Source organism: Pelecanus crispus, chromosome 8 (genome assembly GCF_030463565.1).
Source record: "Pelecanus crispus isolate bPelCri1 chromosome 8, bPelCri1.pri, whole genome shotgun sequence".
In the NCBI taxonomy this organism is placed as follows: Eukaryota; Metazoa; Chordata; class Aves; order Pelecaniformes; family Pelecanidae; genus Pelecanus; species Pelecanus crispus.
In genome coordinates this window covers 36,337,238-36,465,514 of record NC_134650.1, presented here as the reverse complement: position 1 = coordinate 36,465,514, position 128,277 = coordinate 36,337,238, and the positions used below count along the sequence as shown (strand labels likewise).

At 38.4% G+C, this 128,277-nt stretch overlaps 2 protein-coding genes across 2 annotated transcripts; one reads left to right on the top strand and one right to left on the bottom strand.

Moving 5' to 3' along the window:
- Positions 1 to 11,903: 11,903 nt before the first annotated feature.
- LOC104035801 (neural-cadherin) lies at positions 11,904 to 80,387 on the top strand. The gene is made up of 33 exons (XM_075715422.1): positions 11,904 to 12,936; positions 31,740 to 31,937; positions 32,808 to 33,033; positions 35,475 to 35,679; positions 36,755 to 36,866; positions 38,190 to 38,439; positions 41,509 to 41,651; positions 45,384 to 45,556; positions 46,579 to 46,747; positions 47,907 to 48,077; positions 48,985 to 49,157; positions 50,001 to 50,168; positions 50,762 to 51,011; positions 51,119 to 51,246; positions 52,127 to 52,313; positions 53,063 to 53,206; positions 54,677 to 54,960; positions 55,478 to 57,092; positions 58,897 to 58,990; positions 60,754 to 60,938; positions 61,159 to 61,388; positions 64,576 to 64,853; positions 65,720 to 65,934; positions 66,938 to 67,065; positions 67,684 to 67,811; positions 70,080 to 70,203; positions 70,787 to 70,967; positions 71,846 to 72,012; positions 73,238 to 73,502; positions 75,276 to 75,456; positions 76,444 to 76,688; positions 79,401 to 79,555; positions 79,971 to 80,387. Exons 1-33 carry the CDS (start codon positions 11,904 to 11,906, stop codon positions 80,385 to 80,387), a joined length of 8,622 nt encoding a protein of 2,873 aa, XP_075571537.1.
- A 5,672-nt stretch (positions 80,388 to 86,059) lies between these two features.
- On the bottom strand, positions 86,060 to 122,945 carry DPY19L3 (dpy-19 like C-mannosyltransferase 3). Its single transcript, XM_009489217.2, has 18 exons — positions 122,828 to 122,945; positions 121,195 to 121,328; positions 114,123 to 114,213; positions 113,150 to 113,271; positions 112,803 to 112,948; positions 110,998 to 111,121; positions 110,091 to 110,225; positions 108,274 to 108,405; positions 107,054 to 107,155; positions 106,158 to 106,231; positions 105,754 to 105,912; positions 103,460 to 103,582; positions 102,991 to 103,102; positions 102,366 to 102,422; positions 96,514 to 96,596; positions 90,023 to 90,155; positions 89,105 to 89,263; positions 86,060 to 88,470 (listed from the first exon to the last, which is right to left on the bottom strand). Exons 1-18 carry the CDS (start codon positions 122,931 to 122,933, stop codon positions 88,309 to 88,311), a joined length of 2,154 nt encoding a protein of 717 aa, XP_009487492.1. The 5' UTR covers positions 122,934 to 122,945; the 3' UTR covers positions 86,060 to 88,308.
- Positions 122,946 to 128,277: the final 5,332 nt, after the last annotated feature.

The following is a 128,277-nucleotide window of genomic DNA, read 5'->3' as shown; positions in this document are numbered from 1 at the left end:
TTTCAAGGTTTTGGTTTTTGCTTCCATGTTAGCAGCAGAGGGAGCCCTAGTTCTACAAAAGAGTAGTTGTTGCTCATCATGCCATAAACCAGAAAATACAAAAATTGCTGGGTTTTTGCTGTGCAGTATGTTCTCACAGATGAAGCTTTAATCTATATCGTACATCTCTGTTGCTGTAAATTCATGCTCCATTATACCACCATATGCTTTGCTTCAGTCAGAGAAAGCTGCAGTAATCCTAATACTTCGTCTAGCTTTATAGATATTTGTGTTGCATGTTGTTTGCTCACACACTTAAAGGTTATGTCTTAATAAGTTGTTTTAAATGAGTTTGTTAGCAGTGAGCTGGCAGTTGATGAGTTTTCATGTTTTGGGAAGGTATCATTGCAGTTATTGTCAATTACAGTATGAGATTCAGGAAGCAAAAAAGGAGAGTTTGGTTCATTAAACAAAATCTGGAGGCATGTAGCACAGTGCTTTAGGTTGTATTTCATTTTTGGCTAGTCAGCTGCCTAGTTTCTTTTTCATCTGCTTAGAGGTATATATCATTACTTCTGCAAACTGGACAGCTCTTAATGTCACAACGTGAAAGAATAGATACAGGTTTTTCAATACTGATTGAGTTGCTTTATAGTGTTCAGGACTTGAATTGTGATGCAGAAGTAGTGGATTCCTTAAAGTTTTATACACATTTGCTATGTCCACGGAGTCCTGTGTGTCATTTATACTGATGAAGAATGGTAAACAGAAAATAAATGCTTTAAAAAGACTTTTTTCTACATTTTAATCTTCCTTTCTGATACCTGTGCATCCCTTAGAGTGCAATCTAGTACTTATTATATATCATATGTAATATAAGTACTATATAATTATGTTAACTACATTACATAACAAATATACTGTTTGTAGAATAGAAAATTTTATATATTGCTAACTAAAATCTCTATACAATATAAATAATTTTTAAATATAAATGTATACTGTATAATTAAAAAAAAAATATTTTAAGTACCTTATTTTGGTATATCCTGTTTTGAGGTACTTCAACAGACATAATTTTCCAGTGCAAACTGGGCTATTGAATGCCCCTAAGTTGAATGATATTTGAAAACTTAGGCTTTGGTGCTTGGCCAGTGGGGGCTCAAAAGGCAAAGAACAGGATTCTGTTGTGGTAGTTAAGTTTTCTGTAGCATTGTGTGGCTATGATTTTGTTCTACCCGAGGCATCAGGTCAAATTTCATGGATACAAACATCAGCAAATTAAATAGGAGTTAAAATTGATGTCACTGAAACACAAGTTTGATTTAAACACAACTGATGTGGTATCAATTCTAGTATTTTTATAGCATCTTTTAAGACACCCGACCATCTCAAGCTGTTTATTAACACTGTTCTAGAAATACTGTGTCTTACATATTCTAATATACTAATAGTATTAATTCTTTCCATTATCAGTGACATCAAACCTTGCTAAATGAGACTGGTTGTTATCTCATAAGCTTAGACTGGTATAGCTATACTGAGCTCACCTAAATAATACTCAGTGTTTGCTAGATTTTGTCTGTCTTGTTTTGTCATTAGCAGTCAAGTAATTTTTGCTGAATGCTCACAACATTTGGTACTAGCAGTTATATATATACCGTTGGTGTGAAGGCCTTTGGGGTGAATAAGCAGGTAAAGGTTACAGACAAGATACAGGGCAGAAAATGGAAAGACTGAACATGAGGAAGAGCACAGCTGATGTGTGAACTGAGACCCTTCACAAAAGTAGTAATGTGGGGATTTTTGAGACTGGGACACTGGAAATGTTCATACTTGAGAGTCTATGTCCATTTTTGTTACATGCCATTGGTTAAGGTTTTATGTTTATGAGATGCATGTGTGATCCACTCCATGATCTACTCCGTTTGAAAATTCAGGTTCTGATCATGCATGTCATATTCAGGCTAATGTTGTAGGAAAGAGGACAGTTCCCTAAAGGAAACATTTTGTTATTCTGTTTGTTAGTGTGATTAATTCTTTTTTTATTGTAACTATGTAATTTAGTGAAATTAATCTAAAAATTGATGCCTAAAGTTTTCTAGCAGAATTTATTTTTTTAAATGCATGAAAAATAGTTCACTCTGGGGCTAAAATAATAACATTTTTATAAAGACTGGAGAAAATATTTTGGAGGGGAATACTTTGTATTCTTTAAGAATGCATTTGTCAGCTGTGAAAGGTGCTCAGGATCAGTTGGGTCGCAAGTAATACTGCACTACACGTACATTAGTAATTCAGCAGTGACAGGAAGAGTCATCAGTACTATTTGAGATATGTAAAAATCTCAAGGACATTAATTTTGATAAGCAGGTTCCTTCCCAAGCCCTTTGAGACTTAATTTCAAACACCAGAGGGCTCAAGAAATGTTTCTGATTTTTTTTCCACAAGGTTTTAATCACTATAAATAGTGTGTCTCTTTCAGTAATGCTTACATTAACCTCATAATCCTCCTTAAAATTACACCAAATTATAGTCATAACAGAAGAATGGCAATGCATGAATAAGCTAATGAACAAAACGTCTCCTTCCTCAAGCAATTGTAAATAAAGTAAAATAAAATAAAATACCTACAGCTATGACAACACTCTGCAAACTCTACGTTTAGTACTTCTGATTGAAAGTACTGGAGTTCCTTGGTTGATGAAATCCTTGCTTAGTCATCTCTGGCCTAAATTAAAATTTTAGTAAAAACTAACCACATAAACGTTGGTGTGGTAACTTAAAAGAAAATTAGCAAACATTGCAGTGCCTTCAAAATAAGCATTGGAAGATTTTTCCACTTTAAAGAAACTGAAATAAGACACTTTTTTAAAAGCAATATTTAAAAAAAAAGAAAACTGAATTCAGTATTTGAGGTGAGAGGAATGAAGAAAAACTTACATTAACAGTGAAAACAAAATATATGATCTTAATTTATTAACAGTGAATTTTAACCATCTAATTAGTTATTATATTATCACATTATGCCTATTCCAAAGCTTACTGAAGCCATAGAAAATTTCCCCTTTAATTTCCATTATTCTATAAACACACACACTAAGGCTAATAAGGATTATTTGCAATGCACCAGTCTGAATGGGTGCCTCCATAGTGGGCTCTAAATAAATAAATACAGTCTTGACAAACATTGTGCCCAGTCTGGGTCATGGATTTACAAAGATTTGTGTTTAATAATATAAAAGTACAGTAGAATAGATCTGGAAATGGAATGACGTTGACATGTGAGTCAGGAGATCTCAGATTGTAAAACACAGGAGTACCAAAAGGAAAAATATTATTCATTACATTTTTGTAGATTGACTTTTTGTTACATTTCATTTCAAAGAATAAACAGCAAATGTTTTGCAGGAATGTAATCCATACAGTGCTCCTCAAATCTGAGGAGCACACTCAAATGTTTTCTTATGCTATATACGTTTAAAGTCTGATACTGAAGCTGCGAAGTCAATGATAGTATCTTACAGATTTCAACAGGAACTGAATCAGGACTTAAGTCCAACACCTGCAAAGTACTTGAGTTCATGTGTGACTTTCAGCCCATGGGAAAATCCAGTGAAATTAATATATGTATATATATTTCCTACTTCAGGATTGTCATCATTCATGGATTTGCTCTGCTACAGAAGTGCCAATAGTTACTTTAAACTGGCTGAAGCCATTAATAAGATTTTTATTGTTTTATATGCTTTGGTGCCTTCAATTTTTAAACATCTACAATAAATGTTTTTTCTTTTGCTTTATCAAGAATTAGAGCATGAACGCCTTTGGTTTGTTGGCTAAAATCTTGTACCTCGGATTGTTCATTCTCTTGCTGGGTAATGTATTTGTGCCCCTATGGAGCAGCTGTGTTTAATGAGCTGGAGCACAGCAAAGCCAATAAAACATGAACTCTGCATTATCAGCACATATATGAAGTGAGGGGTGGACTATGGATTAAAACAACTTCCTGTGTTTTCTTTTGGAACTGTAATATCATATTCTTCTATAATAGTATTTACTGTATTGTTAAATTTCTACAAGATGAAGCACTTTGTCACTTATTTGTTGCTTCGATTCATGACAAATATTGACTATATTGTCTTACTGTCCCTTCTTAAGGACTTTCTTACCATATTTCAGATTCAAACTAGGAATAAATTTGAATGGAATGACTGTATTAGCAGTCTAGAACCATTGTATTCAGCCTAGCTGAGCAGCTTAAGCACTTCTGGTAAAAAGGTGGTCAGCATTGTGCTGCTTCATTAGCTGAATTTGCAGCTGAACACTGCTTGTTCTGAAACATGTTCCACAGCTCCCAAGTAAATCACGGAATTATGACTAATAGGGAGTAGACAATTTAGAAATATCTCTTTAAGTTGAAGTGAAGCTATTGTAGTTGCCAGTAGTATTGTTTTCTGTAATAAAATTAGACAGTCTCACTTTTCTAAAAGTGTTAATTTAGGAGTTTAAAAAAAAACCTAAAAACATTTAGATATGGTAGTATACCCTTGCTGTCCACCAAAATTAATTTTTGCTCAAAAAAACCCCAAAACAACCCCAAACTCTTCCATATCCTTTGAATTTGGCAATTTTGAAGTGTGGCTCTGTTAAAAGATACTACTATGTAAAAATCAAATGCACTAACCTAGCAGTTCTCTCCTGTGTGTTGAGTATCTGCTTTCTTTAGTAACAAAGATAAACAACTGCTTTTTTTTTTTTACTTGTTTTTGGAAATGACACAGCCACAAGAAGTGCACTAGATTTGGGGTTTTTTTTCTTTTTTCATCATTAGGAGAAGTATTTATTGCATTTCAGCTATTAAATTTTGCTCTGGCTTATGGAAGAGAACCTACTTTAAATGGTATGGAATAATATTGGTTCTAATTATTTATTTAATTAAAGGCCGATGGAATAGGAGATGCACATTAAAAACGTTTAAGTTAACCCACTTTAACTCACTGCCCGTTACCCCTTTAGGCTGCTGTTTCATAAACAGAGATTAAAAGAGAGACAGAAGAGTAAATGGAGGCCAGACTGCACAGAATGCTACAAGGGGAAGGTGATCAAAAGACTAGAGCTGGGAAAGGAAAGGTGAGACTGGGATAAAAAGTAGTGCTTGCTCCTCTTTTACTTTTGTCATTTACTGTTACTTAGGTCAAGGTATGGTGAGAAAATCTGAGCTGACCCCTGCAGCATTTTAGATATTCCACACACATGTGAGTCAGCAGCTGTTCTAAGACAAAATTGAGTATTAAAACTGTTTCGTTTTAGCATTTGATTAAATGCAGGTGATCTGCTGCCTGAGCTTTTACCTAGAATTATTTACAATGTGATAGAATTAAATACGAGGTAGACTGACTGCCTCCAGCTTGTCTCACCACACCTTTGTATAACATGAAGGAAGATGATGAATCTTTCATGGAGGCATCATTCCTTACTGATTCTTTGGGCTGTAGAAGCAAGAAAATTTTCTCTGTATTCCCTTGTATAGGTTTTCCATATGCGCTGACTGCAGCCATAAGCTTTGGTTTCTAAATTGCCAGCGATAATACGCTTGAGTATTTTAACATGTAAGAGCTCGAAGTGGAAGTCAGCCAAATTAAAATACTAGTTTAGGTTTGAATCACTGAAGAGCTTCTTTACTTTCCAAAGGTGAAGATGAGCTAATTACTTTAAAACTTTAAAAGTAGTTTCTGCCTTTGTAGGTAGCATATTATTCTTTATTACTCACTAAACCCAAATATTTCTTACAATAATTATCGATCTGACTGACCACATGCTAATTCTGATGTACAGTATAAGACGCCTCAAATAAGCATAGACACCAGTGTTTGGTGCTGTCACACTGTTCATAGTTATTTAAACAAACATTATCTTCAAAGGATACTCTATATAAACCTGTTGTAAGTACTTTTTTGTTAAACATGCGGATGTGTGATATTTAAAAATTTGGTTTGTACCACTTAGGAGCAAACCCCTGTCAAATCTAGAAAATCTCTAGGAAAGATTACATCATTGGGTCTAGGTCAGTCCATCCGTGGCTTTCAGAGCTACTGACCTTGGCAGACGTGGGCTCCCTGATTTTGTAGCAGTTGTCTGCTCCAGACCCTGGAGGCCTTAACAGCCCATGCCACAGGGCTGCGCTCCATATGATGTGCTTCCCAGAACTGCAGAATCTGGAAGACCAGGATTTTCAACAGCCCTACAGGCAGGATGCTGAGAAGCTCGCCAGAAACCTGCCTGGCTTCTGCTGGAACCTGGGCAGAATTCAATCAGGCACGTTTTCTTTGCCAAATCTGCAAATTCTGGCAATGTAGATTGTGGTGTTCTGATTAGTTTTGCTGACATGACAAGAGTTTGGGTTTCTGAAATACAGAGAAATATGATGACCAAAACAAAAGATATTGAAGTTTTGGAGAATCATGCTTATAAACAGGAAATACAAGCCAGAATGAATTGATTCTTTCTGTTTACTGCATGTATACAAATAACTGAAAAATACTCTTAAGTGAGGTTTACTAATACTTAGTGTCAGACATATGCATTCATTGTGTTTTATGTATTGAATGCAAACCCAGCAATCTGCTTCTCACGTAGACATTTTATTGAGGCAGTTATAGGGGTGAAGCATAGTTTTGAGAAAAACGTATGTTTAGAAAGTAGTATGAAGTCATTTACAAAAATCATTCCTTTAAAAAAAGTGAAATGACTCTTTCTGTGTCAGTCACAAAAGTCAAAATTCTGATTAATAGAAAAGCTTTATCATGTGAAAATGTAGGATTTTTAGGAAAAGCTTTTCTGTAAAGATTTTCAAGCTGTTTACTGACAGTATTAATAATGTAATTAATTTGGTAAGTAGTAAGGCACCAGCAAGGGAAAACAGAACATACCGTTGGAGTGTTACTCAGTGAGAATTTATTGTCATTGTATTGTCTGATTTCAACACACCTCAGATTTCACTTTTTTATATGTATGTATAGCTCATTTAATTTGATTATAAGTTATGTAGGAGGTGTTTCTGACTGCATAAGAAGTATGTCCATTTACATAGATTATTGTAATTAAAAAATTTATTCTAACCATCTTGGACTTGTATATAGCACACTACGCTTAACAGCAGAAAGGGTCTTCCAGCTGGTTGAAATAAACTGGAAAGTAATTGTTGTAAAATACTGAAAGATAGTAAAAATGTAATCTGTTTCTCAGTTTTGGAGGAAGGATTCTGCTCTTAGCGTGACAGAAGGTGTTTCTTGCACTCATTCGACTGCTAGATTCCAAGAAAAAATTGTGAAGTGTAGTGAGAAAGCTGCATAAAGAGCTAGCAAGGATTAGACAACAGCAGCTGTACTTCTGAATAATTTAGGCTTCGTTTGCAAAATTATACGGGAAAGGATTATCACTTACACTTGCATTTGAGAAAATGGAGCTACAAATGTTGTTATAAAAAGTGACAACGTACAAACTGTCTAAACCAGCACAGGGACTATCTTGTCACTTTGGGCTAGATCCTGCAGAGCTGTGTGCCAAGACGCTTGCAGAATCATGACTGGGAAGTAAATAGTGTAGGAAGAACTTCCTTTGTCTAGATATGCAGCGGGGCAGAACCCTTCCTGAAAGTTTATACTAGTGCTCGAGAGTAACGTCTGTCAGGTGTACCAGATGATCACGTATATATATCAGCTTGCTCCAGAGGGGTGTATAGTAATTCTGTTATTGATATGTATCTATAGTTATTTATAGGAAAAGACCCTAGGGGACTTCTAGCCCCTTCCTCCCCTTTGAAAGCCAGCTATTGAGTATGCGGCAGTCAAGAGCACTCACTGCTTCAGGCATATTTGCCCTTTGATCAAAGGCAAAGTAAATTGTGCCACTTTTCCCTAAGCCATCCTGCCCTTCAGCTACAAGGTATATGTAAAACAGGAAGAATGATTAGCATCATTCTTCTTTCCTGCCTCAATATTTACAGTGCCATTCCACAAGGTTAAGGCAAGATTTTCCTCAGAATGTTTCCTGTTCATATTTTAAAGGAAATCTGATTTGTAAAATGCAAATTCTGCATCAAATACTTGGCATGATGTTTCTTTAAAAAGTTACGTTAATATTACTAATTGGTAAGTTACACAGACTATAATTCAGTCATTTTCAAACACGAATTAATCATTTTTGACAGAGATTATGATTTTGTCTTGGTCTTGTCATCACCTGATCACTGGGGAACCTCAGTAATGAGCAGCTCGGTTGTGCTTGGTGCTGTGTGGCCACTACCTGTCTTTGGTCATAGGCGATCTCTAGAAACCATGCTTACCTCGCACTCCAGGCTTGCAGGCTAGCATTCCGTACAGCCTGTGAGCCTGGTCAGGAGACTCGTTCTGAGGTACGTCGGTGTACCCTTACAGTTGTAAGCCCTTGGCTTTTACAGAGAAGAGAGAGGGAAACTTCTAATTACTGAACTAAAAGCATTGTTATATGCACACAGGTAATTCAAGGCAGGAGCAAGAAAAGAATTCTCATTCTACTGTGAGAACTGGTGCTTCTTAACTGCCAAATCTAAAATTAGAGCTAGTAGAAATAGAGGGGTTTGCTATAAATGGGATAATGGTCTGGAACACGCAGAGAATCCTGAGGTAACCCCAGAGAGCGCTGTTGAACAGTCAGGAAAAGGAAGCAAACGATGTGTAAAGTTCATTGTACCCTCTAGATCTGCTCTCTCAATAAACTTGTGAAGCAGAAGAGCTGAGGAGCTTGTACGATAAAGTCAGTGCCCGTATGGTCAGGACTTCTGGAGATGGGCTGAAGTCAGAATAGATTCTGACTGTACAAGTATCCAGGGCACCCATTTAGATTCCCACTAATTTGCAGAGTTAGTAATAGGATTACAGTCTCAAGTATTTGCCTACGATTACCACGGGGTGGTGAACTATAAAAATCAACTACCGTTTATTTTTTAATAAACAACAGTATAAAGTCTCTGTTTTCCTAAAAAACCCTTGTGCAATCTCTGAGTTTTCTGTCTACATGCTGATTAAAATAATGTAGGTTGAATTCTGCATTTGAAACCATGGATGAGTCTCCTCCTTGAAGTCAGTCAGAACCACATTTGTGTTAAATTAATTAAAATGTCTGTTGAATTTTTGATGCAGAAATGAAAGACCTTTCAAAATGTAGTTCTGTTCCTGGTATATTTTCAGAGGTTTTTTACAGAGAGAAATCCCAGTGGATGTAGAAAACAGAACTCACTAAAATGATCCCACAAAATGGTTTGATCAAGTTTTGATCAAATCCTAGTTGTGGATTCTTCGTAGTACCCTACTAGTCATAGAATCATAGAATCATAGAATCATCTAGGTTGGAAAAGACCTTTAAGATCATCCAGTCCAACCATTAACCTACACTACCAAGCCCACTCTAGACTAATCAAGGGTAGACCAGACTAAACCATATCCCAAAGTGCCACATCTACCCGTTTTTTAAACGCCTCCAGGGATGGTGACTCCACCACCTCTCTGGGCAGCCTGTTCCAATGCCTGACCACCCTTTCCGTAAAGAAATTTTTCCTAATTTCCAGTCTAAACCTCCCCTGGCGCAGCTTAAGCCCATTTCCTCTTGTCCTCTTGTCTAGTCAGAGAACTGTTGGAAAAGTTCCTTTTATTTTGGAGCCATATAAATCTTTGGGAACAAGTTATGGGTTCTCCCCATCCCAATCTATATTGCCTGACCTTTGCTCTGTACACAATCTATGGACCTCAAAAATTTTCTTTTTTTAAGACACACCCCACCACCACCAATACCACCACAAAAACACTGAAGGTAACATCCCATATTGGAGGGTGCTTTTATACAGAGATTTGAAGGCCGTTTTTACTCTGTGAGGAAAACTTGTCCTAAGAATTTGCATTATCTCAACTTTCTACATCAACACAAATTTAATATTTTCAAATTTTTTTAAAGAAGGTATATTCATTATTATCATTGCTAATTATAATGAAGATTTAATTCTGTTAGAGAAATGGATGAAAGATTGACCCATTTATTATTTCATCTGACCCATTTATTATTTCATCCTAATCAAGACATCCGTGCCTGCACTGGAATTAAGATATAGCAACTTCTTACACTACGGGTTTTATGCCAAAGTAGAATTGAAAATGCTTGAAATCTCAGGCACATCTGAGGCATGAGAGAAACAATTCCTATTTAGTACTCTAGATGAATTTCTTTTGTTTCGGGTAAATGGTTCCGCCTTTCTGTTGGCCACCAGAGCTTTGTCAGTAGCACTGTTCTACCTCAGATGGCATTTCCTCAGCCTTTTTTCCCCTCTTCTGTGCTTCAACGCGTGGTAGCAATAGATGGTTTATTTTTGGAAGTTCTTGTACTTATTCCATTCTGAGGGTGAATAGAAGAGTGACCCTGCCCTGGACCCCGAAGAAATTTGTCAGTCTGAAATTGCTACTGACTGTTGGTGTGAAAGGGGAGGAAGGGACGGTGAGTACAGCTACTCTACAGCTGACAATAGCGCGCTGATTGACTGGAAGAGGGCACAGTATGAGGCATAAATGGAGATAATACATTAATGTATGAAGCTGATGATTTGTATCTCCTTAATTACTTGCAGGATGAAATGGAGAAGGTCACTCTTGTGGAATAGTAGAACACTTGGATTTTTCATTCTGAGTGTCCTATAGTCTTCCTGCTTGATCCTGGACTCCCATTTCCCCATCAAGGCAACCAGTTTCTCTCAAATGATGTCAGGAAGGTACATTACTGTGTTTACACAGTTTTCCACAGTCTTGGGTAGGAAGTATAAGGAAAATGCACTGTCTGTTTTGTAAGAAAAGTAACCATTATTCAGTCTCATAAAATTTGAGTAATGTGACTACGAGAGAGTATCTTTTTTTTTTCCTTTCTTTAATCTCAGAATGATTCTTAAGATTAAATAAATTATTTATGTACTACATAAATATAGCTAACGCCTGTTTTATATTGTGATTGACTTTATTCTTGAAAGCACAATTCTGGTTTGAAGAGGAACTGCTTAATGTAGTTACTTTTTCTGCAACACACCTGATTTATGTAGTCAGTTAACTTTAATGGTGAAATTTAGTTTTATTGTTTTTTTTTAGTTTTACTCACTCATGCCAAAAATCCAACACGGTTAAATAGATGTTGGATTCTATTTCTTTCTGTTTATTATCAGAAACATCCTCTAGTTAGTCTGAAATTTCTTCGAAAAAATTGGTTTTACCTTTACAAATCCGGAGGTTATGAGGGAGCTGATTAACTGTGGCTAAGGATGTAACTTTAGGCCAGTGACACTGCTCAAGTACGAGCTGAGGGCAGAGCCGGGACTTTACGACAGGTAGCTATGTAGACACCAACAAGAAAATACCTTCAGCAGACAGCCGAGCGCTGGGCGAGCCCGCTGGACACCGGGGCGGACCGCAGGACAGGAGCCGCGCAGCGATGCCCGGGGGAAGCGGACGAGGCGCTGGGCTGCCGGCGCAGGCGCGGGGCGCGAGGCGGCGAAGCGAGCAGCGGTTACTGCGCGAGGATGACGGGCGGTAACGGCAGGTTAACCCACGGGGACGGTTCGTTCCGTTGAGCCCGGGGCCCGCGCAGCGCTGCCCGCAGACGGCCGGGCGGAGGCGGCAGCTGCCCTGGCCCCGGCCCCGGCCCCGGCCCCAGCCCCGGCCCAGCCCCGGCCCCGCGGTCGCGGGGGGGCGGCGCGGGCGGGCGCGGCCATTGGCCGGCGGAGCCCCGCGGGCGCGGGCGGCGGTCCCCGCGGCCCCGGCCCCTCCCCGCCCGCCCACCGGCCGCGCCGCTGCGGGGAGCGGCGGGCAGCGCCGGCGGAGCCCGCCCGGCAGCCGGCGCCGCTCGCGGCCGTCATGGCCCCCCGCGGAGCGCGGCGCGTCGCCGGCTGCCTGCTGCTCTGCTGGGCTCTGGCCGCCGCCCGCGGCGCCCCGCGGAGGAGACCCTCCTTCGGCGGCCACGTCGCGGAGAACCGGCCGGCGGGCACGCGCGTGCGCGGGCTGAGCATCCCCCTGACGCGGCTGGGGCCCGAGCCCTGGTGCGCCAAGGTGCGGGGGCGCCGCTGGCGCCTGCAGCTGCTGGGCGAGGGCCACGCGCACTTCGCGGCGTCGCTGCACGCCCGCAGCGCCCGCGTCTGGCTGCGCACCAGCCGCCCGCTGGACCGCGAGGCGCGGGCGCTCTACTCCCTCCGCCTGGCCCTGTGCTGCACGCGCTGCCCGCCCCGCGGCGCCGCGCCCGCCGAGCTAGCCGCCCTCAGCGTCCGCGTGCTGGACGACAACGACAACGCGCCGCGCTTCGTGGGGGGGCCGCGCCCCGGCGTCACGCGGCTCCGCGTGGAGGAGACGCTGGCCCTCAGGTCGCCGGTGTGGCAGGCGCGCGCCGAGGACGCGGACGCGGGCGCCAACGCGGAGCTGCGCTACTTCGCCCGCCCGCGCAGCGCCCACTTCTTCGTGGTGCCGCGCAGCGGGCGCGTGCTGCTGGTGCGCTCCCTGCTCCACCTGCGCGCGCCCCTGCCGCTGCGCCTCTACGCGCGCGACCGCGGGCGCCCGCCGCTGCTCAGCGACCCCCTGCAGCTGGAGGTGCTGCCGCAGGCCAGGCCGCTGCCGCCGCCCCGCGCCGCCCCCGCCGCCCGCCGCCGCCGGGCCGCGCCGCCGCCCGCCGCCGCGCCCCTGGCGCTCTCCCTGCCCGAGGACGCCCGCCCGGGCAGCCGCCTGGCGACGCTGGCCCCGGCGCGCTTCGCCTCCGCCTGCTTCGAGCTGGTGTCGCCGCCCGTCGAGGAGTCGCCGGCGCGCGTGGAGCGGGGCAGCGGCGAGGTGACGCTGGCCGCGGCCCTGGACAGGGAGGCGGCGGCCGCCTGGGAGCTCGTCGTCCGCGTCCGGCAGCGCCGAGGTGAGTGCGGGCGTGGGGCGCCGGCTGCCGCGCTCGCCCCGCGGCTGCGGCTGCGGCTGCGGGAGTCGCCTCTTGTGCGGAGCGGCGGGCTCGTCCCGCCGCTACGGTGCGGGGTGGCGCGAGAAGAAAGCAGAAAAAGGTCCCCGAGTGACGAGCAGCGCGCAAGGGTGGTTTAGCATCAGCTGGCGCATGCCCTTCTGGTGTGGAAGGTAGCTGTGATCCTTTAAACCTGTAAATTATTAATATTGAAACACTGGGGGGGACAAGAAGCGTTACTTAGTTTAGCGCATATGGACTGCACAGCTGTGTGAAAATGCGTGGAGCAGCAAGGCGGTTATCAGAATTGCACCATTTCACCTCCCTTAGCCATTAATGGGCAGCATGGAAAACGTCTAGGCTAACCAGACTGTTACTTGTTACATACCTGTTGAGGCAAAGCGTGTTAGGTGTACCGCGCTTCTTAACATACGAGCATTTTTTATTAAAATGCTTCGCGTAGCTCTGAGCCTCTAAGTGCTTAACTTGAAGCATGCAGCTGAAGTCCTTGTGTTTTGAGTCACTATTAAAGTTAAGCAAGTTTTACGCATAAGCACGATGTGAGTTGTTGCAACATCGGTGCTTTTGTGTTTATGTGGCTGCTCTTTTTTTAAAACTCCGAGGAGACCAATGTGCACCATTAAAACAGCATGTTGGTGCTTTGAATTGCCATCGGTATTCACAGGGTCTTACTCAAGTAGGATAGCTCATTTCATTTATCTCTGGCTGGTTACATCCATTACTTTTAAAAATTATTTTTTTGATTTTAAATCGTCATCTTGGTTAGTATTTTTCACCTATGAAAATGCAGCTTAGTTTAAGCGTATTTTTAATTCACTGGATGGTGGATCTCTGTGGACGTTCACCGCGTCTCTCATTATTTTCGTGTTACTTGTGATTGTAACAAAGTTCTGAAGATCGTCTGGAATGTGAGTATTCTGGAGAAAATTGTCTCAGCAGAAATGAGTTGGTCGGCTTGATTTCGTATTGGAAAGGTTTGGAAAGGTTTTTGTATTATATGTGATTTCTAGTGCTTGTGAAAACTGTTAACTTCTCAGCAGTGCAACTGCTCAGAGTAACTTCTGTTAGCCACAGAGCAGCGCAGGCGGGAGAGATGCAAAGCTTCCCATGCTATTCCTTTCCCTCATCTCTTCTCTTTTCTGACTGAGGGGCAGCCCAGAGGAGTGCGAGGCAGTTTATTCCTCCGTGTCTGTTAAATCCCTGAGGATGCCTGCAGGGATTCTAATTAGCGCTGACAGTTTCAGTGACATGGATGCTCCCCCTGTGAAGCAGGCTAGATCACCAACTCATTTCACTGGGGTCCTGAGGGACAACTCTCGGATCCTCCTCTCGTTCTCACTTGGTTTTTGTCGTGCCTATCGCTGCAGCATATTGATGTCAGTCACTCGTACTGGCTTTGCGCTGTGTTCCAGCTTGAGCTTTGGCTGCTAACCAAGAGGTTGATAGACCAATTTCCAAAACACAAATGCTTTCTGTGTCCTATCTTCGCTACTCAGTCTTGGCAGGGCTACATGCCAAAGGGGATGCCATTACTCAGAGGCAGTGACAAAATCTGTCGAGTTGATCTGAGTATGCTTCTGGGATGTTCACCCGCTCTGTCATGTAGCTCAAGTTTCAGCCCTTTGTTGGTGTCACAGCTCCCTCTGTCAGGATCAAGAAGATACTGTTAGAAAAGTGGTAGCTAACCTTGCCCCCGGTTACTGCTAGTCTCACCTTTGTGATTGTTTTTGCTCTTATCTACTCTCAATATAGAAGTCTGAGATTGCCTGGAACAAAGCTTGTCACTCTGTCATGCCAGAGATTTCATTTCCAAAGCAGTGCTTGCTAATGCAGTTAAAAAAACCCGAACCAACTTTAACTTTCTGGGATTTTTTTCACCATCTTGTAGTTTTACTGAACAGTTTGGAGTGTTTTCCACTAGCCTGATGTATTACTGCTGGTAGTATGAAGTAGTAAGATAATAATCTGCGAGAGACTAGGTAGATGGCAATTAATTGTGGACGGTACAAATGGCGTACTTTAGATGTTAGTGATTTTAAGTTTCTTTGTTTAAAGGAGCCTAAATTAAAAAACATACCTTTATCTAGTTTTTTCATCAGATAAAGGTTAATAATGACTTGACACCTTTAAAACTCTTTTAAGTTGCAAAATGCTTACATTCTCATTTTATAGGAGTTAAAATACACAGGTATTTGAAACAGATTTAGAGAGTTATGTCTCTTTCCTTACTCACAATTCAGACTTCATTAATGTGAGAAAAGATAACCAAGAGGATGGGATAGGACAGGGAGAAAGACGGCTAACAGAACTAGATGTTTTAATTAGTCTGAAATAAGGAAAATACAGAAGATTGCAAAAGCTCCAGGAAAAAAACCCAGTATTTACAGAAGTGAGCTCAGGATGAATTCAAGTGTGGAGATGCTTACACTGAATTTTGGTGTGAATAAAAGTGTAAGTTCAAGTTCTTTCTCCAGTTTGTTTGTTTTGCTTTTCACATTTGTGCTGGCTTATTTTACATTGTACGTAACCATAAATATTCCAGCAGCTATGGTTTTCTAGTATTAGAGCTTATGGTATCGGATGTTGATTTATGTTCAAGTGGTATAAAGTTGTATTAATGCCTTTTCATTTTCTACTCCCCTAATTCTTGCTGCCTGGTAGCTGAGAAAATTAACCAATAATTAATTCTGGCATTAGTCTCTTCTTCAACCCAGGCAATGATGTCAAGGATAAGACAAGATTTTTTAGATGCTTTAGTGTATAAAGTCCACCCTCTTTGTCCTGTGTCTTTTCAATGTAGTTTATTATGATTCCTTTGTAATATGCACTTCATTACCTAAAGTAAAGAATGCTTAAAAGCATTGTGACACAAGTGGTCCTAATACATGTCTAGGAAGAAAAAAAGAAAAACTGATTTTTTTTTTTGGGCTGCTGGAGCGTTCTCAAAATAGTTGCAAGACGACTGGTATATGGTAAGGCAACATTGCAGCAGCCTTTCTTCCTAGTTTACGTGACAGCCCTCACCTTTTAGTTTGTAAGTGGGACTGTGTAGGAGGCGTCCTGTTCCTGAATTAATTTTTATTCAGAGGAGCACAAAGGATATGTAACAGACTTCATGTTTGTTTATTTTTTCTCTTCAGCTAAAATAGAGTTTTAAATACTTTTCTGTTTGCTTCCTCTCAATTCTGTCCTGGATAATCAACACGGCAGTGTGTCCAGGGCCGGTGTTCCATTGAAGTAAATACTGTTGCAGATGCAACCAGACCTTTAGCATCTCAATATCCAGGTAATCTTCCACATGTTCATAGAAGAAGAAGGGTTTTCTCACTCTGAGTTGCGGCTTGTTGAAGGTATGAACTAACCTAGGTCACTGCATTTGGGATGGGAAGGAACTACCAATGTAACAGACTCACTCCTCACTATATGGAGTCTGTCTTAGTAGAACCGTATGGTGTGACCACAGGCTTGGTGCTGGTATACATTTTCCTGTGTCAGGGGTAGCTTTGAGGGGTATTTGCAGTATGAACGACTCTTTGGCACGCAGGGTTGGGTCTTCTGGCAAAGCTGCAGCTGAGCTCTAAGATTTATTGTAGTAATAATGGACAAATTACTATTATCGCTATTGTCAGTACCAGTGCAGCTACGTGGTGTAGTTACTTTTCGACTGGACATATTTTGGTTATAAATTTAATGATTCTTTTTTTTTAACATGTAGATGGCAAAAAAAATCCATAATTTGTTTGGTATTCTTTGAAATAACAAGTAATTATTTTGTGTATTTTAGTGCTACAGTAAAATTAACTGCAATCTGTAGAGCAAATAGTATGTTACTAGTTCTATTTATTCACTGTGTATCTTTTTGTGGCCATTTGATAATTTGTAGACTCAGTTTTAACATAGTTTATAAGTTTTCTGGAAGCAGTAATCACTGGAAGGCAGTAACAGGAAAATCTGGACCTATACTGCTAAGTGCCTTTTTTTATGGTGTGGGTTCTGCTGTACTTGTGGAAGAGTAGTAATTCCAGGCCCTGGACAGGAGAGGAGATACTGTCTTGTTTTCTAGTTCAAGTTCAGGTGAGTTCCTCACATGAATTCTTAGAAGAAACGTTAAAAACAGGCAGAAGTCAGTTTTAAGAAATAGAGATCACGGATCAATCAAGCCTGATAGTTTTCATAGATGGGTAGGACGTTACCTTTCAGATTAGGGCTGACCTGTCCAACATGATCGTCCAGTCTTGGAGTGCAGTAATGGGTCCTGCAGCTCCCTGGGTTTGGCTGGCCATGTTCAAGGCCAGCTCCGACACCACGCCGCCGGCTAACCTTGGATCAGACACTTAGCTGTTACAAGCCTTGGCTGTGGCCTCTGCCCCACGTCTTGGGAGCTGCGCTTAAGCCCAGGTCCTTCCCTGAGCTCCCCCGGGGCTGTGCTGTACCTGGCTGTGCACCTTGATGACCCTGACACTGCCTTCCTGACTTGGCTTCCCACTTGACCCGACACCTCACCTGCCTTGTCACTGCAAATCTGTCTGGTGACCACTGGGCTCTTGGGTGAACCAGGTTTGTATCACGGGACCTGCTCTGCTCTTCTTGCTCTGTGACAGTGAGGTCCCTGCCTGCCTTGCTGTCACCCTTGACTCCCATTTGACCTTACCCTGCAGGGCAGCCTGTCCTTGCTGCTCCTTGGCAGTTAAATTATGCAACTTCAGCAGCAGTGTCTGTGCATTTGTATAAAATATTCTCTTGTACCCTGACTACCTTGAGAGCTTAAATTGCTCTGCCTGGACACTGGACTGAAAATTTAATCTTAAGAGCTGAAGCCACTCATCTGCAATTGAAATATGGCCCAACAATATGTACATTTTTCGTAATTTTACACGTATGTTGGCCAAAAGAAAAACAAACAAACTCACTCCACAACTCCAAACCAAAGAGAAGCACCATGAAAAACTCGTACATTAGTTTGAGCACCAAGATGCTAAACAGAATTTCAAAATCTCAGACCTTAACTTCATGAGGATGTTTTTGGGCACATGGTCCTTGAGCAAATTCCTTTAGTCACCCCACTGATCACCCAGTCCTGAGCTATATTCTTCAGTTTACCTTGCCTGGAAGGAGTGATGGTTATGCTCAGGTTTTCTGTAGCAATTCAGATGTCATCTCATTTCATTTATTGGGACACAATTTATTTAGTCTTCACAAAAATATAATACTATTTTAAGTTTTTACCCAGTGAACAGAAGGTAAAATTTCTTAGGCTGTCATACACATTAATATTTTAACATAGAGCTAGCATTAATTTGAGAAGGAGCCATTATTAATCCATTAATGCTTGGGGGAAGTGCATGAAAGATCCCGTCTCTCTAATCCTCTGTCATCTTGAGCTCCTTTGACCTTACTTCATCCATGGGCATTAGCTTTGTAATCCCCTGTCATTCATTTTTTCTTATCAGAGGATTTATTAAGGGTGATGTTTGACATGCCTTCCAAATAGTTAACAGCAGTCACTTATATTTTAAGTATATTTGTCTTGTTTAAATTCGACATATAGAGTGGAGATACCGATTTTAGTGATATGTGTTTTTTAAACCTTGAAGGTTTTCATGCTTGGAAGCCAAGGATCATCCGTTTTAATTTTATCCGAGGCCTTAGTCCCTTACTAGCTGTATTGATTCTGTGTGGATCATCCCTAAGAATTAAGTAGCTTCTGGGTGATGTTTTGTTTTTACAGTTCTTACTATCTCTTTTATGAATTACATCCGTGTTAATGGTTACACGTCAAGCTGGCCTTAAGTTGAAATCGTCATCTGTTATCCAGCAGATGTGTTTCGTTAAACTGCAATGGGTTTCATGCTATTAAGTCAAAAGAAAATGTATGTTCCCTGTGTATATGGGACAACTATGGGTGTTTACAGGTTTGGAATGTTATTTGTTTGTGGTAGAAAGGAATGTCTGGGGAAGCTTTAAAGCACCACGTTGATGTTTATGCAGTCTGAATGTTTTGATACTATATGCTTTCTACTCCAAGCAGTCAGATTAAAAATATCTTTGTGAGACTAGTGGGACTTCATCACCAAAGCTGTTTAGATCTTCTGGCTGTTTATCATCTCAAACATTCAGTTTCTGCAAAATAAAAAGGTTTTGTTTTGTTTTTTTTTTTTAAGATCTAACTAAATTTCAGCACAAATCTGTTAATCTGATGGAAGTAAATTTAATGGAATTTAATGGAATGATGGAAGTAATAAGTAGTAAATTATAGAACATATGGATAGGATATTCCTCAAAGCTGGTTTATAACATCTCTGATTGGGCAGTGGTTCTCTGACTGACATGGCAATTATGTTACCCTTTATTTGATTATGAAATAGTTTTATTTCAGTTTTTCCTCACCTTTTTTTTCAGTTAGTCTCAGAAGTGTAGTGTCCAAATCTGTAGATAGAGTATCTTTAAACCTTCTTGGTATGTTTGAGTTAGTTTTTAGAATGAAAGAGAGACTGAGACTTAGCCCACAGTAAATTTTCCTTTGACTTCAAAGTGTTTTGGTGTAAATAGGGGACAAATTCAGTATTCTGAAGACAGTTTCCTTTTGATTTACTTAATAATACAAAGTATTTAATAACATACAGTGTTTCAGACATAAACTCCACTTTTGTTTTTCCTTTCTCTGATGAAAGAGGTCATAATTTCTTAAATAGGAAATTTGATTGCCTTAGATGATTAATCTTATGTGTATAAAAAAGTTTTACTTCTTTAAATGGGAATTGCATATAGAAGTCAGTGTTAAGGAAGTGTCAGCTTTGGGATGAGGACAGTTGGGGGCAGTAGAGCAGAAGAGGGCTGCATAGGTAAGGAAGGCTTTGTCTATATGACAGCTTACTCGTCAGCACAGTTTGAAATGGAAACTGAGATTCGTCAGTCTTTCTTCCCTGCTGCAAACAAATGTTTGCAAAGCCTCACAGCCTAGTGTCCTTTCTCTCTGTAACAACAGTGCACTCAGCAGATACCAGTTTATTGCTTTTTCCTAGCCCTAATGACGAGAGTTCTGTGTGGTACGAGTAGGCTTCAGTTTACTGGTGATGCATATAGAATCATGGAATCATAGAATGCTTTGGGTTGGAAGGGACCTTTAGAGGTCATCTAGCCCAACCCCCCCGCAGTGAGCAGGGACAGCTTTAACCAGATCAGGTTGCTCAGAGCCCCATCCAACCTGACCTTGAATGTTGCCAGGGATGGGGCCTCTACCACCTCTCTGGGCAACCTGTGCCAGTGCCTCACCACCGTCATTGTAAAAAATTTCTTCCTTATATCTAGTCTAAATCTATTCTTCTTTAGTTTAAATCCATTACTCCTTGTCCTGTCACAACAGGCCTTGCTAAAAAGATTGCCCCCATCTTTCCTATAGGCCCCCTTTAGGTATTGAAAGGCCGCAATAAGGTCTCCCCGCAGCCTTCTCTTCTCCAGGCTGAACAACCCCAACTCTCTCAGCCTGGCCTTGTAGGAGAGGTGCTCCAGCCCTCGGATCATTTTGGTGGCCCTCCTCTGGACCCACTCCAACAGTTCCACGTCCTTCTTGTGCTGAGGGCCCCAGAGCTGGACGCAGTGCTCCAGGTGAGGTCTCACCAGAGCAGAGTAGAGGGGCAGAATCACCTCCCTCGCCCTGCTGGCCATGCTGCTTTTGATGCGGCCCAGGATACGGCTGGCTTTCTGGGCTGCAGGCGCACATTGTTGGCTCATGTCCAGCTTTTCATCTACCAGTACCCCCAAGTCCTTCTCCGCAGGGCTGCTCTCAATCCCTTCATCCCCCAACCTGTACTGATACCTGGGGGTTGCCCCGTCCCAGGTGCAGGACCTTGCATTTGGCCTTGTTGAACCTCATGAGGTTCCCACAGGCCCACCTCTCCAGCTTGTCCAGGTCCCTCTGGATGACATCTTGTCCTCCTGGCGTGTCAACCGCACCACTCAGCTTGGTGTTGTCTGCAGACTTGCTGAGGGTGCACTCGATCCCACTGTCTGTGTCATTGATGAAGATGTTAAACAGCACCGGTCCCAGTACAGACCCCTGAGGGACTCCACTTGTCACCAGTCTCCATGTGGACATTGAGCCGTTGACCACTACCCTCTGGATGCAACCATCCAGCCAATTCCTTATCCATCAAACAGTCCACCCATCAAACCCCTATCTCCCCAATTTATAGAGAAGGATGTTGTGGGGGACTGTGTCGAAGGCTTTACACAAGTCCAAATGGATGACATCCATTGCTTTTCCCTTGTCCACTGATGCAGTCACTCCTTCATAGAAAGCCACTAGGTTGGTCAGGCAGGACTTGCCCTTGGTGAATCCATGCTGGCTGACTCGAATCACCTCCCTGTCTTCCATGTGCTTTAGCATAGCTTCTAGGAGGATCTGTTCCATGATCTTCCCAGGCACAGAGGTGAGGTCGGTAGTTCCCAGGGTCCTCCTTTCTTCCCTTTTTAAAAATGGGCACAACATTCCCCTTCTTCCAGTCAGCAGGGACTTCACCTGACTGCCATGACTTTTCAAATACCATGGAGAGTGGTTTGGCAACTACATCAGCCAATTCCCTCAGGACTCTGGGATGCATCTCATCAGGTCCCATAGACTTGTGTACATATAAATGTTGGTGCATGATGTGCCATGGTCAGGTTTCTCTTTTTCATTTTCTTTTTCTGGAAAATTAAAATTAATAATGATTTTCTGTCTTTCATGTGTTTAGGTTTGCAGTCCAGATAATGTTATTTCCAAAGACTTTCTGTGCATAATGATAAAAAGAAGTACAGCAGGCTGTGTTGGTGAGGCTACTGATTGTGGTGGCATTCTTTTTTTTTTTTCTTGCACATGGTGGGCTACAGAGAAACAAACCAGATTTTCCCCAAGAAATTCTAAGGAAAATTTCAAAAGAACTTCCCCTCTTACAGTAGTAGGGTAGCTGCTCCCTCTTTAACTAAGTTGTCTCCTTATTATAATACTTTTTGGCAATCAATAATTATTTAAGACACATGATTTGTTATTTAAGCATGTCTGTTGTGATTATTAATTTGTAGTAATTTATTTCACATCTGGGCATGCTTGGTTTTTCTGTCTGCCACTCTCAGCAGATGGATACCACACTGGGAAGTGCCTGATAACATGGTTATCACTTTACTCTCTGTTAACTGGTAATTTATATTAAGATCCACTCTGCCATGATCACTTAGCTCCTCTTTCTTTACTTTTGTACTTTCGTTTTCTGGTTTGTTTTAACTTCTATTTTAAAAGCCAGATGAGGGTAAGGAACGGAGACATGACAGAAGGTCATTATTTGATCTGCAAAAAAGATAAGGTGTGTTAGCAGGGAATGTGGGCTGTCCACAGCTTAAACCCATCAAAGTTATCTCCTTAGAAGGTTTATGTTTTATGAATGAGCAAAATACTGTACTTAAAAGTAGCCCATCATATACTTCATGAGTTTTCAGAAATGACAGTAGAGAAATGTTCATGCATAATTGTCATATTTTTTGAAGGGTATACAGTAGGACTGGGTACAATAACCGGTATCTTTTATCTCATGTTATGATACGAAAATGGGAACAGATATTTGTCCTGATTGCAGTTAGAGGCTTAGGACATTAAGATTTTTTTCTGGAAATGTATCTTCCCAAACTTGTAAGTCAGTAGATATTTTACGTGAAGACATAAGAGTGAGGTGTTTTTAAAAGAGTTCATTATGGTATTTGCAAAGCCTCTTCGAAATAACAATGTCCTCTCAACCAAACCCAAAATATTTAACTTGTGGTAACCCAAACAAATAACAAAACCCTGAGTTTTCAAAAAACATTTGTCTGTGTAAGGTAACAGTCTTAGAAGTTGGAGCAACTTAAAAAAACAAAAAGAAAAATACTAACTTGAATTCTTAATTTGCTGATAGATGTAGACCAGGATGTAATAGCGATATTGGCCTAAAGGCTTGCAAGACTTTTAACACTCTCATAATCTCCTTTTAAAAATAAATTGAAATGACCTAAAAATGCCAGGAGCAACCTAGCTTCTCACTCATTATTGTTTAATCATAGTAATATAATACCTCTTCCCCCAGTACATTCAAGGAATGTATAATATTTGTCCACAATTGTAGAGAGATGTTCAGTCAAGTACATATTCTATATTGTCAGATTTTTTAAAATCAGAATGTCTGGCATTATCAGTTTTATCAATTACACTGAAGCAGAGAAGCTTACATTTTTAACGAATACAAGGATTTTATTTTCGAGTCTCATAGAAGTATCCATTGGATTTTTGAGAGAAAAGACAGTCATATAGTTCTAATGAGATCAGAAGTCTGAGAATATGTTGGATTTCACAGATTGACAGCATCTTTTACAATTTGACGTGGTGAGAAGACATGGGTTTAGAGGTAGCTCCAACCTGCAGTGTTTGAAATTGCAATCAAACTATTTCAGCATGCATGATTTTCAAGGCTTGGTTTAACCAGTGTAACATTCAAAAGTTGTTGTTAACTGAGTGATTTAAGTATTAAAGGCCTCTCCTCCTTCCTGCCACCCTTGGTGTAACAATATAGGTAGGTGGGGGAATATTTTTTTTTAGTTGCTGTATGAAATGACAGGATTGATTAGTTTGCAGTATCTGTGCAATCCAATGAGTTTTTATAACCCGACTTCTATATGAGGTTGGAGGAGCTAGTTCATGTTACTTTATGTTGAAGCCCTTTCCTGGAAAATTAATGGTGAACACCACAAAAGAGCTTTTTCAGATAAACCTGTATTTGGTAGCGCCATAAAGAACTAGTGAAGAACCTAAAGAAGAAAGGAACCATCATCTGATCAAGATACTTGGTTGCTTCTTGTAGTTTTCAGTATGTTCTTCAATTTTGATAAGTCTTTAACTTGGACTCACCTAAGGGTTCGTAATTTGAGAGGGCTTTCTGTTCCTTCGAAGTAGTAAGTCCTTCTATATGTCTTAAATTTGACATGAAAAATTGCTAATTATTTTACAAGATTGTGACACTCTTTATTAGAAATTTTCCTAAGCTTTTTGGACAAAGTATGTAACGCAGTCTTCGCAGTATATGAGTATTAAGGTTTTTTCCTGTTGTGTTTGGGGTTTTTCTTTGTTTGTGTTTTTAATAAGAACAGTTTCCTTTATTATACAAATGTGGTTTGTATCTCACCAAAGGATCAAATTTCTAACTTTGAATAGTTAATTTAAAATGTTATGTTTTCTCCTACATATTTAACTCTGCCTTTATTAAAGCTTCTCAATCTTAACAACTGTGCTTAATGAGGCACTGTCTGCCTTTTGAGAGCAGAGATTGGGAAAAAGGAATCTAGCGAGGAGGCTGACAGCAGGCACTGACCTTGATCTGCACTGCTGTTTTCTGAAAAGCATTTGAATGAAAGATTTTCATGGTTTTTCTTGGAGAAGTGACTTCCTTTCAAAAAAGTGAATTTTGTCTTAAACTAGGAAGAATTTAGGTATTGCACAAATCCTATCTGTATTGTGGCTTGGACCTTGTGGACTTGAAGGAATTTTATTGGATGTACTGTAATTCTTATTTTACTAAATCAGTTTCCTCAGCTGAGGTGGCCTATGTTTTTTACATCTATTGAAAGTTTAAACAGGTGTAGTGCTAAAATTAGTCTAACATAAAACGATGAAAGTCTTAACACCTAGGGACATTATGTAGCTAAATTGTGACATTCTTTGAAATGCTTCTGCTATAGAAAGTAACAGTTGGATTACGTTTAAGTAATTTACTCAGAGTATGTTGGTAGAGAACTGATTTCATTAGCTGTATGGATCTAGAAATTTGCCTACAGGCAGACCTAAAGAAAGATATTTTAAAGACTTTCTAATTTTTTTGGTTTTTAGTTACTTATTGCTGCTTTTAAAGAGCATTTTTGCTATGGTTAAACTTCCCAGCAAGTCAGTTAATGTTTTGCTTATGTTTTTTTTTTTCAAAGGTTGAAAACTGTGAGTCATGGCATACCATATATTTCCTGTGAGCGGACACTTGGGCCAGCTAGTGTATTACGATACCTAATGTAGTTTGAATTCAGAGTAAGGCAGTATAATAAATCCTTCTGTTTATCAGTTTTCAACCACAGATAGACATGAAAAATAAGCAATTATATATAGATACCTGTGATGAGGTTTCAGCAGTGGATTATGAAGATTGATTTTGGTGATAGGGAATGAATTTCAGTGCTGCAGCTTTTGTCAGTAATATTAAGTTAAAAGGAAGTAATTCCAACTGGAGGGACTATCAGAGAAAAAGCAGACTTCAGGATGAGCTGCCCTGAGAAGGATTTTTGATGATACACGAATTGACTCTAATAGGGAATTAAGCAGCTAAAGTAGGAAAAACCTCCAGACTCGATTTTATAATCTTAGTTTTAATTTTTTATATAAATTGAAGAGAGCTGTAGAGAGGGCTTAGTTTTGATATTGCAAAGGGCAAGTAAGTGGTGTTTGCAGATATGTGGGAAAAGCAATCTGCTCACAGAATCTGTTTTCATTAAACAGATTTATTTGTTTCCGTAGTGAAGAAAAATAAGAAAAAATAGGAAAAAATACTTTCTGGTCTAATAAAAAGATGATTTTACCCTTTTGAATATGAGGTATTATTTTCTGTATGACTTTTAGAAATACTGATTTTTAATATAAGATGTTCCAGTGTTATGTTAGTGTCGTGTTTATGTGCAGCAAGAGCCATCTTGAGTTTTATCTCTTGTTGCTCAGTATCTGTGAGAAAGCAATTTAAATTTTTCTGTTGTCTGAAGCTAGGGAGGAAAATCTGTCAAATGCAAAATCTACGCGTGTGCCAACAAGGTAATTAGCAGAACTATAGTTTTAGGATTTTTTTTGAATGGATGACATTGCATAGGATATCTACGGTGTGCCTGGTTTGAAAGTCAAGTAGCTAGTGTTTAATATTGAGGAAATTCTTATTGGTAGTGTATTACAAAACAGTTTGAAAATTCTTTTAGGGCTAATTAAGCCTGTGTCAGATTCCTGGCTTAGGATCTCAGCGGTGGGTTGACTTACGCTGCTGAATACAGTTGCAGGTATGTCCATTTGTTGTCGGGGCCTGGTATTCGGAACAGATAATTTAAGTAGAACCTGTCTGTGTGTTTGTAGGACTTAACCCAAATCCACAGAGGATTACCAGTTTTAAGCTGTTTCTGCTAAGATTTTGAGTGGAATTGTAACATACTATTTCTCCCATAATGTAGCTGTATTACTGTACAGGTACTACTTATATAGTACTAATAAACTACTAGTAATCATAATATATGGATGCAGATACATAATCCTGTACTACTACTATTAATATACTGATGTACATGTATAATATATCTGCAAGATACGTATGTGAGGGTGTTTTGATGGAAGGAGGCATTGAGACACCTTAGCTATCAAGAGATGTATGTTTCTAAAATTTCCTTCCTTCCACTGTCTTGAAGCACAAATAATTTTCATAAATAGGGGAGAAAATGAATTTTATATACCTTATATATTAGTTAAAGGTCTGGTTTAAGCTCCATTCTGTAGGAAAACTACTATTCTGTAGGAAAGCACCTATGTCAGTTACAAAATACAAGAGACTGCATTTTGTAATGTATATGTAATGATAATTGCAACAAATGAAAAACTTTTAAATATTTGCTGTGCTCCTTAGAATGTGGAGTTATGCTTTAAAAAATCATGTTCATGAACATATACTTTGAAATTCTTAACGTGTTGTCCTGCTAGACATACATATATTGCACATTATTGTCCATGTCAGTCTCTTCATCACATTCGTCCTCTGGCAAGTCCTTGTCCAATCATGCTTCACTGGACACCCTGATGTTGTTTCTACAAGTTGTCAGGTCACATCTGTAGGTTTCTGTGCAGAGAAGTACGGTCCTGTTTGGTATTTCTGTTACAGTTTTTGCTTTGATATATGGTACACAGTCAAGGGAAAACTTACTTCCAGTCATTTTCCTCCAGACTGCCTTTATCTGAAAGCAAAATCATGATCACTTATTTAGTATTTTTGCTTGTAAATCAGATTGCCTATGGTTGATGGAGGAAGATAATATACCGGTAAGATCTGTAAGGTCATATGCAGTGGTTATGTATACTGGTCAAGGGAGACACTTATTCCTGTCTCTTCGATTCTGTGCATTGCAGTTCCTGCTGACTATCCTAACAAAATTCTTAAGAGTATTCAGAGGTAACCAACATACTGCTGAAAGCTCTGATCTTGCCAAGATGTCAAATGACATTAAGGTCTCTTTATTAAAATACAAGTAGCTAGAGGAACGTGTGCGAGTCCTTTTAGTTTTTGATTAATAAAGTTTGCTAGGGCGTGTGAGGATTAATCTCAGGCCTGATGCAGTTTTCCACAGTTTCCTTAGAGAGGTATTTCTCAGTTATAATTATGTACTAAGTACCAGCATATTAATGTTCAGTGAACTGACAACCAGTAGGTGGCAAAAGTGGAATTTGTACCCAGGTTTATTACTTCTTGTTCAATAAAAATCAGTTATTCTTCAATTATGACTTATTTTGGGGTAGAGGAATACATGCATGTTAAGAACTTCATCAGAACTTGAAACAGAATGAGTTCACGGGTTGATTAGGATACTGGTTTCCAGACTCCAGAGATACAAAAATCAGTAACCTTTCCACTCCTGGCAGGGTTACCAAAGTGGCACTCAAATCCTCAATAGATCTTGCTATTATAGAGGCAGATTTTCAAAGGGTCTTAACTCAGCTTCTAATTTAGTGCTTGCTATTTTAAGCCTGCAGTATGCCCAGGCGAACTAAGCTAATAGTAGGTATTTACAAACTTGTGACAGCTTCCACAAGATCTGTTCTTTTGAGAAGAGACAGGCAATTTTGACACTAACTTCTGCCTTTTGCGCTCACTCTTTTTGGACAACCTTTTAATGGAAACCTTTGGAGCGTTCAAGGAGACACTGATCTCATTTGGCACTTCTCATTTAGAACTCGCCCTGCTGTGGGTTGCTGTGGTGTATTTCAACCTCAGACTCAGATCAAAATCTAACAAGTTCCCTCCTCTGCAGTTTCTTCAGGTGTCTCGGACTGGGACTTTTGGAATGCATGTTCTGACAGGAAACTCATCTCTTTGAAACACATCTAGTTCTATTTAGTATGGTAGTAGGAAATAATATCCATGCTGCTACTTTTTACATCATGATTTTTGGATGTTTTTTTGATGCTCCTCTGGCTTCTTTTGTGCTGTGCAGTTTAACAGCATCCGCAAGCAGAGGAGAAAGCCTGCAGCTGCTTTCACAGAGTCTGTGCAAATGTTGAAGAGAATTACACCTGGGTGACTCCAGGGACAGTGCAACAGCGGTGTGGGCTACAGTAGTCTCACCTCAGTGTCAGTCTTTTCTTGTAATGAAGCAATTCGAGTTTATCTTGGAAACTTTGCTTCACCTGCAATGTTATAAAGAACATTTGGCTAGAGAAGCCAAATTGAGCATCCTTACACCAGGCCTCCCAACACTTCTGACTGCAGAAGTGCAATACGTAACACACACAGTTCATCTCAGAGTCGAGAAGACTTTGTAAGACTTGGATATACTGAGAGTTTTTCCATGAAAATATAAAAATGCATGTTGTATCTATCCATATTCTACAATGGTGCAAGGCATGTTTAAGGTTCTTTTTCAGGAAACTGATCGCTTCTGTGATTCACTGTTAGATAAATTAGAAGTTTGGTTTTGCTGTAGCCACCATTTTTTAATATGTGCTATCTTAAGCTAATATTATATTCCCTGGAACATTAGATTCTGAGTACATGATATGATTACAAATAAATTCATTTGGACTTAACAAGTTACTGTCAATACACTTTCTATTGCTCTTTAGAGAAAGAAAAAAGCGATGTATTTGCAATTACAGTTCTAAAATTCAGATTAATTAATACAGTTTTACAAGCTTAACTAAGAAGAACTTTTGTGATTATCTTGGGTGAATGCTGATTTTTCCATTAAGAGAATTTTCTGGATGAGAACAGAAAGTACTCAAAGGTCATGATGGATTAAGTCTCAGGAATCTAAACTAAGAAACTTACATTTGACTTTGTTAATCGCAGCACCAAGGAGTTTTCTTTATGACGATCCACTTACTGGTTGTTTATAGATTGCAGATTATGATACAGTGTACTAAATATGCCACTTGTCATCAGACAGGGGTTCCCAATTATGAAAAGCTGAAGCTTGCAAGAGAGTGATGTGAAAGATATATTAGTACTGCCGTGGGAGCGAAGGGATAACATCAGTGAATGCATACATCAGACAAAAGTAACTTATTTTAGTTGGAACATGGATGTTTTTTGGAGAGGGATGTAATGCTGCAATTAAGGAAGTGGAAAGGGAGAGAGTACAGCTGTTCGGCCTAAGCAGCGCACCTTCCTGGGAGAGTATTCCTCCTTAGCAAGATAACACTGTTTACAAGATTAGGTGTTTTGGCAACACTTTATATTTAAAGTCTTAAATATTAAGTTCTTTGTATTATTAATTAGATTTAAATTAAACCTGATAATTTTAGATGTTCCTCTTTGTATGTTGTTTCAGTTCCTGTAGAGCTATTTTGAAAATAAATGCCTGTGTGTGTGTATATATATATGTGTGGTGGGTTGACCTTGGCTGGACGCCAGGTGCCACCAAGCTGCTCTATTGCTCCCCTCCTCAGCAGGACAGGCAGGGAGAAAATGAGATGGAAACAAATTTGTGGGTCAAGATAAAGGCAGTTTAATAAAAAGCAAAGGCCATGTGTGGAAGCAAAAGGAAACCCAAGATTTTATTCTCTACTTCCCATCAGCAGGGGAAGTGTCCGGCCACTTCCTGGGAAGCGGGGCTCCGGTATGCGTAGCGGTTGCTCTGGAAGACAAATGTAAATAACGAATGCCCGCCTTCCTCCTCCTTTCTGTTAGCTTTTATTGCTGAGCCGATGTCATATGGTATGGAATATCCCTTTGGTCAGCGTGGGTCAGCTGTCCTGGCTGTGCCCCCTCCCAAGATCTTGCCCACCCCCAGCCTACTGGTGAGGGGAGGAGATGTTGGAGACAGGAGCACTGCTCAGCAGTAGCCAAAACACTGGGGTGTTATCAACACCTTTCTAGCTGCCAGTACAAAGCACAGCACTATGAGGGCTGCTGAGGGGAAGACTAACTCCATCTCAGCCAGACCCAATACAATATGTTTTCATGTGTGTATAAATAATAAATACACACTCAAATCAAGTATTAACACCATCAACTTTAACAATTCTGACTTTACATCCGTTATTAAACTTTTTTATATATATATATATATACACACAACACGATAAATCATGTTGTAAATGCAGACAGCTGTTTTTACCTGGGCCACGTTCCCTTTCACTTCCCCAGGCTCGTTAGCTGGGGCACAGTGCCATGTCAGTGCAGGTGTACTGCTTTCGGTGTACTGCTTTCGGGGTCAGGGTGTGCATACACCACTCTTCTGGAGCCAGAGGCATTAAATATGGACTGCAGGAACACTCAGGTTGGCTTCTGTAGCAAAACTTTTTACAAGTTCAGTGACAGTCCAACTGGAGCTAAGCTGGCCAAAAGGCCCAACTTATAGTTATACTGTGCTCCCCGATGTTACTGATAAATATTATCAGTTACGAAAAAAATACTTTGTCACAGTCTTGTGTTACCCCAGCTAAGCTGCTTCAAAATCTGAGCTAGCTGTGCGTGATTGGAGGAAGCATTTTCTTCGGTTGAAAGTATATGTAAATTTATTAAGGAGAAAATGGCTTTCTGTCTTCTCTATCACTTTGCTTTCTTTGGAATGTGAAAATTTTAATCCTATCCTTTGTTCTTGTGTTCAGAAACTTTCTTCAGCCAGGATATTTTGCCACTCTTTCCTCCTTTAACAGGAATGTTTAACTCCATTCCTGGAGATTTCAGAGCAGTTTCTTCAGTCTGACATTTTTCCTTTCTGCCACCTTTTCAGCAATACCTGCCTGATATTTATTACTTGTTTAGGAGCTCTGTTGTCTTCACTGGTTGATTTAATAATGGCAGAGGCATAACATATACTTTTTCCTCAATTTTTAAGGATCTTCTGTTGTCGATTTTTGGAGAATTGAATAGTTCCATTCTGTGGTGGTTTGTTTTGGGGATTTTGTTTGTTTGCCTGTTTTTTAACAGTATTAACATTTAACAGTATTTAACATTTAATCTTTAATAGAAGTGAAAACTGTATTGAGATTTCAGTGAACCAGGAAAATCACTAGTTGGGGTAGATGGGTGAGAGTTTTTTGGCAACAAATATTTAATTTTCAAAATTCAGAGTTGCTGTAATCATTGCATAAACAAAATATTTCTTGATACTTCTTTATTTTTTTCTCTTCAGCAAGAAAACTTTTCAGAAGACATGTATTTAAATTTTGAAAATTTAAGAATATGTGATCTTTCCTATAAGGAGATACTAGTAGAATGTTAAGACGGTGGCCCTAATCTTGCAGTTCAGCAGTACTTGTGCTGGTTATTTTTTCCCCCATTGTGTCTGGATGCTGTTGATTGCAGATGAGCCTTAAAAACCAGGTTTTCTGGGTTACATGCCAGCAATATTGCAGACAATACACACTCAGGACTTGTTTCTGTTTCTGTTTCATGTTTCTGTTACTCTGAGTGCCATCAAGTAGCTATCTAAGTATTTCTTCATTTTTCTGTGACCGTTAGGAAAGGATTGGTACTTGGTGCACTTGTCACTTACTGTGACAGACGTGAATGACAACGTACCTGAATGGGCCATGGAGCCTTTCCCGTTCTTGGCTGTGGTTTCCCCTGAAGCTGCGGGAGGTACTGAAGTATACAAGCTGCTTGCTGTGGATGCAGATGAAGGCATCCATGGAGCTGTAGAATATTTTCTCTTGGAAGGTAAATTTTAACCCTCTCGTTCCCTGTGTATTACGCTTCACTTGTGACTTTCTTGTCCTTTATCCTCAGTTTCATTAGTGAAAGATCTTGCCTTCCTCCTGCAAAAGGTTCATAAGCCTTCAGCTCTGTGTGTGAGAAGAATCAACTTTTATTGAGGGTACAGACAGATTTGCCAGATTTGAAGTGCGTTCTCCTTGCAAAGTTGGGTTCCTGCCCAGATTGTCCCCGGGGAATGATGGGGGCTGGAGTGGTTGGTACTCCTCAGGGCTTTGGCCAGGGGGTGGCAATGGCAGCAGTAGTCAGTATCTCTCTGCTGGGCTGCCTGTTTATGAGATAGGGCAGTATGTGGAGCACAGTTTATTGGGTGGAGAGCGTTAATGTTCCTTCTCCTTTGCAGGAGTTGTGCTTCTGCTTAATTTCTAATAAATTTTTAAGTGTCTGGGTTGTGCCTTAGCTTTGCAAAGCTAGTATAGACTCATTAATAATTTTCTTTGTGGGGCTCAAAAGAAACTTCAGTAATAGTTCAAAACTGTCTAAGCAGAAGGGGAGTAGCAATCCTGCTCCAAAGGTTAATTTATTCCTCTTGGCCAGGACTCTAGCAGGGTGTTTTCACTTACTTAGGGTCAAATAACAGCAAAATATTGGAGGCTAAAGAAGAGTGATAATTGTCCAGAGAAGTAAAATGCAACTTAGAAGTGTAATCATGAATATAATTACCGATTTCTAAGTTCTAAAGAAACTTCTGAATTTTAGTGTGCATGCTGATTCTAAGCCAAAACCAACTCAGGAATTGATACCGTGTTCTCCTCTTAATTTTAATCAAGTAAAAATGTTGTTGATGACAATAATTTGTGGATCTGTTCTTTTTAGGTGGTGAAGACAGATTTGAAGTTGAGAAGGACACTGGCTGGGTTAAAACGACAGGTTTGCCATTGGTGAGGGACAAGGAGTATTTACTGACTGTACTAGCAGCAGATAAACTTGGAAGCAGAGGGTCTCCAGCCACTGTTTCTGTAATTGCTGGATTTCGACCACCACAGTTCACCAACATATCATACTTTGTTTATGTTCCTGAAAGTATGCTGCAAGGAAAATCGTAAGTAACAGTTAAAAATAGTGCAGTGAGATTGTGTTCCTAGTTTAACTTCTGTTTGATCTCCCCAAAGCCTCAGTATTGTTTGTGAATCATAAATAGATACTGTGAGTAGCAATTCAGATATCTTAATACACATGATCAAGATACAGTTTGATTGATTTATTTTTTAGTCACCCTTTTATACAGAAAAGCGGTATTATATAATCATGGTTTCTTCCTTTTTAAATGATATGGAAAGTATTAGCAGATGTTGATTGTGTCTTAATTTTCAAACAAAATGCAGAACACAAATTAGAACTGTTACATCATGAAGAAAGATATCCTGGTGTGAAAGAATATATTAATTTTATGTGTCAAATTTGGAGAAGTGCCTTCTCCATCAAGTAAAAAACAGAAAAAACAAAAGACTGTCTTTGCTGTCTTCATCAGTCATGGTGACAAACTGAGTAAAAATAAAGATGCCATAAAACTTGTAATTTTATTTTTCCATCCTTTGTCTAACCATGTGGATCTAAATATCACAGAAAATGTTAGTAACATAGGTCCACCTGAATACTGAGTTCTGTCTGTCCCAGACTGGTTTGGTTTTAGGGCAAACACTTCCTCTTCCAGTTGAATTGAGAATACTTTCGTCCAGTAAACGTCTTCCTTGTGCGGCCATTCAACTGTTATCATATTATCTGTAGTGTTGTATTTTACTGTTCGGTCTACAACATTCAGTTTTACAGTGTTTAAATAACCAAGGTGTGTTAAGATAAAAAAAATTAGCAACTGTAAATAGTAGATAACAAGGTTTTTCTTTAAAGCTGCAATAGACTTAAATAGCACAGGAGTGAAAGAAATGCAAGAACTGTGAAATGCTACAATACCTAAAAGGTACTTGCCATCTTGGGTTCAATAATGTTTAGGATTAAAAATAATTAAATTCTTTATAACTATTTTTTATCACTATTTAAAAATAGGTTTTCACACTGAGATGATAGTAGATTAGTCAGTTTGTCAAATTACTTGGTAATATCCAAAAGGAATGAAGTATTTAATGCAGTTATGTCAAAGAGGTTTGAATATACATAATGTGCCCAGTGATCCTGTTGCATGTTGACCAGAAATAGTCATGAAAATCCATGTAGAATCCTAAAGTTCTGATATTTAAATTGGACCAATTACACAAGTATGCAGGAAAACAGAGTTGCTGTCATGCACTGGGTTTCTGGGTTTAGGATTTCACAATTGTAGGCTGATTTAAGACTGCTGCTGAGCAGAGGAGTGCTACCAAATCTTTCTCGTCCTTTGGTCTGCCACTAGTGCTAATATGCTAGCTGCATGGGCAGGCTGATCCGATGAAAGACAAAGCCAAAAAAAGAAAAAAAAGGTTTCAGTTGGGTTGCTAAACATGCTCGCAGCATGGGCTTGTGATTTTTAGTGCTGACAGGAGTGGAGAGGTGGCGTGAACTTGCAGCCAGGGTAGGGAGTTAGGAGGAGGGCAAAATAATTCCTGTTGGCAGGAACACGGTTGTGCGCTGGCTGAAACTGACTGTGAGACCACATCATAGGAAAATACAGAAAAAGGCTAAAGTGAGATAATGACCTACAGCAACCTTTTCCATTGTTTCAGTAGTGCACCTGAGAGAAGTGAGAAGATAGCAGCATGGAAATACAACAGGGAAAAAGGTGTTTGGACAAACTGAGTTTTGTCTTTTTGATTGTACTTGTCACTGGATCATACATGTTGGTAGGTTCTCCTGGAAGATGGAATTCTTTTTCCTAGGAAACCTGCATGATAAGGCAACAAACACTTGAGAAATTAGTATTCTGTTTTGAACCCTTTAATTATTTTTTAATTTCTTCTTTTACTTCATACTGCAAGTACTTTTTCCACTGGAAGACTTTAAACACATTGGACTTCAGTGGAAAAAAGATAGTGCCAAACAAGAGCTAAAAACATATATCCTGTATAACCTGTAACGAGCATGCCGTTAGTGACTGGTGTTTATCCTTTTGCAGTTATCTGTTGAACCTTTAGCATGGTATGACTGCAGCAGCAAACTTACCATGCTGTTATTAAAATTAATCTTTTGCATCTTGCTTTATCTTTCAGTTTCCTGCCTGAAAACCATCACTACCATAGAAGAAAGTTAGAATAGGCAAATTCAGTTGCAGCAAAAATTAAATCCTCTGTTCCTGCGTTTTTAATCCTTACTGTGTTCTGCTTCCAAGAATCCTATCTTTATCTGTTTAACCTCAAGATGATAAAACTACTGTATAACAAAACATGTGAATTTGGTGTTTAGGTACACCTATTACTGACTTCAGTGAGTATTGCTCTGATCAGACCTACAGGATTGCACCATCATTTCTGATATGTATAATTTTTGTCATATTTTTCAGTATGTTGTATTATGTGCTTAAGAGTCCTCTTTTTTATTTAATTTTAAATGCAGCTTTCTTACAGCCACTGCTGTATCATATCAAAAGAAATCCCTGAGCTACAGTTTACTAACTAATCCTAGTGGTCTATTCAGTATTGATCGGGCAACAGGAGATATCAGTTTAACTCGGAGTGTGGATTATGAGAGTGACCAACACCGGTATGTTCTTTTGGTCAGAGCAGAGGAAAATGAGGAGCAGTTCAGTACGGCAGCTGAGGTAGGTGTTCGCTTCTGGCAGTCTGTATGTCAGCCTTTCCAGATTTCTGTACAAATTCACTAGGGGCTTCCGTTTCCCCAGCTCATGCTGTCTATTCTACTATCCATTTTAAAAATCTTTCTGTCTATCAGTAGATGTTGAGGGCTGGTTTAGGTACTGTTAGAGTTCAGTCTTGCAGATGCTGAAAAGGCTATTTCTGAGGGATCAGTATGCCATCCCATCATAGGTCCTAGGCCTTATCTGGGAAGATATGGTGTCTTGGAGGATTATGAGATGATTTTACAAATACATTTAGCCTAAATATAGTTTAACTTGCACCTGCTTTACACTGGTACAACCTCAGTAGTTAAGAGAGAGCAACTCCCAGTTTATACCAACCTATGTAAGGGTAGATGGAGTACACGTCTACCTGTTGCGTTGTGATGCAGAATACCTCAGTACGTCTTCAGACAGCCTGAAGCGTAGCAGTCTGAGCTGCCATAAAGGCTAATTTAACACACTCCTTACTGTTTGAATTGTAAACAATGCAACTGTGGACTCATATTTGACATAGGAATATGAAAACATTTTTAAAGATGTTAGAAGCAGAATTGTATTTCTTACTTGTTTTACCATAATCGGTTCCATTTACGTCTGATTTATGGTCCTATAATTTAATTCAGAACTTGGTCTTGGAGATTAATCCTGCTAAAATGTAATATGCTTGGCAGTAGAATTTTTAGCGTTACAAATCACGGAAGTGTTGGAAGATAATGGAAAAAGGATGCTTGGAAACCAGATGGTCCCTTTTCCTTTAAATTAGTAATAGGGAGTAATCAATGGAGATGAAGGGCGAGTGGAAAATGTTGCTACAGGGGACTGGGACTTGGCAATTCCTAGTATTTTTGGAATCTGATATTTCAACGGTTCTCGGTAGGAAAAGAGCAATCTAAGAAAAATGGCTTATCCTATGTGCTATAGCTTCTGACCACCTCAAGGATGTTTTGGGGAAAATCTTCCATCCGATATTTCTAGAGCAATGAAGTTGTTGCCTTGATTCACTTTGCTGTTTAACATTACCCTCTTCTCCATTAAGGTTTTGGTTGTAATCACAGATGTGAATGATTGTGCCCCCGAATTTCATCAGTCAATTTACAGCAAAATTGGTGTTCCTGAAACAGTTACTATGACAACTGCGCTTCTACAAGGTTAGTACTTCTAAAACAATTTGTTACATTCAGTATGAGTATTTTTTTTTCCTCTGACTAATTAGAATTCAGTTCAGAAGGCAAAATTACCTACCCCAGCATGGGTAGTTGTAACGCTCTGAAGGCAAATGGCACCTTGTAGAATTGGGTCATAATTATTTACTACTGCCACAACCCGAACAATTTTGGGGGACGTGATACAAAGGAAACAGATCTTCTTTGTAGGATTTTGAAGTAACAGGACTTCAGTTGTGGTTGGTATTATAGCAGCAGGCTTATAGTAGCAGTCTTGCAACATTTTTTTTTTGAAGAAGGAGAGTGATGTTGGATCAGAAATTATGGACACATCAGCTCACCACCTCCGCCCGTCTTTAAGAGCCCTGTGTGGGCTTGCTGTAGAGAATACTGCTCTTCTGCGTTAAAAGCCTCTTGCATGGTTTAACTGTTTTATGTGAGGTTTTGTTTGGATGCTTGAGAAAAACTCTTTGCTTCTTCCCAATGTAACCAATAACTTAAGCTTTAAATGATGGTGCTCTGTAAATTATGTAGATTTTGATTTTGTAAACTGCAAAAATCTTATATTGAAAATGTTTGTAAAGAAATGAGAAGGTCCTGGCAATAAAACAAATTTATGTCAACTAAGCAGTTGTAGAAGGGCCTTATATTAGTCTTTAACCCTTACATAAATTTTTATAAATCTTGAGGAGAAAAAGGAAATTAAACTACAGGAAAATTGCTGTTCCCTAGTAAATAGGATTTTATAACCTCCTGCTGTTCTACTTAGTGATTTATCCTGTACTAATGGTAGTCTGTCAGTTACTATTCTGGTAACTGCTTTTAGCATAGGTTTTTATAGGTTATGGGTAGGATCTGACAAACACATAACTTGCATCGGTTGAATAATATATGTAAATATTTCACCTTCAATCACACAGGGTGTGGTCTGTCTGAGTGATCTTAAGTCAGCGGTATAGACCAGGTGGACATGAGAACAGACATCTCTGTGTGGGAATACGTTCTCAGTAGTACAGGGCTCTTCAAATCCAGCAGACAAAGGCAAGATGTAGTGGCTGAATTCAACCAGCGACTTTACTTTTTTTTTTTTTTTAAACAACTTATTTTCAAGTAAAGGTTACTTCAATAAAAAGCAGAGGGGATAGCACAGTTTTATAAATTATTTCAAGCGCCACATGCCAAGGCAAATGCTATTACAGTTTTATACTACGCACTAATTAATTCTCTTGTTAAGAAACTTAACATTCCAATTCTCAAACTTTGATCTACACAATGTCTTTCTCTTCTCTTTCTCTTCTCTTTTAACAGTGACAGCCACTGACTGCGATTCAAAAGAGAATGCCGAATTAGTATATTACACTTTGAGTCAAGACTTTAGTATTACTTCTCATGGTACTATTTTTCCAGCAACACAGCTGGACTATGAGCGACCTAACCATCTTTATGAGTTCATAATTATGGCTATAGATAAAGGGGAAGAGCCAAAGACGGGGACAGCAACTGTTAGGATCCATGTTTCAAATGTGAATGATGAAGCACCTGAGTTTTCCCAGACAACGTAAATACATACTCTTAAAACTCTGTTATCTTTGTCTTTTACTGTTGCTTTTTATATTTTGGTTGAAAGGCTGGTCATTACAGGATGGTAACTGGCTTTGGTTCAATCAAATCTGGGATCTGGACTGACAAATGTGGGATGATCTTTTGACTCTGAGACTCTCTTACTACCAGTAAAAGAAAAAAAAAAAAGGCAGCTTTAGGTTTGGTTCTTAATTTTAAGGTTTAGGCATACTTTCAGTGTATAGTAGGACTTGTGTATCTAGCTAGATTGAGGTAGTATATAGACAGTCTCTTCTGACAGATGTTGCACTTATGTTTTTTCCAGTATGTACTGAAAGAGGCTGCACAGTAATTTCGGATTATATGTTTCAAGAGGACTCCTCCCCCACCAAAGGAAATCAAGCAGAAAAAGCAGGCAACTCAGTGTTGTCCTCAGCCCTCATCCAGAGTACATGGAGAATTTTTGCCTTTTAAGTAGGCAGTTTAAGCTTAGACAGAGTCAACAGTCCGCATCCCCAGTTTATAATTGTTAAAGAAAAATGCTTAGATGACAGAATCCTAAATAACCACTGAATTATAAAAAACACAAGACAAATGTCAATAAGTAGAGTTCACTTAGTCCCATGCCCTACAAACCATACTTTTTTTTTTCTTCTAAAGCCTCAGTAAGCATTTTTCTTCCATAGCTGGGGCTCAGAAGCATCTGAAGCAATGTCAAAAGTACTATAAATTTGCATTCATGTTAGAGGCTTAGTAATGGAATTCCCAGTCAGCTTCTGCATCAACCTTCTACTCTTAAAAGTAGAAGCTGCTCAGAACAAAACCCAGGCAGAGATTTCAGTGATGCTAAGCTTGTGGTTTAGCTGAACGAAACATCAAAGCTTTCTGACGGTCCTTATTTTATGTAAAGGTAACCTCTGGCTTCAAAATCTTGTGCCTTCCTTTCTTTCCTGAACACTGCTTAGGAGATATGGCTTGGAAAAGTTGATCTTTTTTAAATTCTTACTAGATCTCTATGCATTTTCAAATACTAAACCATTAAGTTTCTCACTCTTCGGATGATGTCTATTTTTCATTTGTTTATTTGTTTTAATGTTCAGGGTCATTGAATATTTATCTGTATCTGTTAACCTTGTATCTGTTCCTAATTTTTTAATCAGAAATGAGTGCTAGTATTAAAGATGCTGTAAACATCTCTAACAAATTGGAAGCAGAAAACATAGTTTACAATAAACCCCACCTGCCAGCTCTTACATTTAAAGTTTACTGAAGAATACAACTAAAATAAACATTATTTTAAATTACCAAACATTCACAAGAAGCTTTTCTGTTCCCTATGCAATAGCAGGGAAGCTGCTATTGTATATATGTGTAGATTGGCATTGGAATTGAATTCAGCTCCTGGAATTCAAATTATCTCAAGTTTTTGTTTAACCAGGTTAACCAGGCTTTGATTTTGCTTCATCTTTCCAGTTATGAAGAAGATCTGGAACCCAGAGCTGAATTTCAGACAGAACTTAGTTGAAGTTTTCTGTGAAATAAATTCATCATGAACACCCATAAATTAGGTCCTGTTGAGAGACTAGTTTGCAATTAATGTTATGCTCTGTGGCAGGCTAATACAAATCAAGATAATGATGCTGTCCTTCTAGCCCTTTGTTTAAATAGATTTACAGTCCAGTATAAATTTATGATTCATTGCCACAAGCTTTCTTTGGTCATGCTTATGCTTTGTCTCAGTTATAAAATGCTTAAGGCTACCACTCTCTTTCACTTTGTCAGTTTTGACTTTCTCCTTTTTAAGAGACCTCTTCTGATGATTTGAACTCTTCTGTCCCTGTATTTCATGTTCAAAATTATCAGAATTACTGTTCATTTGCTTTCCAGATGCAGAGTTAAGACAGTGTCCTGAGGGTTGTGACTGGGCTAAACTAGAATAATTTACTTCTCTTACTTCATTGCATGTTAAATTGGGGGAAGAAAAGCTGTTTCTACAAAGGTTTTGATGAAAACACACATATCTAGACAACAAAAGCTAAAGGAGAAGTTTTCTGTGCATCCATTTTCTTTTTCTTTGAATTTTTTCCTATTCTCAGCATATGGAGAATGGGTTCATAAGCACTCTGAACCCAGTGTATGTATATGTATTTTATCTAGATTGTTGGATACAGCCAGCTGTAGTTCATTCTTATGGCTGAGCTTTGGGATATCTACTATGGACAGGTCTGGAGTATGCTTAGTCTGGCCTATGCTCAATCCAGTCATATAAAATAATAAATATTTGGGACTTTGCTACAGCAGGGGGCTTTTCTACTCCAGAGAGCGTTAAGCTTAGGCTGATAATGCCTCTTAAGAGCTTACAATGTCAGTGATGTGTCTTGAGAAGAGATTTTGTAAAACTGACATTTTGTAAAACTGACAGGTTGCCCGGAGAGGTGGTAGAGGCCCCATCCCTGGCAACATTCAAGGTCAGGTTGGATGGGGCTCTGAGCAACCTGATCTGGTTAAAGCTGTCCCTGCTCACTGCAGGGGTCTTGGGCTAGGTGACCTCTAAAGGTCCCTTCCAACCCAAAGCTTTCTGTGATTCTGTGATTATGCGCATATCCTCTAGATCTGATTCTCAGTCATGCTGGTGCAAAGACTACACTGAAAGCATTTTTAGAGCTTGTGTCAGAAAGTGTCCTATAACAAGCAGTGCTTTAACTTAGCAAATGTTTGCTTTGATTCTGTGAATGATGCAACTCATTTTTTTAAATAAAAAATTAATTCTGCATTTAGCCCAAGTCTTGTTGCGAAGCTAAGCTTCAAAGCTTCAATACTGCTGAAAGTTTGCAATGGAAATCTATAGGAGGTAACAACAGAAAGACCTGAATGGTTGGACAGATCATCAATACTATCATTTCACTGGTTAGGAAAGAAACATCTTATCAGTGTAATTGTATTAATAAATTACAAATTTCTGCAGTACCCTTTTTACAGGTAGTCAGTAGGCATTGGAAAACATAGTTCTGTATATATTATTTTCTGTCTAAATTCATAAATGTATTGTTATAATTTCTTTTAACAGCTACAGGAGTTTTGTTTCTGAAGATGCAGGTCCAAACACACTGATTGCTACAGTTAATGCTGTTGACCCTGATGGAGATGGTGTGACATATGATATTCTGTCTGGGAATCAAAGAGGAAACTTTGTTATTGACCCTAAGAAAGGTAATAATATATTAGCTCTTTGCTGCTGCAGTCAGGATGTTGATTCTGATGTGATGCAGCTTGAATTTGGTGTTCATTAGGTAACAATTACAAAAACTAAATAGCATATACTATTTTTGGAGTTAATACTAACCTAATTGAAAAAAGTGCAGGAAAAAGATGCAGTTGTTCCAGACTCTTATAATGTCCAAAAAATCGTATCATTTTCCTGAAAGCTTTGTATAATTGACCTATCTTGTTCATTGTTTTCTTTCAGTCAGTAACAATAGAGAGCATTATTATAGATAACAGGTAACTTAATAGACAGTAACTTAATAGAGGACGTTACTGTTGATAACAGTGACATTCCAAAATGTCAAACAAGGATTTGAATAACATTTAGTCTAGGAGACTAGTTTCAAAGTTGTAGCAAGAAAGGACTACTCTGTAGGATAAGGTGAAATGGGAGTCAAGGGTGACAGCAAGGCAGGCAGGGGCAGGGACCTCACAGCCACAGAGCATGACCCTGAACAAGAAGAGCAGAGCAGGTCCCGTGATACAAACCTGGTTCACCCAAGAGCCCAGTGGTCACCAGACAGATTTGCAGTGACAAGGCAGGTGAGGTGTCGGGTCAAGTGGGAAGCCAAGTCAGGAAGGCAGTGTCAGGGTCATCAAGGTGCACAGCCAGGTACAGCACAGCCCCGGGGGAGCTCAGGGAAGGACCTGGGCTTAAGCGCACCTCCCAAGACGTGGGGCAGAGGCCACAGCCAAGGCTTGTAACAGCTAAGTGTCTGATCCAAGGTTAGCCGGCGGCGTGGTGTCGGAGCTGGCCTTGAACATGGCCAGCCAAACCCAGGGAGCAGGAAGAAGAGTTTGCAAGGGCTGTTGGTGCACTCAAAGCTTGACATCTACCTGCTGCAATTAGCCCAAGATACTATTAGTAATCAAATAGCCATGTGAGGAGAAAAAACAGTAGGATGACAGTTCTGACTGGAGAAGTTTTCTTTGTGCAACTTTTTCAATAACTCCGTTTTAACTCGTTTGAAGTGGGCATTTGGGTTTTTAGATGAGGTTTTTTTTCCCTCGCGCTTATTTCTATGTCCTGATTATGCATGTGTGAGCAAACACTTCTTAACTGAGTTTACTTGTGTTGTACTGACACAAAATGATGCATTTGTAGGCAGAATGAGACTACCACTGTTTTATTTCAATGAAGGTAAAAGTATATAAAATATGAACTTAGTAAGTATATTTTTCATTTAAGGTCAAAATCATTCATATGAGCAGTGTTATTTAGCCAAGAAGACTACATGCATGAGGAAAAAAAACATGTGTGGAGAATATTTTGCAGTTTAAGTCATTTGTTCTGAAATACCAGTTTTTACATCTGTCGTGGTTCAGCCCCAGCCAGCAACTAAGCACCACGCAGCCACTTGCTCACTCCCCCTACCCCGATGGGATGGGGGAGAGAATCAGAGGAGTAAGAGTGAGAAACACTCCTGGGTTGAGATAAGAACAGTTTAATAATTGAAATAAAGTAAAATAGTAATGCTAATAGTAACAACAATACAATAATGATAATAATAATAACAATATACAAAGCAAGTGATGCACAATGCAATTGCTCACCACCTGCTGACCGATGCCCAGCCAGTTCCCGAGCAGTGATTGCTGCCCCCCAGTTTCTATACTGAGCATGACGTCATATGGTATGGAATAGCCCTTTGTTCAGTTTTGGATCAACTGTTCTGGCTGTGCCCCCTCCCAGTCCCTTGTGCACCTGGCAGAGCATGGGAAGCTGAAAAGTCCTTGACTAGCTTAAGCAGTACTTAGCAACAACTAAACCATCAGTGTGTTATCAACATTCTTCTCATACTAAATCCAAAACACAGCACTATGCCAGCTTCTAGGAAGAAAATTAACTCTATTCCAGCCGAAACCAGGACATCTTTTAAAATTCTTTTCAGCAGTTGCATATTTTTAAAATCACAAAAGAAAAAAAATCCCACAACATTGGTGTCCTCATTTAAAAAAAAAAGCAAAAAAAAAAAAGCACGAACACACATCATCTGAGTAGGCTGGCATATCCCTTTAAATTAATAGGATCTATTTGCTGTTCATTGCTTGAAAAAACAAAAGAGGATGTTTTGAGACAGCAACAGGCAACCAAATTGAACCAAATCCCTTTGACGGATTGAAGTAACTTAATTAACTTCAGTTAAAATACTTCATATTTAACCTGTTTTGAACTGCAGTCAAAATCTGAACTTATATTTTTCAAAGCACAAGCATTGAATATATAGGAAGGAGTAAGCCGCCCTGTGATATTCCTTCTCTTTATTTCACAGAGTTCACTTAGCATGAAATTTTAATTTCAATGCAAATCATGTTTTTGCAATACTAATGTTAAATTCTGAAATGTTACCCAAAATATGGTCTGCAGGTAACTTGCAAGTGTTGAAGCATGATGCTGAATTTATTGAGAGCTCCTTTTATCCTGCTGACTTAAAAATAGAGTTGTAGGCTCCAAGAGTTAAATTTCTAAAGATACTTTGGCACCTAAGAGGAACGATGGTTTTAAAAGCATCTACTTGCCACAGGGGTAGTATATCTGATGCTTCTGAAAATCCTTATTGTATGTGCTCAGAGAATCTTAACATTTGACTGATAGCATCTTTTAGGATTAGCTCCACAGTTTTAATATAGATAATCATGTATATGTACTTTTATACTTTTTTACCAATTAATTTTTGTAGTCTTTGAAACTTAATTTTAGAAACATTAGCATTTTTTTAAAACACTTTTGGGCTTTTGTTGCTTAATAAGCCAATAAAGGTTTACACAGTGGCTTGTGGCAGTTTCTTTTCAGAAATGATGTCAGGGGAATAGTCTGTACCCCCTTGTCACAGAAATGCCATGGTAAAATGGAAATGTGTCAAAAATAAGTGCTGCAGCTAAAGCAATATGTCTGCAAGCAAATTGAGTGACATTGATGCTGTGACAATACTCTGTTGTAATGACAATTGCTATTATGCCTCATGAATAATAGAGGTGATTTATGCATGATGGAGCAAAAGAATGACAGCGTCTTACTGCGTGGTCCCAGATAGCTCTAGTCTCTTTTGCTTTTGTAGCAAATCTTTCATATATCTTTCTCTGACAGTGCCTTTATGTCCCTTCCAGCAGGGTGTATCATTTGGGTGACTTGGGACAGTAGCAAAATACAGGTTTCTGAGGTTACGCCTATATAGCTAAATGCTATGATTGTGCTGCGGGAAGGTAAACATGTACTAGTTTCAGTTGAGCTAGCATGGGTAGCTACAGCTATAGAATTGGTGACACATGCTTCATTGCAATGATACAGGAACATAGCCAGGCTCGCTCGCGGGGCTGGTGCAGGTTAAACAGAAGTCTGCCACAATGTTTCTCTGGATTTTTCATTTTGTTTTGTTTTTTTCTGCAGCAGATAGACTAAAGCTAATATGTGCAGGTCAGCTAAGTTGTAGTTGTTGCCTCATTTAGCTCTGTAGACATACCTGCAGACAAACCAACCTGTTGTGCTGTCTTAATTTTGTTTTAATATCAGACTGCAGTAAAAATACCATAGTTAAATTAAACTCTATCAGCCTTGTGGCTTATTGCTGAATGGGTAAACTGGAATGGTTTGTTGTCGTGCTTACTAGTGAGAAGAATAACAGTAACTGGTTAATATAGTTAAAAAATAAAGCTCACAACCTATTGTTGTTTTTTCAGGGCTAGTTAGACTTCGTTCAAGTCCGTTTCCTAAGCTGCAGGGAACAGAATATGTACTTAATGTCACAGCTACTGATGATAACGCCTCTGGAGGGCCCCACTCTCTTACAAGTACTGCCCAGGTGGTTGTCAAAATTGATGATGTCAACAATAACAAGCCTATCTTTCAGAAGGTAAATATATGAGGCTCAGACATTTGTATTAGACTGTGTGGTAGATGTTTAAGGCTGTGTTGTCACTGCAAGTGATGCAGCAGATGAGCTATTCAAGAAGTAGTCCGCTTTTGTCTCTCTTTGAGTCCTGAGGCCACTGTCTTCTCCATCTTTTCCATCCCTTTCCTAAGACTTACAGGGTTTGTTCTCCTTTTGTGGCAGAACAGCTCCTGTGAGCACTGTCTCTTCCCCGAACCACATCTCATCTCTGGCACTTTAGAAGATAAGGTTGAGTGAATAACTTTTGGAGGTTCAGTGTGACATATGTGATGAGGGATCGATAGGTATAGCTATCTATGCATTCGACTTGTTCCAAAATATTCCAAAACACTCTCTAAATTGCATAGGCTTCTTTTGATGATTGTATGTCTGGAACTGATGAAAGAAAGAAGAATGAAAGTGGTTTGGCTTAATTTGTAAAGTACTGTAAAAATAAATGCTTGAATGTGTTTTCAGAATGTTAATTCATATTAAAAGATCTGTTGTCTAAAAATTTCAAATTTGATGCTGATGGCAAAAATGTTGATGAGCAATGTTACATATTTTGAAAAGTCAGTGACTATTAATGTCAGTCTTGGAAATTCTCAGTAATCTGTCCTTGACAAAATTACTTTGTGTAGAAATCCCTTTTTGACCAAAGCAATTCTGTGGTTTGGGCAAGTGTTTGCCCTCTTTTTTTATAAGACTTTTGCTAATATAGAAAAATATTTGTATTTGGAAGTATATGTAACTGTAACTTTTTCTCCAAATATTTTCACTAGTTGGAGATGCTTAGTGGCCTCATGTTGTGTGTTCTTCATATAACCACAAAATAGCAAGCAAAGTCTGTAAATTAATCACGGTACAGATAAAACATTAACATCAGTGCATGTGAATGGAAGTGTAGCTAAATCTTTTTTTATTTTGTTCCTCTCTAGTATATCTTTAAATCAAATGGCACGGTAAGTCCTTGATTTTCCTTTTTTTTCCCTCCCCTTTCTTAGTGTCAGTATTATCGGGAACATGCTTCTGTATTGGAAAACCAGCCTTCAGGGACAGTTGTACTGCAGGTTGAAGCCACTGACGCTGATGAAGGAGCCAATGGTATAGTGAAATATGGCCTGATGCACAGAGGTGGTGTCCTACCAGCATTTAGTATTCATCCTGACACAGGTAAAGCGAATATCAGAACTGATACTGGCATATAGAAACCACTTTGTTACACTGATGGAAAAAAAGCTTAAATAAAATCAGACTGCGCTTTTTCATTGATTTTTTTGATAGCAGACAAAATATAAACTGTATTAACTACATGAACAGATATTCTCTCTTTAGTTTTGTACTAAATATGTCCAATGTCCAATACTGAACTAGAACTGATGTTTTCCCTGAAATGTGGAAGTTCTGCTGTGTGAAATAACTTCTGTGTTTTTCTAACTAGATTTAAAAAAAAAAAACAAGTATTTTAAGTGCACGTTATAGAATCATGGAATCACAGAATGCTTTGGGTTGGAAGGGACCTTTAGAGGTCATCTAGCCCAAGACCCCTGCAGTGAGCAGGGACAGCTTTAACCAGATCAGGTTGCTCAGAGCCCCATCCAACCTGACCTGGAATGTTGCCAGGGATGGGGCCTCCACCACCTCTCTGGGCAACCTGTTCCAGTGCCTCACCACCCTCATTGTAAAAAATTTCTTCCTTATACCCAGTCTAAATCTATCCTCCTTTAGTTTAAATCCATTACTCCTTGTCCTGTCACAACAGGCCTTGCTAAAAAGATTCTCCCCATCCTTCCTATAGGCCCCCTTTAAGCACTGAAAGGCCGCAATAAGGTCTCCCCGCAGCCTTCTCTTCTCCAGGCTGAACAACCCCAACTCCCTCAGCCTGTCCAAATGACTTACCCAAATGACAGTAGTCTTACAAACAGCAAAGAGACTAAGTCTTGGAAGGCCAAAACTAAATTCAGGCTGAACTTCTGGAGGATAAAAGACACGAAATATGCCTTTACCCTGTACTTACTGCTCTTCAAAAGAAATATTTTTTTATAACCTCATTCTCTTAAAGTTAGTTTGGTACTTATCTCTCTTTTCTAAATTTAAGTCCAATTGTGTGTCGATGTAAGCATATATGAAGTTTGTATCTGCCTGAGCAGTACAATTTAAGCTTTTGAAATTTAAGTCTTGTGATTGGATCCTTGGACCTGAAGTTCACATTATAGGTGCATTTAACCTGTTGCATTGTATCTCAATGTATTGACAGACAAATAAACGTCTAAATGTAGAATATTGTCAAATGCATAGTATTTTAACTCTCTTGTATTTAATTTGTTTTCAGGAGTTCTGACAACTGTTCAGGTATTTGATCGAGAAAAACAGAGGGAATATCCTGTCACTGTGACAGCAACAGATCAGGCAGCGGAACCACTCATTGGAATATGTCAGATAAATATTATCATCCTGGACCAAAATGACAATGATCCCAGATTTGAAAACACCCACTATGAATGTAATTGAGAGTCATTGGATAGAGTTTTGGTGCTCTGAGTGTGAGCTTACCTGATGTCTAAGATTTTTGGGTTTTGTCTTTCCTGGCAGTAGATCTTGTGACCAACTAGGTGATTGCAGCCAGAGATGCACTTACCTTAATTAATTGCAGAATTGTTATTCTGTGTAATGTGCAATGTAACAAGTACAGTCTTGACTTGTAGGCATTCCTGCATGTCGTTATAGGAAAATTCCTTGAAACAATAGCCGTGTCAGTATCTTTACCTGAGTATACCAAGTGTCTGTGGTACTACACAGAGATGTGAAAGTTGTAATAAGCATGTGAGTGTGCAGTGCTGAGCACTAACTGTATCCTTTGTTTTCTGACTAATAGATTTTTGTCATAACTTTTGATTACATACTTTTTCCATTTGAATTTCTTCATTGTTTGTTGTTTTACCTTTCCTTGGTTCTTCCTTCCTGTTTATGGATAAATACCCAGAAGCATGTAATAAAAAAATGAAGACTGTTAATTCTCTGTTAGTTATACTATGCAAATCCTAGAAAGTAGTTTCTGACAACGTGGTCCTTTCCTTCTGGTTTTATTCAGTAAAATTCCACTTATGTATATTCCACACAGAGCAATTAGTCCCTTAGTAAAAATACAAGACAAAAATAAAAGGTAGTATCTTATGAGAAACAAGAATTCCAGGTTATGAATGTGATAATATGAAGTTCCAATGTGATCCATAGCTCTGGAGTGATAGCAGCTCTTTAAAATACTTCGATTTTTATGGCCGTTGTTCCAAGGAAGATAAAGTTATAGTTTCCATACATTATTACTTCAGTATTTCTTAATTTCTTAGTAAGATGTTCATAGTACTTCAGTGAATTAATGATCAGTTTGAAATATCCTTTCCTTACATTAGATTTCCTAAGAGAGGACACAAGAGTTGGGACCAGCTTGCTTCGTGTTGCAGCCTGTGATGATGACTACAGCTCAAATGCTGCTATTACATATTCGATAGCAAATGAAGAACCAAATTATTTACAGATTAATCCTACTACAGGCTGGGTGTTTGTGAACCAACCCATATCTCAGGTATGGTGCTTGCTTTCCTTTTTAAGCTGGCTGTCTCAATATATCATAGGAGGGACCGAGGTCATGAGTTTGTCCTTACCTCCATGTTGCCCCTTCACATTAAAGGATCAATATGTCATGTTTAAATTAAATATGAGTCTAAGACTTTTAGCTGGCGAATTCATTGACTGTGAATTGGATATAAGCAAGCCCTGCTTTCAGCTGGAAAGCTGACAGCACTGCCTCTGAGAACTTGTTCTTCCCATTTCATTAGCTTTAGCATGCTAATACCAAGGACTGGAGGGCTGAGACTGTAAGCAGGGGAGCAAGAAACCAGGTGTCAGACTTCACTATATTAACAGGCAATGAGTTAAGACACAAACCTGAATGTGAGAGAGTGTGAAATTTTGCTTCTAATACAGATTCCCAACTTGATACATGTTAGTTGTGGTGGACTAAGCATAGCTACCCCCTCAGGAAGGTGAAGGCATAATGAACAACATTGTTGCATGTAGTTATCTAAAATTTCGGTTTCAGCCAGTTCTAGATACCTACATAAGCAGTTTAATATTTTCAGAGTTGTAAAGTAATTTGTGTTGAAACAAAAATATTGTTGTAGATGTCAATTTTAAATACCTAGTAGATATTTTTAATATTGTGTCCTCGTTTCGGCTGGGATGGAGTTAATTTTCTTCCTAATAGGTGGTATAAAGCTGTGTTTTGGATTTAGGATGAGAATAATGTTGATAACACACTGATGTTTTAGTTGTTGCTAAGCAACATTTACGCTAAGTCAAGGACTTTTCAGCTTCTCGCACCCTGATCAAAACCCTTTGTAACAACCCCTTTTTTTTTACTGTTCAGAGGTCGTCTATAATTCGAGAGATTATTGCTACAGATGGAGGTAATAGGAGCAGCAAAGTTGAACTTGTGGTAACTATTACCAGTGCAAAAAACCAGCCACCACAGTGGGAAAGAGACAGCTATGAAGTTGTTATTCCAGAGAATACTACACGAGATGCATCGATTCTGGTAAGGCTGGGACAGACTTGTTTGTCTATAGCTCTAAGGCTATAGAGTAACTGAGCATTGCTTATTTGCTTAAATATAGTGAGCTTTTATAACCGTTTCGTGTATTGTAGGGACTAATGATCTGCTATCAGTTTTCTTTCAGTAATGCTAATGGTAACCAGCATTTTTGCTCTAATTTATATGTGTGCAACCATTATTTAATTTCCTTCCCATTTGGACAACACTGTTGGTGTTCTAATATTTTGAATGCTTCTGTGTTACCCGAGGTGATTATTTGGCTTAAAGTACTTAGAGTTGTTCAGTTTGGTTGTGCAGAATGAGTAATCAGAACAGCTTTATGAACTACCTCCAAAATACATATTTTTAGGATAAAAGCGTGAGTACCCAAACACATAATGACTGGTAATCTTTGGCTGCAGCTGTTTGCAGCATGGAGGTGTATCAGGCAGGGTTAAGTTTTGGTATCAGGAAATACTTGTCCTAGTGTTTTCAGTTGAGAGCTGAAGATCTGGGAGAGTCAATACACAAAAGCTTTTAGAAATGATGCTTTACTTACAAAAATGTTGATTATGTAAACTTTTTGAACTGTGCAGACAATCAAAGCAACTTCTCTCCTCGGTGATCCCCGTGTGACCTATAACCTAGAAGATGGACTTGTTCCGGAGACCAACATGCCAGTTCGTTTCTACCTGACTCCAAACAGACATGATGGTTCTGCTTCAATCCTGGTAGCTGAGCCACTAGATTATGAAACAACAAAGAGCTTTGTACTGAGGGTTCGAGCACAGAACGTTGCTGCAGTTCCTCTGGCAGCATTCACTATGATCTATATTAATCTAACGGGTGTGTAAGCTGTTCAGTGATGTTATAATAGAATCATAGTACCTTTTTTTTTCTTTTTCTTTCAATTTTTATAATTTTCTCTTTATTCACTCTTTTTGATGTTTTAGATGTCAATGACAATGTCCCCTTCTTCACTTCATCTATTTATGAAGCCTCGGTAACAGAGGGAGCTGGTGTTGGGACATTTGTCATACAAGTGTCTGCCACTGACCTTGACCTTGGTCAGAATGGTGAGGTAAGCAAGTGGGGACCTACATCTTCTGTGATGAAAGATACGGAGTAACTTCTGTATGAACAATGGCTAAATAGACTAGAAGTCTTCAACCTAGAAAAGGGATGGCTAATAGGGAAACATGAGATGAAATAAAGTACTTAATTACATGTTTCTCTCTTGCCATGTGAAGAATGCAACTAAAACTAGTAGGTGTGAGACAGAAAACAAAGACAAAATATTTCTACAACCTGTAGCTCAAGTGAAAAACTTGCTATAGAATGCTCTGGTTTGGAAAGGTCTACATAGACCTAAAATGTGATTGGAAAACTAATGGAAGAAAAAATGTGTTAAAAGCTTCTGTAAGTTGGAAATCATTGGGGGTACTGAAAACTGAATCAAGTTATCAAGTTATATCAAGTTAACACCAAAAGTGGATGTATTTGTTGCTGATTTTAAGAATCAAAAGTAGATATATCCTTACAACAAGAGTGCAAGCTGAAGTCAAGTGCACGAAAACATATGTGTAATAGAGACTGGAACATGGTCTGTTCTGAGCTGAGCAAGTTCAAATTCAGCTCACCTGTGGCTATTATATTAGTACCTGGGATCTTTAGGTGAGTTTGAGTACTGTTGCACAAGCACTGTGCAAACGTGCACTAGAGAACTTAGGAACTGATTAGACAAGACAAATTTATTTCCATTTACAGATCGGCAGTCAACATGCAAGGAAGTTAATTGACTTTAAACTAGATTGCTCAAGCTGGCAGTTTTGTTCAGCTTTTTTGGCCCTGATCAAGTTCTCAAACACAAGACTGTTCTTCCTTTCTTGAAGTACTTACTTAGTTGTGAACTATCCAACAAAAGGGAAGTATAGATTAACAACTTCTTTTTAATCCTTTAGATAACTTACTCGCTGTTACATGACAGTGGCAGAGACTATGCATATTTTGGCTTGGACTCACAGACAGGCTCAATATGCACTGCCTCGGTGTTTGACAGAGAGAAGAAGGGGTCTTATCTTCTAGAAGTCAAGTCAGTAGATGGCTCTGAATCAGCTCGACCTGGAAAATACGGGAAGCCAAACTCTGGTAAGACACAGATGTCTGTGACAAGCATGATTTTACCTGGATTGGTCTCTGAAAACAGCAGCTCTGAAATGCAAGATTAAATGTTAATTTCCTTTTTTTCAAGTGTACTTATGAAAGAGTGTCCGTTGTTTTGGTTTTGGGTTTTGGGTTTTTTTGTTTTTTACTGTCTGTCTGTGCAACAGTTCTGTCAGAGCTGGAAGAGATATTTTATATGATGATCAGGCAAGTTTTTTGTTCTGAAATTAAAAGGAAACTAGGGCTTCATACTTAGAGTTTAGAAAGTATTTCCTAGCTAGCAAAGATGCACCCATTATCCAGAGGATGCAGATCTTCGGAGAGTAGAGGTGTTTCTGAAAGCACTGCATATGGTACTGTATTCAGTCAAAAGTAATTACGAAGTATGAAGCTGGAAAGTTCAAGGAAGTTGATGGCTGTGCTTAAATAAAGACTTAAAATTTGGCTTTTGTGGCTTCAGGACAAAAAGTTATGACTAAAAACTGTACAGTTGCTGTATTAGGCATCAATTATTCACATATTATCTGTTTAAACAAATTGGATGTGATATTCATTTGATATCTAAGTACTTTTGAGTAATGTTGGTATATATATTGTCCACAACCCTAAGGGTTTGTTTCTGTATTGTCTGCATATTTGTCTTCATTTAATGTGCAGCTAGACAGTTTAAGGAATTGTAGCTGACAGAAGTGGCACAGCTGAGTATTTTAATCTCTTGTTTCTTGTCTCTCTAGACACGGCCTACGTGAGGGTTTTTATCAGCGATGTAAATGATAACAAGCCTGTCTTCATTCAAAGTATCTATGAAGTAAATGTGGATGAAGACCAGGATGTGGGCTCGACTATCATTACAGTCAGTGCTAATGATGAAGATGAAGGTAAAGTATTGGAATTCCCCATAGCTGTGTCTAAAATATTAATGAGTTAATTTCAGCACACCAAGACATATTTAGTGGTGTTAGAAAGGAAAATGTCTTTTTGTCTCTAGATTTTAAAACTTCTTTAAGTGTGAACTGATTGGGCATGAACATTAGTTCATAATGGAGCTGTGAGGCATAAGTCACATAACTCTTATTTCGGGAGGCAATGCATTAATATGGGATGATGGGGAATAATTTCTATGCCAGCAAATACAAATTTATTATAGATTATATAATTTTCTTACAAATGGGCGCCAATAAAAATGTCCTGGTTAACTAGAATGAATCAGACTTGATTTCAGTGAGATTCATTTGCTTTCTCTATGGACAGTATAGTTGTATTGTTCTTTACTTTTTTTTGGTACACATTCTCATATTTGAAACTAGACTTCCTAAATGCATATGATGAGTCTTAGCTATATTGCTTTATCTACAAATCAGTCAGGAATTCAGCCATAAGTCATGAAAAAATAAGCACATAACCAGTGCTCATATGAGAGAGGGAATGGTACAGACTTCAATCTTTTGGCCATGGTGCACTACTAATTTGACTTTGCTGTATGGTGAAACCATGCTTTTTTTGTTGCACAAGTTCCAAAGCACTTGTTCTGTCAGTATGTCTGTGAAGTGCAGGTACATCCTGGCTGTATTTGATTCCTCACCCACTCAAGCAGGTTGAGGGAAATGTGGCTAAGTTGTACTGAAGAAGGATTTACCTACTCAAGGAACTTTTAGTTTGTTACTTAGGCTGCCTGTAAATCTACTCTATAGTGTTGGACCAGGGGACCTGATGTGATGGATATATGGAACTTCATTTGTGTCCTCTTAATCAATAAGTATTAAAGATGTAGCTATGAAAGAAGGGAAGAAGAGAAGAATGGTAATGTGAAAGTAGAGCTTGCAGAAAGGCTAAAAGTCTTTACAGAAAAACATCGGCAAATTGGTATTGCATCTGAAATTTTGAGAAGTTCTGTTAGGACTGTCTCCTCTGGCTTGATACATAATTATCCTGTTTGTTGGTAAAGTCTCTGCATAAATGAATATGAGTGCAGAATGGTTCTACGGTATGAAGTACTTTATGATAACTTGTTCTTACATGCTGGGTGTTAGCAAATAAGAATTTGTCTTTTTGGTCCCATAGCCTTGGCCAGTCATATTGATCCTTCAGTGAATTCAAGAGATCATAAGTAAAAGCAGAATTAATACTTCATTGCAAAGACACATTTTATAATTAAACTCACATTAACAATTGGACATACCAGAATTGAAAATGCTGATAAGTAGTCTGACATAGCTGCATGTTTTAAAAGACCACAAAACTATAATACCAAAAATCAGTTAGCGTATGATTTGTACTTCATCTTAACATCCCATGTTTTAATCTACTTCAAGAAATGTGTGTTTTCTGACACTGTTGGTAATTGACAGGAATAAATGCTAAATTACGGTATCAGATCACAGCTGGAAACACAGGAGGAGTACTTGATGTAGAACAAGAAACAGGAGCCATTTTTATTGCCCAACCACTGGATTATGAAGCAACAAAAATGTATGAGATTCACTTGTTGGCCTCTGATGGGAAATGGGAAGATTATGCAGTTGTCATTGTCAATGTCATGAATAAAAATGATGAGACTCCAGTTTTCTCTATCAATGAATACTATGGAAGTATAATTGAGGAACTGGATGGGTTACCAGTCTTTGTACTTCAGGTAATGTATGCAGTTTCAGAGATTATGATATTTCAATGAAAGAGCACAGATTACTGTGGTACAATTATGTTAATAATAACCCAGCACAGATATATAAATGAAATTTAGTTTTACTGAGGCTTTTTGTCAGTGGAAGAAGAGAAGTGGACCTTTATGGAAAAATAATTACAAAGATAGTAAGTAGGATAAGCAGGATGGATCATTTGTGATCCTAAAAAGCAAATCATTAACATTTTAAAGTAGCTATCAGAATAGCATAGTTAAATTACCTTTACAAATATGAAAAAATAAAGTATTATTTTAGTATTAGAATATTTACATTGTTGTTGTAGTGCAAAGCATATTTACCTACTCTGAATTGTCCCTCAGTCACCTCTCATTTGCCATTCATCTGGCATGCACATAGCAAGTCATATACTTTTGCTTGGACTCCTTTAGACTATAGCAGCATATAGGATATAATGCAATCATTGCATATTTTATAATTTCTATGTCTTTGTTTTCAAAACTTTTGTAGGTTATGGCAGGTGATCCTGATAGCAATGTGGATGAAGGAGATTTGAGATACTCATTGCATGGGCATGGTGCAGCTGATATTTTCACAATAGATGAGAAAACAGGCAGCATTTACTCGCACAAGAAGCTGGATCGGGAGGAGAGAGCACTGTGGAGATTTGTTGTATTGGCTACTGATGAAGGTGGAGAAGGACTTACGGGATTTGCTGATGTAATTATTACTGTGTGGGATATAAATGACAATGCACCCATGTTCACATGCATGCCTGATGATTGCAATGGGAGTGTCTTTGAAAATTCTCCTGCAGACACGTTAGTCATGGAAATGGGTGCAGTTGATCGTGATGATCCAAATGTAGGTCTTAATGCTGTCCTGACTTACAGGATAACAGAGAATGTAAAAAATGAGTTTGGTACTGACATGTTTAATATCAATCCCAATACTGGTACAATCCATGTAGCAGGAGGAATGTTAGACAGAGAAAGGACTGAAAGTTATTTTCTTACTGTTGAAGCAAGAGATGGGGGAGGGCTAACAGGAACTGGCACTGCCACTATTTGGATTGCAGACGTCAATGATCATGTACCTAAATTCACAAAAAAGATGTGTCAGGCAACAATTCCTGAAGACAGTGCCATTGACTCAGAAGTTCTCCAAGTGTGTGCTACAGATGCAGATGTTGGGGAAAATGCTGACTTAATATTCAGTATCATCGGTGGAGACCCAGATCAGAAGTTTTATATTGAGAATGACAAAGAATGGCAATGTGCCACTATTCGACTGAAAAAAAAATTGGATTTTGAAAATGCACGTGAAAGGCAGTTTAATCTTACTATTACAGTGGAAGATCTTGATTTTTCTAGTATTGCAGTGTGCCTGATTGAAGTTGAAGACTCTAATGACCACAGCCCAGTTTTCCTTTCTCTGTTTGTTCAGACAGGCCCTTTTTTTGAAAACATGCCTGTAGGTACTACAGTAACCACAGTGAGAGCTACAGACAAGGATTCTGGTTTGAATGGGAACATTATATATTCTATAAAGTCAGATTCAGATCCTATGAGACAGTTTGCGGTTGACCAATATGGTCACGTGATTGTGGCAAATACACTAGATCGTGAAGTCATGCAAAAATACAGTTTAGTTGTACAAGCTTCAGATCAAGGGACACCTGCCCTCACTGGAAGCGTTACAGTTTTGATTAACTTGCTTGATGTTAATGACAATGGACCAAGGTTTGAGGCACCATACATGCCTGTAGTTTGGGAAAACATATTGAGGCCTGAAATAGTGTATATGAACCATACATCAAAACTGCTTCATGCGTTTGATCCAGACAGTGAAGAAAATGGGCCGCCCTTTACATTTTCATTGCCACCAGATTATCAGAATTCTTTGGATTTTTCCCTTACTGACAACAAAAATAACACAGCAACTGTAACTGCTTTGAGGTCCTTTGACAGAGAAAAGCAGAAGGTGTTTCGTCTGCCAGTAGTTATAACAGATAGTGGGATCCCAGCTATGAGCTCTACAAACACCCTAACTATAACAATCGGTGATGAAAATGACAACTGCCATGAATCTGGCCATAAGGAAGTCTATGTGTACAGTTACAAAGGTAAGTGCTATCTGAGTATTGTATCAGATTCGTGCACATAGCACAGTTTTACACATAGTTTCTGTCTTGCGGTTCTTAATTTTTTTTTTTTTAAATGGTTTACATGTTTTGAAACCGAAACTCCAATTTTGTAAACTACTGAAAAAAGCAGAACAAGTAAAGTAGATTTGCAAAGCTCAGACCCTAGTGATCTACCAAAAAACTGCTAGTTGCAAACAAGTTTATATTGCACTTGCAGAAAAAGCAGTATTTTTATAAACCAATAAAATCTATTTTCCATTGACTAGTTTTCACCTGCACAGAGGAAAAGTTTTTTTGTGTGTGCGCACATGATTTGGAAAGTATCTAACGCTGAGAGATCTGGAGATGAGAATGGCAGAACTGAGGCAACTTAGAAAAGCAGAGGTTCATAAATGAGCCCTACCCATAAATTGTAGACTAGTCCCACGTCCACTGTGACAGCCACTGTGTGGCTGAGCAGGATAGAAATCTTGAGGAGGGAGGTTTTCTGCTGGCAAGAAAGGATCTGAGAGAAAGCTGGGTCAGTGCTTTTTTTAGGAAAAGAATAATCTTTGGGGTGCAATAAGTGACTGCTTCCTAGAACACATAGTCTTTGAACTGAAGAAAAAAAAAAAAAAAAAGGATGCTGTTCTGGATGTGTTCTTGAGTGACACACAGTACCTATTTCAAGAAACACTAGCAGGAGAGCTGCTCTGTGAGAGTAGCCACAGTACTATGAGGTTTAACATTGTAGTGGGAGAGAGCAGGGCAAATGCCTGCATTAAGTGAATGCTTTACATTTTCTCATCAGAGTGGTGTAGCAGAGGATGAACAGTTTAATAATATTTTCTAAAATTTGTCTTGAATTTCTATTACTGTGTTTTTTTCCTGAAACTACCTGTAAAACTTGACCTTAAGCTAGTTCTGGTGGTCCTTATTAAGCATGGTTTATTATGCCTTTCCCCAAACACCTTTCCAGATAGACTTGGCTATATCTCAGTTATCATTGCAATGGTAGAATTTCTGATAAATATTAGAGAAGATTAAGCTACAGAAGATATTTTTGCAATGAGTTATTTTTGCTGAATTCAGTACACCTAAATCAGAAAAAAATGTGACCAGATCCTACCGTAGAAATGAGAGAATGAAGTTTCTACGGTGGATTGACTCCAGATTTGAACATTAAAAATTTCCTATGTTGCTGAATCTTGGCTGTGGAATTCACAGGTCTCCTTCCCTGGAGTTGCTCCTTTTGCTATTTTAGAACAGCTGGTTGGATGTTCCACTTCTGTGACAACCCACAGGGGCCTGAAAAAAGGGCCAAGAACTGGCACAGCTCGGTGGCTTCGTGCCCATTTCCTTTTCTCGGTCATGTCCTTCTCCCCCAGCTGCACCCCACAAAATGTTCTCCCTCTTTTGCTGGATTCCATTGGTGTGCCATTTGAAAGAGTAGAGTAGCAATGAAACATTTGGGGATTAACTCCTGATGTGGTGGTGTGGTTTGGTTTGGTTTTTTTTTTGGTCTGAAAATTTTATATAGAGTTGTATTTATGTATCATTCTGTTGTTATTTTGGTGGTTTTCAGCTTTTCTTCTGTCGTGTGACATCCATAGTGTACTCACCATTCCAGAACTGGCAGAAATCATATGACAGGCTATACATTATTTTAAGAATCTTGGGTCATAACCATCACCAAATTGAGCAGGAATCTGAAAACAATAAATGCAGTAATGAATGAGGCAGAATATAAAGTACACTGAAAAGCAAAAATTAAATGCAGGTTTATTATAATTTATCTCAACAGGAAAATGGTCAACAACAGTGCTTGGGGAAGTGTTTGCACCAGATCAAGATGACTGGGACAATAAAACATTTGTCTCTGAAGGAAAACTGCTCAAGTGAGAATTGTATTTGTGTCAAAATGAGTAATATTTATGCTTCTGTAATTATTTTACTCACCATGTATTTCTCTGTGTTCAAGACGTGCATAAAGCCAGGGTTACTGAGCGTATTAAGGAACTGTCGTGGTTTAGCCCCAGCCAGCAACTAAGCACCACGCAGCCGCTCGCTCACTCCCCCTACCCCGATGGGATGGGGGAGAGAATCGGAGGAGTAAGAGTGAGAAACACTCCTGGGTTGAGATAAGAACAGTTTAATAATTGAAATAAAGTAAAATAGTAATGCTAATAGTAACAGTATAATAATGATAATAATAATAATGATACACGAAGCAAGTGATGCACAATGCAATTGCTCACCACCCGCCGACTGATACCCAGACAGTTCCCGAGCAGCGATCGCTGCTCCCTGGCCACCCCCCCCCCCAGTTTCTATACTGAGCATGACGTCATATGGTATGGAATAGCCCTTTGGTCAGTTTGGATCAACTATTCTGGCTGTGCCCCCTCCCAGTTTCTTGTGCGCCTGGCAGAGCATGGGAAGCTGAAAAAGTCCTTGACTGGCATAAGCAGTACTCAGCAACAACTAAAAACATCAGCGTGTTATCAACATTCTTCTCCTACTAAATCCAAAACACAGCACTATGCCAGCTGCTAGGAAGAAAATTAACTCTATCCCAGCCGAAACCAGGACAGGAACATACCTTCTGAATGCTCTTTTTCTTTTTAACTTGGGTAACTATGTATTAAGAAATTAATGCATGAACTATTTTTTCCAAGAGAACAGGGTCACACCACGATCTTGATTTTTAGTCAGATGTCATCATTAATTTATTAAAAAAACATGCATTCTGTAAGAACTTATTTAAAAATAAGCAGAGCTTATAATATTTACCCTCAGATGTTAGAGTCGATGGAATACAAATCCCAAATTTAAAAGAGCAGAATGGAATAATTTCATGAAAAATGGAAGGGAATTTGGTGATCTCCATTGATGGCTAAATTTACAATTGTGTGCGAAAACCATGACTCTTAGATTAGTGGAGTTTTTTCTGTTAATTGAAATGTTGAATTGGATCCTTAATTCCTACTTATACATTATTTGTTCATATCATAAAGGGAGATGGCATATAGTGTAATTGTGTGCTGTTCAAAATACAGAAAATGGATGTGAAAAAGAATGTGAATTTTTGTCTCCACTGTAAATAAGAGTAAAAGCTTTGTGTAGCCCAGAATTGAAGACTGACTTTCTGTCCATCAGCAGCCTCTGGGCCTGTTTCCATATTAAGAGGTTGCTGTTCCATAATGGTGGTCATGGAATATTTCCATAATTACTGATTACTGTCCCTTTGAGGTGGCAAATGAAGATGATATCAGAGATTTCATACAGACTTTATCCTGTTCCAGATGGATAAATGAGCATCTGGAACGACTGTTGTTTTGTCACTTTTTATTACTTATCTCATAGACCTGCCCGTGATGACTGTGTTGAACCCCATGGTTCAACTACACACTGCTTTTATTCAGGATTGGAAAGTCTGGGGATTTGGCAGTGGCAGAAGCATCTTTTTACAAGCTCTGCAGATTGTCATTTCTGAATTAAGGTGTTTCTGGTGCTTTTCTGAGATTGGTTGCTAATTCCTGTAAGTTTTGATCCTATAACCTTCATAGTAACATTTAAGGCCTTCTGAATTATGTTAATGAATAAAGTAAGTTCTCAATTTTTATTTATTAAGCTTTCCTAATTGAAGGTTTATGTCTAGGTTGTTCAGATTAAATCAGAGGACTGGTTCTTTGATGATGGTGGATAACACTCCGCAGGGAATATACAACTTAAAGGTTAGAGTTTCTGATGGAGTTTGTCCTGACGTTATATCTACAGTACAAATCCATGTCATAGAGCTGGAAAATGAAGCCATACAAAACTCTGCCACTGTGCGTCTATCAGGTTGGTTTTATTTGCTGGTGAGAGTTTAGATCAGCTGCTTCTATAACTGAATGATTATGTGGTGTAGGTATCACATAGCTACATATCAATACTTGATTTACTTACCACTGTAGTGCACTTTCCAGTATGTTTCCATATTGTTAAATAATAAGTAAATTGAGAAATTAACCTGTGGTCTCCCAGTATTTCGTGTTTATCTATTTTTGAATCCCAAACTCAGATGTCACAGCAGAGGAGTTCATAAGGAGAGATGAACACGGCAAAACGAGACATGACAAGTTCAAGGAATTACTAGCAAAGATGTTACCTGCCAAGCTTAGTGACATCATTGTCTTCAGTGTGATGAACATTGATGGAAAACAGACAGATGTAAGATTTGCAGTCCGTGGTGGTTCAGCATATTACAGACCTGAGAAACTGCATGCTGAGATGGCAGCATTTAAAAATGAGGTATATTCTCTAGGGTTATCACGCATCTATGTAATTCACCCAAATACTGAGTTTTGCAAGGTATATATTCCAAACCTCAGTGAAAGAGTATGCTAGATCTACAGACAAAGTTTTTTTGCTTCACTCAGGACAAAAACACTTGTCAAGCAAGTGCTTAATTCAAGCTTTCTCCCTTCTCCTTAGTCCACACATAACAATTATTATATGGTTGTACTAACTTCTGGTTCAATAAATACAACCACTTTTTATTGCAGAAAGATGGTTCTCCATTCCCATCATGGTACGGGTAACTGTGTTTTCTCCAGTCAGTGTTTCATTGTGTAATCTATCAGACTTTTGAATATGAAATCAGAAGAATCCCTAGAAGCCAATGTGGTACTGTAGTACAGAGAATGTCTTGAAAATTACATTTTTTGGACGTCCCAGATGCTGATGGAAATATCCAAATCGCCAGGTCGTGGTTAGACACTTAGATTAGACGCTTGATGCCACCCAGGTGGAAATTCTACTGTACAAAGAGATGACAGTCCATAAAAAAAATCCTGCTGGAAGGAATATGCAGGTTAGAAGAACAGTTACAGCAGATAAATGAGATGGAGACAACCAATTTTGTCATTGTTTTTAACTCACCAAAGGACAACTTCAAATACAAAGTGACACCCTCTCCCAACTTTTCTTACTGGGGGAGGGGAAAATAGTTTTTGAATGTGAGATGTTTTCTTCCACTTCCTGATGTTCCCTAACTGTCCTACTCTCCTGCCAGATCCTGCATGCCATCTAACTCAGTTACCCAGACACAATCTGTCTTGGCCCCACTTTTATTTTCTGTAGTCCTCCGGATTTTGGCTTTGCTGAAGTCCTGCAGATGCTGCTTAATAGGCACTAAAGCTGCTGCCTTGCACAAAGGCAAGATGCCACTGCTTGGCTTGTAACTTGCCCTGGACAAGGCAGCACTTCCTGACATGTCATTTATGGCTATGGGGGCATATTTGAGTTTAATACATGGTACATCTTACGGAGGATTTTTCTTGAAGAGAAAACAGCACTTTCCATTTGTGTGAGTATGGTAGGGTCTCCCTGATTCTTGGAGCCAAACAGGAATATCTTAACTTACCACCTGCCTACATCTTACTGTATCTTAAATAGTTGTGTGGATTATGAGACTCTCCAGAGTGACCAAGTAGGAAATACCAGAGACAGATAGTATTCATGAAGCATAATGACTGCTTCTTTTGCATATTTATTGAATTACTGCAACAATAATATAGAAAATTGCATAGATTTCAAATATTCTGTGCCATACTATATGGCAGGTGAATTCATCAAAGTGGTAACAAGGGGATTACTTCACATATTTTAATGAAAAAATATGTTTGTATTAATTATGTATCACCTTTCAATATTTAATGAATAGCTCTAGTGAGTTATCACCAATAGTTTACAGAAAACCAATCATAGCTGCAGAATTTCTCCGGTAGTTTTTGTACATGTGTTTTAACTATAAATACAGAAAATAAGTAATTAGTACTGGAATTATTCATTGAATTGCTAAATAAATAATATGGTTGCATTACCTCCTTGGGATATAGCTTTACAACAACTATTTTTATTTAGCAGAAAAATAATCCATCCTAATACTGTAAAGGAGCCAAGGTTGTTTATATATGCTATGTTTTTCTATAACAGTATTACATAGCTGTCTAAATATGCATTATAGACTCTCCACTAATGGTGATAGATGTGGGCAGCAGACACAAAACTGCATTGACGGGATGCATCATGTCATTATAAAGTACATATGATGCCTTTGTGGACATGTTTTTCAATACATGTTATGATATTTGAGGATATACTGACAATTGATTATAAAGGTCAAAGTTCTTACAGTGGTGAGTTGAGATGACTGTGCAAGTTAAAAAAAAATAGAAGCACTTTAGTATTTACGTATTTGTTTTGGTCTTTTCAAAGCTTATTTTTAAAATATTTGTCATACATTTTATCATCTGAAAAAATACCTATTGCGTGTATAAAGAAAGAGAGTCTAAGCCTGATCTCATGTTGTTAGTTTTACATTTGTATACCTCAGTGTAATACCACTGTGAGAGTAGTGAGGTCTCTTGTATTCATGTTTGGGCACTAAATACACATCACTTTAATGTATTTGAATCGCCAAATACAAATGAAATTCTGAAGCTGTATAGGCACCTGTGCAGAATCCCCAAACGAGTAGAAGGAGGGAATCTGTTGTGCCAGGGAACAAACTTAGTGATAACTTAGTCCAGTGTGTAGGCTACTGGCTTAAGTACAAAAGATCTGAAATAATGGCAGCCCTACTACTGCCCTCAGGCTTATTGTGAACAGCTTGCTTCCCTTCTTTGTGTTTTCTGCTAGTTGTTCTTTGGTCTGTTCGGATTAGAAGCTGCAACCTGCGGAGACACTATTACTACATTACAAGACATATATATATATATACAGTGAGGCTCTTTATTTGGGTATTTGGGCTTTCAGGCGCAACTCCAATAAATGATAAAAACAATGAACTAGCAAAGGTTAATGTAGAATAGAATACAGTATCCAGTATGCTGAGTTGACTGCATTTTGTTTCAGACAGTTTGACATTAAATATAAGTTTATGGGGCACAAATCAGTAGGCTGAATCCTAATTGCTACAAAGTGGTCTTGTCAGGCTGCTGTCTGTGGACATTATTGTTGAATGCAGCTCAGCCCTGCATTTTCCTGTATCCTTACGTGTGAGAGAACATAAGAAATAATATATGTGTATAACTCACGAGGAAGAATTTTTATCCTGGCTTGAGCTGAAACATGCCTGTTGCTGTCAGGGTGCAGAGAAGTGTGACGCAGACGGTGCAGCTCGTATCACTGCTGTCAGAGCTTTGGTCCTTGGAAATAATGTTAGTAGGCCAGTACAGATTTAACATATTCAGTTAATTGTGCCAATGACTTAAGGTTTTAAGAAATACTTCTACTGTAAATTTTTTAAAATTTTTCCTGTATTTATCAAATCATTTTGCTTGCCTGTATAATCAGGGATGTTACTAATTAATACTCAAGAAACTAAAGCATTCCATTAAGTCTGTGACAGCTTAGATTTTTCAGAAATCAAGGAGTAAGTAAGAGCATTCATTAGGAAGAGACTGGTGATGTGTTAAACTGTATTTTCTCTTAGATCCAGTCCGCTTTACAATTGAACATTTCACAGATCGATATAGATGAATGTAGGAGTGCAAATTGTAGTGAGGGCAACGGTTGTACAAACTACCTCGCCGTGAGTGACATCCCAACAGTGATGGATACTGGAAGTGTGTCGTTTGCCTCTGTAACAACCACCACCAATGCCGTCTGCACCTGTTCAGCTAGGGACCGAATTCATCAGTCTTGTTCCTCCTACCCTCAAAGCCCTTGTCTCAATGGTGGGGTGTGTATTGACACTTCGAATGGTTACAGGTGAGGAAACTTGTATTGCAGATTCTCTTACTTTTTTTCTTCTATTTTTAAAGTGTCGAATGGAACTTACAGGTCTAAAAAGATCATAAATGTACTTCTGACTGAAGGAGAAACAAAAAACCCCATGAGTACAGTGGAGTGTAAATCTAATGACAACAGAGTCTTTACTAACGGCCCAGTAATGGTGCTGTAGTCCTGAAAGCAGTGGAAATAGTGTGTGAGTAAGAAACAAAACCCTGGGGAAAAAACAGTGGTATAAATAACATGTGTAATTTTTTAAGAGCACCTAATTCAGTATGAACGAACGGAAAGTGTGCTCTGTTCTGTTTTTTTTTTTTTTTTTTTTTCTTTTCCAGAAGAGTAATAATAAAGGTGAGTACGAGTGGTAGCAGCAGGGGTGTAGGGGGAGTGAAATGTAGTTTAAACAATGGGTAATAAGGAGTTTAGAAAACATTAGATAGGAAACTTACTGTATTATAGCATCACCTGGCATGCACCAGTATTCCTTTAGTGAAATTATACTGTTTTTTTCTAGCTAGGAATTTAACCTCCCTGAGTTTTCTCTGTAATAAATTGACCGATTGACGTTCGGTGTTCTAAGTTACTTATTTAGTGAAATAATTCATTGTTCTCAAAAACATGGCCTCAAAAATACTTTTTTTTGGATGGGGATAGTATAGTGGATAAATATGCTTTGTACTCTTATTTTAGTAATTGCCAAGCACCCTTGAGCCTCCACTAAAATCTGTGTTGTTTCACTGCTGTTTTTCTACTGTAATTGAAGTGCTACATTTGTTGCATGTAAAACCAAAAAAAAGTTGAACATCGGGGAATTTTGACTGGTTTTTGTGTTTGTGCTCTTTCAGATGTCTTTGTCCTGCTTCGTTTCATGGACCAGACTGCCAGCAGACTAAGCACAGTTTCCATGGAAATGGTTATGCATGGTTTCGTCCCATCAGGCCTTGTTTTGAAAGCTCTCTCTCTCTCGAGTTTATTACTGTGGTTCCAGATGGACTTTTACTCTACAGTGGTCCTTTATCAAATCCAGAACCTGGGAGTACAGAAAACTTCATTGCAATAGGTAATTCTGCAAAAGTGTGTGAAAAAATTAAATGTCTTTTGGGAATGGGTTGCCTGTGAACAGTGTAGTAGTTAGAGTATGAATTCTGTCTTTCCATCTTATAATTTATTTTCTGGCTTGAAAATATATTGAAACATTTCCTGATCGGTCTTTCTGCTTTGGTGTCTATTTTTGTAGCCTGCACCTATGCCTTTAGGTCCTTCGCAGAGTTGTAGAAATCAAGGGGAAAGCAGAATAGACAGATTGATACATATAAAAAAATAATCCCCCTAGGAAAGCTGTAGTACTATAAAGGAATTGAGGTACTTTGAAGATAGGTATTACATGGTTAATGCAGTCTTAGTTGCATGTCATTCTTATCTAATTTGGTGAGAAAAGAAATCCACTTAAACTGCTTTCAGTCTTGGGGCATTTTTGCACTCTTTTTTAAACAGGCAATGATTTGATGGATGAATCCAGCCTCAGCGTGCCACTGCAGGACAATTTATACACAAGTAGAACTCATTGCTTTATGTTGACACATATGTAAAAGGTTATGACTGGTTATTTTTTGTGAATTAATATGCAAGATGCACAGTATGGTTGGTATTTTATATTTTCCTAGTTAATTGAAAGGTAAAGTTGTTGGATGTTCTTAATCATTAACGTCTTTTTTGCTTTGTTTTGCAGTTACTTGTAAATTTGAGTAGAAGATGGGAGGGAGTAAAACCTGCATGTGTTAATTGTTTTAGAGCATTTTAAAATTGCAGATTGCTTATCAGGAATTAGTTCCAGTGTTTTGACAAAGAAGTGGCACAATGTAAAGTATAAAAATAAATACTATATTCAATGAGTACTTTTGCATAATAGAAGTCATAGAATATAATTCTAGATATTTCTGTAGTGAACCCCACTTTATGTGACTATCAATAACCATTAAATCAGTACATTCACTAACTGCTAAAATATCCAAAATGGAAAGATTCTTGTAGCTGAATTTAACTTGTTCTTCATGTTGTATTAGAACTCTCCAGTGGTATTCCTGTGCTGAAGATGAGCCATGGCTCAGGTTTTGTGGTGCTGCAGTTTCCAAGTCACCTGAATGTAGCAGACAAAAAATGGCATCAACTGGAAGTCAGAACCAATGGTCAGGTCAGTTATTTGATTTTTTTTTTTTTTTTTTTTCACCCACATCAGGATATTTGTATTTCCAAAAGCATTTGCCTGTACAGAAGCAGGAGAGTAGAAAAAAAAAGACTGGGTAATAACATTTATTATTCTAAATGTGCTTGTAGATTTGATGAGTAATACAAATTTTGGGAAGACAGCATTGTCAGTTCCAAATTTACGTATGTTTTAATCCATATTCCGGGATCAGAGGAATCTTTTTCCTATTCTTTAAGCTCTGCAAAACATGTGGAATATGCATAAAGGCTTAGTTGTAATTTGCACATTCAGTGTACACATTTGGACACTGAAATCAATTGCCTGTGCACAAAAATCAGATAATTATTTATTTGCAAATGCAGTTACAGTTTTTGTGAGAGTGGTTAAGCTACTTGGAAGCATAAATAAAATGCAGAGTTAAGTGCCTTCTTTGTTAAATGGTTCCATTTTGGCTTTACTGTTTATTGCAAGATGGAAAACAGAGCAGGAAAAAAACTCAGCCCTTTTTGCTTGATGGTATGCAAAAAGAAAAAGATGAAAATTTGATATAACTTGTTTATTGAATTTTACTGAAAGTCTTAATAATCCTATATTTTGGTGTAGGATATTCGATTCACTCTGGATCATTGCAGTGCAGCTGTTGTTTCAGAGATAGAAGGAGTAGGCAAATGGCTGTCCGCTGAAGATCGTACAAATTGTGAAGTCTTTGGGTCTGTTCCACGAAGAGCAAGGTACATTTCTGGAGATTCACTAGAAGACAGTTTATTCTAAGGCCTTTGAACATTTTACCTATCAAGTTGAAGCAAAGTTATTAATGACTAGGAGCATAAAAGCATTTGCTTTTCTCTAAGACCTTCTGGGCCAAATCTGGATTTTAAAGCACTACACAAATTTTAAGGAACCAGTCTTCCTCTGAGTAGTGTTGCGATACTAAATGACAACCCCAGAACACTGTATGGCTAATACTGGAGCTTTTGTGGGTACTGTGTACCATCCCTTACCCGCAGGATTTCTCTCACTTTATTTATCAAGTCAGTGTTCTGGAAAACCTCATGAAATTAGGCCAGTTGACTTTTTAATGGCAGTAACTCTGGATCCTCAACCAATCTTACTGTCTAATTGGTGTAAGTCTGAGGGCTCCTACAGACAACCTTTGGCGAACATATTAGGGCAGACTAACACATCGGGGTCCCCAGCTGATCCAAGGTTACTGCCTTTATCGCAGAATCAGAGGAAGTGCACGTATATCCATACCTCACCTGTTCACAGCCTGGCGTACTTTTATAAACTGCTGATTAAAGTAGGCTGGTGCTGGTGTGCCTGATTGTGGGTCACAGCATCTCATATTGAGACATACAATCCACCTGTGTTTGTTTTCCAGCAAAGTAATACAGCCAAGGTGTGATAATGACTCTGGTGGTTTATATTGAGACATACAATCCACCTGTGTTTGTTTTCCAGCAAAGTAATACAGCCAAGGTGTGATAATGACTCTGGTGGTTTAAATTGCTTGTACTGTTGGGTCAGCCTTTATCCTCAGTTAAAACTGAAAAAGTTGGAAAATCTTACTCAAAAAGCAGTTATTACATTCAAAGCAGAAGGATGTGTTCAGCTGCATTCTGCAGGGGTTTGGATTCAGTATAATTCAATCCTTTGGACCAATGCTTATTGCCCTTGCTGATGACCCAAGCTGGGAGAAATGACCAGTGTGTTGGAGGGCATGGCTTGGAATTAAAAATTATCTCAGCAAACTGAAAATAGGACCTGGAAATATACTGTATTTCCCTACTGCAACAAAGGGCCAAGTGCTGCATGTAGGCAGAAATAAGTAGCCTCACAAATACAGAAAAGGGAACAACTGCTAAGTATCAGATATGAATGGTAGTCGGAAAGTGAGTGAGCAATGCCCCATTAATGTGAAAAAGGCGAGCATCACACAGTAATACCTCAACATGAGTAGATCTGTAAGGTATGGAAGGTAATTCTTCCACTCTGGTTAGCACTGTTAGGCCTCAGCTGGAGTCCTGGGTCCAGTCTGTGCAGCACAGTGCAGGATAGATGTGTACCAATGGGGTATAGTCCAGAGAAGAGCAGTGACTGTAATCAGCTTGCCTTGAGAATAAGACCTATCAGGAATGAAGGAATTGAGGTCGCTTAACTGAAAGAAGGGAAAACTGAGGAGATACGATAAGTCTCAGTGTATATAAAAGAATACTACAAAGAGGATTTAGACAATCTCTTCTGTACCAGGCCTTAAGTTACAGTGAGGAATATTCAGGTTATATTTTAGGGAAACCTTTGTACTAATAAAGATACTTGAGCTGTGGAATAGATAGTCCCAGCAAGTATGCTGATTAGCATTGGGATTAAGCCTTGTCAGCAGATGCATGGAGCCCTCCTGGTTGTGAAAGGAGCACACAAACAAGGGAAAAATATAAGAACAAATGAAAAAAAAAAAGAGTTTGTAACTCAGGGAAAAAGGAACTCTGTGAGGACTAAAATACGTGGAATTCTTTCGCTCAGAGAGATGATTAGGAGACATCGCAGAGCCTGGACATGAGTACTGTCCCTTTTAGACCACATTGACTCAACTTTTAGATTTCTGGCCTTTATCATACAGAAAACAGTTTTTGTTGTAGTATTCCTACAGCATAGGATGCATGTGCACACACAGAAGCACTTGAAGGAGAGCGGTGTCTAGAATATAGCTGTTCCTGACTTGAACACAAACATACCTGAATTGTAATAGTGTCCCACAGTTAAATTCCCAATAGACTTCACTGTCATGTTTAAAAAATAAATTACCCATGGGTTGGCTTCTGCTCACTGACTGACTGTATTTCAGAGAAAGAAGTAGATAAAATAGTTGCATTCTTTTCTTATAAAGCCTCTATTATTTGGAAATGCAGTGTAGATGTTTATTTATCTGCCTTGTTATATAATGCCTATGTTTGAAGGTAAATTCACATCTATTTTTATTATTCATATAATTTTTAAAGGTATTTGAATGTGAACCATGTTCTACAGCTGGGTGGTGTAAAAGAATCGTTACCATATTCGTACCCACAATTGCTACACAAACACTTTTCTGGTTGTTTGCGCAACTTCGTCTTGGATACTCAGGTAAGAGAAGTGTAACATTTCGCTTTAGCAAAGAAGTAAACTTCTCTATTAAATTTGGGAAGATTTCTATTATAGCTGAAACTTTTGCTTCCATTAATCTATTCAGTGCCCATATGTGTCAGTGTAAAATACAAGAAAATTCTGGATTTTTCTGTCATAATTAGAATAACTACCTTGAAGAGTTATTTCTCAATTACAAGCAGATGTATTTGTGAGCCAGAAACTGTGCCTTTGTTTATCCCCTACTTCATGCAGCTGTCTTCCAAGCTTCTTTATGCATTCAGGGAACTTCTGAATGGCAATTGTATAATGGTGTATTTATGCCAGCTGTCTGCTTTGTTAGGAAATATTAGGGGTTTTTTTGCTTTCATAGTCAGTTGAGTTTATTCAAAGGCAAAATATGGTCTTGATAAAATAAGTTGAAATCTGTATGTCAAAAAGCAAACTTAGCATCTTAAGCAATGCAGATGAAGAACAATGCAGATGAAGAACAGACTGTTGTGTGGTATAGCTATTTCTGTTCAAGAATGAAGTGTAAGTGTTCTTAAATAATATTTCGGTGTCATACAATTTTGTCTTGAAGGTATATGACCTTCAGTCTCCTGCAGAGTCCCTGAATAGCTTCCCTGGCTGCACACTTACGGATGGGAGCTGTGAGACCATGGGGTCTTCTTCCTGTGGTATTCATGGGAGGTGTCTTGGAGACTGGGGCTCATTTGCTTGTCATTGTTTACCGGGTTACTATGGCTATCGATGTGATGAAGGTGAAGTCTGTTTTTCTGTTACATTATTGATAGGCTGGTAAATTTTACAATACAGAAAACTTGAAATGTTTGAAGGTAGTGATGGCTGAGGTAGTTTCTGATGTTTACATTGTGCAAAGCCATGTTTCAGTCTAGTTGCCTGCGATTTTTAACAATTTCTTTTCTAATTTGCTTTAAGAAATTACATTCTCAGTATCAGATAATTTTTTTAGTCCTGAGGGGTTTCTGCAATAACTGTATAATGGAGGCTGCACAACAAAAGAATTGTGAACAAAATTATTTGTTCTTGTCACAATTTTTTGAATTTGCATCTGTTTACACTTTCAGAAATATCTAATAACCTAAAACTTAAATGTGAGTGTGCCAGTACCACTTGCTGTGCAGAATTAGAACTACACAACTGGAATTAGAAATTACTGCTCTGTTGGTGTCTGGATGAGACTGTTGTCTTAATGATCTGTGCTTCTGGTATAGTAGGATCTTTTCTTTAGCCCTCATGGAGCAAAAAGACAGCTATAAAATAGCAAGTAGTGAAAATCAGTTGTGGCACTTAATACTTTGTCTGCAGTCTCTTTTGACTTAGTCAGAGCTTCTGCTTTCCTGGTGTCATCCTGTGTGAGCATTGTAAGGAGAAGCATCAGCAGGATCAAGTCAGGAGGGAGATCACCTCTTCACAGAGGACGATGAAGTGTGAGAGTGACTGGAGAAGTTCTGGAAATAAAGGGACATGTCCCAAAAGACAAGTTATGTCTCATGGATCCATGCTGTGCATTACAATTTTTTCTTTTACTTTCGACTCTTATTATGAAAATAATGGAAACAATAATATTTCCCTCTCCCTACCAAATGGTTGAAAGGTCTTTATCCCGTCTTTTTAGTTGCCAAAGAATATACATTTGGGCCAGGAAGTCACATTCGCTATCAGCTTCCTGTCGGTGTGCCTGCCCGTAGGACGCTGTTCGAAGCCATGATTAGGACACGGCAGCCTGATAGTGTCATCACGAGCATGTTGTCTAGAAATAAGGATGAACACATCACCTTACAGGTGAGCAAGGCATCCCAGACAGTAATAGCATAAAGTTAAATCAATGCCAGTGAATAGTTAGCCCAGATAAACATTAGCTTGAGAGTTGGAAATAGAAATGAAAACCTTATGCTAAGCACAAAAACTTTGGAATTCGTTATGGACATGTACAGATCTGATCCTTCACTTAAGATATTGACCTCACAACCATGGCATCCCATTGGATTTCAAAGGAGTTTATTGTCAGTTACAGTGAAGTATATTTTGCTACATGGAATAGGATGAGTAGTGTGTCTACCCTGGCGTCCTCTTCAGCTGTGGTCACGAGTGGCTGACTCTGCATAGTTCAGACCCTACCAAGAAAGGTGCCTGTAGTAGTTCTAATGATGTCAACCGCTCAAAATGACAACCTGTTCATTTTGTACATACAACTGAATGAGTCACCTCTTCAGCCAAGTTGGTTTGAGCTGTCAGTGTAGAAGTGATACACCAGTTTCTCAAACATTTGAAGAACCCCGTAAATTTGTCCAAGAGAGAAGCAGGGTAACATTACTCCGAGTGAATTACGTACTACTGTGAGTACACTACTACCAGTATCTAGTTCAGTTCAGTAGCACAGAGAACAAGTCTTATGAGGAGCGGCTGAGGGAACTGGGGTTGTTTAGCCTGGAGAAGAGGAGGCTGAGGGGAGACCTTATTGCTCTCTACAACTACCTGAAAGGAGGTAGTAGTGAGGTGAGTGTTGGTCTCTTCTCCCAAGTAGCTAGCGATAGGACGAGAGGAAATGGGCTCAAGCTGCGCCAAGGGAGGTTTAGACTGGAAATTAGGAAAAATTTCTTTACGGAAAGGGTGGTCAAGCATTGGAACAGGCTGCCCAGAGAGGTGGTGGAGTCACCATCCCTGGAAGTGTTCAAAAAACGGGTAGATGTGGCACTGTGGGACATGGTTTAGTCTAGTCTGCCCTTGATTGGCTTAGAGTAGACTTGGTAGTGTGGGTTAATGGTTGGACTGGATGATCTGAAAGGTCTTTTCCAACCTAGACGATTCTATGATCTTCATATTTATCTATGATCTTTATATTACGCTATATGTGCAGTGTGAACATACCCTGAATTTAAACAAATGCTTTAAGATTGATGATTACGTACAAGTCTTAGTTCAAGTAATGTGACAGTTACAGGTCAATACAAAATGTCAGGTGATGACTTTTCTTTTCTTTCTTACTACTTTGTTAATTATCCACAAGGTTGTTCAGGGATTCTTAGTGGTCTCATATAATCTGGGTGATGGAGACTATTCTGTAAGCCTTCCCTCCTACCACATTGATAATGGTGAATGGCATCATATCACGATGGAGAGAAATGAAAATGAATTTACTCTTCGCCTTTATGAAGGAGGTGGGAAGAGAGAAATTCTGAAAGCAGCAGGAATATACAGAGAGATTGTGATTGACCCCAGCAGCTTGGTCCTTGGAAACACCTACCCATTCAATCAAAACAAGAGTTTTCAAGGTGAGGAATTCTTGATCTCAGCGTTCAGAATATGGACCTGTAAAAATGAAGGTTTATTGGTACTACATGGGCATATTGCAAGAAGCTTTCTTGTTTATGTAGAGCCCAAAGTAAACAGAGTTCTTGCATGACACTTTGCAAAAGGGACAAATAAACTGTTCTGACTAGGAAAAAGGTAGAGCAGGGAATTATGTGCAAATACTGTTAGCTAATGGGTTTGGAACAAAGATGGTAACCTCTTCACATGACTATATGTAGAGTATTTGCAAGTGGAGATCCACAAGCTTCTCCCAGGTGGACTGTGGATGGCTCATTGCATTAGATACACAGAACTGGTTCATTGCACAGTTCTATCAACTCCATTTGGCAGCTCTCCTTCTCTGCCAAATACAACTGTCCCTATGCTGAAAGGAATATTTCCATTTTATATGTGCATTGCATAGCACACAACAAACTCTGGTTTATTACCTTTATGTACTACCTTTGTATTACAGGATTTTACAGTCACTCAGTTGAAGCATTAACTAAAATTAGAAATGGTTGATTGAATTAGAACTAACAATTTAAATTTTTAAAATTGTTAAAAAACAAATCAGTTTTCAGCCTGGAAATTGAATAGTTACACAAAGGAGAAATATAGACAAATGTAAGGTTAAGATATCCATAACAGCTTTTTACTCTGTCCTCAGTTGGCAGCTCACCCTTCGCCTGAAATCACAGTATAAGTAATGCACAGTTACGCAGCACATCTTCTATATTGACAAGGAAGACATACACCATTACTTGGTTAAACGCGCCTGGTATCTGTCTGTCACTTCTCTCTCACATGCCTTTCACCTCTTTAACCAGATTCTAGTAAATCCACTTGAAACAAGGTGGTAATGTTTTCACCAGATAAAAGTATTTCAGTAAATAACACAAAAGTGTGAGGAGAAAACGTATAAAGTGTATATGCATTAATTAATTACATTAATGCATTAATTACAACATTAGTGTGTAACAAATTATTTAGAAAAAGATTGTTTTCTATTGTTTCACTAGAAATATTCCAATAACTAAAGTTTATGCTGAGAACTAGAGACCATATTTTGAATTTTTATTTATGGGAGTAATAGTAGTTGTTTTTAAGTAAACAGATTAAAGAAGTCAAATGGTTACATGAAGATCATTTTAATTAGGACAATGAATGTTGCTGTTAAGCAGCTGAAACTTTAAGAGCTTTGAAGTTATAAAATGTACTTAATTCTTCAAGGTATATGCTTTTATGCTGAGGTATCTCATGCATACAAAATTAATGCCACACATCTTCAGTACAAAATTTCTATCAGTGACCCAAGGCTGTTTCACCATTATTTGTGATTTGCTCTTCTATAAAGTTAAGTTGTAAACTGCAACTAAAAACCAACCAATCACAATTTGTACCAGTACACAGTGAAGAATGGAACAGATTTTTCACAGAGAACATATTTTCCACAATATTTGGACTTTTCTGTTGAAAACATAGTGAAGGGGGTACATGCTCCACTGTGTTGAACACAAGCAGAGGGGCCTGCAGCAGCACCTGGTTCTTGTGGAAAACACTGGGATTCTTGATCAAAACTTTAACAAATTCAGTCAAAAAACAATGGTATGAAAGTTTAGGTAAATTCAGTGCTAGATTTAAACTTTGGTAGCCTGCATCCTTTCTTAAACATAAACTGCCAAATCCTACAGCTGCTTCAAATCATTCTTGCTGAATGGCTTTTAAAACAGTCTCTTTGTGCCTTGCCTCAGGATGTATGAAGGATGTCAGATTTAATAACTACAGGATCCCTCTGGATACTCACGTGAAGGAGCTGGTGTCAGTGTTAAGTGCCCAAGGCATCAAAGAAGGCTGTTCTTCAGAGGCTTGTAGGAATAACCCTTGTAACCCGGAATTTATTTGTATTGATTTGTGGATGATGCATGAATGCAGGTAATTGGTGGGAATACAAGCCCAAACCCTCCAAATTCAGGTGGGAAAGGGTGGATGCTGAAGAATTGTGCAACTTGAAGGCTGCCGCTGGCAATCTCATCAGATCGGTTGAACCACAGTGACACGCTAAGCTAGGTGCCTGCGTAGGCATCAGGCTACTCAGAGAATGCTGTCCTTCTAGGTACTACCCTTAGCTGATTGAAGTCAGTGTATCTCCATTGATTCTGTAACAATTTCAGCTGCCTGTCTTAATTGAAAATGTTTAAAGAATAGCAGCAAATCCGGATTGTTTGGAAACCCTGAAAGCCAGGAAAAGAGGGTATGTTAGCTTGAATGGAGTGGAACACCTCTAGCACGGCCAGCTGTCTTGTGAAGCTCGTGCTGTGCAATGTAGATGTGCTTTCTTTTGTTAGTGTCTGCCTTCTTACACTGTCTTAAGCTGTGACCTCTGTTCCCTTGCAGGCCACTTGAGTTGCATTAGAAGCACCGCATCATTAAGCTCAGAGTTCTTGTGTGTGACTGGGGCTGAGGTTAAGACAACACTAATTCAAGTTATTTGTGCTGTGAAAACGTACACTTTAAACATTACTGACTGCTGCTGTCCACACAAACAGAGTTTTCTAGAGATGTATTTTTTTCTGGAAATTCACTGTAATGGAAACACAAAATAGCATAGCTTGTCCTGCCTAGACAGAACTGCAGATCCTAATCCAGCTATTTTTCACATGGGTAATATTGCAGAAGCCAGTGGAACTACCCAAGTTCTGAAAGCCCCAGCTGTAAGGGTTTAAAGTTGTGGAGCTCATTGTTGTATGACTGCTTTAGAAAAGACTACAATCCTGTAATTTTTCTAAGTAACTTACTTCTAGTAGCTACTTCAGAAACTGCATATAGCATGTCACCAAAGACTGTTAAAATCTTAAATGCTGTGTTTCATGCCTACTTTTCTCAAAGTTAAATGGTTTCCTTTTGCCTTTGTCTTTTCAGTTGCCCTCCGGGACACGTGATGATGGAGAATGCCACTGGTAGACAGTGTGTCTACACTGCGTGTGCTAACAGGCCCTGTAACTATGGTACCTGCATCTCACAGTCACCAACCAAATTCCAATGTCAGTGCCCTGATGGCTATACTGGACCTAACTGTGAAATCACACTGGCGATCTTTCACAAGGATACAGGCCTGAGCTTTAGTTCCATGTTTGCCATCTGCATTTGCTTTTTGGCACTGTTAGGTAGTTATGGCAACTACATCTTGTACTACCTTTGGTGAACTCATTTATCCATCTTGTCCTGAATAGTCTTCATCTCATCCTCCTGCTGAAAAACTCAGTTTCCTAACGGAGACTTGACTCTGCCTTCATTTCTTTGCCATGTTCTCAGCTCCATCAGTAACTTATTTTTCATCCCCGTGTGCATATATTCCTAAGTGAATCATCAACATCAACAGTCTTTGCAGTTTTATTTTCTGCACATTTTCACTTCATTGCTGAGGAACTGTTCAGATGCATAATTGGAAGCAAATTCAATTGAACAACAAGAGTGGAAATTGCTACCAGATAAGCGTTGTTTAAAATACTACTGAGCATGAAACAGATTTTTCAGTCTAGGAGAAATACACTGTCCAACAGGAATACACTTGGTCAGACAGGAATGGTCTCTTGTGTCTTACCAGTTGTGTCACAGCTCCTAACAGCTGCTTTTGGCTTCCTCAACCATTTTCAGGCTTAGGCATTGGGTCTCCAAAAGAAGAGGAAAGAGAAAGAAGGATCTCACTAGTGAGGAAGGATCCCATCTTTGAGTCCTTCTTGTTTATTTAAATTTCATGAAAGTTTGCCTGAGTAAGGACATAGGATTTTTCTCATGGCTTTTACGGTGTTAGTTGTTTCATTCAGAAGTTGTAGTAAGAGTATGAAAATGTATTGTGGGCTATTTTGCATTCATCTGTAGCTACCTGAAATACCATCATTCTCCCCAACTCTGCTAGATGCTATGTTTGCCATGCAAATACAAACAGCAAGTAACGTGGGAAGCTAACTGGTTTCACAGCTTTTGGAATCCCAGTTAGTGGAAGTTGATAAGAGATCGTTATGTTAAAGGAGGGGGGTTTTGCTGCGTCAGAGCAGTTTTGTTGTGAGCTGACTTCGTGTTGCTGTCTGTGCTTGACTGAACTTGACTGGAAAAACAACAGTATCTTTTACCTAATAATCCTGCTAAATCCTGCTATTTCAGGTGTAAATTATGAGTTAGAAACAGTTGGTTTTAACCAAGTGGTGTGCATTGCAGTGAAAATTTTAGTAGATGTGGTTAACAATGGTGTTATCACACAACTGTAATTTTTGTTAGGAGAATTATTAATAAAGTTCCTTCTTCTCAAGATTTCAGGTGCCCTTTCCTTACACAGCTTCCAGAAAGTGGTAATGCACTTAAAGTGATTAACTCATACAACTTTAATTATGAATGTATAAGTCTCCAGTAGATTAGAAAAGCTGCTTTTCTGATGTCTGATTACATCTTTTAAATTCCAATATGGAACTGTTTTGCAAGTAAATCAATACCAGGGCGGCTTCGCGTTGGTTCAATATCACACGAACCTTCCCCACCCCTCGCTGCCAGGAGGAGACTTCAGCTCATTTTGTTCAGTTCAAGACACAGTGATACTGCGGAGCTTGCAACTGCTCTTAACGCTAACACTATGGATCAAAGAAATTATAAACTTCATAGAACGCTTTTAATGACAGCACTGTTTAATGACAGCTCAGGATCGCAAGATCCTGAGCAGAAAATCAGGCAGGAGCTTACACTGTTGGTATCAGTATGGAAGAGATACTGTCTTCAGTGGGGGGTACTTCTGGTTTATACTCTTGGAACATGGGCTATATTAAGTATTGGCTTTTGATTAGCAGTCAGAGAATAGAATAGGAGAGATGTAGGACATTTAAAAAACTTCCTGAGTATCTCAAAATCAGCTCAGCTAAAAAATGACTTTGCCAAGAAGTTACTATGTGTGAAAATCTGTGTGACGCATTTCTGTAAATCTGGGGGATGGGAGGAGGAAAGGTAAACATACATCTCAAATGCATTGATTCAGCTTGAAGGGTGTAGCTCCACAGCACAGTGCAGGGCATAGACCTCCGCGTACAACAGTTTCAGTCCCAAGGTCATCTAGGTGCTGCCCCACGGAACTGCACTCTCCCATGTAGATATTCTGTAAGAGATTCTACTCTCTCCAATTCGCTGTGGTGTTAGTTTATGGTATCCAATGGTTTGAGGTCCTACTAGGAGCTTTTATCAGTTTTTATAGAGTTGGTAACACAGCGGTACACAAGTTTATATTTACATAATATTCAGTATCTGATGTTGAAGCTTTACAAATGAGGGTGTAAAGTGCACCTAAGCATTTAAGAAAAATGTTTAAATTCATGGATACTAAGGCAAAATGTGCCTGATTTATTCTAGTAAAATGTACAAGTAATTTCCCCTTTTGTCTTGTGTCTTCTTGTGCTTCGTTTCTCTGTCATTGTATCTGTTACTGCCAACACACTGTTAGTTAAGTGCTACCCCTTTCTATACATTTTCTCTTACAAAGTTTAACTCAATACATTAAATAGATATGTCTCTGAACAGCACTTGGGTCATTCAGTTCTTCAGTTAGTTATGCTTTTAACAACTTCAAAGTTATATTTTAAAGGGTATTTTAAAATGCTCTTTAAAGGCCTTTTCTTCTGTCTTTGATGTTCACTTGTAACTGCATTGAAGAGTGCAAAAATCAAACATTTGCTGAGAAACATAAAACTACAGCCTGACTGGCTCTGACTGCAAACCAGTGCTGTAGTACTCAGGTGGAACGGCTGCTGCCTAAGCCATCCTGCAGCACTTCTGCATATAAATGTTTTATTTGCTTCTTGCAGAATGATGTTCTGTTTTGTTCCTGTGCATTTACACAGCTCTGTTTAGTGCCGTATTCTTGTGGGCTCGCTGGAAAAGTCACAGAGGTCTGAATGGAGGAGTTTACCACGTATCTGTGCATCATGAGGATTTGGAGGACATCAGAGAAAATATCCTCAATTACAATGAAGAAGGGGGTGGGGAGCAAGACCAAGTAAGGATCATTGTGTTACATTACAATTAAAAGGGGACTGGTTGCTCACCATGCTAATGAAAATACATTTTATGCTTTTCCTTTATAACTGAGGACCTTAGCCTTTGTTCTGCTGATTCATTACTGCAATTGGTACATGAATTATTTGCAAGGTTATGTACACAAGGGTGCATGGTTCTTAAGTGGAGGTAAGTGCCTATCAATTTCTAATGTCTTAAAGCTGTAGTAGCACAGGCTGCACAGGTGTTCCTCATGCATTCTCATCTGCTGGTGGGTTTTGGCTCTCTGAGGTGCATTGTAGGCGGCAGAGTTGGTTGAACTGCCTTGGGATTGTTCCTGCTTTATTTCCACTAGAAGGTGAAATTTTGGGACCTATAGAGAATATTAATTTAATGTGAATGGTTTCTCACTCCAGGATGCATACAACATGGCGGAACTGCAGGTGTCTGTTCAAACCAGCCCAGTCCATTCCCTCTACAGGAAGAAAGAAAACCCAACAAAACCAAACAGTTTCTTTCGCAGTACATCCCCAGGCATGCAGGAGCAGACCAAAACATCAGTGACTACAACAGAAGCCTCGTTTACTCGTGGAGACTTTGGTCAGTACTTGTCAGATGTTGTCAGAGATGCTGGCTGTCGTCCCCGGGCTGTGCCCCAGGACTCGCTGCAGGTGTTTTGCGCTGAAGGAGCGGGCTCCGTTGCTGGCAGCATGAGTACCCTGGGCTCCTCTGGGCTGGAGGAGGGGGTAGTGTATGATGACATTAAAGAGTGGGGACCAAAGTTTGAGAAACCGAGTGAACTGTACTCACATGCAGATGCAGAAGACCTGTAGATTACCAAGTCTACTATTTTCCAAGTTTTGGAAGCAAGGGCAAAGGACAGGTTTTCATCCTCTTGCTACATACTATCCCGCCCCCTCCTTTCTTTTTTCCCCTGTTATGAGAGGCAGTCAAATTCCCACTAATGAGCCACAATTTGCATCTAACTGAAAAATTCAGTAGAAGGAGCTGATCTTAGGACATTCTAGACATTTACATTTTGGGGATATAAACTTACTGGAAAGAATAAAGGGCAAACTGGGGTATTTAGTCATTCACATACAGTGTTTAAGAAATAAGTAAGATCTTTTTTGTCACTAACGTAATAAAGGACTCTCTGAGAGATCTTATGTACATAAGCTAAGATGGTGCTCAAAGCATGAAGAAAGCATGCTGTGCGTACTGTTTTCAGTAGGAGCTTCAGCAGTTAATTGAAGAAAAAAAGCACATTGTCTTTTTCTTGTGGAAATAGAGTCCACGTTGTATTATATCCATCTTGTTTCCCTGACTGAGGCTCAGTTACAGCACCTGCTCCCTGAAGGTAGTGCAGATGAGAGTCCATGGATCCAGGTTAAGGAATGAAGCAGCATAGATGGGGATGTTTAACTTTGGTTATAACACAATGAAATCCCTTTATGCTGCCATATAAATGCAGAAACTGAATTTAGGCACAACACATCAAATCAGCTGCTTGCAACTAAATACTTTGCTTAATTAAAAGGCCAGGTTTTCTAAGATACTAGCCTCAAAGGTCACTAGTTAGGAATTTCAGTAGCAAACATGACAGTTCGCCATAATCTTTCATTCCTAATGGGCTACTAAACTGAGCCTAAACTAAGGACCAGCTGGAACCACGTAATTTGCATCTACAATCCTGTCCCTCATGTTTTGCTAAACCTCCTTTCATAGCGGTGTTGCAAGAATTAGGTTTGAGAGGCTGGAGAGTGACTGTTTTAGTAGAAGCACCGACCAACTACAACTGTAGCCAAGAAATGCTTTGGGAAGAGCTGACTGGGGATACAGATGCATTTTTCAGAGAAGAAAAAAACCCAACATCCCTTGGATGTTGTCAAAATACCTACTGGCTTTAGGATGTCAGGAGACTGAAGGTTGTTCCTATATCCAAAAAAGAACTTCACCCACCGCTGGGACTTCTAAAACTAAAATCCTGTGATAAACAAAACCCTGCCAAAAGTCTAATAATTCAAAGATGGTAATTTTAAAAAAAAACATGCACGACAGCACATAATAATAACAACACAGAGTAATACAGGCCTCCCTCAGATACGTTTTAGTAGAAAATCGTGATCAATTGGGGACAGAGAAACACAGGGGAAAAACTAACAGAGGTTGCAGAGCCTGGAATATTATGCTCTAAATTATCAGCCCCTTTTTCAGAATGTTGAATGTCCAGCCAGTACTCTGGATTTTTTTTTTTTTTTTTTAACTTGACAATACTTGGAAGAGAGAAGGCTCCGTAAAATTAATTTTTAATTTTTTTTGAGACCACTCATATCTATAAATGGAGTAAAGGGCAGCAAGGACACAATCTTATTTTGTGCTGTTTCTTTATATATTATAATTTGTAAATTATATATGTCTCAGCTGATTATACGACTATATCACATAGATTCGAAGGTAATTTCTTTCATTCTAAGGTAATTTCTTTCATTAAAACAAAGCATAAAACTTGTAAAAGACATTAAAAGTGCTTTGCTTACAGGTGCATCAGTAGCTTGTTTTGGGAGGTCTGGCTTTTATGTTTATACATATATTAAAAAAACCATGAACAAATAGGTCAATGCAGTCTGCAGGCTAGATTAATTTGCACATTTCCCAAACGAGAAATGTTCACACAGTATCTTGTTCTTGCATGCATTTGTGACACACTTTGGAAAATCTTGAGCACACAATCAACTAATGGTTATACACTGCAGATAATGTGGCATTTTCAGCTGGAAAAGCTCAATGCCATTTTTACCCATGCCTAATAGTTTTGATTCACAGATGGTACATAGTCTACGATTTTGTAATTTTACCAATGCATTTACCTGTGAGGAAACACAGGCTAAAATAGCTTGCAGTGTTCACAAGTCAGGTACGTCAGCTTCTGTATTTCATGATCATAGCAGTCGCAAACAGGATATGGAAAATGAAGTAAATATATATTGTGCACAAAAAGCTGTTCCTTCCCCAAACACCAGTGATTTTGTCTGCATACCTTGTGTTCTCTCCATAACTATGGACATGCTGTCATTTTGGCTGGTTTTCATTTAATTTAGCTTGTAAGCTCCTTGGGGCAAGGACTATATTTGCCTGTGAAGTGTCATGCATATCTAAGGCACCGTATAAATAATAAGTAAACCTTCCGTATATGATGTCTCTTCCTTGCATATATTTAAGGTTGACTAAAGCTTGGATTCTACTGAATTATTTGTCTCTCAGCTTCGATCAGATACTTCCACGGCCATGAGTCACGCATGCCGTTCTGTCTGAAAAGCTGAGGGAAGCAGCAGTTGCTTCTAATTGCCGCGCGCACTCGAGTGCTCGTCGCGCACTCAAAGACACGTTACCGTTCCTGAGTTTTCCCGGGTGCTGCAGCTGGCTCGGGCCACGGGCCAGTACTTTTCTCAGATACCCCAGTGCTTTTTGCATGTAGCATGGTCGTGGTTTCTGCAACAGACAGACAATTAGTCTTGGAAGGAGGAAATCCTCAACTTGACATTCGACAGAATTACTCAAGTTGTGTTACCCATAGGCTTATTCCCTATTCTGGGATCTGAGGCGCTGAGAAGCAGCTGCCACATAGGATGTGCACTGTGACCCTTATTACAGCTGTGGCCCTGATTTGTAAACAAATATAAAAAAAAAAAAATCACCACCACCACCTCAGAGCTGCTCGTGTAATTGCAGGTAGACATTCGTTTTACAGAATATACAGTATAAAACAGAAGGCCACTAAACATTTTAAAACTGCTATAGGAACTTGTGTAGATACAATCTCAGTAATAGGACATACTCATTTGCAGCTGTCATGCCCTATTAAAACCTACTTTTCCTCTTTCTAGGGATTACTAATTAGTTCACTTAATTTATGTTTTAATTTGCATGCTGCTCTTTTAATTACTGTGCAATTTCTGAAATTGTATCTTCACTTGTTCCACGTTTACACAGACACATACAAATATTTCAGTACCTCTACAAAAAAAAGCTTATCGCACTATAGCACTGACGTCGCTCAAGAACAGGGACAGCTGGCTTGACACAGAAAGCTTTGTGATGGGTGAGGGGGGAAGGAAAAAAAAATGAATAATAATAAAAAAAATCATTGGGTCCCTAGGTAGTGAGATTTTCAGTAAGCTGATACTTTTATTAATCTTCAATGTTCTTTCCAGACTTTAAACATGTAGTAAGACCATTTTATTTAGTCTAAGATATTTGTAAAGGTCTGAAATTTAAATGATCATGTGGATATTAGTATTTAATCTGTCTGCCTGCCAACTATATTAATCCTGGTGGTTCTCCCCTTTGAAAATAACATTCCAAGTACGTATCGTGTAGCCAAGCCATACGACAGCTGATTGTCCTCAGGTCTGCCTGACTGGCGAGTACCAGCAGGTTCAGAAGGGAAACCGTGGCTGTAGGAGGAGCAGGCTTAGGAGAGCAGAAGACAGTTGAGCATTTTTCTTAAAATATAGAAATGATAGAAGCCATGGTCATTTCCCGGGGCTTTAGATAACTAGCTTGCACCACCCTATTGGTAACTGTTGATGAACGAGGTGGTTTTGAGAAACCTGGTTCTGTGGAACGCAGAATCCCCTCTATACGAGCATACCACGTTACGGTAACAGTCCATGAATTAAATGAATCTTACAGAAGTCCTGCCTGTACCTAATTAACATTGGTGACAAAACTCCCAAAACCCTCACTTTAAGAGTAGTATTACACATGGGAAGATGTGACAGGCACCACAAATGAGAAAAAGACGTGCTGGACAGTTGTACGCGTAGCTCTGCACAGCCCCCTTCTCCCTGCCGCAAGAGCGCCTGCCTTTTAAAAGCTTACCTATAGCAGGACATCCTCATTCAAATAAAGCACTCGATGCGTGTAATCTTCCTCTCCCAAAGAATGCATGTTTCTTTTCATCGAGTAAGAATACTAACACTTCAGCTACAATGTGGAAACAAGCAGATCCCTACTGGTCAAAGCAAATAATATTTACTTAAACATAACTGCCTCGGTCTACTGACCTTGCTGAAGTTAAACTGCATTGGGGGATGACTGGTAAAAATCATGGCTGACACACCTTTAACTTGGAACAGAGAAAGGAAGTCCAGCAAGCTGTTAAAACACAAAGATGATTCAAAAAGTCAGTGATAATGTGCAGTGTAACAAGCTTGAAAAAAGTCAAAACTTCCTGCTGAAAAATACTTTGCTTTCCTCCTTTCATATGCACTGAAACAAAGCTGATTCCCTAACTGCACCTTTCTCAATCCATCCCAACATAAAAACAACCAAAAAAGTCATTTTTCAAATTACACAATTTATTTAGTATACAAGTCATTACATCTCTTTACAACAACACATTATAAAATAACTATGTTAGATCTCACTGGCAGAACACTGAAACAAGAAATGAAAATATACTTATGGATCTCAAAGGCTTTTCTCCCCTAAAAACATTCCAGCTACTTGCTAACATTTTGTCTCTGTGATCTAAAAAGTCATTCACGCCACAATTCCACTGATGATGCGCAGCTTAAAAGTCCTTGCAGACAACAAATGATGTACGCAAGAAGTCACGATGGTGCCACTCCCGTCGCTAGTTACCTGTAAGCCTTCAGTAAATGCATTGCCACGAGGGTTGTTCTTGGGGGCAGATCATACTTAATACAATGAAACAGCGATGCCGCAGCCACCACTTGGAAATAACGTGCACCAGGATGATGCAGTTCAGGAACAGGTAAAGTTATTTTTAAAAAAAATTGCACATTTTTAATGCAGTGAATACAGATCACAGCGAGACACGGGAAGTAGAGAAAATAATTATCAGACAACTAAAACACCACCTACCTCCTAGAAGGCTCAGACTCTTACACCCGACCTCTAGGAACAGGAAACGTAGCCCTTTTTACCACCCGTCCCACAGCCCCAGACCTCAGCCAGCACGGACCGCTCACCGCTGCTCCAGCCGTCCCCAGCATGCTCTGCTCTGACGGGCAAGCCTTTAAATCAGGGACAGAAGCAGCTGCTCCCTCTCTCCGAGAGCTGTGTTGATGCGTGTATTGCTTTCCTCCGAGCTGGTAAGTGGGTTTGTTCCTTGGCGTTCTCTATTTTCCTATTTTAAGGAGATTGGTCTTCTGAAGGCTGTAACACTGTACTACGTAGTCACTGAAATACACCCTTGCCTTTAGTATTAAATCTTTCTGATACAGGAACCGCTGGAATTGTTTGAAAATGTCACAGGCTACCTAGGCTTTAAAGACTGTCAACTGCAAGAGTTAAGCAATCTCCAAAGTACTTTGTTACCTAATACTTCAAATTTCTGGTGTGCTACTTTGGGGCTGCTTGTATTGCAAGAAGAAACTGTGTTGCTGTGGTGGTTCTGAATCATGACAGCCTTTGCTTTCCCAAGACCTACAGTAGCTTGGGATCTATCTTGTTTTAAAAAACCCCAAACCCCCCAAAAATTGCACTTGGTAGTTCCTACAAAAAGGTTAAATTTCTCCTTTGGCAACATTAGAGACTGTGTTTTTGAAAAAAAGACTATTTAAAAATAACTACTGTTACAGTCAGGACGACTTAGTCTCAGCTGTTACCTACAAGTAAATTCTGAGAATGATAGGGTACCACTGGATCTTGGAATCTCTCATTTCAATCAGAGGAAAGTTACTGCACCTTTAAAGAAAGATACAACCACATTTTAAAATAAGACAATACAGCCTAGACATCCTTTACCTTACGTGTGCTTGTTTTCAATTACTGTAAGGCACTCATTGAGGAATTCACTGACCCATGCTTTCAGCAAGAACAGGCATGCATCATTACGGGCCTAATTAAAGTTTTAATACTGATTAAAATGTTTTATTATTGTATTATGTTAAACTGCAGTGGTCTCCAACCTCATTAAGGGATACAGGCTAGAAATTACTCAGGAGTTTCAGTTGCTCAGTTTAACAACCTAGCTACTGTCAATGTTTGATTTAAATACAGTCTGATTAAAGCACACTTTCCTTTTGTGTTAGCATGGAAGTGCAGAAAGATGTTGAACATTGTTTAATGAGTATTTACTGAATATAAAATTGTTTGAGCATGTGACATCTCCATCTCTTCAGTAATTTACCTTAGTACAACTGAAAAGGGAAAACATTTAAATCACTTGGAATTGGAACACAGCTCAGTTGTGAAAGCTAATCTCATTACACATCTTGATTAAATTAAATGTGGAGTTTGCCATCAGTAGCACTTTAAGTTTCCCATCATTAGAAATTAATTGCAGTGGTAATTATTATAACTGAGTTATTTGCACAGGCCACAAACACCCTTATAGGCGTCCAAATGTTAATTCAACATTGGCCTAGAGGCACTTGATTACTACAATTCCGTTTTTCATAAGAAACAAATGATCCTAGTGGATGTCTAATTAAAGTTGGAGAGTACTGTTAGACTTTCAATCAGACTTAATCTCTAATTTCAATATAAAACCAAAGCAGCGCTAAAACACAGCAAAAGTCATGTGTTATCTACATAGCATTTAGAAAGCAATACAATTCACAAAGTTCTAGCTGGTAAAACGACAAAGGGTACAAACAAATCACAAAATTCTCAGGATTGAGGCCTGTCTTCACTTAATCTTCCAAGTCAATTTAAAATAACTTTAGCCTATTTTTTAGGATAAAGAGCAAGGACACAATGATTTTGTGCTAAAATATATAGCTTTGTGTCTGAAATAATGTGAAGCAAAGCTCTAATACCTGAACATATTTTAAATCCCTAAGTTTCCTGCTGATTTTAGAGATGAATTTTTCTTTTGTAAGGTTGGCAGTGTTCAATTTTGGTATCCTACTCCTGGAATTCACACGGGGAGAAAAAGGATCCCCTGTAGTTCAGAAAGCAAATACAGAAAATAGTGGTGTGAGAATCCAAGCTGAGAAATTTGGTTTTTTGTTTGCTCTGAGCATTTTACGAGGATACAAACATGCAACATGTATCAAGCATGCTCCAACCTTTATTCTCATTAGAAATACATAACACTCCATCATTAAATGCTTAATGTTATAGAACAGTACGTTTCTGTATCACTAAAAACGCTGGACAATGATTAAAGTTTTACTCTTCAAACTTGTTTGCTGATTCTGCACTCACATTCACAAGCTTGGAAACTCATATCCGCATACATTCCCAAAGAATTCAAAAAAGAGGCACTGAAAGAGCACAGGGATCTGTCAAAGAGGATAAGATTGTAAGACGAAACCCAATTTTTGTGACTGTTTTAAGGATTCACAAAGATAATGCATACTCAGTATAGGAGTAGTGTGGCCTGCTTTCATTGAATTTCTATCATTTTGTAGTAAAAATCCAACCTGCTGCACAGGACTTCGTAGGCTAGCTATTCTGCAGAGGTCATGCAGGCTGCTCATTTTGTGTCTTTCAATCAGTTAAAACTGGAAAGCAATTATATCCTAGGTATTCAGAAGGTCAGACTTTATAATCAAAATGGTCCCTGCTAGCATTTATTTATGAATCTATGGAAATTTTGGCAACTTCAAGAACATTATCAAAACTAAACTGTCTAAAAAATTAAGAATCACAGTAATTAAACAAGAAACCATCGATGTAAAATGTCTTACAAATGTAACATGTTTGTAAACGTCTGCATTTTCTAATGTGGGTCCTAGCATTAAAATACTGAACTTGAAGCCATGGTTGGAAATGTTATTTATGCTTAGCAAGTTTGTAAACATGGAATGTTTTGTTTTGAAACACTCTAGTGAAGTGTATGGTATAAGAAGGCAGGTTTTTTTTAATTTCCTCACAGAAGCGAGGATACAGCGAAGGTTTCAAATCAGGTTCATTCTCTCCCAAACCATCCATGATCTGTAATAAAATCGAACAGATTTGTGAAATTATCTTTAGCCAATTTACAGTTACAGGCAGTAACAAGAAACTAAAAACAACCTCGACAATACATTCGGAGGGTCAGGCTGGCCAGATTTGTAACAGTGGCTGTATGAAACAAGCAGGAGGCTAAAACAGTAAGATTTATCGTATCGTTGTCTCCATTACGGATAAAGCTGATTTGTCAGAGGTACATATCTGCTCTGGGTTATGTGGTCTGCTGTGGTTCCATGTTAGCCCCAGAAATGCTTGAAAACTCCCCTGACACAGTGGAGTCATACAACTGTCCACTGGTCCTGAGGGAATCAAAGCTATGACATGATTTACACTCTGAAAGGGAACACTATTTGTGTACTGCTAACCTGAAGCTCACCAGGAAGTGACTACTTATTTTGCCCAGGCTGAGTTCCTCCTTTTTCCATTATCAAATACCATTAAAAGCAAGCAGTGTTCAATCTGGAGATTTTGAGAATGTCTAAAGGCTCCATTAGATTTTACTTCCCACACTCATGATGAAGTGGAAATAACCCAAGCTACTTCAAATCATAACAGTATTTCAAAAAGAAGTTAAGCAAAATGTATTTTCTTTATAAATCTTGTATATAATACTTACATGGCCATTAGCTACATCAAGTAAGTCACGTAACCGACAGCCTCTACTGTGTCTTCTTTCATAACAAATGCTGTCCTCTAGGATCACGTAGTCTGTGCCAAAGGATCGCAGTATCCTGTAAACATCTTCAGGAGATCTCTTGGCATAGATCTGATAAATCTACAGAAGAAGAAAACTAAGCTGTTAAGATATATTACATTACCACCATTTCTTTGTTTGCTCTCTCATGATTCCTTTATCTTGAACCAGAGGAAGAACTGAGATCGATAACCCATGTGATTTGAACTAAATATTTAAAAAAAAAAAAAAAAAGCTTTATTCAGTAGCCATTTAGAGTTTCTATGTTATGGCTACTATGATGCACAATAGTACTGCTGCTGGCTACAAAAATGCTGGATGGTGCTGCTGTCTGCTGAAAGGCCTTGGTAGATGCCTGTAAACCTTCAGAATGTCTAAATTATAGGAAAGGGTAGTTTAAAACAATCTCCCCAGCTTTGTGTAGTTTCTCAAGGTGGTTTCTATTATAAAATGTTATGTGCCAGTCTGGGACCTGAAGGGAGTATCAGGCAAATTGGGAAATGCTCCATGTGGGTTTAACAAGCCCAGCTGGGCAGCAGGATCTATTAATGCCAACGGTACCCAAACCAGTTCACTCAGAACTAGCTTGAGTACCTAGCTATTCAGACTAGTACCTAGTTATTCAGACATACACCGGCTGCCAGAAGTGAGTTAGCAGATGCACAAAGTACTATGAGTTTCACAGAAGTTAAATTCTGGAACTGTATCTGAAAATAAGCTAGTTCAATGAGTAAAGCGCGTGATGTCATCTGCAATGTGCCATTAGAGATTGCATGTGTTTTCTGGAATGGAGCCACTGATATGGGTAAGAATTAGCTTAAACAATCAGAATACTCTTACCTGTTTTGTTCTCTCTCTCAGATTCTTATCCTCATAATGGGGATGATTAGTTAAGGTCCGTCCAGTGCACAGTTTGACTCCTGCTAATAGCTGCATGCTCCCAGCAAACACTGCTGTGTTTGGAGTGTTTGACCTAAACAAATGTTGATAAGTCTGAGGAAGTCTCTGTGGGGGCATTTTTGCATTGCTTGTTACAGATCAGAAGGAAAAAAAAGACCGAAAAAATATTTTTCTGCCTCTCCTCTATTCAGGGAGCAAACTGTTCAAAGCAACTGTGTTTTTCTTCAAATATGAAGCAGATAAATTACGGTAATACTCTCTAACTGCAAATAAAAAATTTACTATGCACTATGAGGAAATTTAGGGAAAACATGATCCTGCAAATTTCAAACTACTCCATCCATATTTCATATATTTCTTGGGCTCATACAGCCTCTGAATATTTGTAAATTTCTATATCCTAATTCTTTTAATATTTCAAGAAACTTACTGTGACTTAGATTTGTGTCTGATATATAAGGTATTCTATATAAAATGGATTATTTAATCTGAATGCTAAAACTTCTTGTTACTGTCCTGGTATTCACCATTCACTTGGAGTGAAAACTCTGTTATGCGAGACATTAATCCTCCTGTTATGACAACTATGGGAGAGAAATTGTGAAAAAGGTCACCCCAGTTGCAAAAAGTGGGGTGGGGGCAGGGGGAACGCAGACAATGCCTGATAGAAATGCTGTCAATTACTGGTACTGGGATCTTACCTGAAATTCAAAGCCAATGTCTAGAATTCTTATCTAAATAACAGTCTTGGTATCTCAGGATTGTTTAAATACCCATAATGAAAAAATTATTCTTTGCTCACCTACCCCCCCCCAAGTTTACAATCTAAAATATATGTGAAGACACAACAGCACATACATACATACACATACATGCACATATGGCACCTATAGTAGTCAAATAACTGTGACACTTTGGGGCGCACTTTAGGGAGCCTTTTGAAACTGCAGCTATGAATTCAGTCTTCTTTAAGCTCCATGATTGGCTTGAAAATGTTAAGAGACAAGTATTAAATTTTACTATCGCCTTTCAAGAGATTATGCTTAGCAGATGAATTAATAATTACAAACCCTTCCTAAAAATTCTTGCACTGGTATATTAATCTCATCTAGAAAGGACAGATATAGTATTTTTAATAGGACAGTTTAACTTTACTGATAGACTAGTTTTTCAGCAGTTTATAAAACCAGTTTCATTTTAAAGTCTGAAAATATTTAATCTCTCTTAAAATTTCTTTTTGACCTAAAATATTCAAAGCCACAAGTGTCATGAAGTAAATGTTTCACTAAAAGAAATGAATTCATCTTAGAATTTAATATTATGCAAATGTAATGGCCCTGACAGGCTGTCAGCTAGGACTCATCCCTGAATCTGCAGGAAAGCACAATTCTTTAGACTGAGCTGAAACGAACGTGGCCCAGATTCACAGGGGACTTGGTAGAGCTTAGACACCTTAAATGAAAATGCTAATTCTCAAAGCACCTTCAACATGTTTCTGTGTTTATGCCTGGGCCAGGAAACTTCTAATGTGAAAAGTCTCTTTCTGTGTTTGCTCAAGGTTAGTTCAAATTTTATAACGCTCTGCAGTACTTAGCTCCTGACTTGGCCTTATCAAGGCAATCCTGCACCTGATTCCTAAAGAGCCCAACATAATGCAAACTTGCAAGCACCAAAGGCAAAACCACAAGAAAACAACAACACAACAACAAATTTCCCCAAAAGCAGCGCGCAGCCTCTTTTCTTACAAGAGAAAGCTAGAGGAAATGGTGATAGTGCCCTTCTTCCATAACTTACTGGTAAAAACGCTTGTCAAAAATGTAGAAGATGCAGGGTTCAATTCCTCCCCTTCCTAAAAGCATTCACTCTTGCCCAGAAGGGGTGAAATATAGCTGAGTGCAATCTTTATTTACCAGGTGTTGAGAGTTTTGCCAGCACTTCCTCCTCTTCCTATACTTTAAAAGTGGCCCAGTGACCCTCGCTTGCTTTTCAAAAAACTGGCTTACATGCCTTGGTCCTGGATGGAGTTCAAAATCAGGTATTCCAGGTGAAGGCAGATGTTTCCCTGAGACTCAGATTTACATGTTTGATGTCCTAGAAAATTGTACGCCTGAAGACATACCACTGTCTGTATTTTAGTGGGGCCAGCTCAGACGGTTCCCAGACCAACACGTGCTACTACCAGAGCCATGGGAGGCACTCTTTTCCCATGCTTTACTGGCAATGCCAAGAACACAAACCTGGCGCTGCATTTCACTGCTGTGGACAGACACTTGGAAGCTGGGGGGTGATGCTGAGCTTCATGCAGTGTCGGCCCTCCTTAACTGCATCTAAACTTCAGCTGGTGGCTGTTACTGAGCGCTTATCTTCTCAAACAGCCACTAGAGGGAGATATGACAATTAACTAATATTTTTCAGGTACAGGATGATTTCTACATTTCATGCAAGCGTCTCTCTCTAATACTCCTACCTGAGTCAGACACTAACTGCTGTGGTCTGTATCCAAGGCAGCTAATGTACTTCAAACCACTGAATGACACTTCTCTATTATAAAAAAAACGAAGCCATTTTTACAAATGTCTGAACAAATGATGTATAAAATGAAAGGATAATTTGTTTTCATAGCTTTCTGCCAAGCTCCATACCACTCTGCCCAACCTGCAAACAATTTATTCTGTATGAAATGTCACTAAATAATGACAAGGACTTACAGGTCAAACTGATTTACATTATATAATTTAAATGTCATTCCAAGCAGACCTGATGGCATTTTGAACAAATAATCTCATTTATTTTCGAAGCTCTAAGCTTTCAACAAGTTAATTACAGCTGAACTAATGGGTAAACTAAGCACTATAATATATTGTATGAAGCTTTTCTTCACCTACACTTAAGAATTTAGAGAATTATGTAAACACTAAAGAACAACTCATTAAAAATGAAAGGGTTTTACAGGAACTACAGGCCTATGCCTAACTTGCACAGACTCTAGAAGTGGTAGTAATTCCTTCTCTTATTAAGCTGCTAAAGAATTATTGTGAGTTGGTTTTAAGGAAGCCCTGCAGAAATGGCCAACGTTGCAAGTATAGGTTACATCATTAGAAATAAAATGGCTATTTCTATTAAAAGTCCTCCAGAGTGGAACTCTGTAGTTTAGTTGGCTTTCAAACCCATAAAATCTGACAAACCTCAGATTATTCCTTTACTAGCACCTGGGTGCGATATGAATCTATAAAGCAAAGGGGCTTGAGAAAAGAAGATTCTGAAAAGGGGTCTCAAGCATGCCACGTTAGATTTTTTTTTTTCTTTAAAAGAAAGTCTTTTTATTTGCAGAATGCTACATTAAAATACTACAGGTTTAGCTGCAAATGATAGGCAGTAAAGCACATTCAGTCAAACTGTCATGGTTCTTTTTTTTCCCTCTGGTTTGGAAAGACTGAAAATTGCAAAAATGGAAAATGACAGCCACAAAGAAAGAGCAACAAGATGCATTTTTGTTAGTCCCAGCCTCAATTTTACGCATGCATATTTTGTTCATGGAAAGGATTGCGCCTACACAGTTGGTATAAACCTAGTTCTCAGGCACTATCAAGTTCATGCCTGAATTTTACTGACAAATCAGTCAATGACAAAGGATAAGCCCAAGAATTTAAGAACAATAATTAAAAAAAAAAAAAAAGTGTAATGTTGCCTTTAAAGTCTGGAATATGTGTTGATTTCAGTGTGATTACCCTTGAAAATCAGGCACATAAGTAAGAATGAAGAGATAAAATTTACAGATGGCTTGAAATTAAAATATCGCCATTAATATAAATTACTAAATGAAAGAACCACCATTGCAACACAGGTATTCAATTTTTCTAACCTTAGGAGCTTTTTGGAAATTTGTGGGGTTTCCACTAGTACAAAAATTTGCCTGCTTGTCCCCCACACCTGATTCAAATACAGTTGACGTATGCTCTGCCAAATCTCAGTCTCAGTTAACTTTTCCACTGTTTTGGCTGTTGTCTGAGATTTCTAAGAAGCTTTTCTATGATTTTTGGTAACTGCTTATGAAATATTCCACAATTCTAGACAGGTTTCCCCTTTAAAGGCAGAAGACATTGCTTCTTAAACACTTACCAGAAGTAAACAGAGTAGGGAAGTTCACGCTATTGATTTGCTCATTCTACTGATATTCTTCCCCATCTCACAAATGAGCATGTTGTTCCTGTTGTCTTAGGGAGAAAGACCAAAACTAAGAATTTTAATATACCTCCCATCTGGGAACACAGCTGTGAACTATCCCTGGGTCACTGGCAGGACCGTCTTGCCTTTTTTTTTTTTTTTTAAAATAAAAGCTAAGGAAATGAGGTGGTGGGTAGGAAAAAGCAAGAGACTGGGATATGCAAGATCATTATGTAAAAAATCGTGCTCTGCAATAGATGCAGTCCAATACTATGCAGTAACTTTGTTGTAAAGATATAAACCAGTATATCTTCCTGAAAACGCTATGGTAATTTCAGTAAGGGGAAGAGGAAAAAATACATCTGCAGACACTTCACAGTGGACAGACTAATAGTTGACTATTATTCAGACTGTATATTTGGACAAGTTAATATGCATTTAGATCTAAGCAGAAAGAAGGGTTTTCTTGTTGTGGAGAGATTGCAAGACAGATGAGTTATTCCTAATTCACTGCTATACATGACAAATCAGAGCTTCTCATACTGAGTTTTAATAATGAATGATTAGTTCCTGACACCAACCTTGACAGATCATTAACTACAGCAGAACTATCAAGCGTTAGTATAGTAAAATATTTTTCTTACACATCAAAACTTAAGAAAATCTGTCCCACTTCAAGAAACTTACCATAAATTTCGTTGACTTGTATTTATGCATAGATAATTAACTCTTCTTTACATGAATAATACTTCTAAACACAATAAATTCTAAGTAGAAAATTTCCCTCTGTAATTGTCTGTCATGACTTAAAATGAAAAGAGGAAAAGCACCAGTTTAGCATTCTCAGCACTAAGAACATATGAAAAATTATTCTCATCGGATCCAGTCAAATCCAGTTCATGGCTGGGAATAATTCCACATGCATATTTTATGTATAAATCTATCTATAACTCCATATATTGTACACAGGAGACCTGAACTATCAGACATTTACCATCTTTTAATAAAACAGTAGTGCTAAATGGAACTGGCTGGTAAACATTAGTCACAAAAATGTGTCAATATGGCTGCAAAGATTCTAAATGATGGAAGAAAACATGGCCTGCTTTCAAAATAAGTCAGTGAAGGCTTGTAATATATTTTATTTCTAAATTACTCCTTCTAGTTTATGGATTAAAGAAATACAACATTATGGAGTGTAAATACATTGCTATGGGTAGAACAGGCTGGGTGAATGGTTTCACTGAAGTCCATTGCATATGAAAACACAGTACAGGGTTCCAAGGAAATACTTCAAATAGTTCAATGCTAAATGTAGTAACTTCAGATTTACTTTCAGAATGTTTTGCTCCAGAACATGAAACTATTTTTTTTTTTAATCTTTGTCAGAGTTCCAAATAAATACAAATCCCAGGAATATCTCTGTTCAGAACCTAACCTGAAAGTTTTTAGTGGTTACTGTACGTTAATAGAGAACATATCCCTTAAATTCACAGTCCTCCAGAGAACATCCTGCCTGGCCCTTTTTCTCAGGATCTTCTACATGCAGTATTCCAAACTGTTTCCACCTAAAAAATACCTTCCTATGCTCTGTGAGAAAGCAGAAGTGATGAGGTGGGGTTGAAATGATTAACTCGTACTCCTGAAAGAGACTTTGCACCTATGCTTACCCGTGGCAAGTTCAAGTTCAATTACAAGTATTTTGTTTACAGCTTAGAACACATATTGGGATTAATTCTATAAGGATAAACAATTCAGATTATTTTAAAGTTCAAGAAATAGACTGTAGAGTACAGATTTTCCAGCCCTACAACTGTATGTCCAAGTTTCTTAAAACTATAAAGTTGAAAAGAGGAGGACACCAGGTTGGGGGGGGAAATAAAAATAAAATTATTTCACTGCAAAGATCTTTGAGGTAAAGAGGTAGCTATAATATGATGGAAGAAGCGTGACACCTCCAAACTGACCTCTTTCGACTAGGAAAACTATGTGCGCTTATGGGAGCAGATGGACTCAGCTGGTTCCCTGATGCACATGCAATACAGCAGCATGACACTGAACCAGAGCAGAGCAGTCTGGGGGACTTTGCATATAGCTGCTCTCCACAGCTGTTAATATGCTAACCTCTTGATAGCCCATTCATCCTTAAGTATCTCCATGGGTCACCAGAGTTCACTGATGAGCTGTGACAAATAAGAACACTATAACTAAGAACATTAGATCTACACAAATAGCATTTAACTTAAATAGAGTAAAAATCCTCTTACTTAATCCAGTTCATCAGCTCCACAGTGTCTGGGTCATAGAATTCTCTCAGCTCTGACAGTTCATCCATTATTCCTGGCCAGAACTATAACGAAAACAAAATAAACCAAACTGAAGACAGAATGAACAAACCAAGTTCTGGATGTTGAAACATATTGTTTCCTCTTAGCTGGTAACTGATCTTGTCCAGCTCACCGATAAGTTGGAAGACATAAGCATATCTACCCTTCTTATGAAGGATAGGTGGCTGTCATTGCAGTATGAATACACAGTTTCAGAGTTGGAGATCTGCAGCTCCTGCCAGATGACCAAAAGGAACAGAATTACCCGTTGTGGTGAGCCTGAGAACAGCTTTCCTCAGATGTACATCTCACTGGAGATTTCCAGAACTCTATCAGTTAAAGATCAGTTTGTATCTTAAAATTGATGGGAAACTAAAAGTTGCCACCAAATGTGACTGTTGTGCATTGTATCTATTTTACAAGCGAACCATTTCAGTTCCCGAGACTACAGGATGAATGTTAGTATTTTAAGTTATTTCTTGACAGACCAAGCTATAAGAAAAGGAACAAGATAAAGAGGCGTCATGTAATAGTTCAATACATAACAGCCAAGCTATTAAATAATGTCTATGGTTACACAAGAAAGAAAGGCCACATGAATTAACATTAAGTTTGGAAAGGCAACTTACAACTAAATAAAAAAAAGGTTTGAAATCTGTATCAGAAGTTAAAATCATTAGATGGGCTGTGGATGCCATTAATAGCATTTCAGAAGTCTGAATTCAAAGAGAACCACTGAAGGAAAAAAGAAAAGTGTGAGTGAACAGCAACATCCAATAGACTATCAGGGGAAAAAACGTTTCAAAATTTACTGAAGACAAAGAATACATAAATCAAATTTGGAGGAGAGAAATAAGGATTGAAATTGATTCTGAAAAGCTTAACCCTCCCCCCAAAAAAGCTAACAGAGCAAAGATTTATTTAAGGGTTTCTTGTTTGAGCTAGTGAATACTCAAGAGCAAAAGGGAGCAATTAAGAAAGATAATGACAATGCTAATGACTAACTGATTGCTTTGCATCATTCTTTACTACAGAGGGTGTTGTGGTGAAACCTATTCCAAACCTGCTTTCTTTAGATAATAAGGATTGCTGGCTTGCAAAGTGAAATGTCACAGGAAAAAGTGCAAGAAAACCTGCCTGACAAACTAAAAAGCCATAAATCATCCAATTTAGATAATATTCATCCAAGAGTTCAGAAGGAATTTGAATGTGATGCTGCTGAGCTACTCAGCAAAAATATGCATTCTTTCACTAAAACTATAATTATGTAGGAGGACTGGGGAGCAGGAGATATAATTGGGCCAATTAGGATACTTATTAGTTTAACTGTTTACTTGATACATTTGTTAAAGTAATACTGACTGGTAGATTGAGAAACATCTAAAAGATAGTTATGGCAGTATCACAACCTTAGAGTTTTGAAAAGTACAGCAGTATTACAATAGACATATTTCTGCTCTTCAGAAGATCTCGAGAGAGATTAGTAAATAAATTAAGCAGTTGTGAAATGAGACTGTAGAGTCTCATAATGAATCAAAATTTCCTCTCTTCATTGCTAAACTACCCTGGATAGCTAAACATTTTGACAGCTTGGAGTCCTTCAGGCTGGAGACAGAAGGAAATGGGCTCTGCTTTGCCTCTAGATCATGCTGCAAACCTGCCCTGCAATCTACTGAGAACCTAATGACACTGTGCTATCTACTGAATACTGGTACTATTATATGGCATTAACTAATCTACATAGGTTTTTCAAGTCACAATGTCATACTACCGCAACTTTTGAGTGAGTGCAAGCAGTTTTCACAGGGGAAAATTTCAGTAGTGGGGCTTGCTATTACTGAATTTAAAAAGAGAATTCTGAGGTAGCAAAATTTTCAGGTAACACTACATTTAATTAGTCAAGTCAAGAGAAAACTGAGAAACTTCAGGAGTTCCAAATACAATAGAATAACAATGACAAAGTAAATAAAAAGTAAAGCATATGAAAATATGGACCAATAACACTGATATAACAACTTTGTCTTGTAAATCAAGTATATCAGGTTGAGAAAAAGTTTACCGTGACACAAGGAATGGATAAAAAGAATAGACGGAGTATATCAGATTCTTTAGGTAAGTAAAGGGGGACGTAACAAACTGTTCAGAATAATGGGTGGTATGTAAAAAAGGTTTCCAACTTATAACATGCTGATCTCTGGGGTCAAAGTCTTCAGGAAAAGAAGCCTGTTGTCAAGTGGCTTAAATTAGCAGCACAGGGATTTTCTTCTGGACTGGAAAAATCTTAAGGACTTGTAATTTCTGAAAGGCTTAAAAAACACACGCATAGGAAGAGGTAATATGACATGTTATTGCTGACTTGCATCAAAACCAAAAAGAAAGCCAAGAAAATAGAAAGGTGGCATACTCTAAATTGATAATGGGGAATATTTTTCCTAAGGTATGTAATTACTCATTGAAAAATATCACTAAGACCTAGAATCTACAAAAATAAATGAAATAATAAACTCTGAACTTGATGACACGACCATAGAAAGAAATTGAATGGAATATTTAGGTACTAAAGTTGTTGTTTGTTCCCCCACCCTAGCTCCTTGGTGGATGTAAGACAATTTTTAACTTTCAGGAGTAAAATTAAATCTTTTGTGAGTGAAAACATTATCCCAACTCTTTATAGTGTAGAAAGTTTTCAGGTTTCTCTTTAGCATTTGTTATCCCTTTGTTCTCCCTCTGGCTCACGATCATGGATTTCATCCAGTGCAACAATGCTTAAGTTTCTTACTGAATGTCTGGTGTGCTTTGGGTTTTCAGCGTACTTCAATTTATTAATAGTTACTATCTCCAAATATATATATTGAGGATATACACTTGACAATTTTCATCTCTACAGCTGTGATAAGAACCCAGAGATTTTTAAAAGCTTGCAGCTTCTCCTCACAACCAACCTATCTTTTTCATTCTAGCTAGAAAGTCCAGAGTTAGACAGTTGTGCTAGCCACAAACTTGGAAGTCCTGAACAGTCCACTGATGATTATGGGAGTTCAGTACTTCTCAAATACAAGGACACTTACTTTGAATTCAAAAAGTATAAGCATTAATTCTTTGGCTTCTGAGTGTAAGTGAAAAGCAAGTACTACTACGTTATTTATAGTTACTGTTGGCCTAAGAACGAAGATTAAGAATCTCCTTAGAGCAACAGGATTAGATAGTATGAATAGAAATAAACATGACATTTACTTTTGTCATTTCTTCTACAGACTGTCAAGCTTATAAACTTTAGGTTTAAAGGATAAATACATACAGTACCTACAGGGAGCTCTTCAGTATAGCTGAAGACTGCTCGTATCATTGGCATATGTTGTGCTATGCGCTGCAATAAATGTGTATGTTTGGAGCAAAAGAACTTGGCCATGATGAAGATAAAAATGCAGTTTGAGAAATTATATGAATGGATAGTTTACTAGCAAAGAAAGATTATTTGGCAAAATGAGGAACTACAGACTTGCTGAAGCTCATGAACTAGTTTTAAGTACCAACAATTTCTTTAGGAATGACTGACATACAAACACAAATTGATGGGTATTATTCTGTTGAGCAGTTAAATGCAACGGACACAGATACAGCTGATATCTACATATAAAGAGTATGAAGTGAAACATAAATAATATTTAGTACCACATTACATACGTGCTGTGTTATCTGCAGCACAGCTAAAGCATGCATGGAAATAATTCAGCACTTTCACTTCATGTGAAAGATGTTTGCACTAGAGAACTTGTGTAAATAGAAATAGAGATGTCTTATAGGTCTCAAAACATACTGTACCTGAAATCTGAAAGATAGCTAGCATTGTAGCTGCATTTGTATCTCAATAAATTATTGTTCGAGTGAGGTATTTGGGACTATAGTAACCACATGCCTCAAAAGAGGCTTTCATTAGCTTATTCAGGATTAGGTTAATAATCCCATAAAACTCCTATTTTGAGGAATGGTGCTAAAGAATAGTTCTTCTGCAAACATAACCATAACAGGTAATGAAATACAAAATTGCCCTGCTACTGGTTCAAGAAAACTAGCCATGATGACCAGTTAACTTTGTGGTGAATACACAAGCTGCTCATGCTATCTGAGCAGGCACAGTGCGTGAACAGATAAATTCTTATCTGGAAAAGAGAAAGGTAAGTCAGTCTCTGTTATCAAAATCTACTTGCACTGTCAGTTTGTTTCTAAAGGTTTTAGAGAGAGAATACATAAACACATTCTCACAGAAGCAACGGATACTTTCTAGATCTCTTTCTGAAGGAATTTTTATTTTGACCATTGCCAGGGAATCTGGTGACAAGTATTATCTCCCTGTCAAGTAGGCTTCTTTCCTGAAGGCTCACTAACTCTTACAGCTTTCCAGAAGAGACACCGACAAAGATATCTATTCCTCTGGTAGCTGAACTGCAAGACTTAAGACAAAAAAACACTGGGAGGTGATGTATCTCTTTATTCCCAATGAGCATTTTGAAAAACGGTATTTTTAATGTCAGTAAAAATTATTTCCTGTATTTAGAAGAAACACAAAAATGAGGTTTTTCAGGCAGACTGAGCACAACTAATGACTGATCTAAAGCCTATGAAAATCAGTGACTTCTGGTGACTTCAGAATTGAATCTGACAGGATTTAGGAACTTCACATCTGCTCATGATGTGGGAGGAAAATTATGCCTAGTTGATGTGTCACATTAGACTGTCTATTAGAATGTCAAGCTCTTGGCATCACCCACGTCAAACGAAATGGCATTGTTTCTATCATTTTCAGAGATGATGAAAATGGTAAATGACTTCCTTAACCAGCATACCAATGGAAAAAAAAAATCCTAAAAAGTCCTCTAGCAGAATAATATGAAAAGTGGAAAACATCAGTGTAACTTTACTAAAAAGTTACATTTTTTTTGACTTTTTGTTTTACTGTTTTAAAGGGGGGGAACAGGCTTCCAGAGTGAACTCCATTAGCACCTTTCTTAACTGTTACTCTTTACTACTGCCTTTTTAACTTTAATAACGAAATTCACCTTGAGTTCCTCTCAAGGTAATTATTTAACAGAAATACTCTCATCTCACACTAGGTATTGCAGAAATAACCTCTCCATCAAAACAGCATCTGAATTTTTTTGTCTGTGTAAATACAGATTAAAAGAATGGTATGTCCATTAATATTCTAAATCTCCCTGCTATGACAGTCTGACAGACTAATAATCTTGTACATATTATTTTAAACATGTCTTATTTATTTACATTTAAACATTTGACTGTAATAATAAGTTGTTTCTGGGACAGACTAAAGATAACATAAGTACTAGACTAGTTTAACAATTCTGTACTTTAAAACATATGAGATGAGGCACAGCAGTACAGAACGTTGATTATTTCTGCTCCTACAATGAATCACTACACAATTTAACAATCTGCATCTTATCTGCAAGAAAAACCCACCAAAAAAACCCCCAAACCAGACAACTTACATTTCCATAAAATTATGCATTTCACTAACACCTGGTAACTTACACATATAATCAGACAAAAGTTCCTATCTATGAACAGCTACTTTGGATCAAATGAGCCCAACCAATCCTCTACATACAATTTCATCTGCATAAAGGTACTTGCACCTCAGGTAGTCTACCCCAATTTTTAAAATTCAGCTACAAATCTTGTAGATAATTATTTATAAAACAACATCCCTTTATGAGAAAAAGAAAATTCCATGCAACTAGAAATGCCAAAACATTAAGAAAAAAATTTCTTACCTTATGTGAAATGTATAGTAATGCAATTATTGGTATAGAATACTTAATCGCATGCATCTAAGAGAAATCACAAAAAAAAAAATCAGTTATTCTGATGATACGTTTATTTGGACAGACTTAATTTTTAATGTATTGATACCTGACATATTTATTATGTGGTGGAATTTACAGGGTTTGAATTTTAAGACCATATTCTGATTTTGTTTTCAAGTAAAACCCTTATTACAGACCCATCACAAATGATGGATTTATATCTATATACTTAAATCTGTCTTCTACAAAGTGGAAAACACTGTATCATTCAGTATAATAGCCTGTAAAGGTCTTCTCAGACAGCTGATGATTTCTTAATATGGTGACTAAGACTTTTTCAGTAAAATTGTGGTTATTTTTCATAGCCGCACCTATATTGCCATCTAGTGTATTGAAATGGAATTGTTTAATATACAAACCACTAGAAAATGCATTTTACTTACTAAATTTATACAAATGTGCTTGAGAGATACCCAGATTATATGGACTACAAACAATATTCATTCCAGATGTCTTATAATTCTGAGTCTTGATTTGGTTTAGATATGGAGCAAAAACAAATTTCAGGAAATGCTGTAAGTATAGTGCTAACCCTCTGTGATGTGTAGAGATGAATACACTTCAGGATAACTTTCCATACTTCTGTACTGCACAGGCCAAAAGATGCAAATACACACATGTGCGATGTCCAGAGGTACTTCATTCTGGAAGAACAGAGACAAGTTTTTGCTAATCATCTGGAGCTCTGCTAAGCTGTGTTGATGAGAGCAGTTAGAGAAATTCTGAACACACTTTTCTTGGACTTTCAGGACTCTGAAATAACTGAGTAAAAGATTGACTTTGCACTTTGCTATGTGCTCTTGAGAACATCTCTACTCCCAAACTTCCAAACATTCCTTTTGGCACAATTTTGGGAAATGCCTCAGTCTATAAGCAGAAACAGACCAGGGAGAGAAAAAAGGTTCATGATCCTATCAGTTTGTGGTCAGCATATTTTAGACTCTTATAACAATATACTCAATCGTCTAAAAAAGCCTCTAGTAGAATTTAAAAAAATATACCTCATTGTGCTTAATGCCAGACATCCAAAAAGAACTGTATGAATTAAGTTGTAAGCAGCATCAGGCTTCAGTGTTATTGTGCATTCTTCCATTTTTTCCATGAACTGGACTGGATTTGAACCACTAATTAAACAGAAGAAACAAAAGGTATCATATTAAGTTCTGTAACATATTTCATATAGTTGTCTGTATTTTAAAAAGCATTTAATCCTTCTAATGCTAAAGAGCAGTACTGCATCCCATTTTGGGCCCCTCAGTACAAGAAAGACATTGAGGTGCTGGAGCATGTCCAGAGAAGGGCAGCGAAGCTGGTGAAGGGTCTGGAGCACAGGCCTTATGAGGAGCGGCTGAGGGAACTGGGGTTGTTTAGTCTGGAGAAGAGGAGGCTGAAGGGAGACCTTATGGCTCTCTACAACTCCCTGAAAGGAGGGTGTAGTGAGGTGGGTGTTGGTCTCTTCTCCCAAGTAGCTAGTGATAGGATGGGAGGAAATGGGCTCAAGCTGCGTCCGGGGAACTTTAGATCGGGTATTAGGAAAAATTTCTTCACGGAAAGAGTAGTCAAGCATTGGAACAGGCTGCCCAGAGAGGTGGTGGAGTCACCATCCCTGGAAGTGCTCAAAAAATGGGTAGACGTGGCACTTTGGGACATGGTTTAGTGGGCATGGTGGTGCAGGGTTGACAGTTGGACTGATGATCTGAGAGATCCCTTCCAACCTTAATGATTCCTAGTTTTTACTTTCAGTAAAAAATAATTTAGCCACCAAGCCAGGAAACATGAAATGATTACTCTACCCTTAATTGGCTTAGTGGTGGACTTGGTAATGTTAGATTAATGGTTGGACTGGATGATCTTAAAGGTCTTTTCCAACCCAAACAATTCTATGATTCTATCAGTCCCCAATCTTCTATTGTATCTATGATATAATTAAGCATGATAGCACCAACTTGATGCAGCATCAGCTATTTATTTTCATGTCTAGTTCTCTGGAAATGCAATGGGTTTAAACGAGCCGGTTTAGAATGAGATAAAATTGTTTACAGAAAAGCATGCTTGGCTTATTGCTTGAAGCAATACTCCTACAGGGTTCACAGGGCTTTTGATGAGAGTGAAGAACTTAGCTCTGTTTTGTGGGGTTGTGCTGGATGCTTCTAAAGCTATAGATTGGAAGTAAATTTACAGAAAAGAAGTGCTGGAAGGACTGGTTATTGTTTGATGTGGCTAGTCTTGTGAATGTATGTGGAGGACTGATCAAAAAAAAGAAGTTGCTTAAATGTGTGGGGTTTTCCCCCTGTTTTTTCGGGTGGGGGAGAATTGAGATAACTGTGCAGTGTTAAAAATTAGGGTAATGTTTGGGATTACATTTAGGATTACAGGAAGTAAGAGCTGCAGAGTTTTTTGTTTGTTTTTAAAATTGATCGGTGCAGTAAGTTTTTTTAAGAGGCTGGTTGAATAGTACCAAAATGCCTTACAGATTATGACTATGATTCACAATTATCATAATATAGTTTCAGAATGTTTTAGATCCTCTCCCTCTCCCTCCTTCTCTCCCTCCCCCTTTTATCCTGTTTTCCATAAAATATATAACGTGTGGCATTAGTTACATGACACCCCTTGAATTTTTGCTTAATCAAGTTTTATATCTTCCCTTCCAACTTTTGCCCAGGTTGTAAATGTAAAACTAAGAGGTCTACAATGAACTGTTCACTTTTAAATAGCAGTTCAGTACTAATTTTCTTCTAGTGTTCTGTAAATACCTCCAAATCCTACAGATTAGCTATGGCAACTGACAGCAGTGATGCACAGTTGCAGTCTACCACTCCTGCTTCTTCACACATATCACACGAAGTTCAGCACAGATTATCCTTGCTCACTTCTGGGCAGTTTGAGGATACCACCAGGCAAATCTTTGATTGGGAGTGTTTATACAGAGAAAATGGGATGAACTAAAGAAACTAACATGGTTTTCTATAAAGACACCCTTCCCCTGCTTCCCCTCCCTGCCAAAAAAACCCAACCAACCCTACACATACTTCAAAACTTCAACAGCAAACAAAAGAGCTGGAAGGAATCTAGGGAAGGATGTTGCTTTGTTTAGTCTTGTTACATCCTCTACATTTTTAGCTTTAATAGGAAGTTACTTATTTTGCCTGATCTCTCTATTATATGCCCTACTGTTTCCTTAGTACCTGTGGAAAGTAATACTGTATGTTGCTGTATTCAACTGTCAGTTCCTTAGCCTATTGAAGAAGAGAAAATTGATGAAAATGTGAATTATTTCAAAAACATATTTTACCTGAGGTTCCGAAAGGCAACAATTACAGCTGCTAGTGTCATAAGGAAGAGAACAAATACGTAGACGTAAAAAAGTAATGTATCCGAGAGTCTTGAAAAAGTATTTAATGGTAGTAAACCAAAAGCTTCTTCGCAAAGATATAGGTTAGCATCAAAATCTCTAAAGAAAAAAGAATAATCCTTATCATCATGTATTTCATAACTTGATGTCAAAAAGGACCAAAGTTTCCTTTTTTCCCCAAGAAGTTACAAAGCCACAGTTGTGTAGATTATTATGAAGGAAAATATATGACAAAAACATGAGGTAAAAATCCATGATTTATCACCAAGGTCTTACATGAGAACAACCTGCAGGCTTCACTTAATTAACTCATACAATAAAGCAAAATTGCAGCTAAATCATACCTTGTTGCCCCAAATCCAAATTTTGCTTTCAGGAATTTGAATATATGTTCATCTGACTCAAGATTAAGAATCTTCTACAAAGGGGGAAAAAGAAAGGAAATTATATTTTATGTATAAAAAAATTAAGCTTCACACAGTGAACAGTTTTTTCACCATTTAAATGAAACTTTGAAGCAACATAGGCTTACTGAAATAGGGTGCTTTGCAATCAAATAAGCATTCAGTTTGCAATTATGGTCCTGTGGTCCAAAGGACAAGTTACTCACTTTTTAGAATATTTTAGAATATTAGTTTCTTATTTACAGATAAAGATTATCCAGGACAAGTTGGGTTTAGCTGTATTTTTTTATTTCAATGACTTATCATATCTTACTGTGATACTTTTAATTCCCATGTGTACTAAATTTTAATCTGTTGATACAGATCTCTTGAAGAGACTAAGACTCAAAAGCAGAAAGAGTGTTACTGTCACTAACGCCTGCAGACATCTCTGCACAAGCAGCAACTAAAAGTATGGTATGGTCTACAGCATTTTTATAACAAGTATTCATTTTTAACTGCGTTCATTGAAAAGTAAATTCAGTGAAAAACTGCAAATGCTCAGCAGTATCAGAATGCAATATAAATCTACACTTGTTATAAAATTACAGGTGAGCTTCAAGTTACAAATATGTATTCAATTATTTGGTGTTAATTTATGAAGTTTTAAGAATATGTTTTAAAATCTATATACCAAAAAGATTAGCAAAACAATCTTTCATTTCTAGAACACAGTCTCTGAAATGCAGTGAAATCTCATTGCAATTTTTATTTAATGATATTACCGTAGATGGTTAACAAATAGCTTTTAACATAACATGTTTTGTAAGTTTCTATATTAAAAATTATTTGCTTACCTTGATGAATTTATTTATTAGGAGAGTCAAGCACAAGACTAATAGTACATGGAGGATAAGTTTCCCAAGCCTATTAAGCAAGCCACCCTTTTTTAGGTTTTTCTAGGAAGAAGAAAATATTAGTATTTCAGTACTTTTTTCTATGTATTTGGAACAAAATATTGGTATTTCAGTACATTTGTAAGCATTTGGAACAAGAGCGACACGGACTATTTGAAATAACTTATCTGATAGGCCTGATCAGGATCAAGTTTGTATTAGGTTCCTGTAAGCAAAAACGTGTACATAACCGAGTATCCAGAATAAAGACGTATTTCTTCCACAAAACTGAAGGAACAATACCATAAAAACTCCCCAGCGTATTGACCTGGCAGAGTTTTGTAACTAGCCAAAGAGCCTTCCTTCAGAGGTGGCCCCACTATATTTATAAAACTGCTGGCACCCAGTGACAACTGTGGCTGTGTTCCAAGACGACCCTAATTTCAATAGTATTGTGTGCCTTTTGAAACATCTATCATTAGACCTTCCACCTAAATATGGCAAAGGTGTTTTCTGCCTCTAACTGTCAGTTGATAGGATTTTGAGCAATTGTCCAGTTCAAAGCTCCAGATCATAGAATCGTTCTTTGGCTGCTCACAGGCAATGTCGAATAGGGGCAGACGTTGTGTAACTATAAAAAACACAGTCCTGATTTTAAAAGTTCATGGGTGAGAGACAGCAGGAGTAGCCCTGTAAGTTCATATATTCTGGTTAGAGGCTGTCATCAATGCCAGTATCAGAAAAGAGAGAACTGTAAATACAGGCAAAAATCCTAATCTTTGAAAGAAACAAAAGATTTTGGTAAGCTGAAGTTGACATGTGCCTAGTTCTCACAGAATATTTTGTTGGAGATCCATAAATCCAAGACAAGTCCTGCTGAAACAGGTGTAAAGTCCATTTACGCAATTTTTTTGCAGGATCCAAACTGCAGCTTGCACAATCATAAACGTTAATAGCAATCACAGAATTACGGTGTCTGATGTGCTTGGTTATGCTGTAGTTAGTGTAATTGAATTCATTATTTGATCATGCAATGTTTTTGTTGCTTTACACTATAGTAATTCCTCTAATTACTATTAGTAATTTAAGATTATAAAGCATATAAATTACTCATTTACCTATACGTATATATATTATCTCACACTCTTTATTTAGTACTACAAAAATATTTCAGTACCTACCTGGATTGTTCTTGCTATCAAGACAGAAGCATTGAAACTTATAAGTAATGATCCAAGAATCATAGAATTAAAGAACTGTAGGACGCACACTAGCAGTAATCCAGAAATCTGAATGATATAGAGCCACGTAACCTGTAACAATAATGAGATTTTTATGCCTACAAAACTTTACAGCCACAGCTGGTTCTCTTTGAATATGTTTTATAATTTATTTCAACATCAATTATTTTTATAAAAAATGTATCATCTTGCACTAAATCATTCCACTTAAAGCCATTACTATATCCTTTCTATATTTATGTCCTGAACTAGTTAGGTTAATATTTTATACCTATATTATACCTAGGGAAGCCTGATGCTATAATAACGCAGATAAGCTAAACAACTGCAGAGTGAGGAAAGTATTAATTACTTAATAATTGGAAGACGTTTTGTATTTTCTTTAGTCAAAGAAGTGTTTCTGTAGCATCTCCAATGTCTTTATGACTAAAGAGTTATAGCTCAGTGCAGTTCAGCAAGCAAATATCAGCTGATCTCTCTATTGTATAATAGCTTAGTATAGTCCTTTTTGAGCTATGCTAAACTATTACAAATGTTCAGCTGAATGCAAACACTAAAAACCAGCTGATTTTCTGATACAGTGGTACCAAAACATAAATTTTACCTGACACAAAGATCCTGACTTCAGTCTTGTATTACAATGGTGGTGTAAGTCAGTATCAAGTGGCCCAACTCCAACAGTTTTAAATAGCACTTTTTGGAAAATTAATACGGAGTAAAGAGTGGTGTAAGTCCATTTTAGTATAATTCAGAATGAAGGTGGTAGTTTGCCAACTTTTAGGGTAGCTGATTAACCACATTAATTGCTAACTTCAGCTTACATTTGCAGATATAATGAAGAGTTTAGAAACTGTTAAATAAACCACATTGATATGCAGCCACCACACTAATTTTTGGTTAAATTAATACAATCACTAATACTCAAGTCTTCATCAAATTTAAAATTAAATTAACAGGAATTACTCTTCATCCTACTGTAACCTTCTTTAACGTAAAGTCAGAACCTTTTTCAACTAATGTAAGCTTTTACAAGGTCTAAAATCTTCTAATTAGAATCTCACAGCGACATTAAATTCAAAGACAGTATCTTCATCTTCTACAGTACATTTCTATTTCCTAAGATTGACTGTAAATGATCCCTTATCTTCTTAGTAACGCTTGTTTTACTTTTTGGCTCATTCAGTTCAGCAACATAGCAGTGACAATGTTGTTACTTTGCGGTGTCTTTCAATGTACGAAAGATAACTGCTTCTCTTGAGCAATCTGACCTTCTTCCTTCTCTGTGGCACAGTGCCTGCACTTAACTCTCAAAAAAGGATGCACAATACTTGAGGCAAAATTCATACTTTGTTATGACTTCAGCTTAGCCAAAGAGTTCTTGTGCTACTTTTTTTTTTTTCCTGGCCACTTCCAGAGGACATGCTTAAGCTGTGGTATTAGATCAACTGTTATGATGGTGTTTAAAAGCAATCACTTAAGTGTCAAAACATAGCTGTGTCTAAATAAAACTAGACAAAAATTAAACAATATACGTGAATTACATAAAGTGAAATAAAATCAGCTGGAAAAAATCAGAAATGGTGTCGTTTTGATTATTCATTTTTACACTTGCAGTATATACACTGTGATTACTTAAGACACAAAGCAGCACAGTATTACTTTGGGCATCCAGGCCACTGGTTAGTAAAATACCTCCAACACTGTTAGCTTTATGACAGAAAAGAAAAAAATTTGATTATTTCCAAACATAATCTTACCTTTGCTGTGGGAAGCATGTCAAAACAGTCCAGTATGAATAATGCCAATGCTTGTATCAGCATCATAAACTGATTAAATTGCCAAGTCAGGCTGAAGAGAAATGTTGCTATGAATATAGCCATAAGTGTCAATTTCTGGAAGGAGGGAATGAAGTTTTATTTAACTTTATAGTTTCCTTCATTAAAAACCAACCAACCAAACAAACCCCAAGAAAACCAACCAAAACCCACCTTAATTTGGTTTTATTTTAAATTAATTTTTAAAACATTGATATGAGTTTTCTAACTGCAATAACTGCCTGGAGGATAATGAACATTTTTCAGTTACAGGTTCTTGTATTTATGCCTGTATTTTACCATTGTAATACCACTTGCAAGAAAATGGTGAGATCTCAAATAGTTTCAGCCCATAGATTAATATGCAATACGTGTTTTACTATGCTATAAATAGCAGTTATTTGATCAAATTGACGAGTAACAACTTAAGAACTGTTTGTCAAAGAAACTGTATCACCAATTTGCTTTTATTCTTGTAGATCAGGACAACCTCTTAAATTTGTAAAACAAATGAAATCAAAAGAAAATCCTTAATCTTTGTGCTTTACAAGCTTTTCTCCTGCCCAGTTTGAGTTACTCTCATGTTTTCTTAAATACACAGTACTGTTGTTTTGTACTCTTCAGAGCTTTCCTTTTACTTTTTTTCCAGCTGAGCATATGTATTCCTTTGTACTTCAACTACATCTAAACTAACAGAAGGCTCATCTGATTAATATTTTCAACATTATAAGTGATTTGTGTGTGTATATATATCCACTGCTATAAACGCTTATTAATTATTTTGTCCAAGGTTTTATAGACAGTTTTCTGATGCTAATTTTACTGTGTCATACTTGTTAGAAATACTTACTTCTTGAACAGGCTGTAAATGAGTTCTGAGTAGGTATGTGATGGCTGCTATCTGAACAGCAAAGAATGGTAGTGCCCAGTTCTCTCTTAAAGGAATGGTGAATTCTACTCTTGTAGTATCTATTCTGTACAAAACAAATGGAGTTTCATAAATTTAAACCAAATAAAACACCAAGTTGGTGACAGAGAGGATGCAATGACAGGCATCTTTGTGGTATTTTAATTACCTATTAATAAAAACAGAGGCTTTACACTCTAGTTCCTTCAACATGCCTGGCTCTAAAAAAACATGATTATGAAGGTTCTGCAAGTCATCCATTGTTTCTGTACCTCAAATGTTGTACTTTAGCTTCACTGACTGTTAGGAAACTTACACTATGGATTCAATCTTACTTACAAAGCACAGCTTGGGTAATTTAAAAATGAACAAGCAAACCCCAAAACAAAAACACTCGGAAAATCCAGCATGTGGAGTTTTCACGCCACAGGTAATTTTACTTCATTTTTTGGTTTGCAAAAAGCACATACAAGAATAAATAGGTACCAATTTCTTCACTGTGATCCCAGAGCATTGGACTTGAACAAACTGGTTAGGAAGTTCTGTCATTTTTTGAATGTTCTAACATAAAAAGTGTGTGATGGAAGTTAGTAAAAATTCCCCAAAGGGCAGTCATTTACAAAACCTGAACTGAAAGTTAAAAACAAAAAACAATTTCCTTTTTTCTTGTGTAGAGAAAATGTTTGCTAAAAAGGAAAGTAAGCAACACATCTGAAACATGCTTAGCTGGATGAAAAAAATGTCTAAAATGGAGTTACTCAGTAACCTCAGATGTACTTCATCTGGACAGAAAGTCTTTATCCAAAACAATTCCATGTACTTATTCTATTTGCATAAAGGATAACAGGCTTCCATTGTTCACGAATTATTAGAAAGATGGACAAAACAAATCTGCTCCAAATATTCTGTAAATGGAAAAGATGACCTCATGAAATAAACACGTGAACTACTGCACATTGCATATATTTTTAATTACTTTCATCTTCGGAGAAAGAAATGTTTTACCACTATATACCTGCAATTATTCTGTAATGGACATGCTTGCAGATAAACTTTACAGCTGCTGATTAACATATCAAATAGTTTTGACAGAACTGACACTGTACTTTTACTTTCTTGATTAATTTACAGATAACAGCCTATGTCACCAGTCTTAGCTTCATGCCAGCAGCTTACTGTTGGTGTAAAGCCAGTTCTTTAGTTTTTTCTCCCCAAAATGAGAATTCTTCAAGTGGTAAAGCACTAGAACAGCTCAATTACCATATTTTTTCTCTGCGTCTTAGTGCAGGAGATGCCTACAGAAATAAGGGAACAGAGAAGCTGAACTTCTGATGATCTCAGGTTGCTGAAGAAATCCCTGGAGGCTGGGTGTGGGGCAGTAAGGAGAGACCTGAAGGGCATATATGCAGGTGTCTGACACCTAAGGGATCCTATGCTGGAGAAGACACGGTACCTCCTCTGGAGATCCAGACAAAGCTTAAAGATGTAGTCCACTTTCAGAAACCAATTTAAGCCAGATTTTTCTACTCAAACTTCTTAAAATCCTACTCTGCAATGTCAGCTCATTTCTGATTATTTTCTAATTCTTGCGTATTATTTAAACTTTTTTTTTCTATTTTCTGGGTAATCTGGAGAGAGGCCTTATAGTTCCATTTTTTTGTCCAGTTAATCATGCATTTGAAGGTTTAATGTCTTACCTTTGAAATGAGGTACAATTTTAGAAAGGTCAAACGTTTAATCTCACTTACCTGTTTGTAATATACCAGCAAGCTGCCAACAACCCTGAAAGCCATGTTCCACTAAGAAGCCAGCTCGTTACATACAGAGCAATGACATAAACTGCCTGAAGTCCAAACAAAGTGTAGATATAAAAATAAACGGGTTCTAGGTATTGCTGTAAAACACAAGAATACTGATGTTGACATAAAACACTCATGGGGGGGGACTACACTTAGTATGAATTAGGTTCTGCTTTTACAAATTAAAAAGGTGTTAGGAATATTTCTAATTAGAAAATAACTAAAAAGGGGAGCTATGATTCACTGCGCAATCTTCATAATGCACTTACAATCTAAAGCCATAAATGCATGCCTACCTGAATTGGAAGAATCCTATACAGAATGCTGAGAAACACCTCCTGGTAAACATTCATTCTTTCAAGTATGTTAATTGTCCTCACAGATTCAGTTTTATTGTCATATACTAAACCATGTAAACCTTAACGATAAAGAGAAATTGAAATAGGAGATTGTCATTTTCCCTCTCCATCTTCATTTGAACAGTGAATAACTTTTTCAAAGGTATTTTAGGCTCTCTCATCAAAAACTGCAAACTTTGAGTCAAGGATTCAGATCACATTACCTCTGAATCAACATGACCTTCTGAGGTCTTCAGTCTCCCTGCTTCGAATGTGACTCAGAGTGCTAATTCAAGTACTATATATTTAGTAACATATAAAACATTTATTTTTACACTTACATTCCTAGCACAGAATCTGTGGTACATACTGGATCTTGAGAACCATTCCTGTCAGTACTTTGAACACAGGTGATGTTAATATTGACAAATGTGTGGTATAAGCAAAATCGCTAGGGAGCAACAGTTAAGTATCTAGAAAACGTGAGACTGTCACAGAAAACCGCATCATTGTATATGATTTCCTTGGAACTTGCTCATTGTGTCACTTACTGTCCAGGCAAACAGCAAAAAAGCTGTTCCCACAAAGAGCTCATAATTCAAATTAAACAAGAGAAGAATAAAAATGAAAGTAATATACTGAATAAACCAGCAAGGCTGAAACCTTAACAGATATGAAAGTTGTCCCTCAAAGTGATTGCCTTCATCAGAATGTGAAGGTGTGGCACAGAAAACAATGTATCATTGTGAAATTTATTACGTCCATAACTTAGTGGCTCCCTGGCGTATGAACAGAATAAATGTGTCTCCAGCACAATCGTTACACTATCTTTCACAGTTATGGTATTCCTTGTTCTCAACTTGATTTGAAAAAATATTAAAAATCATCAGCTGGCAACATGAAGTAAAACTTACTTTACAGTTTACAATACCTTGCTGGATGGAAGCAGCCTGAATCATCTGTTTGTAGTAGGAATAATAAAGTCCACATTCTGTTCTGAATGAAATTTCTCTTTCGACTTCCTGCAAGTGAAAGTTCAATAGTAAATTCACTTTCCATTTGCTTTTCACAGTCATATGAAGCTGCCTTCAACTCAAATTCTTGCTGCACCAGGGAAATTGACCTATACGGTGCCTTGAATCTTCAGGTTCACGCATTCTATACAACTTAGTTCAAATAAAGGTAAAATACATGGACAAATCAGGGTGAGAGGCAAATAGCTGAGGTGTCAATGCCTCTGTCAGCTGGGGAAATGTATATTCCTTTTGTGATTCTGATATGCTGTTTGGAAACATTTTTGATCTTTTGCTATTTTTTGGTAATAGTCAATGTTTAGATAGGTGCAGTGGCCAACAGCTGGACTTTAAAACTGCACATGCTTGCTCCATGCATTTAACCTTTTCTTCCAGATGTAGATATCCCATAGCGTTCCATGGCTTTGCCACCTTAAGGCTCAATTAATTCAGTGTGCTACACCTGGGACTGCACCGTGATGCCACTCTGAGATTTCAGCTGGCAGGGTATGCTGCTACCCACTTGTTTAAATGCTGTTTCTTGCAGGAAGCCAGCTGTTCATCACTCTCATGCTTAAATTATAGGTTAAAGGAAAAGCGATTCTTTACTTGGTTTTAGGTGTAGGTAAAGTTACTACTTTTAATTTAAAAATGTTAAAATTATTTAAACTAGGTACACTTCAAACTATGCCTCTTTCTTGGCTGACATTGCAGCAGGGGGAGTCTAGTGAGATATGAAAGCTCTCCTAGAGAAAACTGCTCTCAGTACAGGATCTTTGCTTTGGAATTCACCTCCTTTTGTTAACTCATTAGTTGTGAAGACCTAATGAAATTTAACAAATTCAGAGGCTTGGGCAACCACATTTCAACAAAATAAAACTTCATGAACAACCAATCTGAAGAGAAATAATAGGCATCTTATACAAAATTGCTTTATTATTAGTGATCTTTTTAGTAGTTTACATAAAAACATCCCAGCAAATATCTCTCGTAAGCAGTAAGTTACCAGTGAGATTCCTGTATGTGGTATATGCAAGTCATTGATAAATTTAAATGTGATTTCTAAAAATAATCTTATTAATTCAGGTTTCTTTACAAAAAGAACATTAGTGAAATAACAGAATGTTACTGTTTTCTGAGATTTTCATGAATGCCATTCTGGTTAATGCAACCTTGCACAGAATCCCAAGACTTTCATCTTTCTTATACAGTCCCATCTCTTTTGCTGGAACGGAATCAGTACTACTTTCAGAGCTAGCATAAAGCTAGATAAAAAATCATGTTCCTCCCTCCTCTACTGCCCAGTACAGAATTTTATCTCAAAACATGTGTTTTAGCGAAGTCAACTGTTGACAAACTAAACCAATATTAGTTCTGGTCTGAGAAAAATCAACAAATAAAACCACATCTGATTCAATGTAACATACAAATCACTGTAGTACTAGGAGAAGAAACTGACATTGCCACGAAGTACTAAAAGCCACACACCTAGCAAACTGAGAATGCTGGATTTGGAACAAACTCTAGTTTCAAATTCATCACTACTGAAAAGTTTTCTAATACCAAAAAGTGGCCAATTGTAAGTGCTCATAAAAAAAAAAAAGAAAGGAACGTTAGTATTTGGAATTTATTAAGGGGGAGAGCATAGTCACAGAGGGGGATCTTATTAGCAAAAATGCATTCAAACATGATTAATTTGTAATCCTGGCGCCAGCTGTATTCAACCAAATGCTATACTTTATGAGACAAACACTAGTGAGTTTTACATCTGCTTCATGCTAAGATAACATCTGTTTTATTCACTCACAATACTTTTCCAGTTCTACAGCAATTTATACTTTCCCTAGTATTCCATGTCAATAAAAACATGCAGACTTATGGGTAAGCATTATAACAGCACGTTTATCTTTCTGTATAGTCAATTTGTGAGTCTTTAACAAAGAAGTTATCACTGTTCCAAGGAAAAAAAAAAATCCATCCTCCAGGATACATACACAGTTGCATGTGATTTCAGTTTATGCAATTGTGTCCTAATAATATTAAGCATTCAAAAAAATTACAAAGGACTTCCTCTCAAGGGCAGTGCAAAATTCTAGAGCTTAGGTTTCCTCAAACTCCTTAACCAAGTCATTCAGAATACTGAGCAAGCAGCCAAAGTCCGAGTTGAGTTTTTCTATAAATAAAGAGCATAAGCAAAGCTCCAATTACTTTTCTTTTTTGACAAAGCTGAGACACAATTTGCGTAATTGAAAATATTTTTAGTTGTTCAATTTAAGATCAGAAAGATTTGAAAATTGTCTCAACCATACAAGTGGAAACTTAATACAGACAGCTGCAATCAACGTTCCCGGTTGAGAATCATGCCTTCAGCAAACGTATTTAATCCTTGTACATGGTCTCTTGGCTGGTTAACCTCATGCCCATCTGTTAGAATGGCATCGTTCCTACTCACATCAGACTTCTGATCCAGAGTAAAAGTACCCATAACAACTCAATGCATACTTCTTTGGAAAAGTACCACCGAAGTACTGGACTGCCCTCCTCCTCTTCCTGGCTTATGCAGTCACTTCGCAGAGTTCTAATTAGCTGGCTACCCATTTCCACACATTTTGTCATCTTTCTTTTATATTCAAAATGTAAAAGGGGAAACTATAAGCTCTCCAGAGAAGGAATCCCAGGATTCTTATCCTGCATGTCTGAAAGTTTAAAATTTGGTATTTTTATTCCTGACTTCTTGCAAGCAGCAATTTTATTAAAGGAAAATTCAGTAACAGTATCTAAATGCTTACTCAGAAGGAATGAAGAACAAATGAAAGCTCTGATGTTTACCCATTTGTGTTACAGTATTAATTTGCTATGTGGCCTTGGCTCATTCCTGTTCAAAGTTTCTTCAGAGTTTGTGTTTGAACAAGCAACACAACAGCTGACAGGAGAGGTGATGTAATTCTCTCCCCACCGTCCACCCTATTTTGTTATTTTCATAGTAGAGCCTGTTCCCAAAAGATACTATACTTGAGGACCAGTCACTAAACTGCTATTGAAAAATCAATGAAAATAAACTTGCCATTCTATATGTGTCGTGCTAGAAAGTTTTCAAAAAACTGAGAAAGGATCTTCGGATAAGAAATCTGTTTTGGCTTTCACCATCATAAACAGAAATCTTTGTTGTTTTAATGCATATGAAAAGAGATCCAAACTTTTTTCTTCAAAATTGTTTGGTCAAGGTAAGTGATTATAACCTTCTGTGACCCCTGCTGGAAGTGTACACAAACATAGCTTCTGACTATGTGACATGGTATTCTGCATTCTCTTTTTTTTCTGTTGTTCTTTCAGGAAGTCTTGGAATAAAAAGAAGAGTACCAATCATGTACCTCTTTCATAGCATAAACCACTCTTCAAGATCTGCACTTGCAGTTTTTCTGATAAGAAAACAATTTTACATCTTTCTCCAATGACCATGGCAAATTTATAATAGCAGGCATATTTATTAGCAAATAAGAACAAGATTCACACATACTGAAGCAGCTGAAATCAATGCACTGTTGAAAGTCATATTCAAAATAGAACAAAACAGTGTAACAACCATAGAACAGTTTTTCTAGTTGGATGAACCATTCCTGGAAGACACCCAAAACTGAACTGGCTTTCCATGAATTCCAACTGAAATTACAGAAAGGCAATCACTACTCCAAGTGTATGTGCAAGTTGTGACTTCAATTATTTAGAAGTTAAGAATCATGACTGCGCTTAATGAACTCTTTTTACTTTGAATTTTTAGGGTTGAATACAATTGGCAAACTGCACAATTTTGTGACTACGCAATCGTGACATTCATATACCAATAGGGTCTTCAAAACAAGTATTTCACCTTTTGTACCTAAATGTTGTATGTAAAAACCTCTGCCTAGTATAGCTCAAAAGTGTCAGATAAACACTGCAGACCGTCTTCTACTGATGTACTAAGAGAGGAGTACCTTCACGTAAAAGAAAAAAACGACAAAACAAGTCTCCCATTATGTCTCACTATATAAATTCAGTAGCCATACATACCCTTTTGTGTCTGAATTCTTACCATCTGACTAATTGTGCTTACTGGAAGAAAGGAATGAAGTTCAAGGGGATAATATGTTGTTATACAATTTTAGTATCAGAGTTCAGCAACATAAAACCCCCAAATTTGCACTGTTTACAGCCAATTCAGAGTGACTGAAGTTAGTAATTTAAAATGTATGGAAATACAACTGATTTAGAATTTATTTTCTTTTCTATGTTTCAGAGTAGTGGTGATGCACTACTATGTTTCATAGGCATGGGGGTTAATGAAACACTGGATGTGTGTTAGTATTGCATCCATTTATTCTATATGTAATGTTTAATTAAAATAATATAACCTCTGTGCTTCATTAAGCAAGACATGCAATAATTGTCTGCCAAGAATTAGACAGTCCGCCCTTCTAAGAATTTGGGCTGGGGTACACATTAAAATAAAACTTACTCTTCCAAAATTTTTTAGAAAATTCAGTTAATATATGCAAAAATATATGCTTTGGCCAGACTATAAAATGTTAGAGGAAAAAAGCAAATTTTCCATTTATTTTCAATGTAATTTTTGAGGATCTCAGATTGTTCCATGAGGTATTTTATTCTTGTCTTTTACTAGTATATGGTATGTGCTGTAAATATAAGATCAGCCAATTCAGAAATGCTGGAAAATACATACATACATCTAGAGATACTACAATGTCCACTCATACATATAGGCACAGAGATGCCTATATACTGTTCTACAGATGTTAGGATGAGCCTTCCTGTCTCAGCTTTGCAGGAAATTTCACAGGCTCTTCATAGGTAGTCTTTTCTTCCCATACTACTCATAAAACAGTATTTTGTTTAAACTTTATCTCATCGATGTATTCTTTCTCTGCCTAGCTAAGTGCATCAAAATATACAGTTTAGATTTCTTATCTTGCTGTTCTCACTTATGGCCACAAAATGCTCTGATACGGATACTGGCAAGAAAACAAGTCTAGACCATATTTACATTAACAGTAAAACCTTGGAAAGCTTTGTGTTAATCGAAGTGAAAGCACAGTCAGAGTCTGACTTGGCAGACAATTGTAGAAAATTTGATCAGACTTGACTCATCCCCAACCTTCTTTGTATTTGCAAATAAACTGCAGGGGATACTACCTGTTTGGTCTCAAGCTGTAATAAATAATTTGAAAACAAATCTTTAAAAATACCTTTGAATCTCGCTTGGGACGTGTTTACAAAATAAATTGCATTTGTCTGATCAACCAAGTTAAAGTTATAGCTTTCTATTTGGGAAGATATCCTCAGAAACAATGTAAGTTGAGAGTGTGCACATGAAAAACACAAACCATATACACCCACTGAACACATAGCTCCAAAAAGCCAGAGTATGTACGAAGCCTGATCACTTCTGGCTCTGTGTTACAACTGGTTATTTCATCTCTAACAATACATGAAACCTCATTAAAGCTTTTCCTATTGTTATCAGTTTAAAACTAGCACTGTAGCCACATGCATTCTCTGGTGGAGTTCACATCTTACTGAAGAAGGTATAATGTCAGACCAGAGAATATCTGCATCTGTTTCTCCTTTAACCTCCTGGTAGATGAACTTTATGCTTTTTAGAATCTTTCCATCGAATTGGCTGAAATTGCTCACGTTCCAATGTTCCTAGTTATCATATCAACTCCATAGGATGAAATGAGAGCTACAGAGACAACAGAATCCAGACTAAAAGTATCTAGAGGGTTTTATTTCAGTTTTGATAGCTAATGGCATTCTAGTGTACTTAAAATGAAAACAATATCAAATAAAATGAGCATTTCATCCATTGGGGGGCAACTTAATTGCAACTACAGACCTGCTTCTCTCAGTGAACTTTGTGCCCCTCTGTACCAGTTCAACAGAATAAAAAGGCTGTATCCATTACGTTCATATATTGCCACAAGTCCACGCCCGTTTGTACTTCAAAATATACAATACCTGTGAAATTAATCAATACTTGCTTTTGGAAGGAAAAGGCAAACCGAAGGTGTACCTTCATTATATATACAATCTATCTATATATTCAAAGAAAGATGAGAGTGGGTACAAATAGTATTATATGTATAATACAACGGCAATTGTTTCGGTAAGTGCCAACTATTTCTATTACAGGGAATATGAATGTGTCTGGGACAGAAAAAGTGCGTAGTATAGAAAAACATATTGCAATGCAAGTATTTCAATTAAATATACATAGTCTTGGAATAATGTAATACGTAGACCTAACAGAGTGAATTTTAGGCATCTAAAGGGAAAATGACTCACCTGTTTCTTTTCTCTGGTTAAATTAAGATATGGGTACAGCTGCATTATTTTCCCATGCAATGACTCTAGGAAAAAACTAGTCAGTCCTGGATCTTGGGAATGGTTGGTTTGACATTGGTGAATGTCTGAAATATGTTTTGAGGTTTGCACACTTAGGATAACATTATATAAAATTAGTATTGAATAGTAAGAGACGGTGCCTAAACTGTATTACAATATCACACTATAAATACAATTAAAGAATTGTGTGTCAGGATTTTGCATGTTGTTTATTTTAACTGGGTTTTGTTTGGTTTTGGATTGCTTTGAATAAAAGAAAGATGACTACAGAGCAACATATAGTAGATTGCTGAAATTCTCTTCTAGATAATGATCAATAGTTGGAAGAACCATAGCTACCACTCAGGCAGGAGCTGTGTAGCAATGTTTTTAGAGAAAGACTGGGGAAAGGTATTTATAGAAATGATCAAGTATTTAAAAAGTGGTGGGAAGGGAAGCACAGCTTTTTTTAAATTAAATTTTTAAAAATGAAATATTCTATGTTTTTGAGCAAGTTACAAGACAAATACATAAATAAGTGAAATTTCAACTAACGCTCATGTTAATGCTCTATGAAAACACTGATGAAACTATGAAAATGACTGTTACCTTAATATTGGAAAACCACAGGTCATTTTCATGTAGTGTGGCAACATAAACAGAAGTAAGAAGTCCAAGAGAGATGGCAACAATTCCACCAACAGTTATTGAGAGTATGTTCCACAGCTTTCCACCTGTATGATCTTGGAAGAAAAATATTTCACTCTGTAATTGTGAAACACATAATCCATCTTAAAGGAATTTTGGAAACTCATTTATACACTGCCTGTGCTAGTACAGTTTACTTTCTGTAGCTAACAGGACACTTGGTTTTAAGAGGTCTTTATGGAGATGGTGGTTTTTATTTTCCCATATAGCAAACTCTGAGTATTTTATTCACATGCGAAGTGAAATAAGGTGTGCCTTAACTGGTAAAATGTAGTTACAGTTTAAGAACACCATGATCCTATACAAATCTAGACAAATACCATACCTAATTTGTAAATCTAAATTGAAATATCTTCCAGGGCAACTTTTTTAATTAAGGCAACACAGGATGACTGTTAGATCACAAAATAAGAAATTAAAATCCTTTTCACATGTCCTCTTCACACAGCTGCCTGTTTTTTGGGGGTTTTCTTGGGTTTTGTAAAAAACAACACTGAAGGTTCAGAAGTCTCACTAAATACACACAAAGAGACTGAACAGTGGCCAAAGCAGCCTTTGATAATGGTGTCATGCTTTGAATTACAGATTACCTCCTACTGACACCAGAGTAAGATTATAGATGGAATCAGGGGAAAGCAAGGTTGAGTTTCTAGGTAGCTCAATCAATTTATTGTAACCTTACATTCCTGGTTGTTTTAGTTTTTGGGGTTTTTTTAATGTTGATATTAATATGGATCTTAGTGATCTGGAATTGTATCTTTGAAATGGCTATTTCATACTGTGTGTGACATCGACATAATGGGTACCAAATACACAATTCAACAGAACTGAGGGCTGGGCTTGATGAGAACTATGATCACTTTCCCATTTTGTCTATAGCCTAAGTGTACTTGTGTAGAAACAACAATGTAACTTTCCTTTCATCTACCCAAACTGCATTCATAGAAACATTGGAATTTAGATCAAAACATCCCTTAAAATAAGATAATTAAAAAAACCAAACCCAACAAACTTTGCCAACTCTAAAGTTATAATTCTAAACAAAAACGGTGTCACTATTTCATTACTTAAACAGATCCTCAAATTAAGACACTTAATATCTCTTAAATTTACCTAGCTAATCTGTCCTATAGTCAAAAAGCAAGGGTTTGCAGATAAATTCAGTTTTCATGTACAATCTGCTTATATTTAAGTACGAGTCATCAGAAGTCTTCAAATCCTTTTATGTTACCAATGATTTGAACCGGGATTCGTTTAAGAACCTACAATGGCTATATGAAATCTGACAGTGTGTCGCTGACAATAAATTGAAAAATACTGTTCTTACCAATTTAAATTAGGATTTTAAAAGAGATGAGATTGACGTGCAGTAATCTGCATGCCCTCTGTCTCATCCAATTAATTTTGGTGACAGATATTAAAGTATGAAAATGTATTTGGTACATACCTAGTTCTAACCTGTGCTTAGGACAGATACCAGAAGCTAAACATTACTAAAAAGCCGTAATGTTACAAAATCCTTTTCATTACCCACCAGACAGAATTTTCCCATCAGGCTTCACATTCTTCTCCTCTGAAGGCTGATGATCTCCAGCCGCTTCTGTGCCTTTTTCAACCCTTCTCTGTCTTACAGTTGTCATGATGTCAGTCACTTTAATTCATTATTCTTCAGTCTGACTCCTAAATGGACACATGCAAGCAATGCATCTTCCTACCCAAACATTCACTTAATACCGTATGAAATATCTGAAACCCAAACCATATTTTACTGCCATCAGAAACTTTGACTTACAGAACTATACTGTAGTTGAAGTGTATCTTACAAAAATGCAAGATTTTAAAAATTTTTACAACTCAGAGCGCAAATTATAGAAAACATTATCTTAAATTTGTGAAGACTTAAGTTCACAATTTTACATATTCTTGACCGGGTTTTCAGAATGATTCATTATTTTGACTGCCCTCACCTTTGGCCCTTGACTCAAAATGCACACCAGGCTCCACTTCTTTGAAAAAGTGTAAGCCCTTCAAAGAAAAATTAGTCCTTTCAGAGTATTTTCGTTGGGCACCTGAAATAGAAAGCCGGTTGTTTAAATCTTGGCTTTCAGGAGATCCTGAAAAAGGAGGCCATAAGATGCAAAAACGATGCCAGAGAATACGTGCTACAAAAAACGAGAGACAGCATTAAAAAAATCCTTGATGTTTTATACTATTAAAGCACCATAAAATTTGAGAACGTTACAAAAAAAGCAACAAAAATGGGCAGCTAGTCCTTCCCCTGTTAATTCCCAGGTGCGCTCTGCTCTGTGAGCATGGTCCATACATAAAACTGCTTCAACCTGCCACTCTACATTTGAAAATCAATGATGTCCCACCCTGAATGCAAAAATCTGCTACCATTCCCAGAGCGCAAGCACTGATATTTGTGTAACCACTGGTAATGCTCCAAGAAATACGCCTCAGCTGCACAACTTTGTTGTTTTAAAGCTTTTGCAGTGGATTAGCTTCATCTCTTTCCCTCATGCCTGGGAAAACACGTCGAGGGACCTACGTGAGCACACATCTGAGTTGGTTGTAACTAGCTGGTTGTAGAAAACCCTACAATTAATTAACACAGGCAAGATGGCCATCATAACCACGCTCTTCCTTTGCACTGCCAGTCGCAGCCGGCTCTCCTCAGCGCCTTATGCCGAAGGGAAGGGTTTTGCCCGGCACACGCGGGAAAGCCCCGGCAGGGCGCCGGGAAGGCAGCGTCCCGCCTCCGTCCCCGCAGCCGCCTGAGGTGAGCGGGGCGAGGCGAGGCCCGGGGCCGCGGGGCGGGGGCAGGCGCCGCGGCTGCAGGCCGGGCCCGGGGGCACGGAGGGGAGCCCGGGGCAAGGCGGTCGGTGGCGGCCGGGCAGCGCGGCCGACAGGCGGGAGGGCGGCTGAGGACGAGCGCGCCTGAGCCGACGGCGAGAGGGCCGCGGCCCCGGGGGGCGGGCGAGGGCGGGAAGGGGAGGCAGGAGGGCCGGGCCGGGGGCCGCGGCTCCCCCGGCGGCCGGGGCGGGCCCCGCCACACAGCGCCGCCTTTCCGCCGCCCGCGGCGGTGCCGCTCGCTGCGGCCTGCGCGGCCCAGCCCCGCGCGGCCTCCGCGGCCCGCCCGTCGCCTCTCCTCCCCTTCCCCTCCGCACCCCCGCTGGCGGGGCCGATACCTGCCGGCGCTCCGAGGGCCGCGGGTCGCTGCGGCGGCTTCTCCTACCGGGGCCGCCTGCGCGGAACCGCCCGGGCCCCGCCGCGCGGAGGGGAAGGGGCGGGCGCGGCGGCGCCCTTCGTTCGCCCCTGCCGGGCGGGGCGGCGGCGGGGCGGCGGCAGGCGGGCCGCGGGGCTCGGCCGGGCGCGCCGGTGGGCAGGCAGCAGCCGCCGCCGGACGGGGGAGGCCCGCGCGGGGAGGAGCTGCGGCCTTCGGGGAGTGGGCGGGCTGAGGGCCGGGGCCGGGCTGGCGGGTGGGGCGGCCCGTCCGCGCCCCGCGGCGGGGCTCGGGGCGGCACTTCCAGCCGCCGGGCTCGGCGGGCGCGCCGGGCTTCCTCTGCCAAAAAAAGCACGGCGGGGACAAGGCTGGCTGCGGAAGCAGAGACGCGCGAAATCGCCCCCGTCTCCAACTCGCCCCTCCCCGCCCCGAAAGGGATTTGAGTAGCTTGAATTTCAAAAGGCGGGCTTGCGGCGAGCGCCTGTCCCCGCGCCGGGCCGTGAAAACGCAGCCAGCGAGGCGGGCGGGCCCGGCCCGCGAAGCGGGGTCTGCGGCCCCTGCGCGCTGCCGCCAGGGCCGGCCCGCCCGCCTCCGCCCGCCTCCCGCGCCGCGGGGCTTTCCCTCCCGCGGGACTCGCAACAGGCGTCAAGGCTCTTTTCCAAAATTGTGAGGTGGAATTTATTTTTAGTGGTTTTTTTTTTTTTTTTTCCCGAAATAAATGTAGTTCCTGATACATGTGAAGTGATTTTTTTTAATTTAAATTAATCCTAGACAGTAGAGCTGTATTTTGTATTCGTTATAAGCTCCATTGTATTTCTTGATGAACTGCAGCATAAACATGCAAGAGGAGAAAAGACCTTTATCTCCGTAGCAGAAAGATAATGGAAAAATCAGACTTTTTTCTACTTAACAGGTACAACCTACCCTTACAATAATTCTTTACTGTAAATGTTATTTGCAGTGTCTTTAAAGATAGTTGTCATAGAAAACAAAAAAATTCCCCTTAAAACCTTTACCAGCGTGCCAACCCCCAGATCCTAACGCAGAAAGCAGATTTCCCAATAATCCATACAAATTCTGTGAACAGGTGGGGATAGAGTTCCCTTCTTCAGGACAAGATTAAGTTGATTTTCATGGTTCATTGGCAAAGTTGGCACTTCGAGCAAAAAGAGGTATGAAATTCATAGAAAACATGCTCAGAGATGCCAAGCAAATGGTGTAACTAGTAATCATCTTGGTAATTCAGAGCTTGAAGCCATCGACTTAGGACATTAGAAATCAATCGATTCTTCAGTATATGTCTTTGCACACTTAGTATGTTTTATAAGTATTTTTTAGAACAGAACGATTTTCTCTTACTTCCTCTGATTAAGCTCTCCAAATAGTTCAAAATTTCTACTCTTAAGTCAATTTACAACAAACAGACTAGCCATACTTCTCTTATTTTTTTGAGCAGTAAGGCAGGTGGTACATTTGTGGGGAATGTTTAATGGAATTGAATGGAATGGAATATGGAAACTGAAGAATTATGGGCTTTACAATGGATATTAAGATTTACCTTAACTGTTATCACTAACAGCATCACTGCCGCATCATACGTGTCAGGTGTTTGTTAAAATGAACACGATGTATACAGATGATACAAGTGATTTTACAGTGTAAATAAGAAAAATATCTTGAGTGTGTGTACATTTTTGTGTAAAGAAGGTCAGATAATGTACTCACATTTCTGAGAAGGGAAATGCTGTGGAAGATGTTTCCTAGAAGGGAAATTCTGTTTATCCACTACCTGTAAAGAGACCAATGCAAAGTACAATCTACACAGAACAAAAAGTTGCAGAAATAGTTTAGAAAACATAATCATTTAAGAGCTTTAGGAGTCTGGTAATTACATGTGTTCAATAAATTTGGACCACCAAAAGCCTGTTCTCTATAGAACCAAAACTTGGGTAGATCTTGAACTAAATAACAGGCTGTGTAGCGTGGTTGCCAACAGGCAATAGTGCTGAGAAGAGTGGGAGTTACAGTCGTCTTAATTCTGTGTTTTATGATGCTGTGCAAATATATGATATATTTGTATGTGATAAGTTACTATGGTCAGTTGAAGTTTTCCATTTTGTGGAAATGATTGCAGTACAAATTCTACTGACGTTCCCAAACTACTAACGCAATATACATTGTAAAATAGCGTTACTTGAACTGAAAACAATTTATGTAATAGAAAAGCATTAGACAGCCTTACGTAGTGTTTAATGTACCTGAGAGTAAATGTTACCTTTAAGTAATTTTAGAATAACTAATCAGCTGTACCCATCACTTTGAAATATTAGCACCTATTGTTCAAGCTTCAAATAGCAGATTAGACAGTAGGGAAAATAAAAAATGCAATTTTTTCCCAATTCTATATAATATTTTAACAAGTCTTATTTCCTGTTGCACTAAGTGTTTGGGTACAGCACTAGAAAAAATGGAATGGGAGACAAACCCTCTGCCCTGATCCTTTGTCTGAAAGTACTCAGAACAGATGAATCTGATGCTTTTACCTAATATTCCAGGGACAACACCTGAAATACAGTAATAGCTGGAAAGTATCACACTACAGCATTCTTTACTACCTCTTTTTGCCAGGGACTAGAGCAACGTTAAGTGTAAAAAGAAAAAATCCTATGTCATGAGGGAGCTACACCTGAGAGTTAACAACATATTCTCACTGAAACAATGTATTAGGCAACACAACCATTGATAACAGGATTTAATGGTTTAAGTTGCGACTATACAGAAAAACTAAAGAACCTCTAGATTGATATTAATCTCTTCAAATTGTATGATAAAATTTAAAGTAAAATACATCAGTGTAGCAAGCAATCAGTAATACTGCATTATTGTATTATTACTTTACACTTGCCAAGGCAGCAAAAGGATATTATTTATCAATATCCTTGTTGCTCATGGTGTTCCAACTAGATCATATGGTAGCAAGGTCTTAACGTTACTACCAAGATACCCATAATCCCAACAAGCTTTAGTCAAACATCTACAAACCATAGTGTACAGGAAATGGTTGAATGAAACTTTAAATTATGTTTCTTTATACTGTTTACATTTGTGCTTTCTCTTGGATTGTCACATTCAATACCGTAGAAAGAGCTACTGTGAGCTAGAAACACAGGAGTCGTCAAGTTCTGCCTAAGTACATTTTGAGTCTAAAACTGCAATCTTTTTAGTTGCTGTTCAGCAGGCATATGATACGTTGCAAGCATGTCAAATTTATAGCTTATTTTGTTTCAACTTTTAAAGTTTGTCAGGTGCCTGAAGTTTTGCTTTTGGGCAAAAGCATCTTAGTTTTACCAATTCAGAGTTTTTTTACCTAGCTAATATTAAGTCGAGTCAGTATTAATGGTGTTTCACTTTGAGTGGCTCAGTGTGACAGCTCTTTTCCAAATATGCCTAGAAGGGACTGCAAAAAAAGAACAGTAGCATGGTACATTTACTTTTCAGCAATAATTCTGACTGTAAATACTTGCCAGAGATATAGGGCAGAGTGATTCCAATCCCACTGATGCGTGGCAGGGCTCTAACCTATTTTCTCCTAATTCCCAGGAGTGTTACAGTCATCAAACGTTAGGTCAGTGCAGCTCTATGCCAACAAGCTGCGTGTCCAGTCCCATTTCTGCAAAAGCTGCGACGTTCGGCAGGAAGCATGGTGCCCTTTCTACTGGCAGCAGCAGCCCGGCTCTGGGTTGGCCAGCGCTGGTGAG

Excerpts from the sequence above, each read along its gene's own strand:
- DPY19L3 (XM_009489217.2), bottom strand. The coding sequence starts at position 122,933 with ATGACAACTGTAAGACAGAGAAGGGTTGAAAAAGGCACAGAAGCGGCT. Across the intron at positions 110,226-110,997 it reads ATTTACAGCCTGTTCAAGAA|AAATTGACACTTATGGCTAT; the intron begins GTAAGTATTTCT and ends CCCTCCTTCCAG. Across the intron at positions 105,913-106,157 it reads TTTGGATTTGGGGCAACAAG|AGATTTTGATGCTAACCTAT; the intron begins GTATGATTTAGC and ends TTTTTTCTTTAG.
- LOC104035801 (XM_075715422.1), top strand. The coding sequence starts at position 11,904 with ATGGCCCCCCGCGGAGCGCGGCGCGTCGCCGGCTGCCTGCTGCTCTGC. Across the intron at positions 31,938-32,807 it reads AGAATATTTTCTCTTGGAAG|GTGGTGAAGACAGATTTGAA; the intron begins GTAAATTTTAAC and ends TGTTCTTTTTAG. Across the intron at positions 60,939-61,158 it reads TGCCACTGTGCGTCTATCAG|ATGTCACAGCAGAGGAGTTC; the intron begins GTTGGTTTTATT and ends TCCCAAACTCAG.